This window comes from Numida meleagris, chromosome 2, assembly GCF_002078875.1.
Source record: "Numida meleagris isolate 19003 breed g44 Domestic line chromosome 2, NumMel1.0, whole genome shotgun sequence".
In the NCBI taxonomy this organism is placed as follows: domain Eukaryota; kingdom Metazoa; phylum Chordata; class Aves; order Galliformes; family Numididae; genus Numida; species Numida meleagris.
In genome coordinates, this window is record NC_034410.1 from 41233758 (window position 1) to 41377936 (window position 144179).

General features: G+C 42.3%; 3 protein-coding genes across 9 annotated transcripts; 2 read left to right on the forward strand and 1 right to left on the reverse strand.

The window, feature by feature from the left end:
- GGCT (gamma-glutamylcyclotransferase) lies at nt 17494–25023 on the forward strand. The gene is made up of 4 exons (XM_021389023.1): nt 17494–17705; nt 18762–18907; nt 21463–21598; nt 23583–25023. Exons 1-4 carry the CDS (start codon nt 17592–17594, stop codon nt 23730–23732), a joined length of 546 nt encoding a protein of 181 aa, XP_021244698.1. The 5' UTR covers nt 17494–17591; the 3' UTR covers nt 23733–25023.
- On the forward strand, nt 25445–56214 carry NOD1 (nucleotide binding oligomerization domain containing 1). 7 transcript variants are annotated; one of them, XR_002436048.1, is made up of 15 exons: nt 25450–25590; nt 29150–29239; nt 29587–29676; nt 32844–33178; nt 34985–35159; nt 36357–38160; nt 40232–40315; nt 41394–41477; nt 42959–43042; nt 44867–44950; nt 47202–47285; nt 48341–48424; nt 49660–49743; nt 51243–51436; nt 52541–56214. XR_002436048.1 is itself a non-coding variant. In XM_021389017.1 (14 exons), the coding sequence occupies exons 4-14, from the start codon at nt 32963–32965 to the stop codon at nt 51313–51315; spliced, it is 2856 nt and encodes a 951-aa protein (XP_021244692.1). In that variant the 5' UTR covers nt 25451–25590; nt 29150–29239; nt 29587–29676; nt 32844–32962; the 3' UTR covers nt 51316–53485. The 7 variants fall into 7 exon arrangements, 5 of the variants coding, with proteins under 5 accessions (XP_021244692.1, XP_021244694.1, XP_021244693.1 ...); XM_021389017.1 differs by having other exon boundaries at nt 25451–25590; nt 51243–53485; XM_021389019.1 differs by lacking the exon at nt 29150–29239 and having other exon boundaries at nt 25451–25590; nt 51243–53485.
- ZNRF2 (zinc and ring finger 2) lies at nt 56114–113302 on the reverse strand. Its single transcript, XM_021389022.1, has 5 exons — nt 112658–113302; nt 83419–83514; nt 63897–64002; nt 63078–63155; nt 56114–61887 (listed from the first exon to the last, which is right to left on the reverse strand). Exons 1-4 carry the CDS (start codon nt 113094–113096, stop codon nt 63098–63100), a joined length of 699 nt encoding a protein of 232 aa, XP_021244697.1. The 5' UTR covers nt 113097–113302; the 3' UTR covers nt 56114–61887; nt 63078–63097.

The window sequence follows — 144179 nt, forward strand, 5'->3', positions numbered from 1 at the left end:
AAGATGATTTTTTGCAAACAGAAGGGAGGTATGGGTCCATTATGATAACAATATAAAAGGCACTCAGACTCTGTAAGGTATCATTTAAATTGCAGTTTACTAGAGCTAACACTATAAAGACAGAATGGTATACATAATCATAGAATCACAGAATATCTGGAATTAGAAGGGACCCACAGGGACCGTAGAGTCCAGCTCCTGGCTCCACACAGCACTACCCAAAATCCAAACCCTATGTCTAAGTGTGTTGTCCAAACACTCCTTGAACTCTGGCAGTGTGGGGCTGTGACCACTGCCCTGGGGAGTTTGTTCCAGGGCCCGACCACCTTCTACTGAAGAATCGTAGAATCATAGAATGGTTTGGGTTGGAAGGGACCTTTAAGATCATCTCGTTCCACCCCCCTGCTCTAGGCAGGGACACCTCCCTCTAGACCAGGTTGCTCAAAGCCCCATCCAGCCTGGCCTTGAATGCTTCCAGGGAGGGGTCATTCACAGGCTTTCTGGGCAACCTGTTCCAGTGTCTCACCACCCTCACAGTAAAGAATTTCTTCCTAATATCTTGTCTAAATCTACCCTCTTCCAGTTTGTAGCTGTTTCCCCTCATCCTGTCGCTACATGCCCTTATAAAAAGTCCCTCCCCAGCTTTCCTATAGGCCCCTTCAGGTACTGGAAGGCCACTATAACGTCTCCCCGGAGCCTTCTCTTCTGCAAGCTGAAGAGCTGCTGCTCTCTCAGCCTGTCCTTGTAGGGGAGGTGCCCCAGCCCTCTGATCATCTTTGTGGCACTCCTCTGGACCCACTCCAACGGCTCCACATCCTTCTTGTGTTGGGGGCCCCAGAACTGGACGCAGTACTCCAGGTGAGGTCTCACAAAAGCAGAGCAGGGGGCAGGATCACCTCCCTCGACCAGCTGGTTACACTTGTCTTGATGCAGCCCAGGATGTGGTTGGCCTTCTGGGCTGCAAGAGCACATTGCTGGCTCATGTTGAGTCTTTCATCAACTGATACCCCCAAATCCTTCTCCTCAGAGCTGTTCTCAAGCCATTCTGTGCCCAACGTGTATCCGTGCTTCGGATTGCCCTGACCCAGATGCAGGACCTTGCACTTGGCCTTGTTGAACTTCATGAGGTTAGCCTGGACCCACTTCTCAAGACTGTCCAGGTCCCTCTGGATGGCGTCTCTTCCCTCTGGCGTGTCAGTTGCACTGTTCAGCTTTGATGTCATCTGCAAACTTGCTGGGAGTGCACTTGCATCTCTTATCCATATGCAATATGCTGGGCAGACATTTCCATAGAGAAGAGATTTCCTCATTTTGTTCATTTGAGCTACCATACAATTTTCTTATATGAAAAAGAAACTCTATTCATAATTTCCACAGCCAAACAGAAAGGATGTTTGCAGAACTTATGGCTGTACACACAGTGAAAAGCATGGACATGCAGGCAGGCAAATTGCCAGTACCAGGAGAGAGCTGCCTGCAGGCTCCTCTTCTAAAATTAGTTGGGAATATTTATCCTGCAGTCAAGGGATTTGTTCAGCAATAACACAGGCCTGAATGCCAGGCTGTATGTGTGGCACAGCACAGGACAGACGATGGGGGACGCCAGACATCATGACAGTGGAGGATGCAGCGACTGGCACTGGGATCTGTGTTGGTGCTGTGATGCCACTGCATGTTACAACTGCTATATCATGCTTGTAGTGTGCTCTCAGTACCACGCTAAATCAAAGTAAGGCCTAATGTGTCAAATAAATAAATTTGGTATTAAACATTAAACTCTCATTGTGTGGGACATCTGAAGTAACCGGTATTGGGCTCTGACAGCATGACAGACAAAATCTCAGTGTATATATACCATGGTCTTTCCTTTGGCTGAAATGTCTTTCCATGGAGTGCATCCAGTAATCAAAAGACAAGCTTACTGGGAGAGCAGCAGTCTGATGAGTATTTTTGCTAGTTCCCTGCACAAGCTGAATTTACTCACTACGAAACTGTCTCATTTATGGAACTGTCTCATTCAGCTTATTTACATGTATTGCTTACAGACCTTGGCAGAGCCTTCTGACCCAGACTTGGGTTTGAAACCTGATGTCTTTTTAGGAGTCTGGCTGTTGACCCTTGGACCTGATTTGTGACCCAGGCTACCTCTTGCAGGTTCTCTGTCCACTCCTACGTGTTTCTAGCAGACCTTTAATATATGCAAAAAAGGTATAGTCTTGCAAGGCTTTTGGAGAATCAAACACATAAGAAAACCATGTGAATTGAAGGCTTTCTTAGCCAGAATTTAAGACCAAAGAAGAGTTAAAGACCAGACGAGCTTACTCTGAGAAACATAATGTTCAATTTTATGTTAATTTATTTACATCTGTATTACTTCACAGACTCTTTGAACAACCTGATCCTAAGAGGAAATTGTATTAATTCATGCATAAGGTCATAAGAAAAATCCTGCAGAAGTAGCTTAGTGCTGCCTCTTCCTAATTATAAGCAAATACAAGGAAAGTCCAAAATTCCAGCAAAACCACAATGGTTCCTTTCTAGTGTCTTCCAAACAGGGGCTTGCTGCTTTAACCTGGAAAGGTTCAAAATTTGATATGCACTACACCTACTGCTTTCATATCTGCCCCCAGGGGCTGTCCACGCTCCTGCCACTAATTGCCAAAGGTATGGACTGGAAATTAAGGAATCACTCAAATGAAAATTTCTCTGCTGAATTGCCAGTCTCCTTCATGAGATACACTGAGACAAAGAAGCAGCTTGGAAAAATGAGGCCAGGGGCAGTTTTCTATAGCTGACAGAGTAAGTAGGTTTATTGAAGAAACAAGTGGGAATAGAAGAAGTACAGCATGCCCAGGGCAAAGAAAAGTGTGTTTGTGCTCAGCACATCAGAGAGGTCACCAATGAATAGTTCTGTGTGAACATGTGACCTCTGTGCTGCTGCCAAGGGCATGGAAACCTGGTAATATGAGAAGCAGCTTTCATTTGGCACCTTCTCTTTCTAAGATATAAGCTACAGAAAATACACAGTAAACTGCACTCAGTTATTTCATCCACTTTCCCTCCACCTCCACCATCTCATCCCTTTTGTCCATCTCATCCCTTTTACCTGGAGACATCTCAATACACTTTCCAAACTGCAAGTCAGAAGGGCAATTTTCTCTATTTCAAATGCTTTCTACACTCGCTCTAGAAAGAAACAGAAAATCCAGGCATGAAAGAAAAGAATATTTAAAAGAGCTTCTGCTACAGGCATTTGCAATTATCCCTTCATTGTTTGCCACAGCAAATGCAGTTGGCTCCTAGAAACTGACAGCCTGCAAACAAACTGATCTACTGATACTTTGTTAAAAGAAAACATGAGAGAGATTTATTCTTTTGAGGTTAAATTCTCTATCAGCTCAACTCCACTGACTTTTAATTGAACTATGCAGTCATAAATTTTACAAAATTAAATTTCTTAGACAAAATCCTCTCTTGTTCTCTGCAGAATATTTTCATACATTGAAGCTAATGATTTGAACTGGTGCAGCAGTTCATACAATCAATTCATATAATTATTTTTATTCAGTGGCAGTTAAGATTGCTTCGAGACACATTCTTTCCTAAAGCTGCAAGTGAGATGTAAATGAAGAGTCTCATCGCTCATAACACAAATAACACACTGGGACTCTCTGTATTTTGAAAACATGATTATTGACCAGGAACTTGCTCTCTGCAGAAACTTTTAAAAACCTTCCCACCTAAAAGTGTTCTTGAAAATCAGTTTGCTGATAGAAGATGAAAATTTGACACAAGAATGGAGATTTTTGATCAAAATTTTCATTCCAAAACAAACCATTCCATTAGAGTTAGAGTAGTATGGTTAGGTTGTGGTTGGACTTGATGATCTTGAAGGTCTTTTCCAATCTGAGCAATTCTATGATTCTATGATTTCAGCTTAGTTTAGCACTGAATGACATCAAATCACTCCACAAAAACAAGAATTACAGCATGAAAATTGGAATGGTACAACAGCAGAGACAGAAAACAATCTCCAGCCATTCTCTGACAGTAGCTTATAGCCTGTTGGCTCCAACACCTTTGCATGAAATGGAAAGTGTGAATGCGAATCCCCAGAGAAGAAGGATCAAAATGTGTCTGTCTCTCTCATGTCAGGGAGTGCTTTTCACGTTATTATTGGCTAGAAGGATAAAATGTCTGCCATCAGATGAGATTTTCCTCTGCCGATTTCAAAGAAGGACCTGAAAGGAAAGAAAGACAAGCCTGGACTTCTGGTTTTCTACCCTTAACCACTGACTGAGCAAGGACAGTGAAGACTGGCACCACAGCATGCCCTCTCTGGATACAGGTGGTAAGGAAATAGCTATGGCAGAACCTCATTTCCTTCTCGGGGCTTGTTGTCTCTACTCTTGAGTCACACTGGTTTTGCCAGCTACTCCAACCCTAAAAAGTGCAATACCATGCATGGTCTGAGGAAAAAAACACCTATTTTTAAATAAATGAAAAGATTTTGTCTCTTAATAAATACTTGCCTTGCAAACAGTTATTCCCAGAGGCTTTATGTAAGTGCATTGGCACTTATATCTAGATCAAGAAGAGACTGCATGCAGCCAGGACGGAGCTGTACCTCTGAACACCATTTTCCCTTGGCAACCAATTACTTCATAGTCTTTGGAAAGCAGCAGAAAAGCACCATGGTTTTTTTTGGGTTTTTTTTTGTCCTTTTTTTCCCCATCCTTGTTCTTGTTCTGTGTGATTTTTAGATCCCAGTCACCATATCTATGTACCCGGTGCTCTTGCCCTCGCTCTGCCCATGACACACACCAGCAGGCACTATGAAGGCTGGGAACAAAAAAGGCAGCAGGTTGTAGAAGGAAGGATTCTATCAGCAGTGGTCAACCAGCAGAGCAGAGGAACCGAGGCTGTTTGAAGATCCTTTTTGTTTGTTTTTTTTTAAAAATCTGTTGGTAGAGGAGGGCAAAGGAAGACACAGAAGGCAAAGAGGAAGAGTTAGCAAGAGCGATTGAAAGACAGAAAGAAGGAATTAAAAGAAATAAATACCCTTTGCAATGAGAGGGCTTAATAGAGGATTGCAGCCATTAGCCACTGCAGAGCCCCTAGCAATTCCCCCTGGAAATAAAATCTGTAGGCAAAACTCTCAATTGATATTAAGTAACAAAGCTCTCAGCCACTTTAGATCAGCATAGGATCTTCCCCAGGGTGGATCATAGATTGATTTTATGAAATCCTACACCCCTTCAGGAAGAAGGCAATTTTCCTTTGCATCAGTGGGTTTTTGCCTGGAACCATGACCCCGGACCTCAGGGGAGCTCCCTGCTCCACACAACAGCAACATTCAACTCCAGCAGTGAATGAGGATTCAGTGCATCAGCTCTCTTTGTGTATGTTTATTTTTGCAGCATCTCAACTGTACAGAATCACACCTATGCGCTCAGATCAGTGCTGCGACCTTCTGTTAGCTCCTGACCATATTTAGATAGAGAAAGCATCCCAGAATGTTTTCCCACAAGCTCTTAGATGCTCTGCTACCCTCGTGTCATTGGCATTTTAAAATGTAAAATGAATGGTAAACCCTTCCGGGAAAAAAAAAGAGACTTAAATCAAAACAGGGGCTGGGGTGAGAGGCAATGTTGCATTAGGGCAGATACAACTATTTAAGGTTTGGCAGCTTCTGATTAATATCAGTCTTAGTCCAGCTCCCAAGAAAGACATTTTCCAATTAATTGTTATGGGGTTTGACAAAGGCTGACACTGTACATGCTGAGGGTTGTTCCTTTCATCCAAGGCTCTCAGACACACGGAACAAACAGGATTGAACATAAAAGAGGGAAGGAAGGTCCCGGTTTTGCCCTCTTTTTACATGGACAGGTTCAATAGGACTCTCAAGGAGAAAATCAATGGTCTGATTTCTTTTAATTTGATGTTCTACAATATTGAGGGAAGTATCATGCTGTATTTGCAACACCCATTCACTTGTTACTGATTGGCTTTGTAATCATGAGTAATAACACTGTTCCATTGAGAAGCAGTAAAAATGCACCGAAGCTACAATTTCTCTGATCACATGCATTTACTGTTAAAATACTGAGAAGTATATTCACATAATCTTCTGTGGGGAAAAAAAAGCCAACCCACAACAACTTAGTTTTCTGTATTGCTGCTGCTCTCTGTAATGTCTTTCTTCTGGCACCAGTTCGATGATAACAGAATTGAGCAATATGGCTCCATGGGAAAAGATAACGAAGAATCAATGTCTAAGCAATTTCAGGATCATCTCTGAATTTGATGTCCAGCTGATTAGTTTATATCATAATGGTTCCTCGGTTCTATTTTAAGCATCTTAGAGAAGAACACTTTGTAACCTGGTTAAAATGCTTCCTCACTGGGCAGAAATCAATATCAAACAAGGCAGAAATGACCTCTGTCAAATTTTCTTATGCTCACCGCAAGAGTGCTTAAAATATAATTCCAAGGGAATGTTCTGCAAAATTGAATGAGTTTTAAATAATCCATCCAGCATAGTAAAAGGAGCTTCTAATAGTTCATCCAGAGGAGAGTACCCATTTCAAGCACTGAAGGAGGATGGGTTAGCTTTATGTTTAAGATTCTGGTTTTATCATCATCATCTGATTAGCTCCATTCTTCCTCCTTCACCCAGACTGACCGGCTCTGTTGGCTGCACCACTTTGACTTGATCCTGAAGGCAGCTCTCAACACTTCTGTGCATGTGTGTGTCCTGGAGGGAGGCAAAGCAAGCCACTCTTGAAAGCATATTCCTCATGTGCTTGGAGTGGAAAAGGTTATTCATTGCTTTGTTACCTTTAATTCTCCATATTTCCTTTGATTTTCAGGCAACCTCTGTTCCTGCTAGTATCATGAGAGAATGTGTAGCATTTATACAGTAATATGAACACCTGTATGATGACAGTGAAGGCTTCTAGCAGAGGAAGTAATCAACTCACAAGAAGTCCCACGTGGCACGTGGGGCAGTCATGGATAAAGAGAAGAGCGAATCTAAAACCATTTCAGGAGGTTGAACATGTACAAGTCTATGGGGCTGGATGACGTGTATCCCAGGGTCCTGAGGGAGCTGGCTGGTATGGTTGCCAAGCCACTCTCCATCATTCTGGAACATCATGGCTGTCAGATAAAGTCCCCATGTCTGGAAAAAGGAAACATCACTCCCATTTTTTAAGAAAGGGAGAAAAGAAGACCCAGGGAACTACAGGCCTCACATCTGTGCTGGAACATCGCGGGTCCTTCTGGAAGCTATGTTAAGGCACATACTGGACAAAAAGGTGATCTGAGACAGCCAGCACAGCTTCACCAAGAGCAGATAGGAGAGACATTTTTACATGATCTGATAGTGATAGTACAATGGGGAATGGCTTAAAACTAAAGGAGGGGCGATTTAGATTAGATGTTAGGGGGAAATTCTTTACTCAGAGAGTAGTGAGGCACTGGCACAGGCTGCCCATTGAAGCTGTGGATGTCCCATCCCTGGATGCATTCAAACCAGGTTGGATGGGGCCCTGCCTGGGCAGCCTGATCTGGTGGGTGGCAGCCCTGCCCATGGCAGGGGGTTGGCACTGGGTGGGCTTTAAGGTCCCTTCCAACCCAAACAATTCTATGTTCTATGATTCTATGCTTTCTCGTTCCTCTTCCTCTCTGAAACAGAACGGATGGTGGCACTATCCTACAAACACTTTCATGAACAAAAATCAGGTTTCCCAACCTTGATCAGACAAGAGCACTGAATCTGTGGCAGCTGAAGAACAGGGTACTGGAAAAAGTATCACACAAATGAGGGGCTTCGTGATCACTGTTTGTTTTAAATGATCCACTGGAACAATACAAAGGATCATTTAGTGTTCTAATGGGAAATTAAAAGGATGATAAGGCTTCTTTGAGAGAGAAAAAGTACATATATTCACATATGGTAGTGTGTCAGGAGAGGCACCTAGAATTTTGTTCTGCCTAAATTAGAAGACAGACTCTAGTCTTTTTCCTCAGTTGCAAGAGTGATTAAATTCTAAGCTAATAAAACTGGATAGTAAGTACTTTGCTTGCTTGAATGTGCCCTCTAAAAATTATGTATCATCACAGTCATCAGACTGGTGAGTGCTTACCAAATGCTCCTCTTTGGTGGTCAGAGAGCTCCTGGGGCTCTGGCGTTCACACCCCTGCTGCTCAGTCCCACTCCTATCGGGAGCTAAATGTGCCTGGGCAGCAGAGAAACAGCTGGAGTGAGGTGTTCAGGAGAATATCAGAACAGAAGAGAAGGACACCTCCCCTCCTCTTCTTCCTTGCTACCTCTGAGCCAGTTGCTGGCCACAGGGCTGGAAGGCAGACGGGCAGATTGCCCCCTTTGAGGGTCACCCCTCTTAGGGAAGTGAATAACACTGCTTTCGCATTCTCCCCTGCTAAAATCCCTGCTTGCGTAAGCCATCCAAAACCAAAAACAGGTTTTCCTCAGGTAACACCATTTTGTGTGGAGTGGGAGTTTAAGTGGAAATTTAGAAACAGTCCAGACTTGGGGTATAGCTGCGGGAAAATAGCTTCATCCTCGTGAGAGTTTGGTTATAACCACATTTTCACATTAGCAAGCTATTTAAAGCAAAAGAGCAATCTCTCTCATGCTCAGCTTTGGTCTCTTACTTTGTATTCCAGCCAGGAAGTGCCTGATAAAGGCTCAGTATTTTTCCACAAATTAGGATGCCTTAATTAGTAGGGACAGCTAATTTAAATTAGCTCTAGGAGCAGGTACAACCCTCAAGAGAGCAAAGAACAATGACTGCAGTACGCTCAGAACAGCATGAGGAGAAGTTCTGCTTTTGGAAAGACATTCGTTCAGGCAGAGCAAGGCATCACTGGATGTGCAGCTGGTCACTTGGGAGCACCCATTTTTGGGGGGTGACAAGAGGAGGGCATGTTGTACCTTCCCTAGCAGGTACAAGAGGGCAAAAGCAGTTATTTCTATTGCTGCCCTTCTTGCACCACGCGGAGGCACTATGCCAAGTGCAAGCCTAGTGTCTGACAGCACCCACCAAGGTGGTTCCCCTAACATGTGAGCACATGGAGCATGGCTGGAAGGTGAGGTCAGAAGCCTGCAGAGGAGCAGGAGATCCAGGGTGGGTGCTATCAGCTGGTTCCTGATTCAGAAATGGGCAAAGAGCCCTTTGAAGAAGGCCAGCTGGACAACGGAATGTATTTTCTTTCTCATTTGCATTTCCACGCTTTTATCTACAAAGGATGGATGTGGGGAAATAAGGTGCATACCTTGATCAGCAATTGCAATTATTCTAACAGCAGCTTTACACTTTAAACTCTCTGAGTGCTTATCACTGCAGGAAGAACTTGCTCTGCAGAACAGGTATGGCAGTCTGCAGGTGCAGACAAATCTGCAGGTACAGCAAGATGCCAGCAGACCGGGCTGTGGAAGGGTTTAGATGCTCTAGTTACAAATCAAAAGTGCTCACTGAAGAGAAAATTGTTCTTGCAAACGAAAACTTCTGGAGCCAGATGGGGTCCTTATCACTGGCACAGACGTGCAAATAACAGCTGCTCTAAACTCTCCAGCTCCTGAAGCAATGGCAGCAGCTTTTCGTCCTCATAAAAGCAGCTGCAGTTGGACATTGTTTGCAAGGTCACAACTTATTTACTTCTCCTGCATTAATCTCTCACATCAGCTCTGAAGCAGGACCCCAAGCCAGTGACTTGGACTACTTGTGACTATGCCTCTTTTTCTCCCAAGAAATAAACTAATGTATCACATCACTCTGTCCCAGCAGGAGCACAGATTCACTAGTGCATGTGAGACAGACAGCAGATTAAATTTGGCTCTGGAATTCAGCTGATCCACTTTCTTCCAGGAAGTATATCAGAAGAAGGACATTGAAAACATGGGGTAACTACCCTTCATGCAAGTAAGGATGTTGTGTTCCCTATCCTACCCCTATCAGGCCTGTCTGAGGCACCTCACTCACCACTCAAAAAAACCCAAAGAACTGGACAGTCTCAATGCGAGGCTGACATTTTTCAACACATTTTTCAGTTTCTCACTTTTTCAGGATATCCAGGTTGATGTGTGGGGTTTTTTTAGCTCTTTTGTTCTAAAAAGGTAATCTCTTGAAAAGCCTGATTGCTAGTAAATACATCAGGATGGCCTCTTCAAGAAAATGAGTAAGCAATTACAGTGGAAGATATTAAAATAAGGCTTCAGCAATACCATGAGATTGATTTAAGAGTGTTACAGGAAGCTGAGACCTGCTGTTCTATGATGAATGAGTTCCTCAGAAAACCCAGTAAGGGACCATAACATAATCACGTAATGGAATTGTTCTTGAAATATCACCTGCTCTGGGATTTGGAAATCAGCAGCCCCCAGTGACCTTGCGTTTGACATCTCTATTCATGATCTAGGAAAAGAAAAGGTAAACAGCAGTAACCAGTAAAAAAGGGCCTCCAGCTGAAGTAGACACAGGCAATATCAGGCTTGGCCTGTGGGGAACTCAAATGGGAAGAGATCCGATTAGAGACCTTGAGCAAGATGTTGTAGACTATCTTATAAACAGGTCAAATGAGTCATCTAAAAAGGGGAGGGACTAGGAAAGGGGAGCAAGGGCAAGCAGAACCAGGGGAAAACTGGACTTTACTAATGTGATGTATGGTCACATGAGAAGTCCACATGGTGCCTCAGACTCAAGCATCAGCCAAGACTGGAAAACCAAGAATGGAAGTGCAAATTGTGCTTTTCTGCCCCCTTCGTCATGAAAAATGAGAATGGTTACAGCATTCCACAAGTCATCCCCTGGGGCCACTGGTAGGGCAGCTCTTGTGGTTACAAGTAGCAGATAGGAATCTTGCTTTTCTCCATGAAAACCAAAGCACGTGGGGGTTGCTGGAAAGACTGGCAGTGGCTGTGACTCCAGAAGGGATTGGTCCAACACATAAATGAACTGAGGACACTGTTCCCTATGGCAGAAACCTTCATACACACAAAATTGTGCCCAGAATCACAGAATTGTAGGGGTTGGAAGGGACCTCTGGAAATCATCTAGTCCAACCCCCTGCTGAAGCAGGTTCCCTACAGAAGGTCGCACAGGAAGGTGTCCAGGTACGTCTTGAATATCTCCAGAGAAGGAGACTCCATAGCCTCTCTGGGCAGCCTGTTCCAGTGCTCTGTCACACTCACAGTAAAGAAGTTCTTCCTCATGTTCAGATGAAACTTCCTGTGTTGCAGTTTTTGCCTGTTGTCCCTTGCCCTGTTGCTGGGGACCACCAAAAAGAGCCTAGCCCCATCCACTTGACTCCTGCCCTGTAGATATTTATAAGCGTTGATAAGATCCCCTCAAATATTACTTCATGCAGCTTTGTACAGGACAGAAAGCTGTGGCACATTCACCACATGCTGAGCATCCATGCAACAAACTGCAGGCAGAGAAGTTACAACTCAGAAATTCCTATGCATCCAACCATGCAGCCTCCCCAGCTGTGGCAGTAAGGATAGCCTGCATTTGCAATGCTAACTACAGGATTCAGCCACCTCTGCCACGGCGTGATGGAGCTAAGGCTGCTTTAAGTGACCCGATTTTCAGAGCATGTGCATATCATACTGTAAGTACAATCTCAACTCCAGTCTTTCCAATCAGTCACCCAGCAGCAGCTTTTGAGAAGCAGATTGGTTATGGAGCAGAAACCTTCGCCTTGAATTCCACGGCCAAAATTGAAAGGGTAACTATTGTGCTTCAAGCGACTACTAAAGCTCTTTGTTCAGTCCAGTCCAGTCAGGGACAAAACGAATGACGTCTGGTGCAATCCAGACAGGGACAAAACCAATGATATCTGTCTGATTCGGCTTTTCCAGCAAACCACGCCTGGCCTTACAGCTGCCCTTATTCCCTGTGGAGCAAGAGTGGCACCTGGTGGTAAAATGCCCTTAGCACTCATCAAAAATTTTTTTTTTTTTTTTAGTTGAACGCTCGGTGCAGTGGAGCGTCAGAGGAGCACTTCGTATAATGCAGTCCTGACTGACCCGATCAGTGACAACCGCTACCTGCAATTATTCTTGTACCTCGCTGTTTTCCAGCACAAGCAGCACCAAGTGACATTCCCACAAAAGGCCAGCTCCAAAGATGATCCTCCCTCCCGACATGGTAATTCTCCTGTGAGAGGTAAGGAAGGAATGAGGACCTGCCCTGTCTTGCTGAAAATATTTTTTTTCCTGACTGCTTGGAAAAATAAATCAGGGCTTCCCATGAGGGCAGAGATGAAATAAACCTATCTATATCAGCTACCAAATGTGCATCCATAGAGATGCTTAGGGCCACATATCTCATGCAAGAAAACGCTGTTATTCTGTTTATCAGTCATTCTCTGCCCCATTGGGATGGGACTCCTGTAAGTCCCTGCACTCTGCAAACTCTGTGAATAATAGATGTGCTCTGGGGCTGAATTTCTTCCACGAGTGCTCCTTACATCACTGACAGTCATCTGGCAAGAAGAGTTCTGATGCAGAAGAGCTGTCTGAAGAACAAGCTCAGACAAAGCACTGAATCTCAGACAGCCTGCCTTTGGATTCATATCTTGCAGCTGAGTGATTATTTTACGGCTCATTAGAGATTGGAAACTGAGAGGTTGTCCCCTCAGATCTCATAAACATAAAACTCCTACAGGAAGTTTTTCTACAGCTGGGCCACCAACCCTCTCCTTTGCTGTCTAAGAGTGACTGTCCTCAAAACTGCCTTTACCTGTTTGAGACCTATTTTTTGCCCATCTGCTTCTTCTCTACAACTCACACAAAGATGGATGTGGCAATTGAGGCATGGACTCTGTTGCTAGTGCAGGACAAAGACCCTTTACTGTACATGCTTACAACCTTTTATACCCATGCAACAACCCCTTGGTCACGTGTCCTAAGGTCTTTTGTTAGTCAGAGTGGGGGGTTAGTCTTTGTTTTCCCACATCTCCCCCTTCTTTATTAGTTTGAACAACAAGCACTTGGTTGATCGCCTAATTAATCATGGCTCTAAGGCACGATATAATACAAGGAATACATACCAACAAGCATGCAAAAACCTAAAGACACAATCACTGTTATCTAAAACCTATCAATGTTTTCTCCAGAAAATGTTATCAGTGACGGCATGCACATCGTTTATCTTCAGAAATAATATCAACTCAAACAGCAATCTCAGTAAACTGAAAACATGTCTTGCTGCAACTAAACTCCCCCACTAAAACCCATCTCACTGTTGTTACAATCACACCCAAAGGACACCGTCACAGTAGCCTCCAAGCAGTAAAAAACTTCTATATAGTCATAATGAAGTCACTTTAAATACAAACAACTTCAGATAAATTTGTTTAGCTCCACTTTGCCCTCAAGAATTACATTGCCTCCCCCCATTTTCACAAAGTCGTATAAACCACCCATCAAACCAATCCCATGAGGTTTTGACACGTAGCTTATTTTGTGCTCAGAAGCAGATCTACTTCTAAAATAAAGGATCACACATTTTGAACAGCAAGTCAGTATGCCGTTGTATACTCTTGATAACATGGCAAAAACTTAAAAATATGGCTATACAAGAAGAATAATAAACCTGTGCTTAGGGCACTTACACCAATTCCATTAAACTGCAGTTACTCTAAACAAGCTACTCAACGAAGTTATTTGGGAAAGATAATTTTACTGTCACCATTTGTTTAAACAGTCATAAAGCAAATCATACAAAAATCCTAGTAGCCAAAAACATTAAAGTTCTTGTAACAAATTTAACATTTGCTGTTACTGAGCGGATAATGGAAAAGAACAAGTTGACTGGGTGTAAGATTCCCTGAAGTAGCTGTCGCATTGCTTGACACTGGTTACTGGCTGCAGTATAATTGCACCAAGTGGATCCACAGCCCAGTTGCCTCCGTAAGCCTTCTCTGTAGAAGTGACTTGGCTTTTGTTGCTGACACCACTGGTTCCTACTGATCCTGTTCGAGGGGGGTGGTGTTTTGGCCTGTGGGGTGGGCGAGTGTATTCTCTATTGCCTTTTGTTGCACAGATTCTCTCCAAAAGCCCATCCACATTGGGTACTGTCAAAGTCAATTGTGCTAAGGTCTTGCAATCACGAGGACAAGGAGTGTCTAACAGATTACTGGTATAGGGGCAGCCGAGCCGGAATCCAAGGACCGCTTTCCTGAGCTCTTTTATTATTTGAAAATTTATAACCTCCCACTTGGGGCACCTATTAGGTTCATAAATCACAGGGCAGGCGAGAGCCAAATGCAATCTCTGAACCATGTCAAAGTCCCCCTCCCGCTCTGCCTCTTTGCGGTTTGCACACCAAACGTTGCCTGGACCTGGGCGGGGTACAAGCCTGGTTCCTTCTTCGGACTCACTGGTCCGGGGTCTAAAGGGTCACTGTCCTTGTAATAGAGACCAACAGATTCATCTGCAGTGGCCCCCACCACAGGAGGAGAGGGGGGCTCTGTCAGCACGGTGGATTCCACATGTTTTTTCAGCGGCTCAAAAATCTCCAGGGCCCCAAAAGGTTTTAGCCACAGGGTCAGAGCGCGCAGCTGCGTCCCACAGCCTCACTCCCGCTTTGTCCCATGGCTCGGTATCTACATTAGGAGAGACCCATACCAAAAGAAGTTTTGCAAAGCAAAGAAGTGTTAGCACCCTATCCTCCAGCAGGCTTTTTCTCCTGTCCTGCTCAAAGGGATGCCTTCCTCCATCCCAGCACCCCCAGGCCATAGCTGCCTTCAGAGCTTAAGAAGCACCATGATGCTGCTTTGGGGAAAGTATGTGGCTACAAGACATGACCCCACAGAAGGGCTGGAGCCACGTGATGTCTTCTGCAGGCTGAAAGTTAACAGCACAGAAGTGCTTTCAGAGAGGGCAGCACAAAAAAAAGAAGTACAAAACTAGGTCATGTGAAAGCTGATGTAATATTTGGCAAGATTTTCAAACCAGTTTCTGAAGTCCCACACCTGCAAGTACCTGCAGTACTGAGCGGAGCAGACGCATGCACGAGCCACAATGACTAAAGCTAGCTGCACGCCATGACTGCACACACTGGGATCTGTTTGCAAAAACAGTTTCCCTCTTTTCACATCTCCAGATTTCAAGCACACTAATTTTTTAGCTTTTTTTTTTTTAAATAGATCCCATATGTTTTGCCTCTACAAGAGTTAGAAGGGACTCAAGAAGCTCATCGTGGTCTGCATGCACAAACCTAGGTTCCAGGAGATACACACTCTCCTCTTTCCAATACAGGAATAAACCCCATAGCTCTCCCTGTGCTCGCTCCCCCACTCCAAACGGCGCAGACCTGCAGACACCTCAGGACCACACTGAGCGCGTAGCAGCCAAGGAGAGCTGTGGGCTGCCTCAGCATGGGCCCCAAGCTCAATTTGGCATTGAGCACAGCCAAAACAAGGCAGCTGGAGGCATGCACAGACACAGGTGCTATAACAGTTCATCTCCCCTAAATGATCACATGTGCTATTTGCAGAAATGTGAAAACAGAACTGCACAATGAATGACAGATACTCCCCCTGGTCAGAGCCGTCAGGAGCCCCAGGCTGCTCTATTGTGCAGGACAGGACGCTGCGCTCACACAGAATTTCATGGTCTCTATTTTATAGGGAAGGAGCAAGCATAGCAACACCACAACATATTGTAAAATCATTTGCATTCATTCGCATGAACATAAAATCTCAGCAGCCCCCCCCAGACCTTGCACATCATATCAAGAAGCTATCGCAGCCACAATAACTGCCTCACAGCAAAGAGGGACCATTTCACCGATGTACTAATTGCAGAGCACATCGTGCCAGGGCTCCTGGGGGAGGAGGAGAGGAAAGCTGTGGGGAGGACTGCACAAGTGGTTCATTTGCATCGGATGCCCTTATTATTCGTCCAAGTTCTTTCTTTTTCAGTGTTAATTAAAGCTCACGCTGCGACAGCCACGAGGCAGGGAGGCACACTGAATGACTGCCACATATTTCAGCAGGTTTCATTTATTTCACTGCCTAACACTTTTTCCAGGTCCCTAAAAACCTAAGTAGGATATGAGGGGAATAAACTCCTGCTTTTGTGGTACAAATAACCCTGTTGATCTCCTCCATGGACAATGTACAACACCAGTGGGCATCCAGAGCTTTCCTCTGCACCCAGTCCTTGGGAGTCTCCCAAATATGAGAAGTGCTCCTGACTGCTTGCTGAGAGCACGGTTTGCATTTACAGCAGGGGGAGACAATGGCTCTGTATTGTTTGGGGCAGCAGACAGGTTAGCACAGGGCTCATGTCAGTGGCTCCAACACTAATTTAACTTCAAAAAGTAAGGTCTCTTTCAACAGACTGCCCTGCATGAAGTCTTGGGCCAGCAGAAGCATAAAATCTGGTACTACCACCAAAAGCCTGCAGGTTTCTGTTCAAACGGTGAGAGGAAAGCTCCCTCCACCCTATTTTCTTCTTCTTCTTCCAATGGGAAACATGCAGTATTTTGCTGTGTGCACACTGCCATCACTGGATGTACAGCAGCAGGAAGGCTTGCAAAGCTGTTCCTCCAGACCAAGCTCCCTTTTCTCCTGCCCTGTCACATCCTGAGCTGTGCCACATCCTGGTGCCATGGAGAGAAGATAGAGGAAATTCAGAGGCTAATTCGTAATGAGCACAGTCCTTTGCGGGTTTGGACCAGTCCGGAAAACCTACTGTGCTGCCAGTGAACTTCAGAGTTAACACTCCCTCTTTAAATTATATTTTGCAGACATGGTGACATCACTGCCTGTGGGCTTAAGTGCACAGATGTGCTCTATCAATTATATTTTCATGGAATCACAGAATGGTTTGGGTTCAGGAGGACCTTAAAGCCTGTCCATTTCCAACCCCCTGCCATGGGCAGGGCTGCCACCCAGTGGGTCAGGCTCCCCAGGGCCTCATCCAACCCAGCCTTGAGCACCTCCAGGATGTGGCATCCACAGCTTCTCTGGGCAGCCTGTGCCAGGGCCTCACCACTCTCTGAGTAAAGAACTTCCCCCTAACACTTAACCTAAATTTCCTCTTTCTGGAAATTCAGCTTGTCCTGTCATTATCTGCCCGTGTAAAAAGTCACTCTCTCCTGCTGATAAGCTCCCTTCAAGTACTGGAAGGCTGCAATGGGGTCTCCCCTCAGCCTTCTCTTCTCCAGGCTAAACAACCCCAGCTCCCTCAGCCTTTCTTCACAAGAGAGATGCTCCAGCCCTCTGACCATCTTTGCTGTCCTCCTCTGGACACGCTCCAACAGCTCCGCATCCTTCTTGTGCCGGGGGTCCCACACCTGGACGCAGTACTCCAGATGGGGCCCCACGAGATCAGAGCAGAGGAGCACACCCCTCCCCCTACCGGCCACCCCCTGCTGGCGCAGCCCAGAACACCGCCGGCCTTCCGGACCATCGTACGTCACTACCTCCCGCCGTGACGCGCGGGCGGCCAGCTAATAGCGGGCGGTGCTGGGACGAGGCCCCGCCCAAGCAGTCGGCGCGGAGCGGGCGCTGCAGAGGCGGCGCGTTGGGGCCGGGCCGGGAGCGGGGCGATGGAGGAGGGCGAGGGTCGCGTCTTGTACTTCGCGTACGGCAGCAATCTGCTGCGGGAGCGGCTGCTGCTGCGCAACCCCTCGGCGGCGCTCTGCGCCCGGGGCCGCCTGCAGGTGCGTGCGGGGCGGGCGGCGAGGGGAGCCGATAGTGAGCGGAGCGGGCTCTCTGTGGGGCTGCCCTGAGAGCAGCAGTCGGGTTCAGCTGTGTGCTTCCCTGCCTGCAGGGCCTTGTCCAGGGTCCTTACAGCAGATCAGTGCTGATCAGAGCCCGGATGTATGTAAGCAAAGCTGTGCGGCTGAGTAGGCTTTTTTTTTGGTTGTGTTGCCGGTTTTTTTTTGTTTGTTTTTGTTTTTTAAATCATTTTTGCCTTTGCTGCTTTGTTTTGTTTTCTTATTGATCAGGCAGTCTTCCTTAAAGCCCTTTTCTTTCCCTTCTGTGCTGCTAGGAAGGGCTACACGTTGTCTAACAAGTTGGAATGAAACTCTGACCCGTGTGAGGTCAGGTGTGAAATGACCCTGGGAAAATGCAAGAACAAGTTGTTTTATTTTGCCTGTATGGCAACATTTGGTATTACCTGTAAGAAAAAAAGCAGTACTTGGTTTCTAAAATAATGTTTTGACTTGCAGTACCTGCATGGGTTGGAACCAGCTGACATTTAAGGTCCCTTCCAACCCAAGCCATTCTATGAGTAAAGCTCAGTCAAGGAGGCATGTGTCTCGACCTAAAAGTACCCAGGAATGTTCCAACTGAGTGATGAAACGGCATAAAAGATGAGAAAATACACAATTGGTATCTTATGTCTGGGCACTTAGAGAATCCTCCTTAGACAATGAGGAAAAGACCCAAAGCTCCCTGCCTTGGAAGCGTTGTTATTATCCCCCGCTAGAAATTTTTAGTTAATAGTTAGATGTCTTCAGATCAGACTTCTGCCAGCAGTGTTTTCTGGCAGACATCTCTCCCCTTTGCCCCTTTTCTACCTGGAGAAGTGGAAAAGGCTGACTTCAGCCCCCCATGAGATCCTGCCTACGTGACTATCAGTTCCTCCCCCCGTGGCTCCAGCTGGCTTCTTGTAGGCTCTGCTTTAGCTGCCCCTTTCACATTAAGAACAGATAACAGCCTCTATCTTGAGCGGAATGGAAACTGATTGTCTGCATTGGTTTCACTTGCAGGGTTTTAAGCTCACTTTTGGCCATCATCAAGGCAGGACAAGTTCTATCTGGCATGGAGGTACAGCTACCATTGTTCAGAGCCCTGGAGACGAAGTGTGGGGAATAGTGTGGAAATTGAACGCTAGCAATATAAGTTCACTGGATAAGTAGGTGACTTAACTTTGCTGACTTCTATTACTTTAGAGAGCAATTCAAAAGTAATAGGTAACTTTCTGTGAAAAGCAGTGTGGAAGCTTTTGCTGCAATCAAGAAGATGCTTTGGATTTTAATGTGTGCATATCACTCCATAGTATTGTAATTGCTTCTGAAATACTTGAGATTAAAATAGCTTTGTTTTCAAGCAAACGCTACCTTAGGTATATTTTAGTAAAGTACGGGTGTTGATTTGGAGCTGATACATTGACCAGGTTACACTTTTCTTTTTTTTAACTCCTCTTCTCACAATATTCTGTTCCATAAATGTGTTTAAACTTTGTCCTTAGGGAAGATCCAGGCAGGGAGCTGGGGCAGTATTGTTTTTCCCCTTAAGTGGGAGAGATTCTCTGCACCATCACAATGCATGGTGGAGAACATTCTGCCCATGTTCAATAGTTAAGACAATTAAAGGCAGCCTGAGCAAGTTGTTCCCAACCTGTACCCAGGTTAGAGAGCCTGGAAGACCATCTGGGTAAACAAATGAAGGAGTGACAAAACTTCCAGCAGGGCCCAAGACTTTGCTTCTGGTCCACAAGGATTGTTTGTTCAAAGCAGTTCATTACTGTTAAATAATTGTAGCAGAAGTCTGAGCTAGTGAGGCTAAAGAATCAAGGCCTATTAAACTAGCTAAAAGCATTAGGCTAACACAGTTCTCCTGTTTCTGGTACCATAGCAACCTTGGTTATGGCCGCACTGTGCTACCTAGGTATGTCCTTGTAATCTTGGCTATGAAATTTGAAGCTCCAACTTGCTTTTCATTGCCTGCAGTGAACCTGGAAGATAACAAACTGTTGACCAAGTTCTATTAGTACATAACGAGAAGGGGCACATTCAGCACTCTCATGTCCTGCTTGGGAGCGTTAGTTCCAAAGAAGACATCTAGGTAGCATGCTGCTGGCTGGTGGGAGCTTCACATGTCCCTGCTTTCTTATCTGCTTGGTTCCCCATCAGCTGGGGGTGGGGAACCAAGCCCCTTCTGACCCATACTGAAATGTACTGAATTACCATTCTTTCCCGAAGTGTTAACTTCACCAGGTAAAAATCCTGTCTGGCAGTACCTGCTTTGATAGCAGCACTATGTGCTTCCCTTTAGGGGCAGTATTTTATATTTTAACCTCAACAAGTGTTGCTTACATGCCATGGAATTGCAGATCCCTGACATTTTTAGAGAGGGGACAGCCTTTAATGCTAGCTAAGATGCTAGAGACTCGAGTGCTATAACTTCACCAAAAAGACACTAACTTTTTCCTAGCTGTCTCGCTGGTGCCAAGAAGGTGAACTGGAAATGGATGGAAATAGGATGTATTCTTGCCTTTTGTAATGATAGCAGAATCATAGGATATCCTGAGTTGGTACAAACCCACAACCATCACCAAGTCTAGCTTCTGGCTCCATACAGGACTACCAAAAAATTAAACCTGAGACCATTGTCCTGACTCTTCTTGAACTCTGGCAGGCATGATGCTGTGGTCTCTTCCCTGAGGGGCCTGCACAAATTTTCCCCCTGCAGTGGCAAATAGCAGCTCTGTAGATAGTGTTCTTCTAAGGACTGCTGCTAACCAACTTTAATGAGCATGCGTCTGTTGCTGGTGAAGATCTTGGGATTCTTTTGCTATGCACAAGTAGATAGTTCTCAACTAACTTTTTTTTTCCTGGCATTCCCATGTATCAAGTTAGAAAAAGGCTTTTCCATCTTTTTACTATTTTCCATCTGCATGCATCCCTCAGTCTTTGAAAGAGACAACTAATCAAAACACCATTTTTATAAGCAGTGTTAGAACTCGTGTAACTGCACATCTGAGAAGCTAATTGTGATATAAAAATTCTCTCTTATATTACTTCTTTAGCTCTTATTGTTTCTTCAGACATCCGTTGGTGGCTAAATTCTACTGGTTAAAATCAGAAAGTAGCCTTGGTTTTGTACTTGCTTTTAATTTCCTAAGGCAGCATGATTTTACTAGTTAGAAAAACAATATATATATGTATTTGCCCTGAACTAATTCATTGTTACTGTACAGGTCTTGCACAAATTAAAGATTGTCATGGATTATTCACTTGGGAACGTGCATTGAAAGACTTGTGGCAGTTTCCTTCTATTCAAATGTAACACAGTGGGCAAGATAAACCTTTGCAAATGTTTAGTTTCTGGGCAGAAGGTAATCTGATAATCTCGATTGAATTTCTCTTGTAGATTACCAGTCTTGCACAGTAACTAATTCACAAGCAGTACTCTCTAGTGTTGCAAGTTAGCTGCTGGTTATATTTTTTAAGGTGTTGAAATGATAAAAGTGAATGCTACTTCTTCTGTAGAAACTAATTTTTGGATATGAAAGTAGTTTGCAAAAAAAGCACTGCAATATGTTTTGCTTTATTTCTTTAAGTTAGATAACAGTGCAAATCAGTATTCTGAATTGTTGTGCTAAATGCATAGATTTAATTGCACACTTTGAAAGATGTTACTCACGCATTGATTACTGAGAATGAAAGGAACATATGTCATTTTTAGGCAGGAAGGAGTTGAAGAAGGCATTTATATCCCAATAGAAGTTAACGTCCACACTGAAGAAGGAAAGGTTCTGACCTGTCGAAGCTACCAGATGAAGGACTATGTTTGCGGTCCCCCGTCTCCCCAGTATAAAAAGGTGGGTGTTGCATCCAGAGAGAGAGAACATAAATATATAATGCAGTACTTGTGTCCTGTTTAATAAGTACTTTATTTACGGTGGATGAAAGGCAATTCTAACGTTAAGGTACAACTTAATCCTTATGCAATGTACTACTGTAATGATGCTTACTGAAGACTGCTAGCTCATAAAGATGTACAAATCAGTTTTATTATCTGCTTTGGTTCTGCTTTGCACGAAGCCTCTATTTAAGTCATGAATTAGTTATGACTGACACAAGGATTTCTGAAGGATCCCAGTTGTTTCCATACATGCGGCAGTTTTCTGTTCAGGACTAAAAAAATCAATGTATTCCACTTCAGTGGAGTATAGTTCTAGGACAGAGGGAAACTTCTGCGGGGAGAACACAGTACCCAGCTCGTAGTCTCAATGACATGGATTATCTCTGCTCCCTTATAAATTGTCTTGCTATCTTCTAATACATGAGTTCACCTGTCTTATTTTACCAGATGCATCATGAGTAGATCACAGCATTTCCAGCACCACCATAGGGCACTGCAGGATTCTCACCTGATTGCTGGTGGGGCAAAAACGTTTCAACACTGTTCTGGAACTCGCTGACTGTAGAGACACATGATCCAGTCACGCAGCAGGCTTGACCTGCTTAGCTTGTGAGATCTGATGAGGACCTAGCCTCAGGTGGCATGACTGCATGTCTGGAATTCTGCAGTAATTAGCAACTGCAAATAGATATCACTGTAGCATTGTAGGGTTTTTATTGTTTGTTTTTTTATTTTTAACCACAAGCAAAGAAACAGGGCTCAAGTCTGTTAAATCTCATTTTCCTATCTGAACTAAGGAACTGACTCCCACAAATCATCTTCCAGGAGCACAGCAAAGACCTGCTCTGCTGCTGCAGGATTTCTTAAGAGAAAGCTTGCTTGGAAAGCAGGCTTTGCTGCTTCACAAACCTCCCCCTTCCCTTCCTGCTTCCGGTCTAACCAGATCTTCAGGGCTTTTCAAAGAATTGATACATTGAGTCTGTTGCTGCACCTGAGCTCTCCCTAGTATAATATAAGAGCAGACTTCCAGTTTTGGCAACTTGATCCAGTTAAACATCCCTTCCTGCTGTTGTCAGGGTAAGCTGTTCTCCCCCCGCACCTCACCCTGGTTTATTTGTTTAAACTAAGTTGACCAGGTAAGAGGGCTAGAAATTCATAAAGATGACTGCATCTGCACAGTGCATCCATCTATTGTTGTGTACTTCTTGTGGTAAAGTTAATTGCTTCTAGGCACTTCATCCTTGGGTATCCTGGCTGTTGAATGCATGAATGAATATTTGCAATACTGTCAGCTTTTAAAGTCTGTGTATTTATCTCTTTCACTCCTATTTGACAGTTTGCTAGTGTGTCTTTCAAGCCTTGGCTCCTACATCCTCCTCTTTTCCTCTCGCAGTCACCTTGTTTCTCTTGCACTAAAAGTTTAGGTTTTCTTTTCTTTTCTTTTCTTTTCTTTTCTTTTCTTTTCTTTTCTTTTCTTTTCTTTTCTTTTCTTTTCTTTTCTTTTCTTTTCTTTTCTTTNTTTCTTTTCTTTTCTTTTCTTTTCTTTTCTTTTCTTTTCTTTTCTTTTCTTTTCTTTTCTTTTCTTTTCTTTTCTTTTCTTTTCTTTTCTTTTTTTTGGATGTAGAAGGAAAGCTGCAGTAACAAATTAAGGAATCTGTTTTCACAAAGCTACGTATAAATTCCTGTTACTCCTGTAACCTATCTAGGCATTCACTATTGTGCTTTGGATTTGATCTGAATGAACTGAATGAACAACTTAACTAACTGTGGACTCTTGAGAATGTTCGTAGCATTTCAAAATCTTAGGAGTATGCCTTGGTGGTCCCTGGTTTTCTCTTGTTGCCTTAAGTGGTTCTTTCTGTTTCAGTAAATGTTTGGAGGGATCTGTTGTTACTAACATTACTATTGAAGTCTTTTTTTCCTCTGCTTTCTCGCTATAGGTTATCTGCATGGGTGCAAAGCAGAATGGCTTGCCAACTGAGTATCAGAAGAAATTAGAAGCTATTGAAGATAATAACTATGCAGGACCGGTGCCAATCTTAGAAGAAATTGAAGCTGCTGTTAAAGCAAACAAAATAAATTTTGCGTAGAATAACTCTGTGCTTGCTTGGCCATTCACCTTGGGTTAGATCTTTCTCCTCACAGCGCTGATCAACGGTTTCTTTATTTATCAAGATGAGTTTTCTGTACATCTACTGTAAACTATTAGACATAATTTGCAGTCTGGAGATGCCCTGACATCGACAACTTCTTCACTTTGTATTTATAGCTTAGGTACATGCAGATTCGTAAATTAGCTTTCTGTAATTCTTACGCAGCTCTGCATGCAAATTTGTGCTTTCTGTCCTGTTCACAGGCCTTTTTTAAAAGAAAAGACCCATTGTGCTAGCTATTTGCATTTGTTAGCCTCTGAGGAATAGGGGCTGCAGCATCAGGCCCTTTGTTCATAAATGCCGTATACACAACTGTCAAGATTTACAAAGATTTGCTAGAGTTGAATCTACTCTGCACTCTGAAGCTATACTAAACTTTTTTCTCTGTCGCTTCTCACAAAGGTTTAAAGCCCAACCTATCTGAAACTGTGGTGCTACTGTTCCCATTTATATCGTTAACAAAAGAGAAATATTTGTAACTGTTTACATGTTTTTAAGTGTTAACCTGAAAGGGGACTCAGGCTTGAAAACAGCATGCAGGAAAAGGTCTTACTCAAAATATAACAGCCTCCCCTTCTCTAATAATCAGCATAGCCGAACTACTTAGGTACAACCAACAGATTTTAAATAATCCATTTTGGATAATTCTGTGGTTTTTAACTACTTTTTTTAACTGTCTTGTTGCTTATCTAAGACTTGCTGATTTTACTGTACTTCAGACCAAATCTCCTGAGAGTTAATCCTAGTGCATCTGTGTCATAGCTTTGCCTATTAAACCATAGAGGAACAGACTTTGCCTTTTTCTCACAGCATTGACAATCTTCTGCAAAACTGGTGGCACTTGTGAGGTTTACAGTACTTGTACAGTAATTCGCAGTCTATGGTACGTGGCAGCCTCTTGTCTGAGGATGACAAAGGAAAACTGGCAACCTGTGTGAAGCAATGGAACTTTGGCTTCTCTTCTGTGCAATAAGATATAATCAGTGTCACTGTGTGACAGCTTAGATGGAAAAAATGAAAAAGTAGCAAACTTACCATGTCTTCTCTGTGTATTTTTTATTCATGTGGACTTCTGCCAGGGATGTGTGTAATTGCTGTCCTGATGTCACATACAACATGAGGGCTGTTCCTAAAGCTGGGCACCACAACTGCAGTAAAACATGCTACTTTTTGTATTAGCGTTGTCTGATCTGAACCTGAGTAAATAAAAATGCAGTTACCAAACGTCCCTGTGCCTGTGCAATGCATTCTTCAGGAATACCAGTGTCACTTATTTAAGTTATGAAGTGGGCGATGTGTAAGTGTAACTGAAACTTTCATTGGGTCTTTGCACTTGTCATGGATGCAACTGCAGTATAGAGGGCAAAAAACAAAGGGCCCAGCACCTTAATGCCACAACCGCTTGTTTTGCCTTACCTTTACCAGGCTCCTTGGGCACTTTTAACCAGGTGTTTTACTGTAGCAAGAAGAAAATGGAAAATAATCACCTGGCTGCCCCAGCACAGGGAACTGATGATGGGTACTTGATGGCTCCTGCTGAGGAAAGCGGTGGGAGCCCGTGCAGGATGGGGAAGGGCTCAGACTCAGGGGAGGAGGAATGGCGGGCTTTGTGAAGAACCCTTCTGCCATCTTTGTGGGGAGCAAGGGCAGCGCCTAAAAGAGAAGCCTTCGGCCACGGCTCTGTGGGGAGGAGCTGCTTCCCGCCGGGGAGGAGAGATCGCGTGTGGGGCGGGAGCTGCCTCCCTGGGGGCAGCGCTGTTCCGCTCCTCCTCCCCTCCGTCCCGTCCGCGCAGCGGTGAGTGCAGGGGAAGGGCCGGGGCAGACGCAGGGGTCGGCCGGCATGTCCTGATGTGAGGGGTGTCGGCTGGTGGGAGGGGGACGTCCGGCAGCGGGGCTGGGGCTGGAGCCGGAACCCGGCTATTTAAGGGCAGAAATCAAAGTTTCTGTCTCTTCTGCTGTCGTGTTCGAGGCTACAGGATGGAAGGGGAGGGGCTGCGTCGCAGCGCTCCCGCTGCCGCCCAAGTCCCCTGTGAACTGGTGCCCCAAGTGCCCAAGTGCCCCTGTGAACTGGTGCCCCAAGTGCTAAACCGAGTGCTCCTGCCGCAGGGCCGCTGAGGGCGATGTAGTGCTCCTGGGGAAGGGGCCGTGAGCCCTCGGGCTGAGGCCCGCGGCGGGAGGGGCGGCGTAAAGGCATCGCTCAGCCCGCGTGGCCGTGTCCTTTAGAGGGGGATGCAAACATGAAATGCCGTTTACTTGTTGTAAACTTGACGGAGGATCCAACTGCGTGCCCTGACTCACGCAGGAGTCATTGAGGCCTCGGTGCTTTCCTCAGTTAATGCAAAAATCAGGTGGATGTGTGAGAAGTGGGAGCTGCCTGCCTTGTTCACGTCGCCGTGTCGTGGCTGTGGAGCGGCGTGGCAGGAGGGGGCCTTCCATGCGGCAGGTTTGACCTGGCACTGCTGAGGCCGCACCTCGAGTGCTGTGTTCGGTTTTGGGCCCCTCTCTACAAGGAAGACATCGAGGCCCTGGAGTGGTCCAGAGAAGGGCAGTGGAGTTGTGAGGGGTCTGGAGCACAAGTCTTTTGGGGAGTGGCCAACAGAACTGGTATTGTTCAGTCTAGAGAAGAGGAAGCTCAGGGGAGACCTGATCGCTCTCTACAGCTGCCTGAAAGGAGGTTGTGGTGAGGTGGGGATCGGCCTCTTCTCCCAGGTAATAGCGGTAGGATGAGAGGGAATGGCCTCAAGTTGTGCCAGGGGAGGTTCAGGTTGGGTATTAGGAAGAAATTATTCTCAGAGAAAGTAGTAATGCATTGACACAGGCTGCCCAGGGAGGTAGTGGAGTCACCATCCCTGAAGGTGTTCAAGAACTGCATGGATGTGACCCTGAGGGATGTGGTCAGTGGGCATGGTGGGGGTGGGTTGGTGGTTGGACTAGGTGATCATTAAGGGCTTTTCCAACTTTAATGATTCTGTGATTCTCTGAAGTCGTTCCCCACCTCACCAGTTAAAAATATTCCCAAAGATTTCTCCGTCTGAAGGATATTTCTTTGCATTGTAGTAGTGGTTCCTTTTTATTTATTAAATGCTTTCCTGAAACTCACCAGAAAGTAGTTATCAGGGAGCCACACAAAGTCTTTCTGACAGAGACTTGGTAATTCATCCAAACCTGGCAGGTAAAGCTCCATTTGTTCACAAGTATGCTGTTAAGAAATGTAGCAGCAAAACCTTCCAAGGGTATGAACATTTCCCTAAGAGCCTGTGTCTTATAAACAAAAGCATGTCAGTTTGGAGGCAGAAATAATTCCTTCTATATTCTTTATTATCTGTTGCTCGTCAGTCAGCTGGGGATAGCAACAGAAGCTTGCACTAATAGTCAAAAGAGAGAATAGGGGGAAAATCACTGAAAGGCGCTGATCTCAGTGACAACAAGGCAGCGCAGAACCACAGGAGCTATATCATGGATTTGCACTTATGTGATGTTGATGTATAGCTTCCAGGGCATTTACTGATATTTAGTAGTATTGATTATAGTTACGCAAAGTTTTTGAAAGGCAGTATGATGAATGTGTTTTAACCCATAGATACAGAATGTCACTTAAGATCAGTACAGGGACTCCATACAAGCTCTAGTTTTACAACACCATCTATGCTGCAGGAATAACGGCTATTTTTTCTTAAATGCTGGGAAATAAATAAATTTTATCGCTTCTCATAAAAATATGTAGACTTTTCATGTAGTGCATATGCCCATTTACTTCTAGCACTTGCACTTATTTACTGTTCTTGTACTATGTAAAATAGTTGAAGTTCTTTTAAAGGTGAGGTTACAAAAAGAAACAGCTCTGAAATTAATACTGTGTGCAAGTAAGCTCTTGTTTATTTGCTATATTCAAAGACATTGTGTCACACATTAAATAAGATTGGTAAAATCAATTTCTTTTTCAGTCTCTCCCAGAGACAGCAAATACTTCAGTTTAGATTGGCCTGAGTGAGCCGGGATTACCATAGTTAATGAAAACACCTCAGGATCTCCAGTTCTCCCTTTGCTGTGATGACCCTGAAGTGGGATGGCTATCACTGTAAAATAGCTTTTCTCACCTGAAGGCACAGTGTCTCATACTTCTGAGTGAAAGGGGGCATGATGGTCTACAGCCACCTCTGTGAGAGTAACTTTGAATGCTGCTCTCAGAAGACTGTGCCAATAAATATGGGAAAGTCTCTCCAAGACTCCACTTGCCCTGGGCTGGCACTGGGGTGTGTGCACGTACTTAGCTGTTGCCCTTGCCAGAGCTGGCTACAGGGTGCTGTGAAATCTTGAAGATATTCCAGTCTCTGGTAGCTAGTGCTGTGGCATGGGACTTCTTTTCACAGAAAATTTGAAGGAACAGTTTTTGCTAGAATAGCAACAGTACAGAAGAACCTTACTATTGATTTAGTTTTCAGCTCTTCGGAAGTATTCGTATTGGTCTTAAATTAGCTGCTCTGAATGACTGCTATTAATTAATTTGCTCCGTCTACGGGCTTTGTTGCTTCATCATACACCATTTTCTTGGGAGCAGCCAACTCGGTGAGGAGTTAATTCTTCAGTTTACCCTAATGCGGAATTCTTTTCATCTCTTAAGACCCTTCAACTCCTTTACCTACAACATTTCCTTTTAGTAATGTCCTATTATAATAAATGTTATTGCTACCAGTAAACCAGAGCATTCCTCACTACCAGAGGACTTGCAACGCTGGCAGTTGAGCAAGCACGGCAGTTTTGCTGGAAGGAAAGTAAGCAATCTTAGTGAAAAGAGGATATGAGAAGGTCAAGGCCAGGAAAACTGCAACTGTGTGTATGCTTACACAATGCTGAGGATTTTTAAATAAAGGGAAGTCAAAAGAAGCACTGGATAGAAGTGCCAATACCTTCACTCAGAAGCTATCAGTACTGCTGCTGCTTGTTGACATGGATTACATAAAACCTTGCTGTAAGCACTGATACTGTGACTAATTTCATTTCACTTTTTCATTTCCCTCCTTATTCCTGACCTGATACCCATCTTGCTTCCTCTTTGTTATTCTCAGTTTTGCAGGCTTATGATAAGCATCCTCTGCCAGTCTGGCTATTGCTTTTGGTATCCCTTCCATCCCCACTGACTCTTCATTTGGCCAAAGCTGTCCTCTGTCTCTTCTTTGCCTTTGCAATGGATGGGTGAGCGCTCTGCTTTCTGGTTCTTTTTAGTTCCTGATGGTCTGTTATGTGCTCTCTTCACCGGACTGAAGCTGCTGTCCTCAAAGAGGCTATCTGAATTTTCTTTACAGCATCATTGGCAGCCTCTTTAGTAAGGCATTAGTTTTTCCTTTCCCCCTCAGGAAGAAGTCCATTCTCCTCCCAGACAGGAAGCTTTTCCCCAGTTGTGCCTGTCCCCTTGTCTCTCCGTACCAGACCCCTACTTTGCCCAGGTATGATCCCTCTTGCCTATCTCTGTTCCTCCTTCAGTGTTCTGCTGATTTAGGGACTTCACAGAGCTGGCAATTATCTCCATTTCTCCCTGTGTATATACCCTTTGTACAAACCTCAACGTTAATGTTCAGCTGTAGCTGTTAGAATAGCTGGTCTCTCTTTATTGTAACTTAGTGATATTTGAATTGGACTGTAAGAAGCTCGGGGTGGCTTTCAGGAAATTATTTAGTTCGTTAGTCCTTTCAGAAATTGAATGGCTGCAGAATGAGGCAGTGGTTCTCAACTGTGTCCATGTTTAGGCTTTTTTCAGTGCACTGAGGCGCCTCAACATTAATGTGTGTCTCAGTCTTTTCTACCAGCATCCCCGTGACTGATGTACTGGAATTGAATCCAGCAACTGGAGTGCCCAAGATAGGAGAGAGAACTCCATGGCCTAGCAAGTGATTGCTTTCAACACCCTTTTCTAAGCCACATAAGCATTTGCCCTTAAACATACCCTAGCACTGTAAAGCTAGTAGATCCTTGTAATGGGAGACTTGGCGCGTTGTAACCCTGTCATCCATCACTCCAACAGGCCACGCTGAGGAAGCTGGCACTCTTTCCAGAAAGAGAGATGATGGACTTGCAGATAAGTTTGATACCTCATAACGTCTATGCATTGGTCTGCTGTTTCCAAACAGTTTTAGCTAGCCAAACAGAATTATGCATGTCAGAATCCTACAGGCTTTTTTTTTTCTGAAAGAATAAGCACATTTCTCACACTGGTGAGGACTTGCAGGTGCTGTTGCACCTGGAAGTGCTATGGTAGGAAATTTTTGTGTTGGCTTTAGTCTGGGTAGAACCAGAAGTTTCTTCATGAATCTGGTACATGTACGTACCTGCCTTGCTGTTAACTATGTGCCAGGAACTGTTTTTGTTCCACTACCACTTAAGGTGTTCACCTGTTCATCTGCCATGACATTTTCTTAGTCTGTAGATGGTGAAGGCTTTTCATTTTTCTTCTTAAAAGAGGTCAGTGAAAAATACTGTTTTCTCCAGTACTAAGTGTTTTTCATCTTCCAGCTCTGCCTTCACTGTTCTGCATTTTCTATTCTTTCTCCATTTTTCCCTGGTGCTTGGCCTCACCTTCCAACAGCAATCAGTTTCTCTGCTGACATGGACTTAGTCAAATGGGGGGCAGGCTTATTTGAGACCTTCTGATCTTTCCATGTTTTCCTTGTACTTGTGTTTCTGCTGTGGTTTTTTTTCCTTATCTTCTTTTTAGATGGATCTGAAAGAGTAAGGAAACTATTTCTATTTATTCTGTACTCTTGACAGCACCTTGGTTCAATATTATGGGTTCCTGGATATTTGCCTTAGTTGTCACAAACTGAAAAGAAAGAACGTGGTCCTAGTACAACCAATGGAAGCAGGTGTTGAGTAGAGACAGTATAGAAAAGGGTTAATGTTCCTATTGCCTGTGTTTTTAAGGTGACTCTATCTCTTTAAAAGCTTGCAAAAGCTTTAGAGTAAATGATGTTTTCAGCATTGTTTGGTCTTCATGGTAGAGTTCATTTATGAAATGAGTTTTCTTAAACAATGAGATGTGCCAGCGTGGCTTCTAGGAAGCCGAGTGACTCAGAAATCAGCCACTTCATCTGGTGGGTCATGTGGATGATGCAATGAAAGCTTGGTTTGTCTGAGGACCTGCAGTCACTCACTCATGTGATAAGAAAGTCAGATCACTTGCTTCCATTCCCTTCGGCTGAAATTATTTTGCTGTTTTTCAGTTGACTGTGTCACAAAGTAGTTGTGCTGGGGATTTGCCCAGCCTCTGCCTTTGTGGGGCTCATCTGTGCAGATCAGCAACCATGAGATGCAACCTGCTGGCCTCTTGAAATCACAGGAACTAGGCTACATGGTTCTCAGTGTACACAGACAGTATCGCTAAAATGCATTTTTTTTTAATACATGTATAATCAGAATCTAAAAATGTTCTTCCAGATATCCCTTGGCCTGCTGAGGCAGCACCACTTTTTGCCCTGTTACTGTGGGGTGCCAGTAGTTTGCATTAATCATGCAAGTTCTTGCAAAAAGTCTTTTTACATGGGAGATTGTATGTACAAGGTTCATGCCTAAGTCGTATCTAAATGAACTTATTGTTGAATTGTAATTACAACATCATGACTTCTGTGTGGCTAGATTAACTGGAAATAAATTGGAAAAAAGCCTTTAGTAATACAAGAGTAGTCTTGTAGTTCTTGGTTCCTACTGCTATATGCCTTGTAAAGCAGAATGGAAATAATAGCTGTCCAAGAGCTCCCAAGAGCTGGTATGGAGCACAGAGGCACAAACAGCATATGTATTTGAAGGCAAGGAGAGAACAGGCATGCTAATGAGCACCATTTCTACACAAAACTTCTGCAGCAGAGGGAAGGTTTCCTGAGCACGTGGCTGCTGGGCTGAGCAGTCGTGGTGTGTCTCTAGGTGCATGTACATGGATGGGTATTGGGCAGTCAAGTGTAAGTGTTTGTGCAGGTTTCGAACTGTAGCTTCACTGCAATCTCTTCCCTGTATGCAAGTGGAGGTGGCTTGGATCCCAGTGTGAATTAGGATGCCAACCTCCAGGCACAGCTTGTGATATACAGAAGAGCCTGCAAATGCAGCAACTCTGTGCTGTTCAGGCTCAAGCAGAGGTACAGGTTTTTTTTGTGTGTGAATTACTATAGATGAGCTCTTGTATATTTAAAATCATTCATTTCAGACCTTTCTATAGCATTGTTATTCTTCACATCTGGAAAGACTGTACTTTTGGCTTAATGGTTACTCGTTGGAATTTGATAAGATTAATTAAGATTTAATTTAATCAACGCAGTGGGATTTTCCCTGTTTTACATACCGTCCGAATCAAGAGTTTTAAGAGGTATGAGGTGCCCTGTGCCCCTAAGTGGTATATTGGTTCTTAAAACTGTAGCAACATTTTCACAGTGGGCATCACCTTGCTCTTGGCTTCCTTAACAGAAACATCTGACCAGTGGTTTTCTCACAGCCTCAGCTCTGCCTCTCAAGTCTGCCCTGAATTGAATCGTTTTGTCTTAGCTAAAACTGTCATATTCTAGCTAAAACTCTCAGTTGATAATTCCTCACTTCTGGGGACGTGTATCCTACTGGCAAAATTTCACACAGAAACTTCTACTGTAACAAAAAGCAAAATGAATTGCTACTATAAATTAATTATTTCTACACAATTAATTGCTATGAAATAATACCATTTTATTCCACTTATTTTCTTGTAGGACAGGTGCCCTGCTTTGCCTGCTGAAACATGAGAAGCTATTAAAAATACTCAATTATGTATCAAAAACAGGCAGTTAATAAAGTATATGGAAGGTTAGAGGCAAGCTGCAGTGTTTATATTACTGGAGAGACTGTCTGCAATAGATAATTTTTTTTCCTAGACGGAACAAATGAATGGAAGTACCTGAGGAGGATAGATTTTTTTTTAAAAAATAAAGTTGGTAATGGTATTTCACAGAGGTTGGAAGTATTCTTAGATGGCCAATGGAGGGATGTATCTGCAGAGGATAATGTTTAAATTGAGGTTCTGTGCAATTAATTTTCCAGGCTCAGCAATGCTAAGGACAAATTGCCTGTTTCCTTGAAGTTAACCCCAAGCTGACTCCTCGCTGCAGACAGTTTCCCAAAGATGATGCTGGGCAGAGCAGCTTCTTGCTGTCTCAGCTATGGAAGGCAACCTTTGTGCTAACTGGAAGACTTCTGTGGAAAAACCTCTAGCAACAAGTCCTCCATCCTTCATTGCCTTGCTGAAGGTATACCGAGAGCTCCTGGTTAGTAAGATCCGACACACCCAGTGTTTGATTGACAACTTGATTAACAATGAGTACTTCTCCACTGAAGATGCAGAGATTGTTGTCCAGTTTCCAACTCAAGCAGATAAGGTATTATTTTTATTTCACTAACCAGCTTAAACTTTTCGATATTTTCAACTTATTGTTGGATTTTATGGGCTTAACGTCTTTCTCAATCTTTATTATTTTGAACAATCACCGCCCTATTCCTTCTGGACAAGTGTCTGGAAGCACAGCCAGCACTGCTTAGAAGCCCACTGGCAGCTGCAAAAATGAACATGCTGATAATTGCTGTTCTGCCCCCTGAGCTGCAGCTTTGCTCTCTGCTAAGGAGGTGACCACAGTGGCTGTTAGGCTGAAGCTTTGATGCTCACATGCCTTCATTATCATGTAGAGTGTTACAAGGATAATCTACTTCAGGATGCCAAGGGACAGATCAGCTGCTTTAGAGGAGAAGATGGAAATTAAATATTATTTTAGAAGTTCATCATTGCATGTTGTCTGTGTGCGTACTTTCCCTTCTCTTTAGAAGTCCTATTTACATTATAAATGTTTGCTTGTAAAACTGATACAGCCTGGCACCTTTGGGTTTGTAAATCATCTCTGGGTATCAGTAGCAAGCATTTTTCCCTGTTCCTTAGACTGGAGAAAATTATCAGAGGTACACGATTGCTCTTTGCATCATGACTTAAGACAAGCCCCTTGTTTGTTTCCCTGACCAGTCATGCAGCTTCAGAATAGTGTCATAATTAGGAGCAGACAAATCATAAAAAAAACAGAGACCTTGGACTTCATGAACATTGCAGATTTTCATAAAATAATCATTCTTCCTGGCAAGTCAAAATGGTAACACAGTGCTCACTGTGTAGAGGCTCAAAGCTGGACAAATGCACACTGCACGATCATCTCTGTTTCTTTTTGGTCAGCATAATATACATGATTGTTGTAACAAGAAAACAGAAAGCAGGTCACAGTCGTAAGTGAAGCGAACTCTGTGGGAGCTTCCCTGAAAATTGCCTTTTAGAGCATACAGATTTGTCCAAAGCACAGTGCTTTTGCTGTGTGCTATGTACTTCACCCTACTTTAAGCTCACAAGAGACCATAGTCTCTACAAATCCTTTCTCTGCTTTAGAATTGAATTATTGATTCATTCTCAGCAAGAATAGGATCCAGGCATTCAGAAGGGGCCCCTCAATGCTCTGTCCCAAGGAGAGTTCTGTACTGAGGTTGCCATGTGCTAAAGTCACAGAGATCAACCTCTGATTTGGTTTTAAAGATATCTCTTAGCCTTGAACTGCTCCAGCCTCTGTCTGACAGCCATAAGTTTTAGTAATAGTTGCAGGCAACATGTACGTTGTACAGAGACAGCCCATTGCTGTGTTAAAAGGAAGAACAGTAGGCTTCTTGATCTGCATTAAATCTAGAGAGAGATTTTACCAGCCCCATTGTGGATCTCACTGGATCCAGAGGTAAATCTAAATGTGACTGGAATATCTACAAACCAGAGGAATGAATTTAGGGCACTGAGAAATCCGTTCTTTCTTTTTCATTTTAACCAGACTGGGATTTAAAATATACTCATCCAGACTGAGCTAATCCTTTAAGATTCCCTGTTGAGGAGCAGTTTTTATCCACACTGGTTTTGGTTAGCGTATGATCTAACTATGAGTTCAGACCTTAACCTGCAGAGCAGACTTTCTTGCGACAGCCAAATACAAACAGAAAATGAGTTTTGTGATCGTTAAAATTCAGAACTAGATTTTGAATTCAGTTTTTTGAAGCACCGGTTTTGATTTTGTGTCTTGTTCTAGTCCAAAAGGGATCCTAAGCCATCTGGAAGTTTAACTGTGACAAAATGCTATGCATCAATGTTCTTTCTTGTGCTGTTTCTTCAGGTTCGCAAAATTCTAGACTTGGTTCAAAGCAAAGGAGAGGAAGTTTCAGAATATTTCATCCGTGTCCTGCAGAAAGTCACTGATGCTTACTATGAACTTCAGCCTTGGCTGGATGAAATAGGTTACCAGCCATCAGAGAATATTTGTAGTAAACCTGTCGTAAATACAGATCCAGGTAAGATCATGCATCTATATCCCTTTCCTTAGAACTTCCACTGTTAAGTAAGCTCTAACCAGGTGACATAAGAGTAAACGAGTCTAGGCAGGCACAGCCAGAGAAAATAAATGTGCACATGCTGTGTTTGCTAGCAGTGCTAGCCAAATAATTAAAGGGCATGCTGTATAACATAACAGTCATGTTGATACAGTGTCGTGTTTTGCTAAAGTCAAGCTCTTTTTGCATTTGTTTGTGGATATATAGCATAATGGCGTATGCACCTTGTGCCAGCTGTAGTATTTTCTAGGCCTGTTACAGCTTATTAGCAACATTGTCACATTTTGGCAATGGAATAGCCAGTATTTCCTGATGAGGGCAGTCAACCAAGGAGGCAGGCTGCCCAGAGTGTCTGTGACGTCTCTTTCCTTGGAGGTTTTTAAGACCCAACTAGACAAAGCCCTGAATAACCTTATCTGATCTCACAGGTGGTCCTGTTCTGAACTTGAGGCATCCCAAGGTCCATTCCAACCTGAATTATTTTATGGTCCTAAATAATGACTTATACTAAAGTCAGAGTTAAAGTGTAGCAGGAATACGTGTTTTCCGTGTGAGAGGTCTTTCATACTTGTATAAATACAAGAAGTACTTTGCCCCCATCAGAGGTAAAGTTTCTGTAGTAATAAAAACACAAGCCAACATTGCACAGTAACTGGGACTTTCATGTTTTGTATCCGTTTGGAAAAAAAACATTTGAGGTTCCTGCTTTTTAAAGCACATGCTTTCTATCTGCAATAATAAAAAATACCAAACAAGTTAGGAAAAAAAAGCCACCTACCTGAATCACAGTAGAATATAAATAGAGTGAAACAGCAGATTCCAAAACTACCCTGTGACCAACAACCCCTGCCTTCACAGAGCCAAACAATCTCTAACAAAGCTTTAGAGGCTTGACTTTGAGCCTCAGCTGAAAGATAGAAGCCTCTTAATGCAGTGCAGTGTCTTGGAGTCAGTGTTGGATTTCAGGAAATGGTGACTCACATGCTAAGCATCTGAATTTTCCATTATTATGGCGGCCTGAATACATAGAAGTAATCTGCCAAAAACTGATTTTGCGTAAGAATTGTTTTAACTTGCTATCCCTCAGAGTTCCCACAGAGGTAGGTTATCAGGCTTTTTAATAGCAGTCATTTTAATAATAGTTCATTGTCTTTTTAGTTAGCAGGTATTGCCAAAAACTCAGATATGAACTGGGACGGGACTCCAAATTTGTTATGTCATATGCTCAGAGGGAAGAGATGCTGCTTGAAGAAATCTACTCTAACAGTATTATGGAGATGGTCAATTTTACCAATGAGAGCCTGGGTGAAGTGTGTCAATTACAAGCCCTTTTTGATGATGCAGCTGGGGTTATAAATGAAGATGGAGAGACTATTTATGTCTTTGGCGATGCAGGAATTGGAAAATCTATCTTGCTGCAAAAGATACAAAGTCTTTGGGCCAAGAAACAGTTGGATATAGGGGCCAATTTTTTCTTCCATTTCCGATGTAGAATGTTTAGTTGCTTTAAGGAAGATGAAACCATATGTTTGAAAGACTTACTCTTCAGATATAATTGCTACCCAGATCAGGACCCCGCAGAGGTGTTCCATCACATCTTGCAGTTCCCTCATACAGTTCTTTTCACATTTGATGGCTTCGATGAGATCTATTCCAACTTTGATCTCAGTAGTGTTCCTGAGATGTGTTCACCCGATGAACCCATCCACCCTCTGGTGCTACTGGTAAGCCTTCTCAGAGGAAAGCTTCTTAAGGGATCCAAGAAAATTCTTACAGCGCGGACAGGAACTGAGATCCAAAGAAATATCATTAGAAAGAAAGTGTTGCTTCGTGGTTTCTCCAGCAATAACCTGAAGGAATACACTGCCATGTTTTTTAAAGATGTGGGGCAGCGAACGCTGGTATTGAACCAGCTGGAAGCTAACCCCAACCTCCACAGTTTGTGTTCAGTGCCTTTATTTTGTTGGATTATCTTTAAATGTTATGAACACTTCCATTCCATGTTCGACAGCCATGAGCTTCCAGACTGTTCTGTTACACTGACAGATGTATTTTTGCTCATGATTGAAGTCCATCTGAACCGGTCTCTGAAAGCAAGTTTGCTGAAGGACAATGCCAGGAGCCAAGTGGAGGTGTTCAAATCAAGAAAGGAAACTCTTCTAGCTTTGGGTAAAATTGCATACAAAGGGATGGGGAACTCTATCTTTATCTTTGAGCAGGAGGAGGTCTCATCGGCGAACATCTCTGAGGAAGATTTGCAGTTGGGTTTTCTCAGGACAGTTAAAGGTTATAGTGGCTGTGATGATCAATCCACTTATGAGTTCTTGCACTTAACCCTTCAGTCTTTTTTCACCGCTTTCTTCCTAGTTATTGAAGAGAGAGTGGGGACTAAGGAGTTACTTCAGTTTTTCAATGAATGCTCTTCTGCTGAGACTGCCCAGCGTACTTGCTTTCGTGTTCCTTGGTTGAACAAACCACTCACAGGGGAGGATCCTTTCCGAAACAATGAACACTTCCATTTTACCAACCTTTTTCTTTGTGGCCTGCTTTCCAGATCCAAGGAGAAGCTCTTCAAACATTTAGTTTTGCCTGCAGTCATTAGAAAGAAGAGAAAGACACTCATTGCATACCTTGGGGAGAGCATGAAATCCCATCTGAAGGGTGTCACTCGGTCCAGGCTCCCAAAGTACAATCAGGTGCAGGTTCAGCCAAACTTTGTTTGGATGCTGAGGTGTCTTTATGAGACTCAAAGCGAGAAAGTGGGAAAGCTGGCTGCGAAACGCATGCATGCCAATTACATCAAGCTTACATACTGCAATGCCTACTCTGCTGACTGCAGTGCTATTTCCTTTGTCATGCATCACTTTCAAAAGCGCATGGCTCTGGATTTGGACAACAACAACATCAATGACTATGGAGTGAAACAGCTGCTACCATGTTTCAGCAAGCTTGCGGTGATCAGGTAGGAGTCTGTGTAACTAGATTCTTTCTTAGCCTTGGTTACTTCCACAAACAATTGGGCTAGGGGAATCGATCTTGAAAGTGGAGAAACACAAGGATTCTCATTGCTGCTGGAAATTAAAGTGCAGCTGGCCTTGAAAGCAGAAACTGAAAACTTGAAATAGCCCCAGGCAGCTTGATTTGGATGAGAGATTTGACTATCCCCAACTCTGCCACTTTCAGGTCTTTTGGAACATTTGTTCAGCTAGGAGCAGGAGCAGGGGCAAGTGCGTTTGAAACTCAGAAAAACAGGACCAGCTAAATCTGTAGGTTTAGTTAGCTCTATCACAAATCGTTTTTTTTTCTCAAAAGCACCTTCTCCCATAAAAATCCTCTTAAGGGAAATGGAAGAAAACAGGAGTGCTTCATCCATTATCTAAAGATTGCCTGAGCCTGTCTCTGCCCTAGGACATACAGGGTAAGAGAGAATCTATCATTCGCCAAGTAACAAGTAATGCCTGATAGATGCTATGAATTTCTTGCTTTAACATCCTGCTCAGACGTGTGTTTTTCACAGAATAAAGCTCATATGTACTTACGCTATGAAAGGATGTAGTGAAAGTGTGAGTTGTGTTATTTCTAAGAGGTGATTTGGAGGGGAGACGTGAGCTGGTGTAAGCAGGGCAAAGAAACTCCACCTGTAGCATCACAGGCCAGTGTTCCACCTCCAGTCTTTTGGGGTTGTGCTTTGTAGTGATGCTTTATTTCTCCAACTGTTCAGGTGCAAAAAACCCAGAAATTTCAAGTATTCATTTTGTGAAACTTCTTCAACCTCAAGTGATTCATGGATTTATTACTCCTGATTGGCCTTGCTCTGCCTTTTTTTCCTGTACAGGCCTTCTAGGACTAAATCAAAGCAAATGGTTTCCCAGCTTGGTTGCAAATCAGCTGACCACCCAAAAGAAAGCAATAGGAAACTTGTATAAAAAAAAGCTCAAGTCTTCAAAACAAAATGGAGAAGAAAAGAACAGTATTTTGGTTTTTGTCTGTGTCATATGATCATGCCATGAGCAGTGTGAGCTTAGCACCACCTCCAGCACCAAACCAGTGTGCTGGGAGGCCTTTTTGCCTTTGTAGCTCTTCTGATGTTATGACTTCTCCTGTCCTGTTAATGACTTTTTCTGGTCATTAAAATGAGATGTTTCTAACAGCTTTACTATCCATTTCAAAGAAGCAGGCTTATCTGATCTGTAGAAATGGCATCTTGGTTTCTCCTTTGTATGAGTGCATTTCGAAGTGACTAAGGTGCTAACCAGCAAGAGCCTGGGAGTCTGCTGGTTGTAAGAGCTCTCAGCAATGAATGTTCAGCTTCAGCATTTATGGAGAAACCAAAGCAGGTCTAAATCACTGGGACAGTTTTCCCTAGAAAATGTGATTTGTCAGAATTGGAGTGTTTCCCAGGAAGCTGTCCGTTCAGCCAAGGCGAAAAAGCTTCAGGAGCGTAGGGAAAAAGAAACTGAAAAGAAGTGTTTTTATTGGACGAATGATTGACATTGATTTGTTTTGTGTCTAATTGGGACAATAAATCAGAAACATCTAGCACATCCATGGGACTGACAGTTCCATTTCCTGGCCAGGGGTTTTCACAACCTTTATTAGTTGGATCCTGATTGTGTTGTGCCTTTCAAGGTGCCTGGCTTCCAGTAGGTACCCAGAGAAGGCTGTAAGAGTGGTCTGGAAAGCTTGCTTTTCCTTGGGTGTCAAGTGGAATTTCTGCAATCACAGAATGCATAGGAGGAAGATGAGGTGTTAGTCTCTGGTTTCTGACTCTGCATTTTATTGTTTCCAGTCCTATGGACAGCTTCCAGAACATTGCCTTGGTTAATTTGGGGCTTTTTGTTTTCTTTTGGTTTTGAAGTGAACCATGTAATACTGAATTCACAGTTCCCTTAATTGCTTTTAATATGTGGTGTGAGAACCTATTGATATCTCAGAGGGAAATGCGTAGACCTGCAGTCATTCATTAACTCATGGGTGATGAACATGTGTAGTCTGTATTGATTCAAACTCTCTTTTCTCTCCCCTCATTCCAGGCTCAGTGTAAATCAGATCTCAGATCATGGAGTAAGGATATTGTATGAAGAACTCTCCAAGTACCAGATTGTGTCTTACTTGGGGTATGTACCAACTGGGTGCGAAATACTAGATAGTACTACTAGAAAATAAAACTGCAGGGCTGTCACAGCATAGATGGGGTGGAAACCAAAGTTATCTCCTCATTTGCTGAACATGAGCAGGCAGAGTTTTGTGTCAGGCATGATTCAGCTCCTGTCCTATAACAGCTCACCAGGAAAAGGACCAAAAACTTCCTCTCCCATTGCACTGCCTCAAGGGATGGCCTCCCACTCAAGTTAAGCCCTTCTGTTACACAGCACAGACTGCTGCCAGGTTACTGGGCTGAGTGGGTGTGCTGGCTTTATACCCAAGGGCTTCTGCTAGCTCTGTGTATGTGTGTGCGTGTGCACACATATGGATATATCTATAGCTGGCTTTGTAGCCAGAGCCTTCTGCTTTCTCAGTTGTAAACTGATTTATTTCAACTATGCAAAGCAGATATAGCTTGGTAGAGGTGAGGACAAGAAACATGCTGCTTTAGTTGTCATGTTTGCAGTTCTTTTAACATAGAAAGTAGCAATTTTTAAAAACTGTATTTTTTAATCAAGCTAATGCTGGTAGGTGGCTTCCCACTTTTGTTAAGAGGCTGCATAACAATGACTTTTTGAAAAGTGATCATGAGGACCAAGAATTCCCTCCTTCTTCCAGTGTCCTTCAGTGAGTACATCTGCTCAGATATCTGATCTTCAGGAATATTTGAAAGGGGATTTTATGGCTTTTAAAAAACCAAACACGTGTTCTTCTGCTGTGCTGGTGTGCTTTTTTTCCTTCTGATTTATTCAATATTATTTCTGTACTAACACGGGAATAAAGGGAAGATTTGTTTGCTTAAGAGGACCATGTAATTAAAAAGCTTATATATAAATATTTTTCACTGTTTAAAGTCCAGTCTCCTTGTATTTTATATCTAGCCCTTCACAATATTAACTGTATATCAAAATAGAAGTACCAGCAATTGTGTATGTGTACAGAGCTATACAAAAAGATGGATGCTGTCTGTGCATTATAAATCACCCAGGTTGTAAATATAAAAGTGACAGCAGGAGTAACCTATTTTTACCAACGTGATTTTTCTTTAAGCTTATACAACAATCAGATCACTGACATTGGAGCCAAATATGTTGCAAAACTCATTGAAGAATGTTCAAGCCTTGAATATGTTAAGTAAGTTGTTTTGTTTTTTTTTATTTTATACCTCTACAGTATCATAATTAAAATAGAGCAACTTGAAAAGAAAGGAAGAATAAAGAAAAAATGGCAAAAAAAATCTGTTTCAAGTAAATGATCTGGCTGTATTATTATTTTTTTTAATAGTAGCCTAGCAGTAAATGTCAGCAGGTTGGAACTCTTTAATTCATAGTCTTTACTAAAGATTGTGCTGTACTATCAGTAGTAGTAGGCACCAGACCTTTTCTTAAATCCAGTCTGAGTACTTGAATGAGGCTTAAGTGATGCATGAACCTTACTGGCCCTTTCCATGAATGAATTTGCTTGCATTTAGTATCAAGCTTCTCGGTATCTATCCTTCTATGGGCTATGGCAGTCATGCTGTGCAAGTGTCATTACCTCAGCTCTTGAATTGCCCAAATTCGCTTGAGAAGTCGCTTCCTTTAAGTCCTGGAACTTCTCCAGATGTGTTTGGCCATACACAACAGTGATTTAACAAAAAGGTTGACCATTTACTGATGGTTTATTTGTGACTGCAGCAGAGCACAGAGGTAACTGTAGCAATGTCAGCTGCTGGTGTGAATGTAGCAACCAGCAGCCAGGGATTGTTGGGTTTTAGGCGTTGTTCTACCGCTGACTTGCTCTGAAACCCACACTAGCCCCATAATTCCTGCTTGAAATATTTGCAGGATTTTGAAACCCAAGAGCGCTCAACACGCTTGGTGGAAGACAGCTTCTGTCAGGCTTCCTAGTAAGCTCAGAGATTGTTCTGAGATTGAGTGCATCTTTGTGTGCTTGAAGTCAGTCAGACAAACCAGTTTTAATTTATGCAAATGTAGTGGCTTGAGGGGTTTTTGGTTTTGGTTTGCTCTTTACAGTAATGTATATGCAATCGAGACTTACCTCTTTCTTGACCTCCAGCCACTTGATATTCCCACACACACCAAAAAAAACGAAAGATATTCCATAGAGCACCAGCCATTGACCAGTGCTGCACTGATCTGTGCCAGTGCCTGTAGCCAAACGCTCAGAACAGAGAGACTTGAAATTAGTAGTCTGAGCTCATCAGCTGCAGCCTGCTCTCAACCTGCGCTACCAAGAAATGTTCTGTTCCCTGTTGCATCATGAAACATGCAGCATGTAATTCACGTGCTCTGCAGCAACAGCTGGTATTATGAGCTATATTAAAAGCCAGGCAGGGAGCCTTGCCTTGAGGCTCAGTTCCTAAGGCTTATTTCTGACACACTTAGAGCCAAAATCAAGACTTTACAGTAATACGTCCGACTTGGAGGGCCAACGTACAAAATATGTTTTCTCTTAAATGAAGGTCAAATGCCTGCAGTATTTTTTACTCTAGGAACTGTAACTAGCAGCCAGAGTTAATTAGCCTTAAATACCTATATTGCTTCATGAGCTGGTGTTCTAATAGCTGTACTGTTGTAAGTGATGTACCTCATCAACTCTTGTATTTTATGCAGAATAGGAGCAAACAAAATAACTAGCGGAGGAGGGAAGTGCCTTGCCCAGGCCATCCAGAAGAGCAAGACGATGTTTGAAATCGGGTAAGTTCAGTGCTAAGGAGAAGAGCTCAGGGCTTGGTCTTGGCAAGACATCTGTGAATTCCTTGGGCTTTCTTCCTTCATTCTTACCTTCCTCCTCCCATTCCTTCCCCTACGGTGGCAGAAGAACAAACTGGTGCGGTAGCACAACCACATTTTCTGCTCAGGGAAAGTAGATGATGCTTTATGGATCCTCCTGTTCATGCAGTGATTTTCTTCCTGTTCTGATGGAACCTTGAAGGAGAGACAAACTAACAAGAGAACAGAACATAAAAATAGCTGCTTCCCTTAACTTCATAGTAGCTGTTGTAAAGATATTTAGCCATTTTCAAAGGTCTGTGGTTTTATGACTATTGGCATTGTATATAGCTATGGAATGTCAAGGTTAAGATTGTTGAATGTTCCGCGTCAAGTCCTGATAAATTTGTGAGCTGTGAGAATATAAATGAATTCCACATCATCCTTCTGTCCTAAACTGGAGAGCTTGCTGTTACTGGAGAGAGGTCATAATGAAAACATTTAGTCCATGCCCTGTTTCTTAGGAGAGATGCTAGATGGGAGAGTTTGACTTGTTCTCTCTGGCAGATCCCATTTTCTCTTTCCACTCTGCAGGAGAGCATTCCTCTTAGAATGTAATACTGAAAGGAATTAAAACTTTTCTTTGGCTATCATCACAAGAACACTTAACTGTGAAAATCAGGTTTGAACAACTAGAAATTGGCCTTTATTTTTGTTGTTCTGAAAGATTTCATGAGTATAGTCAACAGCACGCACACTTCTGTTGTCATACAGATGCTTCTGGTGCGCCTTTATGCTTGCTGTAATTTCAGTGAAGGACTTCTGTTTTCTCCTTTGGAGGAAACAGGCCCTCCAAATGGATTTATGATAGCCTGGGTAGCAACGGTATGTTCACCATTATATTCACAAGTATATTCACCATTTATATAACAAACTGCATTTGATCTGAAGAACAAGGAAATTCTTGGGAACTTACTGGAAGGAGATGTATTTAGATACCACAAAGCTCAATTGATTTTAAGAGCTGCCAACTAGTTACCTATCAAGCTGAGCGTGGCTCTGAGCCATCAAGACAAGAGCTTTGTAAAAAAAAAAAAAAAAAAAAAGTCACTTGTTTGGGCATGGGTCCCTGTGCAGCTGTGCTTCTGGAGATCATATCATAGAATCATAGCACCACAGGGCAGGTTGGGTTAGAAGGGACCTTAGAGCCCGTCCATTTCCAACTCCCTGCCATGGGCAGGGCTGCCCCCCACCAGCTGAGGCTGCCCAGGGCCCCATCCAACCTGGCCTTGAGCACCTCCAGGGATGGGGTATCCACAGCTTCTATGGGCAGCTGTGCCAGGGCCTCACCGCCCTCTGAGTAAAGAATTTCCCCCTAACATCTAATCTAAATCTCCCCTCTTCTAGTTTAAAGCCATTCCCTCTTGTCCTATCAGTATCAGACTGTATAAAAAGTCTCTGTAGAAGAGTACGAGACTCCTTTATCCCAGAAGTGTATGGGGCTGCAGAAGGTTTACCCATCCAGCAAGATAATCCCAAAGGCACTCAGGCTGCAGCAGGCTGGCTGTCTCCTAGAGCTGCTCCTGTGCTGTGGCCTTCTGGTACTAGTGAGTCAGAGAGGTGGATGGTGCGGTGTGCAAGGAGTGGAACAGGCCTGGCTCAGTGAGATGGTGCGTGCCAGGCTTCTTGCAACTCTCAGAGCCTGGGGAGTAATGGTGGGAGGTAAATAGGTTGAGGAAAAGAGAATGCAGTCCTGAGGGGCAGTAGAGCAATGCATCTGATTATCTCCTCGTTTCCTGTCTTCACTAGGATGTGGGGCAATCAGGTTGGAGATGAAGGTGCAAAGGCATTTGCAGAAGCCCTGAGGAACCACCCCACATTGACAAACGTGAGGTAACACAGCAGCCGAACTTGCCATGGAACTGCCTTTCCCAGTGCTCTGTGAAGCAGTGGCTCTTTGAACCAAGTGTTAGCTTGGGCTGCCATCTGGTACCGTGGTCGTCATTCTGTAACTAACAGGTTCCTGGTGCAAGCAAGAAGCCAGGTCGTTTGAATTGAAAAGACCTGTGCAGCCGTAAAGCAGGTTTAAAATGTTGCAAGTCTGGCATCCTTCCCTCTGTCTGCACGGAATGGCATTTGTGAAGACACCTGGTCACCAGGTGCCATTCTGGGCTGGGAGCATTAGCAGAGGGGATGCACAAGTTGGTGCAGAACCAGGCTCTGGGGAGCTCAGTGTTAACAGTTGCTGTGGTGAAGGTACAGCAGTTTTAACCCAAGTAACTTGGGATGCACTGTTTGCATAAAGACTAGGTCACAGAATCACAGAATCATTAAGGCCGGAAAAGATGTCTAAGATCACCTGGTCAACAGCCAACATATCCCCGCCGTGCACACTGACCACGTCCCTCAGTGCCACATCCGCACGGTTCTTGAACACCTCCAGGGACGGTGACTGCACCACCTCCCTGGGCAGCCTGTGCCAGTGCATTATTACTTTATCTGAGAAGAATTTTTTCCTAGTATGCAATGTGAACCTAGTAATGATGAGATGTAGTTTTCGCTGGAGTTCAGTAATTAATCTCTAAGTAGCCCTCTGGTGGCCTTAAAGTGAGTGAAGCTGGCAGCACAGCATGGGGTGCAACCAGCAGTGTAAAACCAGCACCTTCCCCGCTAGGCTTACAGATCCTAACTAGGGATTTATGGGTGTGCATTGTGGCTGCTGCTGCTGCTGTTGTGGAGTCCCTCCGTAGAGCTGGAGCACTGGGTTCGTTCTCTCCCTTTTCCCCCGGCCTCCACGTGAGGGAGGAGAGGAAGCTCCTGGCTTTCCCCACTAGGTGGCACATGGCACTGGTTTCTGCAGCAGTACAGGGCTCGTGGATGTCTCCAGAGCTGCCATTTCAGAGCCAGGGATTTCAGAGCTGGTGTCTTGTCTTCCTTTCAGTGAGTTTACAGCCAGGCTTAAAAAATTAAAAGCTGAACAGGTGCAGTGACCTAGATATATTTAAACTTAAAAGCTATCAGAAGTAGCCATCTTCCCCTAATTGCAGAGGCCATCCAGCTGTATCAGACTTGAAAGAAAACAGTTTGAATCTGAGTCAAAGCTGAGTTGCATCTGGGATTCTCAGACAAATACGCTGATGAATGTGCTGGCAAAAATAAGGAGGGGCAGCTGCAGGCAAGAACCAGGTTTTGCTGGCACCTGTGCAGGGTGCATCCTCTGCCCTGCAGTGTGCTTGCACTGGGGTTTGCTTCTGGTCTTCAAGTGAATAATCCTGGTTTGTTATTTGAATGCACACATAGTACCAGATAACTGTGGCACCTTTATGCAAAGGTGAAGGGAAGATGGGCCCTGATACAATGTTTTACTTCTGTGTATTTGCCATGCTTAGGCTGAGAATGTATGGTTTCAGCTGAAGTTAGCAGGGATACTAACGCATGTGCTAGCACTTAGTTTGTGCCATTGCTCCACTTCGTCCCCTTTCTGCCTCTTTTTTGAGGCCTTGTACTATTTTCAGGCTCTGGCCTGTCTTCTAAGGATGGAAATGCTTTTTGAACTCTCAAAGCCTGAAGCATAAGTTTAACTGGGTGATTTTGCCAGTGTCTATTCAAAGAACGAAGGGCAGACTAAGAAATGTTTGTGGTTTGTAATGGAAAGCATGCATTTACATCTCTCTCCCTGCACAACAGAAGGTATTGTGTTTAGAAGGGGAATGGGGCATTTAAGTGTTTGAACACCTCACTTAAAGGAAAAAGTGCCCGGTTTGTAGAGGGAGTTGGGATGACAAAGGTGTGTACAAACCTACTGCTGCAAAGCACCGCCCTCCCCTTGCTAAGAGCCACAACTCTCAAAATCTCAGCTGCAGCTCTGCTGTCAGCCCCAAAAGTCAGTTTGCTCTCACTGACAGCAAACCTTATGGTCTGTGTGACAGACCCGCATCAGGCCACAGCCTGTGAACTGGTCTCATTTTTAAAAGTGGGAAGGGCTCACTCATTTGCAAAGTAAGCAAGCGAGTCTTTAAAACAGCTAAATTCAGAGATGGAAAACTGAGACACGGATCATCCAAGATAGCCATTAGTATTTGGTAGCAACAAGGCCAAGCAACGCTGGCTGCTTCTTAAACCTTTGTATCTGTTTACTCCACAGTCTCGCATTCAATGGCATCACAACAGAAGGGGGCAAAAGCATTGCTGAAGCTTTGCAGCACAACAACTCCGTGAAAATATTCTGGTAATCGATGGTGTGGTCTACTTCTCCTTCTCTTCCTTCTCCAGAGCAAGCTGCAGCCTAATTTTACTTCCTCCTTCTTTCCCTTCTCCCACCCCTGCACTTTCACTACCAGCACACTGTAAGATCACAGAATAATAGAGATCAGAATGGACCTCTGGAGATCATCTAGATATGTCCTTTGATGAACAGTGGATTAGCTTTCTTGCTTATAGGAGCACTGGTACACCTTTGTTTCCATGGGAAGCTGGGTCTGTAATGTGGACTCCTTACATTCCTGTAGGTCTTGGTATGGTGGTATAGAACACCCCCCTGTTCACACTGAACATGCTTGAGGCCAGGCCCAACTTCACTGCTCTCTTGCCGTGACAGGGGAGCTTGAGGATAGCTTGTGTTCCTTAGTGCTGTTCACAGACCTCTGACAGGGTCCCATCCAGCATTTTCAGCATTCTTCCTCTGGCAGCAGAAGCAATATGCACGAAGGGTTCTGTATGTAACTTTAGGAAGATTGGTTGGGTTTTGACTGATGTGAGCGGAAATCTCTTTATGTCTCTGCAGACCACTGTCTGAAAGCAATGATTTAATCCATCTGCCTCTGCTTTTGTTGTGCCCAGTACTGAGTTGGAGCTTCTCAGCTCCTCTTGTCCCTACTTGCAGTTCTGGTTCATGCTTATTTGTGCTCCCTCCATCTCTCTTTACCCATCTTCTCTCACTTCTTTGTCATCGTCACAGTCTGCGTATCTCTTCAGTGCTACCTCTGCCTTTCCATCTTCTTCCAGTGCAGTTCACGCAGCTTTCAGTTACTTTAACGTTGTGAGAAAACCACATTAGATAGATCAGTGCTCTGAGAAATTAAGATCTGACGTTCGTGTTGTCTCTTTTACCCCAGGGCTTCTCTTTCACATGTTTGTGTGTCCGGACTTCAGAGGTTGCTCAGGGCAGAAACAGCACACGCACTCCGCTTTGGCTTTCTAAAATGAAGTCACCGACGAGCTGGAAAAACAGGAAACTGAAAAATAATGATAGCATCTTAAGTCTACGTTTTCTCTCCCACCTAGGTTGACAAAAAATGAGCTGGATGATGAGGCAGCAATGAGTTTTGCAGAGATGCTGAAGGTCAACAAGAAACTGGTGCATTTATGGTAAGTTACGTTCCACAGAGGCACAGTCTCTTTGGCAGTCACCGCATTAAAGCTTCACCTTCCAAGTCTATGTAGGTCACAGTACACTCTCTGTGCATGGTCTGGATGCAGCTGACTGATTGTAGACAGCTTTAATGGAAAGTTAATAAAGCTGCTGTCTAGTGTTTTGAACCTGCTTTCTTACAGGGAAAACTTGAATCTGGCTGTGTGTCCTGGTAACTTTTGAACTGCACAGCTGCCTTTGTTTATCTGTAGCAGCTCATTACACGCCTCAGACATAAATTTCAGAAAAATACTAGCAGATATCTACCATAGAGTAATGTTATTGTGATTTCTACTATTCATCATCCTACTATGAAAGTAGCAAGCTCACTTTTTACCCCTCACCCAAGAACCTACGCAACACACTTACGTGTCCATTTGCCCGATACTTTCTTCTGTGGCACTTTCAATGACGCAAGACACTTAGCCATGAGACACTAGTCTCTGGGAAAGCAGAGATTCTTGTTTCTAGCAATCACAAGGATACTTGTTAAACTTCTGGGAAACCACAGCGCCGGCAGTCCTAATCCAGAGGTTCACAATAATTTGTCTGTGAATGGGGTTGGGCAGATGTGGGCTGTGAAACAAACAGCCCTCCATTCATCCCAAGTGATTGAGAGAACATAATAAACAGAGTCCTTTTACAAGCTTGTACAAAACCTTTGCTAAGCACATGTTTGCATTCTCTGTGTTAATTGTAGTCCGGGCCCTTAGGAAGGTACTGACTGTCAGAGGGGCTGGGAACTTGTGGTCTCTTGTAAAAGCAGCAGAAGTTCTGGTGCCCATCACCCTGCAAATAAAAGGGGAGGTGGGAAGAGCTTGATTTCTTCGTGCACAGCTGCAGATACACTTCACTGGGCAGTCAGTCTGTCTCAGAGAGCCCAAACATTGCAATCTCATACCAGCAGTGCAGAGTTCTCAGCAGAAATGTGTCAGCTATGTCAGTTTAGCATCTCCAGAATGCAGCCACATGCAAGCTTAGAAGGAAGCAATTGATACTCCAAGCTCTGCTTCTGAAAGTGCATCTGTAGGCATCTGACAAGCACTGCGTGCCCTCCTTAGAGATGGAAATCACAACTGTCTTCCTGTAGCAAACTGACAGCTTTGCTCCTCGACGTCAAGCTCAGCTCAGGTTGTGCATGTGCTGTAAAATAGTTTGCATGCTGGGCTGATATGAAGTACTTTCTTTTTAGGCTTATCCAGAATCAAATTACAGCCAAAGGAGTGAAGTACCTCAGTGAAGCTCTCAAGGAGAACACGGCAATTAAAGAAGTCTGGTAAAGATCCCCTCCTCAAAGGCTCACTTGCAAAACTTTCTTTCCCTTTAAAACACATGCGGCATTAACCTTCCAGCCTAAAAAAAAAAAAAAAAACCAACAGAAAAACCAGAGCAAGTTTCTGGACAGGGGCTGCGGTTCCAACAAGTTTCAAAGAGGTAAAAAGCCTCTGTCACTGGAACACTTCCCCATGTGTTATGATGTCAGGCAGCTCTGTTAGTTCATGTCTGTCTGCACCACCGGCTCGCAGAACGTGTGTATCTGCAGAACTGGGCCCATAGCTGTAGTCAGGTTTTGCTTTTCATGATTTATTTTCAAACTTCTTAACGCGTTCGTGCCTCTCAGGCGCTCAATCCCAACAAGCAGGAGCTGGCTACATTTAATTAGCATTACTAATTTGGTTCATATTATTTGTGCTTGGATTTTCTGTGGGCGGTGCTCCAAGCACACGAGAAGTGCTAAGCTCAGAGGAGATTGACTTTTTTGTGAGATTTGCTTGTTTCAGATTAGGCAGGCATCAGGCAGTCACGCATGTGCATTGCAGGGCACAGAGCCAAGCACCACATTCCTTCCCTCACCTCGGGGAGCTCAGGAGTCAATAGAGCGGCGCTGGTTTTAGCGCTGCTGCTTCTGTATTATTGAACGTGAAATTTATTTTTAAATATACGTATTTATTTTAATGAAAGGACACCGAATTCCTGCTCAGAAAGACAGTGATTCACTCTATCTGACAGAGGGCTCCCCAGGGATGTGGAAGAAGCTTCTTTCAAAGGCCGCTGCCAGCTGCCAAAAAGGCTGCAATACCCACCTGAGAAATCCTGAGTTTTCAAACCCAAGCCTGTCTTTTGGTTCTTGCTTGGATTTGCAGGCGTGCTTCCTAACCCTCATCATTTCATAAATTCTGCGGTTTAATAGCATTTCTGGGAGCTGCACGTTTCAGGCTACTTATTTTCAGGAGTGTAAAGATCAACCTGGCCAGATTTGAAAATTTTGCCATACGTCATCTCACCTTAATTACGTCTTAATTAAGAGCTTTCTTCCTTTGTTGTCATGGAAGACTCAAAAGGCTGCAAAGACAATATAAACTTCTGTCAGCCAGATGCTGCTTTTCACAGCAGTGCTGTCACCATTCAGCACCAGGCAGCACCACGTTCCTGTACCCCTGTTGCTTATGGCCCCGACTTCTCCGAGCGAGCTCACAGAAATCAGCCCATCATTCTACCAGTGTTCAGAAGCGATGCTGCAATGCACGCGGTGGGTGTCCAACCCAGGGAGTAATCACAGTTTAACAAAGTTTAGGGGCTCAGTTTGATTTCTGGAAGAGCCCTGCAGCCTGCCTGCTTGCTGCCTGCTCCCAAGCACACACCTTTGGGAAGCACCGAGCTCATGCAGCGCTGCTGGGCTTTGGTCTCTGCTTCAAACCTTGGAAAAACAGAGGATGGGCGGCAGTTACTGCCTCTCTTTCACATCCCTTTTATCTCCCTCCTTCTCTCCGATAGTTTGAATGGAAACCTGATAAGTCAAGAAGAAGCCAAAGCTTTTGAAAGTGAAGAACGGATCGTTTGCTTCTGAGTGAGGACTTCCCCATTTGGACAAGTTCTGTGTTACAGAAACCACCACGCTCGGACTACAGTGTTATAGAGGCATACAGAGGCAGTGCTCATGGCGCTGCCTGCTATCCCTTATCCTTTTGGTGAGTGGGAAATTGCCTTGGTAAATAATTAATGTCTGTACGGTGCTTTCAAGATGGAACACAAAGTGTTAACAGAATGAATCCAGGGGCAGGCGTGTGCATTTTGATAACTGAGCTCAGATTTATTCTGTGCACTGCTGTAAATAATCGCTCACTTATTTATATACGTGAATCTATACATACACATATACGCAAGAAGAGGTGCGAGATGCACAGAATCCGTGAGCATACAGTATTACTTGCCTCGTAACTGAAAATGATAGTCTGAATGGAAACAGACTGTCTCAAAAAGGCTACAATGGTACCAACGCTTTCAGCATGAATCCACTCCTCCCTAGAAATTAGACCCTCATTTTCCCACTGACTTATAGCGCTTGTAGGCACTGCATTTTTTTTAGAGAAATGGATACATGAGGCTCCGATTACTTTCCATAATCTTTTTTCCATATTGAAGCCAATACATTTTCTTTTATACAAGCAGAAAACCTCGCTACCGTCGCTGTAAAATCATAACATAGGCAGTAAAACACTTCTGCCTAACATTTCCTGAGGGCTGCACAGAAACTGCCACCCCCCATTCTCGCAGTGTTTGTTCTGGGGAGAGGGGCTGGAGATACGTGTGACAAATTAATGAGCGGGCTGTGCAGAGCCTTGGCTCATGGCCTAGACATGGTGATGGTGGCAGTACACCAAGGTTAAGTTGCCTGGCTTCGTGGGGAGAAAGGACGACTGAAAACCAATGGTGGCAGGTGGAAATCTCTTCTCCCAGCAACTCGTGCACACAGAGAAGCACTGAGATTTGCTTGGAAACCTTTTATCTGACCCTTGAACCACTGGGAAGCACAAGGTGAGGTGCACATAGCAATAAGACCAGCAAGAAAACATTATCGCCCTCCAAAATAATTAGTGCTTAGGGATTGTAACTTTAGGAACCCTCAAAAGAAAGCAGTTTAAAGAGAAGCAGGCTGTTTGGTTTTTCAGGGTTTTTTTTTGTGCATTCTTCATAAAAAGAATCTCAGATTTTACCCCTCTGTGTGCACGAAGCAGCAAAAAATAGAGAAGCACGATCCATCCTCTGTCCTTCTTCTATGTTGTCACCCCCAGGAACTTGGCAGAACAATTGATGCCCCCACAGAACATTGGTGGACTGAAGAAGAACCTCCCATTAAAATGCCAAACCCCATTTCACAAATCTGCAGCAAAAACAAACACAGAAGGCTTTCTGGGTAGGTCAGAGTTTCTCCTATTCCTGCCTGGAAGCAGACCTTTACCAGCCCTCAGTTCTGCCTACTCCATTTCCCTAACATATTATAAAATACTCACAGCTTTTCACAGTTAAAAAAAAAAGACACGAAAACCAGCGTAGCAGTTCGTACTTGTCAGTGGCTTTTCCTCCTGCCCATGCTGCCAGCACTGACTGCTCAGAGGCTGCCAGGCAGGCGAGGCTCTCAGGCTGTGCCAGCTAACAGGAATGGTTTCTGCACCTGAGCCATTTGTTTACTGAGAACATGAGAGTCTCCTGGGCTGCAGCAGGTCGAGGCAGCCTCACAGTTGGCAGATAGAGCAAGCAAGCCCACTGGGGCACAGCCCAGCACCAATGACAGTGCCAGGGAGCATGCCAGATGCACCCATTCATCTCAGAGCGGATTTCAGGTTGCAAGAGCTCACTTGGGCCAGCCCCGACATCTGGGCAGTGCTCAGGCTGCTTTGGCAAGAGCAGCCCAGGGCAGAGGCCAGCCTCATGCATCAGCTCATGGCTGGAGCTGGAGAAACCAGCAGCTGCTGCAGGCAGCCAGAGCATCTCCATGCACTGGCATGGTGGGCTGCAATCCTTCCCATGCAGTCTTATCAGCCTACTTGTAGAGAGTTTCTGATCCACATCTTAGGCTCACAGCAAGAGCCATCTGTACTTAAATTCAGACACAAGTATAACTTTTTTTTTTTTTTAAAGACTTGCTTGTAATTTGCTAAGACGTTCTCAGTATGCAGCATTATTTTTTCTACTTGTCCGCTGTTGCAACAAACAACTTTATAAAGAACCTCAGCAACTCCCTGCAAGATCTTTGGGCTTGATGAAGCACTGTTGAGCAGACACACGGCTGGACTGAGCCAGGAATGAGGCAGTCCAGCTCATTCTTCTGGCTGCCGCAGACAGGGGAGAACTGCCGCTCGCTTGGCCTTGCATGGGGCCACAGACTTAATAGCTGGTGAAACAGTTCCTGAAGCAAACAGTAGTGGCTGCACACAAAGGAGCTGTCTCTTGCTTTTGTAGGTAGAAACAGAATACAAGGAGCAGCTGGGTGGAAACAGCAGCCAGACTGGGAACCGCACTCAGAGCACTGAGCCATAGACAATAGTTTCTGTTGGTTTGCTTAGGGGTCAGAGCAGGTGAGGCCTCTAAAAGTGTGTTTACATGCCAATGGTGCACCATTCCTCGCTGCCAGCCCCCGGGGGCACAGTGACATTAGGGCAGCACAGCAGAGGTCACTGCCATGCAGCTGGGCCTTTGCGTGCAGCTCTGCCTGCTTGCATTGGTGCAGAAAGCAGCCAGAATCCAACCAGCCTTGGGTAGAACCCATCTCCCCCATTGGGCTGCTCTCAGGGGAAGAGCCCCCGAGCTCGAGCGAGCCCTTGGCAAACAACTGAACTGCTGCCTACCACGTGAGTGCCGGGGTTTGGCCTGCACAGGAGGCAGCGGCTTAATCAGCTGCGATAGCCTCGCCAGCCGGGAGGCCTCAGGCTGGAGCAAATAAAGCCTTCAGGCGTTTGTGCTCCCGCTACCTGCCAGGCTCTTTAATCCTGACTCCAGCAGATGTTAATCCTGGCACGGGTGGCTTCTAAAGAGCTTTCCTCTGAACTGGTCACTGGGTGCCCTGGGCAGGGAGCAGGTTGAGGAGGCCCTGCCGCTTGGCCCACAGTGGGACTTCTAGTAGGTGCCAAAGCACGCAGGCTGTGGGTTTTCCTTCTCCTAACATTTGGAGCCTGCTTACAGAACCAGTGAGGGGGGGGAGAAGTGCCTTGGTTAAAATTTAAACACATGTTCAAACAAAGACATCAGTAACCAGGGCAAAAAGGAAAAGCAGGGCAGGAGCCTGACGCAAAGCGTGGCTCTGAGCACAAGGGCTGAGGCCAGAGGGCAGCGAGCACCTGCAGCCCCCACCAAGCTCAGACGAGGACTCGTCCCCACGCTTTTAATATCTGCCTCTATTCTGCTGCCTTTATGAGGAGTGAGTCATCATGCGTCAGCCGACGATGGGCTTTACACAATTATTTATTTATGTTGAACCCTCCTCCCCGCCCCCGCGCATCCCTGATCTCATCCCCCCTCAGAAAACAGATGCTTTATGGAATGAGGGTGGAAAGCTCCATCCCAAAGGCGGCCTGTTGTTGCTGCACACGGGCACAGCTGCCCACCAGGCAGGACAGGGCCAGGCACCTGCGCCTGCTCAGGCATGCAGAGCCCTGGAAGGAGCACAAGGCCCTCAAGAACCAGGATGGAAAACATCCCTATTCAGCTCCAGCTACCACAGGAACTCTCCCTGAAATATCCCTTGGCCATCGGCCATGCGTTTTCCTCCCCTTGCTGCTCAAAGTAGTGCTGCATCAGGAAGCAAATACTGGCCTTACTCATACAGGGCCCTGCAGGCAAACAGCCTGCGGCCGTGTTGGTGGCCCCAGGGTGAGCGAGTGGGGCAGAGCTGGCACCGCAGGCTATGGGGAGAATGGGGAGCCAGCAGGGGCCACTGAGTTGGATTTCCCATGTGAAATCCCTTGCCTGCTGGAAGGGACTCCCTCGAGCAATGCAAAGCCAAACCCTGCTCTCTCACTGATCATCAGTCACCCTCATAGCAAGGCTCTCATTTCATGGGCCCAAGGCAGAGGAGAAGAACACAGGGGTTACTGGCAAGAAAGGAACTCATCCTTCCCAGAAGGCAACAGGAGAAAAAATAAAGTTTCACTAGGAAGAGGTATAGGAACTCGTCCCTCAGTAATGACACCCAGCTGTCTCCAGGCACAGACGTGAATAACTCACATGTTAAAACTCTCATCTCCCAAGGAGAGAGCTGCAGGGGTGGCAACTGTCACCATGCCTCAGCACGCTGCCCCAGACAGCACAAAGCAGAGAGGACAAGCAGCCCCAGCACATCTGTGCAGAACGCCTTGCTCTGGGAGCAGTGGGGCACCACAAGCAGGTGCTTCCTGCCTGCAGGGTGAACTCGCTGCCCGCACGTGACCCCCTGCAGTGCACTCTGGGTTTGCTCAGAGCACACGCAGCCTCTCCCCGGATGAGCGATGGCGGTGGGGAAAACCAGCATCTCCATCGCAGCATCACCTGCACATCCGCAGAAGAGTAGTTCTTCCCCTCTTTAAACCACCCGTGAGCTTCCCATCGGTGGGGCTGGCTGACGGGGCAAGCTCTATACGCTAATCTCGACAGCCATTATGCTGTTAAGGAGCACCAGAGCAGCCACCAGCCTACCACAGCCCGCCCCAGCCACCGCTCACAAAATGGCGCCGCCCGCCCAGGGCAGGAGGGCTCCCGGCTCCTACCTGCAGTCAGCGCCTCCAGCCAGGGGCACCCATGGCTCCTCCTTCCTCTGCAGCACAGGCGTGCAGCAGCTCTGCCACGTTCAGCAGGACTTTACAACAAAAGTCACCTGGAAGTGCGGGGAGAGCTGTGCTTCCAAAGATTTATTACATATATTTGTACATATTTTACAGGAATGGAATGTTAACGTACAACCTAAAAATCAATAAAAAAATATTTTCATTCATGATTATGTACTGGCAGACCGTGGAAAAGAGTACCTTAGAACAACTGAAGTCAACTTGTAATCATACCGCTCAATTAAAAAGAAAAATATATGAGCACATTTTACATCAGACATTGCAAATTACATTCCGATTTCTGCTCAGGGTAACGAAGGAAGACATCTTGTCCATTAGCTCTGCACGGCCGTGCGGCACAGCAGCAGCACGCAGCTCACCACTGCTCCGTGGGCAGGCCTGGGAAGAGGCATAGGAAAGAAGGGCACGGGCTGCGCTCCAGCAGCACGGCGGCCTGCCAAGCGGGAAGAGAGACAGAGCGAGACTCTCGATTAAGTGATAAGGAGAATGCTGGAGCACCACTTGTTCCACGTGGTGCCGCAGCTTTTAAAATTAAGTAGTTCAGTAAAACACCTCCCCTACAGCTAAGCCTCCTTTCTTCCTCAAGAGTGGTAGTACTTTGGCAATATCAGCTAAAAGAGAATTTCGGACTGTACGGTAATCAATGCTTCAGCATCACACGCACAGGAAGAACAAAATCATGCTTTGCTGTCTCCTCCTGTTAGCGTTTCACACTGTGGGAGCTTGTGACCAGTTATGTTGAAATGCATTTAGAATTACATGTAACAAATTAGCAATGAAAAGGACAGATCTGAGGGAAAACAAGAAGAACAGGATTCGGCAACAGATTATGTACTTGTAACATTGGGTTACTTACATTTGAGACTGCCAGAATCGAGCAAATCCTACTTACCATTGCAAAATCTTTGCCAAAGCACACCCAAGGGCAAAAGTCTCTCAAACAAACATAAATAGATTAAAAGCTGCCAGGAAGATCGGCAAATAGCGGCCTTGCTGCCTTCTAGTTATTGTGTTATTGTACGCTGGCAGCTTATTAGAGCAAAGCCAGAACCAAGTGCAATCTTTTTCTGGTGCAGCATATTGCTGTCAAGGTTTATCCAAGCAAGTCTTCAGCAAATCGTGCTCCATCATGAGGTCACTTCACAGCTTGCCCCGCCATCAGCTCTGACGTACACAAGTACAAGATTACTTCATAGAGCACTAAGCAGTGCCTTGGGTAGTCAGCAGACAACGTAGCACAGCACTCACAAGAGAACCCATTGCAACTTGAGATAACTTGAAACTTAAAACTCTGTGGTTATTTTTCCCCAATAGGCTAAAATGCCTTCAACCTGAATTTAGAATCATGTTAATTTATACCGAAGAAACATCACAGAAGTTTATATTTAGGAAACAAATACTGGACGCTGTTCTCTTGTGAATTTCTCTCACATGTTATTTTGAGTGCCAAAAAGTGGGACAAGCTGATGATGCTGCTACAGAAAAAAAAAAAGCGTGTTTGGGTGGGCTGCAGCAAAACCTGTAACAAGCCCTCCTCTTCCAGACTCTCCTCTTCCATTACTTTTGCCGATGTCAATGGAAAGCATTTCCAAAGACTGTGAGGGGATATGGCCCTAAAATGTAACATGTCTTCAGCTAGGAAAAAGAGAAATTCATACTAAGATGACTTTTAAGCTTGGAGGAGTGGAAAGTGAATCTCAAGATACAGCATTCTTCAAAAATGAGGCAATCCTCCACTGGCACAGGTGAGCTGGAAGATCCCAAAGTAGCATTTCTGCATTCCCAGGTATGCAGTGCTCCCTTGGCAGGATCACAGCCGCACATGCAAAGTTAGCAGATACAAAACTGCTATACCAAATCTGCACACAAATACTCTTCTTCAATGTGACAAAGAAGCTAAAATTCACAAAGATGACATGGCCTTCATCAAAACCAGCATAAGCTTTGTTGCTGTCTACTTAGAGATAGTAATAGCGCCAAGTTCCCTGGGTTTGGGTGGGACACAAAAAATGCAGCAAGTTTCTGAAGCCCTTGGATGGAAAAGGCAGCATGCTGAAAGCGGCCATAAACATGTCTATTAGACACTAGCCATCTATAAACAGCAACACAAAGGTCCATGTTTCTGAAAAAAAAAAAAAAAGATCTTTTCCACATTTGCTGAGATTTTAGTCTTCTGGGAGTCTCCAGACTTTCAGCAAACTTAATTAAAATGCCAGTGCTGCTTCTAGTGTTGGGAACTAGGATAAATACATAAATCTGGAAACTAAGCCATAAAACCTCATTTACATCATAATGGGGGAGAAGAAGAGGAAGAAACAGGTCACAAGTATCTACCCACATCTTTGTACCTTACCTACATTTTCCACTTCAATATACTGCAGTACACTTATCCCTGAATACAAAAATTAAGTTGATTACAAGTAAGACCATGTTTTACACTTTATTCTTCCCAAAAATACCACCAGTCTGTGGCGTGCTTCAAGTTTTTCCTTTTCCCGTCACTGAACTCACGATGTCTAATGTACATGTTGAAAGAAAATTAGCTTAACTACTTCCTAAGGAAAATATGATGAGAGAGATATCGATTTAAAAGAGACAGGACTATCAGTGCCCTGTGCTGACAGTAGCATGGCTCTCTTGGCATTGTATGGAGGACAGCTACACACAACTCAAATCATAGCCTCCTCCAGTAAGAGCTTCAGAACACAAATCACTACTCAAGATACGTAGGTATGTCACAAGCTCAAAAATAACTCACATTTCAGGACAGTGTTGAGTCTACTCTTCCCCTCTGGCAAGCAGCATGTCAGCATGTTTATGGCAGACCTGAGTAGGGGAATTATTTTACACCCTTACTTAGGGAAGATATAGGTCAGATGACTGAAATACTCTGAAACAGCACAGACTTGGCAATCTTAATATATTTACAGGCAAAGAAGCATATCGCACCGAAATTTAAGTTATTGCTTCTTGTGGGCAAGTGTGGTATTCCTTCACTGAGACACAAGACTTGTTTGGTGTTCATTTTTCCCTTCTGAAGCACAGTGATTCAGGACCACTGTGAGGAGGTTGTTAAAATGAAGGTGTTGCCTACAATGAGCAATGTCTACGGCATGGTCATCTCCAACTGACCAACACAGCTGGTGACAGAACACTTAGAAAGGTGAATTTCCACAGGCATTTTCAGAGTCAAGCATCGGTCTCATGTTTCCAGGGTCATTCTTGGCTTGGTCTATATTACATATTTTGATAGAGGAAAACCTTCCACAGGCTTTCAGAAGAGATTTATGGATACCAAGAATGCAAAACCAGCATCAAAGCCTGTCCCACTATCAGTTCCTTAAACAATCTGGAGTACTGCAGCTCTACTGTGCTGATGGAAGCAGGAGCAGACTCTTTGCCAGCAAAACCATGCTAGTGGCATGCTTTTTAAACACCGGCCCTAAGAGTAGGACAGCAGTTGTAACTGTTGGGTCATTAAGCCATCTACTTGCATCCGAACACAGAAAATACAGGTGTTCAGAATGGCAATAAATGAACTAGAAATATCAACTACCAAAATCAAGCTTAAGTTGTAAACAGATTTATGTTTATAATATCTACCTACTTAATCCCCAAGCCAAAGACCATCTATGACCTTGGAGCACAGGACACCAAAACACTAACCTACCCGCTTTACACATCACGTTTCTGCAGGCATGAAGCCAACAGCAAACACCAAATCAATGCAAATGCAACATCTTCAATTTCAGAAGACAGTAGGAATTTAGAACACTGGAAAAGTGGGCCTGCAGGCAACACTACTGTGAGTATTACAGGTGCTATAATTCTTCCTACCCCCCACCCCCTCTGATAATACAAGGCAACACAACATTTCTTGGCTAAAAAGGAAACCATATAGGGAACTACTGTACATGTGATACGACTACAGAATTAAAGTGTGACAAAATGGTTCTGATCCCACTGAAAAAGAGAATACATCAGGGCCCCATAGTTACAGGTTCAGCTGAAACTGGTGATGGAAGCCCACAAATATAGAAACTGCACCGTCAATTAAGAAAACTATCTAGTTTGGACTTTTTTTTTTTTTTCCAGCATCACAATGCCATTTTACAGTGCAAAATTCAGGGAAAACTTATCCAGGAAAGAATTTCTCCGCAAGCAAGACAGGGGAGTCTACTAACATACACTGCACTTGTTCTCCCATATAGCAGCAGTTGCTCCTGTTCTTCGCCCTTTTTGATACGAATCGTAGTAGCAATAGAGAGAAATATGTACTGAAACAAAAACCAAAACAGCAGAGTTATGTATGTACAAGGAAAATGTCTGAAGTGTGCAATTTATTTTCACTACTGAAACCCACTAAAACGGCTGTAACAAGTAAGTATTCATAAACTCTCCCCTGTACTGCGAAATTCAGATACTACGATTAGTTCTTGACAGAAAAGGTATGCTTCTAAGCCCTGACATCTCTTCCAGTTTGTCTTATTTTTTCCTTCCCCTTTCTCTTTTTTGAACTGCAATACTTTACGGAAACTAATACTCATCCACAAGTTTTTTCTTGGTGTGCCCCCTGGAGAGGGCCGGAGATTCACGGAGCCTTGGTTATACCAATATAATACAGTAAGATAATAATAAATTAAACAAATGGAGGTGCCTTTTTAAAAAGGAAAACAAACCACACTGTCAAATGTTAGCCTCCACATGAAGAGACCAATTATTTAGATGCAAAGTACTACAAATCCTGCCATCAAAAAAACATTCAAACAAGGAAACAAAGAAAACTTGCACATACGTGTTTTAAAAACAAAACACAAATCCCACCTCGATGTTATCTCACCCATGCTCATTAATAAAAACCCTCTTGCTGTGCCCACATTTGCAGTTATTCATTTCCACCTCAGGAGGCAGCCTGGAGATGAGAGTAGTACAATAAAATAATTACCTGAAACATTTTTAAAAAAATACCCGTTAAACAAATTACCTTAACTGGCAGCACTTAAAATTGGTAATTCTCTTTTTTTTCCTACTAAAAAAAAGTTGCATAGCTGTAAGATTTTGCTTTGCTGCTTTTGTTTGTTTCTTTTGTCTTTACTCACAAGCAGTATAAGAGAAGTTTTAGTTACTTAAATAGCAATACAATGTGCAGATTTCAACAATCCCTATAGCTTGGATCAATATAAATTAGTTACCTGTCTCAGATTTACTCTTTGGACTGCATTGTGACAAAGGTTTAATTAGAAAATTTTGACGTATATTATTCCTGTGCAGAGAAGTTTATGTTTTCTGTTCTTGTAAAAGTGAAGAACATAAAACAGGGTGTGAATTCAGTAAATAAGGTCACGTTGTTAGATTACACTTAAGTTTGCCATTTACTCTTCTTCAGCCAACGAGAAGGTGGAAATGTTCCCACTCAAAAATGGGGCCACCCTCCCGCAAGGGTCTCAGATAGCATGTATCGAACGTCTCAGCTTCCACTTGAAGCAGTAGGAAACGTGTCCAATAACCCGCTTCTTCACAGAACCAGAAGTTAGGCTGAAATTAGGAACTTTGGCCTTCAATACAAAATAGTGTCAATAACGTCTGTGGGGGAGTAGATTGTTACAGAATGTGCAGCATTTTCAAAATCCCTGTGTGTCCTTTGCATGAGTGTTTGGTATACTGAGCACTACTGGCAAGTCACTGGTGTCCGCAATGTATTTTCCATGTCATTGTCCATCTTTGCCTTTTTCAGCCACCAAGAACAGTTATTCTCAGGCCAGGCACGCTGTGTTCAGCAAGGGAACCTCACATCTCCTATGTTTTCTGACCGGTGGAAGCAGCTGTTAAGAAAGCAGAAGACAAAGCATCAGCATTTCAGCTATTTCTGTATCTAACGCACAGAAACAGCATGAACACACACATTATGTTTTCCTTCCCCTTTTCCTTAAGCTCTCAATTATCACCATCTCTGCTGGGAAGAAAAGAAGAAAGCGGATTGGGTTTAACACACGGTTAGACACTTAGGAGAATTTACAGAGACAAGTGTGTTTATAAACAGCACGTGGATTTCTTCTACAATTCCACTGCTGGGGGCAATACAGAACATGGGTTGCTTTGTTTATTCATTTTAGCTCATACTGCCCTGACTTTTCAACTACCATCCCTGTAACGGGATGCCTTCCCTCAGGTTCTCTGCTACCCCTTCAACAATCCTAGTGCTGCACTGTGACCTGAAACTTAGATTCAGGAAGCAAAGTGAAACAAACAAACAGAGGAATGCCAATGGCGATGCCTTCAGATTATGATGATGATTCTCATCTTTAGCAAAAGAACAAAATCCAACTTTTACCCACTGACCAGAATGTCAGATATCCATTCCTTTAAGAATTACAATGAGCACTGTTGTTTTGCAATGCTTGGGAGCAGTAGTGCAATGCACGGTAAAGATTTAGAACAAGCCAACTAAAAGAATAAACCTATCCTTTCAACCTTTGACACTGACTGCAGATCTGAAGTGATTAACAACAACTATAAGCTGGAAATATGTGAACCTCGGTGGGATGGGATGGATAGAAACATTAACTTTTTTTTTTTTTTTAACATTCTGGAATGCTTTAAGATGAAAGTGATTTTGAAAATACCTAATTTCAACTTTTTTTTTTTTTTAATGATTCCATAAGCTTTCTTTCAGAAATAAATGCCATGGAACAATCCAGAATTACATGGTTATGCTATTTTGATCTTGTTTCACTTCCATGGAAAAAATACTCTTTAAAAGTTAATGCTAAAGCTTTACTGGCACTGACTTGCCACTTTCCAGCACTAAAACTGGCATACATCATTTCAGACCACGCCATAAAAAGATGCAAAACCCTTTTATATATTGTAATATATGTCACTACTTTCTGATTAATATTGCAGTTCTGAGATGCATTAGCAGATTCACAAATTATGAAAACAGCATCAAGAGTAATTTCAGTTAATCAATCGAAATATTGTGAAAATGTACATATCTAAAAATAAATATTACCTAAGAACACGGATCTTCCCTTAATCTGATGGATGCTCAGGGCAAGATCTATTTACTTCAAACCATTCATCTATGCAGCTGTCGGATGCAAGACAAAAAAGAAGGCAATTAACGTGAATATCCAAGTAACGCTTCACAGTAAGAAATGCATATTCATTGGTTTCTCATGATTTGCATGTACAGTAAGGTTTTATATTAACAAAGAAATATACGCGGATACACACATGCATGTACACTCTCTACATCTTTCTATGTTCACAAACAGAATATTTCATCATTCACTGAAAATTTAATAACCTCAAAATACAGTTGTATTTGAATATGAAGCACTGTTGAACAACTAAATATCCTAAATGTAAAAATCTGTTAGGAAAGCATTTGACAAATTATTAGCCAGCTCTTATACACAGGTTACTTTACTACTAACGCTGTCATCTCGTTTACATCATTCACTGACATCCTGCACACCGTAATTACAGACAGTAGTGAGAACAATTATGAAGCAGTTTTCAAAAGCACTCCCTCTTCAGCCTAATGGCGTTAGACAAGTCTGTTATTACAAAAGTATGTGCAATCTTAGCTCAATAGCTGTGATGTCCAGAAGTGATGTCGGCCTTTTTTCATGTAAGTGAGAGAAGATTACAATGGGAGAAGCTAACTGGGGAAGATACGGAAAGATGTCGCTTAAAAATCTCACTTAGGGTTGTTACTGTGTGGTTTTTGTTTGTCTGAAGTGTAAAAAGCAATTAAGTTTTAGTGAAGTTACCCTACAAATGCAACTTTCTGGTATTCTAGGTATACACCATGAGGAATACTTGCCCTTTATGATATATGCAGAGGCAAGGCAGCCGTGCTATAGTATCTCCCTGCTGCAGCTCTTCCAGGCATATTGCACACTCCCCAGTATCTTTACTCAGCACATCCTCTGAAGAAAGAGCACAAAGTTGAACAGTCAAAAAGCAGAGTACCACAAGCAAAATGTTCTTCATTCACAACATCAAGGGCAGCCACAGAAGATACTTCTTGTCCTGCAGAAGGTGCTGTCAAGGTGAGGTTCGGGCACACGTGCCATATGACAGAAGATTCCTGATGAAAGACATCTTAACGAATTAAAATATGGTTACGATTCAGTTTCTTGCCTGAACACAGCTATAGCTCAAAACGAAGTCCCACAGGAAGAAAACCACACAGAGAGGAGGGGTAGCCACAATCAGCAGTCAGCAAGCCTTTGGCGTTCATACTCTCTCAGCAGATGCACATCCCACCACAGACTGCTCTGATCCAAGCTGGGAAACCTGAGCTCTGAACCAGGCAGCTGCTACATACACAAGCTGTGCTGCTGACCCCATGAGTTAAGCACCGGGAAAAGTTGGTACTGTCATCCAAATGGCACCTACTGAACTCCAGGGCTTTGAGGATTCATTCTGGGGAGGGGTTTGCTTAGCCATCCCCTCCTCCCCATGTTCAGTTGTCTTGTTGGAGGCTAAGTCCAAGCCTGAAGATAACATTTCTCCAGACAAGACAGCGCAGTTAATTAACTAGGCACAGATCTTATTAACTTCCTCCTTCTAAACACTTGGCCTATCATTTGCTTTCTTCTGCCCTCCTACTCATCTCTCTTCTACACACCTGTCTTTCTCTAACTTTAGCCAGCCTCTCCAGCACTTGTATTCCATACCTTCAACCTGAAGGTCCTAAATTCCTGGACTTACTTATTTTTTGCATCATTACCAAATTCCATAAGAAATGAGGAGAGAGTAAGTTACTAAGAACGCATAAGAGTTGGCTTTCAAACAGAAGTTTCTGGGAAAATATATTATTTTTAATAAAAACCTTCTCTCTTGGACACTGCTCTTAGCCAGAATACGGGATGCAGAATTCAGTCTTGGCACAATACAAAGCAGGAGATGACATAAGGTCCAGTTTGCCAGAAGCAGGTTAGAAGCAACCTCACACAGTGCACGGATTGCTATCGAAAAGGGACCATGTAGCAACCAGCAATTTCTGGCAGATCAGAAAGCTGTATGCTTGGCTGAAGTAGAGACCACATATTCAAATTTCTGCAGCTTTGGGGGAAAAAATCTCCCCTTCTTAACCAAAAGGAGCCTAAAGGGATTTTTTTTATGAGGACTATGATTTGCTAGTACCACTGAGAAACCATCAGTTCTAAGCTATGCTCTCAGGTGTCCCCAATACTCATCACTATGGCATTCCGAACACACAGAAAATGACAAGCATACAACTGAAAAGCCATCACTGCAGGAGTAAGTGAGAAGATGTATGAAATCAGGTCTATTGTGCTTCCCTAGGAATCATAGCAAGCTACCTATTACAGGTGCTCGGGTTTCTAAAAGGAGTACTCATTCCATGCCAATCTTCATTGGTTATGCTTAAAAATACTATATAATGCCAAGTCTGTTGCATCTTCATGGGGATATGTGAAATATCCCTAAGAAACTAATAAACAATTACACATATTACAGTGAAGAAAATAAAATACATTTACACCTGGTTATATCATTCATAGGTTTTAAGAAATTGCTTCTGTTTTTATAAAGTATTTGAAGGTGTAGGGATTCAAGAACTGAAGAAGGAAAGCCATCTAAAACAATGCAAAAACTCTTAAAAACTCATCTGTTGTTATAGAATCACAACACTAAGAACCTGCCCAGAAGGTGCAAAGGATAAATACTTCTTTGACTATTATTTTGTATGAAAATATATTTTAATACCTGACACCAGGAGACAAAAATTGTACAGACAGCACGGTCCTGTTACAGAGATATTAATCTTGCCTGATGCTCTCAGACACCAGGCTCTTAGAATGCCTGTTTGCACAAATACTCTGCCAAAAGTCCTACGAGCAGATCTGCTCTTCCCACAGCCGGGTTATTGGAAGAAGTGCCATTAATAATTCAAGCATGTATTGTATACATACTTAATAAAAGTCAAATTTCCAGAGTTACTTTTAATCAGATTAGCAATTGGTACCCAAAACTAAATGGCACCAAGGTTCTTCCAGTGAATTAATTCCCAGACTCCCCTTCCAAGTGCTCTCAAGAGGGAAGCATTTAGTCAAGCTTTGATGACAAAAATTAAAATGCTGTCCAGTAAAAATATAATTTATAAAAGAAAACATTTCTGTGTACTGCTTTCACATTTTTCTCTATTGTACATGATCTGGCTTGTCATATGTTCCAGACTTTACGACGCACGGGTCAGAACTCCTGCTGAGCGTTGTAACAAGACTCTGCACCTTTTAGCTAACACCAGGGCGAGATGCCAGCTTAAACATCTTTATCTCCCACCAGCCCTGGTGTGTCTGAGACTCCTCCAGGGCTCCCATAATCTCTCTCCCCAGATGCTGTCGCTCTCCCTACTGCCAATACCAGCCCTACTACCTAAGCCCCAGGCAAATGCCTCGCCTCCCTGCCTTCAGCCAGGGCTTTCCCTCTGGGATGCTGCTGCCAGTGCAGGCCGTGCTTGGCCATGCCATGCCAGGAGCAGCTGCTGTGAAGGCTGGCTAAGGCTGGCATCATCACCGAATGTGGCCTCAAGAGCACACCAGAGTTCTGCCACTGCTAAAGTAGGCAGAAAAGATTGTTAACAGGATTCAATACTTTTCTTCCTCTTAAGTAACAGAGTTAGCACTTTGCACTTCTTCCATCACCTTGTGAATGCTATCAGGCTCTCGTGCAAGAAGGAAGATCAGTACTGAAGTACTTGGTACAAAATACCCAACTATTATAAATACCCAAGTACAATTTGGTACTGCTCACCAAAAGAAAAGAAGAGAAGATGTAAAATAAAGAAAAAAAGAAAAGAGAACATTACTGAGGTTTCAGCAATACTGTATTTATAACATTCTTACCAGTGTATTACTGAAATGGAAGTGGGAAGTGGAAATAAGCAGAGGCCACATTTTTCCATTTCGCCCACACGTGCATACATACACAAACACCACACTCCCACATCCATCTGCCTCGCACCAAACAGAAGGTAAATACTCCTCCACCTTCCAGCCATTGCAACAAGCACTTGCTAGCTGGGGACTGGTGTAAAGATGAAATCTGGCAGAAGAGCAGATTATTTTCCTCCTCTATCCCTGCTTAATACTACTAGTATTTTAACTTCTGGTTGACAGTAGTTTTTCCTTCTAGAATCACGCTCCTGTATCCACTGAAAAATAAACTATATTCCATTTGTGCATTTATAGCAAGATAGGTGGTACTGGAATAAAATACAATCATCCTGGCAACGTTGCACGTCAACTTGATTAAAAACCATTTTCCGGACCTTTAAAAATACATATATACAATAAATATCGAAGCTGCCAACTCAGCCCTGGTTAAAGTTCCAGGTAATGCCTGTGATGAAATAGTCTGCCTTTAAACTGAGGACTGTGGAAGCACATGCAATACATACTCCATGGATGAAGTCATTACAATCTGTGCTCCTGCTATTGTTTTTAAATACAGACAGAGATAGCCCTAGACTCAGGAAGCCCTGTAGCAAATCATGAAGGCTGCATTTGGATAACTATCACCTCAGAGCTGCACAATTTAATTTCTCTCTAGGCATTCTGTGCAACGCAGATTAGAAAGATCTTTGATTAAATCCCATATGACTTTAAATATACACTTTTTTTTAAGACTTAAAAACTGTAATTTCTGTGGAAGTTGCCACCACAGCTAGCTTACCAGTGAAGACGATGCTGAAGTGCACCCTATCATGAATATAACTAAAACTGTTTGAAATACACCTTCTGAACAAACTTCTTGTGCTGTGAACCAGCGCAAAAACTGGCAAAACAAGAGCCTTAAGAAGCTGAAAAATACCAACAAACTTCATTAAATAGTACACATTATCATGGATGTTATACATTCATTCATTCTTGTTACTGATTATTAAGTACTAGATACTTGTTTTATTTATTTTTTAAAAAGGTAAACTGGATACGTCAAGCTTTAGACATCCAGAATCAATGTTTTTCACTTGTTTTGCCCCATGTTTCTTTGGGACAGCTCAGGAACTGTCTTTACAACTTCACATTGGCTGCAAGCAAAAGCCCTCTCTCCTAGTCCACCCTCAGCACTTAATGCAAGACATTTCTTTGCCTTGCTCCCTGTACTTTGGTACTGTGGTGGGACAAGAGGAACATCCCTGATTCAGCGTTCTCCAGCTAGGGATCATTCTTGGATGACCAGGTCAGCCCTTTTCTGTTGGCCAAAAACGGAGGCAGAAAGACTCTATCTCCTGGCTTTCCAAGCCATAGGGTCCATCAGCACATTTAGTGAGGCACAGCTGAAGCTGTTGGTTTGGCTCACCTATGAAGCATGTTCTTTGCAGCCATAAGTTAAAGTCTGCATTGCCTTCAGCAAGGAACATGCCTCCTGAAGAAATGCTGGGTTCCTGACCAGAAACACTTTTATTCACCTAATACAAACAACCCCCTGTAGCTCAGAGGAAAAGGCATGATTTTTGAAGACCATTGCTTTTCCTGGAGCCTCAGCTAAGTGATTTTCAGGATTCACGGCACTAGAAAGAGGAGCACGCGGAAATTCAGAATGCAGCTTTTCTGAAAAACTTGAATTCAAGTTCCCTCTTATTCCAATGAAAAAAAAAATAATATCCCTGTGCTACTCAACTACATAAACATTGCCACTTACCATGCATTTCCAGCAAACACAACCTCAAACACCATCGCACAATTTGCCAATTTGGAAACACCCTCTGTACTACATTGCACACACAAAAAAAATAATCTCTCTAAAGACAGCTACAGAAATGCGATACTACCTCAAGTACCAACAAAATGTTTGGTGAATTTGGGAGCAGGGAGATGTCTGGCATCTCTCTCTTCACTGCTAGCAATGTGCCAGCTTGTTAACATTTCCTACTCAAAGTCCAAACGCTATCATTATTTGCCCTTTGTCTCTCACCTTCTCAGTGTCAGTCCAAGACTAAGTTAACCATATACAAAGAGATATCTATCATGAAAGACTTCTTGCACAAACACTTGGGCCCTCCCCTCTCCTAAAACACAAGCATTGTACTGAGGTAGCACACAAAAAAGGAGGAAAGTGAAAGTCACAAGAAAAATATTTGCGACGGAGTAAGATCTAATCTGCAATATTCCTATCACAAACACCTCACTGAGCTACAGGGAGGTAGCCGGAGAAGTTCCACTGCTGCTCAGCTAAACCCCAAATTTTAAGAACTAGATTTAGATTTTTCTGCATCATTTTCAGCTTTCAGAAGCCAATTCTGAGAAAAAAAGTAGATGCTTCCTGTTCAATCAAATAAGGATCAGGTGCGTGTGGTAGTAAAAGTATTTACTTCTCATTGAACAAAGATGAAAATGTAATAGACATACTTTCTATTCCTCCTGCTTCCCAAAAAGTCTGTATAATTTTAGCTACCTTGTTACAATTCTCATCAGGTGTACTAAATAATACAGAGAGGAAAGGTATTTGTGCACTCAGGGAACAGTTCTTTGATAAAGAAGTTTACCTCAGTGGCCACAGTGTAAATCTACCTACAACTTTAAGATATGCAGTCTCAATACAAGATTTAGCATGGCAAAAAACTTTCAAAGTAATACAGCTTTTATACAACATCCAATTAACATACTCATGTTTACATCCAAGGACTTACAACAGAGAGCTAGGCTTGGATAAAAGGCCAAGTAGCCTGGGAAATAAAGCTTCTCAGCTCCAACCAGCAACATCCGCAGCCACTCGATCCTATGCTAATTTGATCAGCATACCGACTTCCTCAAATCATATTTATGCTTCTACTAGAGAGTACTGTGGTGAAATAGGTACTCACACAAGTGGAGTTTTATTACCCCAGTTGGACAGGCCAGTTGGAAATGCCATGTGCTCCCATCTTGAGATTAATTGCCAGAGTGACTATGTATTTCCACCATGATTTAAGATTTGCTCAGCAGACAATTATCTGATTGAATCTGAAAGATCTTCTTAAAACTGCAGTCTTTCCAACTTCTATTTAATCAGTCTGCTTGCAATTTAAGATGCCCTTGAACATTAAATCATCCCAGGATGGTTAAACAGCTTTCTCCTCTTGCACTGTCTTCTAATGACAAGTTCTATTCACCACATTTCTAAGTACCATGTTACACTTTCAAATTCTTTTCTAGATATGAGTACCTGTTAGCAACAGAACTAGAAACAGCCTTGTCTTCCAGAACACAGTGTAAAGGGATTTTGTGTCAGACCTGTCCATTCTACACTGTCCCCATTCCAGCTAAACTGATGCACAGTTATGTTTTGAGTGACTCAAGGATTAACTTCTTGAACAGACTTCCTTGGGATGATGTGTTTGTCTCAAGGCTTCTCCCCTCCATTCAGAAACACTATCCCTGAGAGAGAAAAATACTTCTAAATATTTTCCCATCTGTAGGGGACCACGTGAAAAAGCTTTGAATGCTACAGTACCAAACTAGTGCCCCCCAGTCCAACTCCATCATGAACGGCGTACCCAAGCGTCTATCAGTCTGAAACTACTGAAACAAATACTTCTTTATTGCAGCTCATGGAATAAAAATAAGCTGTTTTCTTTCTTTCTTTTAAATCAGTATCACATAAACTGTCAAGCGTTAATCTTGAATGTCAGGATTTAAACAAAAACTAGCAAACCCACAAGAAACGAAATGGCAGCAAAGTAAAGAGCCCTTAGCAAAAAACTGGAAGGAACTATCACTGGGGAAATACCTCCTTCTCCTTGCTCCACTGTGAAAGAATGATTTACACTTCTCAAGGCTGAGTTTACCATCAAAGAGGATCTTGTACCACAAATATGCTACAGAAGGAGGAGTGGTTGAGTAAGTGGCCAGAGGCAACCAGCATGTACTGCTGACAGACAAAGAGTTTGCAGCAGTTAGGATTGATTCTTACAGAGCTGGGAGCAGGTTTGGATGAATTAAACTTACAGAAGTGAACAAAAAAGAATTATTGCCGCAGAATCCATACGTGCAGATTTTTTTTTTTTTTTTTTGGCTACACAATGCTTCTTATCTTTGAGGAATAAATCAAAACATTTAGGGGCTACTTACATGTTACTATTCATACAAGCAAGAAGAAACTGCTATGACAGATGCAAAGTTAAGGTCTGATGAGAACTTGGGATTACAATCCAGAGGCCTAGACCAAAAGTGGCTGAACCACGTGGTTTCTGGCAGAGCAAGAAGTATGTAATACAAGAGAATTTTGAAGTGTACTTTGCCTTGTGCGGCAAACATAACTTATTTAGCAAAGACAGTAAGAACAAAAAACAACAAACCAAACAAAATATTCACAAGAAACAACCAGGCATCAAACTCACAGCAGTTGTTATCTCCAGAAGCATTCTTATCGCAGTAAATCAACTGGAAATCTGATAGAACAAGGAAAAGATGCTACTGTAGTCAGGAGGAGGGGGAAGAATTCCTTTCATAGGCCTCACAGAGACTGTTACTTGCGAATAGCTTAATGGTCAGAATGTAGGCTTAATTATGATGCTGTATTCTGTTAAAGCAAGCAACATTGCCAGTCAAGCATGGACGTTATTACCAACAACACTCACAAAGACTAGGAGAGGGAAACAGAGTTCAGATGTGACAAAGTACATACAACAGAGGATGACTGCCTCTGATCAAGATGAAGCAAAGGCCGGAATTGAAAGAGATCTGGCAAATACAAGATGTTGCTGTGACTGTACAAGAGGATCCCCACCAAGGTTAGAAATCCCTCTTTCTTTGGAAGCTTAAATGACTTTCAGCTTATTTTTCCCCAACATGAAAGGAGACCAAAATGATCACAGAAGTGAGTTTTTTCCAAAAAGCAAGGTTGCAAGCATTAGTTGTCACTGAATTTATGGTCAGAAGACAGAAAAAAAAAACATAAATCATTACAAAGCAATTAGGAAATTTCATTCTAGTAATGGTCTGTAAGAAAATGAGAGTGTTGATGGGAAACTGCTGGCTTAATGAAAGCTATTTATGAGAATTCTCATCTACCACAATATAGAAGTGGGCAGATTAGAAACCTTCATGGAAGGAAGGGTATGGGAAACAATGTCCTCAAAGAGCATAAGGAGAGAGGAAACGAAGGCCAGCTATAGTTAGCTATCCTTATACTGCAGGCAACATCAGTTACTTCAATGCAACTTCCCTCCCCCCCCCNTTTTTTTTTTTTTTTTTTCCTCCAGGCTCTTATTCCACTCTTCCTACAGGTACCCTGAGCACACTGAGTTTTCCCAGGTCTTTTTAACAGTGGCCAAATAACTGACTCATTTCTTTAAAAGCTTGGAACAGAGTTTGGGTTGATCTGATGCAAAATGAATGCATAGAGAGCATTAACAAAGATGCCATGAAGGCTGAAGCCATGAGACAAAGAGCAAAACCACAAAAGGGGAGAAAAAACAGGTGTGTCTGACTAAGATGCTATTCATAGAACAGATATGATGAGTACCACACAATGAAAATTCTGGTGCCAAAACTAAGTGGGTATAAATTCTGGCTTATTAACCCTAGTGCCAGGTGGTAGGCCAGCAGGGTGCCCTTCCCAGCAGAATCCAGAGCTCTTTTCTCCAACCAAAAATTGCATGTTTGGCGTCAATGTACACATACAAGACACGGATACAATCACTGCATAATTTTTAATTTGTTTTCCGTTCCTGTTTATAGCTTTTACAAGCTATTCCTATTTAAAATGAAATTAGTTCCACTATAAAGATGGATCCCAAAACATGCCCAAATACAAAAAAATTCTGATAACTAATGTTAGAATCAGAGTTTTCAGAGTTATTTCAATGTTTCTGCTATACACTAACCCATAATTCAGTATAATTTATTCCAGAAATATGGAAAATGGGTGTGTCAGGCACTGCAAGCATTACATGCAGGTTTGGGCCCCAAAACATAAGAAGGACATAAAACTACTAGAGAGCGTCAGTGATGGTTGGGTTGGGAGTGGGGACACCTCAATCCTCCTGGAACACACTTTCTACCATCTCACAGGGACCCCAGGCATAGGATGAAGAGGAGACTAGAGCCCCTGCAGATCCCTGAGACCGAGAGGAAGCCATTCTCTCTGGCAAGCAAAATGGCATGGGATGCCATCCTAGGAAAGGGGTCCTCAGTACTCCCACCCTTCCTCATCCTTCAAAACTAGGGCAACATTCAGGCTATGAGCACCTCACCCTCAACACAACTGTTTTTGGTCACCATGGGGCACTATTAAATCACATCGCCATGGTGTCACAAGCCACCTTCTGTTTTGAACCCTATAAATAGGGAGACTCTGTGGCTATAACATCAGTCATTGAGTGGCTAGGGACTCTGAGGTCAAAATTACTTGGACAAAGGAGGGCTATTTCTAGAGTGTTTGCCCATCCTCATGTGGGACACGTCAAGGAGGTTCCTCAAATGGGGGAGGATGGATCCTCCTCCCATCAAGACATGGCACTTTCTGGGAGGAGCAGAGATGCGAAGCCCACAGACACTGACCTCCCCAAGAGTGACAGACTGCCCATGGAGGTGGATCTACCTCCAGCTGAACAACAAAGGAAAGTGGATCCACCTCCATCAGCACTGAGCAGGCACCAAAGCATCGTGCCTTCCAAGAGACAGCAACCCACAGGCCTCTCCACCTTCCTCTAGACAGCTCTCTCTGTTCCAGTTTATCTCTCTGAACATCCTACAATTTTAACAAAAGCTGGGAGAACCTCAACTCCAGGGTCATCCCACAAGCTTACAAGGAACACCTATTTCCTAGCATTAATATACATAATAGTATTTAATAATACAAGATGACTAACACAAGAGCTAATTTAAAAAAAGAAGACCCGAAAAAGACAGTTCTCAATATATGTTCAGTTTTATTCTTGCAACCTGGCATTATACTTCTACCACCATATTAAAGGTTTTCTTTCTCTCCTTGTTTTTAAAAATACAGGCTATCAAAGCTACTGGATGCCATTATGACAAGGAGATATATTAGCTAATAAAAGCATAGATCAAAACAGACTCGCTTGGAACTGCAGGGAAAAAAAAAGAAAAGCATTAAACAAACAATTCCTTACCCCCATCTTCTCTCCCCAGACAAGAAAGCATTGCTTATAGACTAATAAATTATCATTTAAATTATAATTTATCTGTGATTAGATACTAAATTATTGCTTAGTTACATGAAGGCAACCCACTACCTAATGTTATATACAAAAGCTACCTGAACTTCACACAAGAAAACAGAGGATAAGGAACATAGATTGAATAAGACTTGGCTTTAAGTTACAGACAACTACTAGTGCAGGTTTAAAATGGAAGCCATCCAAGGTCTTTATGAGGAAAATTTTAACAAGGTTTCATAAGCGTTAATGTAGTTCAGCGGTAAACCTATGATCAGCGAAGTTTTTCCTGTTTCAGCTGTGTAGTAGAATTGGGGTTATTTCTGCAGCTGCACAAATCTGTGGCCATGTGAGACAAAGTTACACAAACTTTAGAGAGCAAGGAGGTTCCTCCAGGGAGATGTATAGTAGCCTACTACCCTAGGCAGGCTAGTCTACTACTTGGCAGCTATGTCAGTATATAGTAAGTGTAATCATTGTCAATAGAGATTTACAAGCTGGTCTAGAACCACTGGATTTCACTACCAATACTTAAAAACTAGTAAATTTTTCTCCAATGTAAGCAGTGATAATCTTCAACTCAGACTTGAGAGTACAACAGTAACAGAGTTTTCATTCAGCTTGTTATGGAAGAGTTAGACTTACTCTACCACTGTACACCCTCCTCCCTGCCTCTACAAAAAATTGTACTGACTTCCTTTATCACTGATGCTTTGAGTCCACAAGTCAGAAGTGCAAGACAATTTAAATGATCAAAGGGTAGCAAGTTTTAAAGCAAGATTTTAATCTGAAGGGGAAAAAAAAAAATCAAAGACCCTTATAAATGGCATTTCAAGCTATATTTTCAATTGATCTGCCCTTAGGGCCATTTCTGAGCAAGAGGGAGCACTGCTCATTGCTTTGAATTTCATTAGGGAAAAAAACCCAGACTGTGAATATCTGTTCTAGTTCCTGCAAAACAGTACGGAATCTGGGGAAGAAAATACCATGGAATTCCTACTCAGATCACTCCATGAAATGCAGCTTGGCATTTATTTTTAAAAGCATAAGATTTCAAGTACTTTTATTTCAACATCCAGTCAATGAAACTTATTCTTTATGATGAGGAAAAGATATATACTTTCAAGAGTCTTGTTTCTGCAGAGCAATTACAAAAGAAAAAGAGGAGTAAAATCTCAAGGTTTTAGAGGTATCAGATTTACAAACTGCAGAACTACCATTCAAAACTAGGAACATTATTTTCTCCGAAGCTAAATTCCCAGCAGTCACAAGACTGCAGCAGTTGCAGACACGATTTATGACATCCTCCAAATGACCTCTCAAAGCTAAAGACTGATTAAGTGTAAGACACGGAAGGTAGCTCCTATCTGCCTGGATCACATGCTGCACAGTCACAGCACAGTGAGCATTTGCTACTGAGCTAACAAAACTGCTCCTTAGCTTTCTGCTGCATGCAGCACTGCACAGCCATTGTATAACACCAGAAGCACAATGACATACAGTAGAATATATCAAGTCCTCTTCTAACCTGATCTGAATCACTCCTTTCTTCACATGCAGCTGTTCTTTGCAACGCTGGTTCACAGGTGTATCTATAATTTGCTGGGACATGAACTGTCACTTGACTTCAGTAGCACTGTCAGTACCAAAGCAAGACAACAGCAGTATCTGAGATTAGGAGTAGAATTTGTAAGGAAAAGAAACAACTTAAGCTCTTCAGAGCATGAATGATCCTATTTTCCCTACTCCTTTCAGAAATGGGCTTTTCTATAGTTGTCAAAAGCTTTACTGTATTTATTCAGTGCTGCATAGAAAATATTCCCATGGCATATGTATGCATTTGTATAAAGGCAGCTTCAATGTACTGAGAAAGAATTGTCATCTCACTCGCAAGAGCTGAAGTATGAGGTGACATTATGTTGGTGAAGAGTGATTTGTGATGGCTCCATCACAGGAAGCACTGTCTAGCAGATTTACACCTGGCTCAAAGGCAAGTATGCACAGAATCACCCAACAAATACCCTTCTCCCCAGAGGTTCATTAAAAATAGTCAGCAGCATTCAGGACAGATTGGAGAAAAGTTTAAAGATGAATGGATGTGATATCTGATGTCCTGAAGTTGCACATTCCTCTGTGGGATGCAAATACATTGACTTGAACTCATTACAGTCAAGAAAATTTACTGTAATCTACTAAGCATTCCCAAACCGCACCAGTGATAGCTACTTTACAAAACTATGCTTCCTTTTCTCTTACATGAAGAGTAAGCTAATGAGCAATGTTGATATTTAAACCACCACCAAGCCTCTAAGACTGTATCTTTGCAAGACAAATGGGGTAGCCTGCAGTTCTGAGAACTGCTGTTCCAGATATTTGGGGCACTTCTCTCTCTCAGTTACACTGTGTTCCAATTTTGGGAGCTTTCTTCAGAGCCACACCATTAAAAATACACAATTTACCATTTTTCCTTGTAGCAAAGTGTTAACAGTTTTTGGGTCTGGAGTAAAGATTAGAGACTGCAGCCTCTGAAAACGCTCCTATTCCATACTATCAAAGAGTGACCCAATTCACCCACTGAGGCTGAAATGGGGTCACAGAAGCAGGTCCCATCTCCTTTAGCAGGTAGTCCACGTTGCAACTTGAGTGTGGCTTTACTTACTTTACTCCATAGCTAATCCAAGGCCTACAAAGGTGAAAAACAATGAAAGTCTCCTCCTTGCTGAGAAGATAAACAATTCCTAAACAGAGGAAGTACAAAGTAATCAGTATATTTCAAATGAAGATCTTCAAAAACAAGTTTCCTTCTTGAAATTGTAACATTTGCAAGACAAGCTATGAGGTCTGAGCTGATGTTATACCAATTTACAGAATAACAGCTGTGTTTGAGATTAAAGTTTTATTTTACTATAGTAATGCTCTTCTACTGTCATTACACTAAACAAAATCTTGAAGTTCAACAGATGTTTAACAGCTCTAATTATTTTAAAGAAACACATTAGAAAACAGTTTTAAAGCATTAGGGAAACTGAATGAGCCTCCTACATAATCCAGAGGGTTTTCAGAGGTACACATGATCAAAATAGGAGTAAATGTCACTATTTTAACTGCAGACACAGGGTAAGTGTCTGCTCATGTCCTGTGACACTACTGTGCAGTGTGAGCTCTTCACCTGTCACAACACACTCCCAAGGACAGAGTGCAGAATCACCTAGGGCAGAGTAGGAAGCTAGAAACTCTTGGGCAAGGACATTTTTAAACTCAAAAATGGAAGAACTGAAAAGTTCTAAGGAGAATTTTGAATCTCAGAATGAAAAGAACTGCTTTGCCTTGATATTATTTTGCACTGCTTTGCTGGAAGTCTAGTCCTATTAAAGGATGAGGACAAGGAGGATGGCTTAAGCTTCTCCAGGCAGGCTGGCACCATGCCCTTTTGCAAGGTCTCATACCCTGAGAATCCCAGCAGGGACATGAACTTCAAGTTAGTAATTCTTTTTCATTTTCTTCAGACTGAAGTTTTGAGAGCATCAGGAGAGAGAGTTGCCAAGTAAAATACCCTCAGTCTTCTCAGCACAGAAGTAACCAAGGAAATTAAGTCACTGCAGAGGCAGAACTACCAGAATCACAGATCTCAGTGGTTCAAATGCGAAGTTAAGGTGCACTCTTTCTCTTCCCTTCTACTGAGCAATATAAACCGAGTACGTTCTGATAAAAGTAGCTTGCCCCAAAGATTTCGTTGGAACAGCCAGAAATACACAAAAATTACAACTTGTGTTAGAAGAAAAAAGTTAGTCTCATTCACAAAGATATTTGAAAAAATACTTGTATTTAGCTCTTTGGATGATTTATGCCCATCTCTCATTGATCAAAATGCATATGCTATAGCTGTCACTCAGACATTGATAACTTCTGTAACAAGATTATTGCTCTGGCAGAAGCCAATTCAGGATTCTGAAACTCACATGCAGGCCTCAAACATCAAACAGTACTATCACTCCTCTTTTCAACTGTTTTAGAATTAGCTGTATTTACACCCTTCATGACAAAACCCTGTTTTGCTCCCTTGCTAACCTAAATGGGTTGCACTGCTGTGGCTCAAGTCAACTTGAGTTCAGTTTGACAGCACCAGAACATTTGGCCACTTGTGCGTGGCACTAGATTCAAGCACCCCAAAGACAAAATACGTTGCTGAACAAGAAGAACACATCGAGTTTCACTCATGTCCTCCTTCCAGTACAACCATCTTCATTTTCAGTATTCTTTCCATAACAGTCATCCCACATACTAGTTCTCCATTCAAAACAGAGCTGAGCAAAATTTAAATGCAAAATCATACATATATTCAATGCTATCTATAGGGTTTCCTGCTCTCTTTTAGTGTGATCAGGCTCACAATTTCACTTATTGTAATTTTGAAAAATTGCAAAGCAGTTACCTTGGGTAATGAAAAATCCTCCAGCAGCTCATGCACTGGATGTCTTAACACTCCCTCTCTGAAATTAGACTAGCGCAAGTTTTTCTCCTGAACAAAAACCTTGGTCACTACCCTGGCCGCTAATCAGCCCCACTGCCATATTCGAATTAAACACAGAGCACCCTGAGCGAAAGCTGCGCCGATGCCAAAGCAGCTCTACCCTGAGCACACGGCTTTAAGGAGGCCCGTTGAGAAAGTTTCCAGTAGAACAACGTTCCGATGCAAAGTGCTGACTCGATGAAACCCAAAATATTCCACAGGAATGTGCTAATTCAATGAAAACTTTTGAGAGAGGAGAGGCCGGCTGGCCGAGCAGCCAAGGAGGCAGGGAGCTGCCTGGCTCTCCCAGCTCCCGGGGTCACTGGCTTCCCCAGCTGGCGAGCTGCCAGCCTGCTAGTCCCTGCTGGCAGAGAGGCCCTTTAATAATAATAAAGTCTCACAAAGTGTCCTGAGAACCAAACAAAGGCATTTCAAAAAAGACAAACAGAATTACTTCAGACAGAACCAGCTGCGAGGTTTCTTCAAAAGGATTCAGTGGCATTAGTTGCAGAACAGCTAAAAGCAGTTTGCCTTAAGCCACCAGCAGCCTTCTCGCTTGGGTCTTCTTTTTAAACATCTTCCAATGAAAAAAAATGTACCCATACTGTAAACGCACAAAGTAATAACTGCATTCAAAACCTACACTTCACCAGATAAGTCCAATCGTCTGCCTCTCAGCAGCTGGTATTGATGCAAACTGACCCAACAGCACAGAGGTCAAAACAAGTTGGTTCCAAAGCACTGGGTGTTACTCAAGCAAACAGCTCTGCCCAGCCAATGCACAGGGCTCTCCGTGAGCAGCATCTCTGGGAGAGTTGCCTCTAAGTAGGCCCTGCACGTCACTCACCATTGCAGACCTGAAAGAGATGGTGCGCCTGGAGAAGTTGAACAGAAGTGGTGTGGCTGTGTAAAGTATTAGCAGTGGTTTTCAACTAACAAAGACCCAAAACATACACCCACACAGAAACAAACCCAACAAAAGGAACAGGTCAACTAGCAAGTAACCCACTTTCTCCATAAAAATGGCTTTTAGCAACCTGTGGCTAGCCAGTGCACAGGACCAATCCGGGCTTCTCAGAAGCTCAGCAAAAAACACTATGAAGAGGGTTCTTAATGGCTAAAGACTGTCTTAAAGAGCCTTGCTTTAACACTAAACACCACAATGTTTTCACACAATTCAATTCATTTAGACAGCTTTTGTATTGGAACAACTATATCCCAGTTCGGGTTTGAGCACAAGCAGTTTAAGAGATACTTGGAATGAAGTTCCACAGGAAAAAAAAAAAAAAAAAAGAGTTCTTCGTAAGTGCCAAATTGAGGAAGCAATAAGACCTCTGTTGGAGAGAAGTCGCATGATTTTAAAAGAAGGCTAATGAAATGTGTTGATTTTTATATAAATAAATTAGTACAACTTCCAGCACAGAACTGGGACAAATTTGTGACCTCTCTTTCAGAAAACACGTGGAAAATCAGACAGCTGCCACAAACTGCCCTTCACTGGCTCTTCCTACGGCCAAATGCAATACACAAAAGTAGCTCAGAAAGCAAACAGAAATAGCCTACAAGGACCGGTTTTATTTCTTTAAAACTTCAAATCAGGACTAAACAGTCTTATGACATTTTCTGGTGAAGACTACATGCCTTAGGCTTCCATTAAAAAAGAAAGAATGCCAGTCTCAGAATCACACAAGATGCACAATTTGCTCCCTGACATTTCCTAGAAAGAACAACTCAGCTTCATACATTTACAGTATGAGGAAATGTAACTAGTACGGAATTGGATTGAACTGTGTGTATATCTAACTGCCCAATTTTTTAAACATCTCCCAACCCTCAAAAGCCTAAGGCTTCCTTCAGCTGCTTTCAATACAAGATCAAGAGAGAAAAGCAAGTAAAATAAGTATTTCTCCTCCTAGATAGAAGTGGGAAACCATCAGTGACCAGCATAAACAAATGATGCACACATGGGTCTATTGAGTATATCCAGCAAGAGCCCAAAATAACCATGAGAAAGTAAAGCATAAGAGAGAAAGATTCCCTTTGGGAAAGAGATCAAAAGTCAATAGCAGCAGTTTTTCTTCTTGCAAGCAAAATTCAAGATGCCCTTCCTGTAGCTTATGGCAAAAAACAGATCCATCACTGATCTCCTCATCCTGGCAAACAGCAAAAACACAGGAAAAAATGCAATCATTCAGATATTCATATACAATTCAAGGCCTGTAATCACAGCAGCATTTAGTCAAATGATCAATCTGCTAGTTAATTTTCTTTTGTTAGTCTCATTAAATGGATCACAACTATGCCCCAAAGTAATTACTGAGTGATACCCAAACTCTGAAGCCATACCCTCAATTTCTTTACATTGCAGTAAAAACAAGTAACCAACTATATACTATAATTTAAGATTTAGTCCACAGGTCCAGAAGCTAACCTACTGTAATTAAAAGGATCAGTGCACACTTCTATTAAGTGTTTATGGGAATGAAGCCATAATTCCAGGCAAACGCCTCTCTCAAACCAATTTATGTGATTTAGTAGTTTTCTCCTTTCAAGCTTATATCACCACTTTCTAGAATGACAGACTCTCCTAACGTGACAAGTTACATGATTCAGGTAATATCTCACATTGTACTGTCCACAACTGATTTTGTCATGTTGCAGTTTATCAAGAGTGGCATTTATCAAGAGAGTGGCGTCAGGTGCCTCTCAGAAGTTACTTCAGCTCATTTATAAAGGGTTTTTGTTTTTCTTCAACTGAGGGGACTGCACAAAGATAACAAGATGGCCTCAAAGAGCTCCAATTAATTGTGTGCCAGCTGAAAGAAACAATGCAGAAAAAAAGAGGTTGAATATGGCACCACTGTGATACAATGGAATACAACCAACAACACCAAGAGGTTACGTTATGTAATGCTGTTTCTTTGGACAAAGATGTTCACCAGCTGAAACTGTTTGCATATATATGCAGGAAGCAGCAGGGGCAAAGGATTTCAGTCTGTCAACTTGTAATTTGCGCACATCTCAGGAGTCGGATTATTGCCAGAGCTTGCTCTCTGCCAGCCTGCTTCGTCCTGCTCCATCCAAACTGACCCCAAGTGCTTTATCCCTCCCTGACTGGGCTGACTAGCCTGCTTCTCCCTTATGTTCAACATTTCTCAGTACACAGTTCTCTAACAACCTACCTTGGAAACTGCTCAGTCCAAATTTAAATGAAAACAGACCACCACCACCACCAGATCAAAAAGAAAAGAAAACCCCCTGCTAGATGAATTCAACTGTCTCAAATATATGTTGCAACAACAGGAGAAAAAATAAATAAATCTATATTTATTTTACTTTAGTACTGCACTTTGACATGGATTTCACAACTATAGGATTTCAAATCGTTTTTGCAGTTAATGCTGTTCCTGTGTCCCCGTTGCTTTATTGCTATCCAGACAAAGAGTAAGATGGGCCCAACCATCCTTCAAGACTTATTCCAAGACAAAGCACAATATAAGATATCATAAAAGCAAAGGAACAGGGAAGCCAATGAGTCCATAGCATTGCTATTTATACATCAACTTATTTTAGAAAGGACCTCTAAATGCCTCTTAGTCTAAGTTTCTCAGAGCCTTGCTCAGTCACATTCTGGCCAGCTCCAAGGACAGAGGTTGCACAAACCTCTTTAGGCATCTGTTCCTGTGTTGGACCACCTACATTATGCGGACTTTCCACCTTAGACTGAATCTGAATTATCCTTGCAGCAACTTGTGTCCACTGCTTCTCAACTTCTTGTTGAACACCTCTGTGATGAGCCTAACTCCCTTCTTTCTAATTTTATCTGCTCTCACAAATTCCACATCTGATGACTGGTAAGCAATAAGCTAATTCAGAAGGCACTGAAAGATTTCCTGATAGTAGGGTAGCTCTGTCAAAGCAAGTACTAGGTTTACAGCAAGATTTTCTCATTCCTAGTTTTCTGAAACCTTTTTGAAATTTTGTGGTAGTACTGATTGTCAACTCAAGCCACAGTGTTCACAGATAAAAAGGTTTGGTCCCAACAGCTGCAGAAGTTGTTTGTCTTGCATCACAGGCTGCTTATAAGGAGAACTTAGTGCTATGCAAAAAATAGAGCTACCACAGTTGATTCATTTGACATCCGCAAAAGCCTTACTAAACTCTACTACAAAAAAACTGAAGGTGGGACCTACCTATCTACCAGTCCTTACAAATCATCACATACACAATCAGCAGAAGGAGAAATTTCTTTAGCTCCTTCAAGTAAGGGCCACTTTCTTGACTAAGTAATAGCGTAGAGTGCCTCAGACAACAATTCTTAACAACATCCCCAAAAGGAGACTCGATTGATGTATCTAATCACTACATGCCATTAGATGAAAGGTCATTTAGGCTATACATAACTCAAAAGGACACTAAATGGACATTGATCAATATCTGACCTTGTGATCAAAAATGGCTTAACACACACCCAAATAAGAATAATTTTATATTTGTAGTACAAGCCAACAGTATAAAATCACATTAGCATACAGTATTAAAGAAAGACTAAATTCAAAGGAATTATTTTGAAATAACTACAGGCAAAACCACACCATTTCTGAGTCAATTGTATTAGTTACCCGAGTATCTTACTAATTAAAAAATTATCACTCTAAGGTTTAAAATAAAGAAAGAATTATCAGCTTACTTCTTTCTTACCATTGTAGGTTATCCTTGGTTTTGTCAAACACATCACAAGATGTAAATCCATTTCATCAGAAGATACAAATTTTGAACATACAGGGCACTTGAATCCTACGGAAAAAAAAAGTATGTTGAGTACACTTGACCACGTTGCAAATGTTTATATTCAAGCCAAAATTTATAAATACTCTGCACATATTGAAAATCAAAAATAATAAAAATAAAAGTCTGTCAGCTCTTCAGCTTTAACCTGATATTTCTTACACAAGTGTAATTATCTTGATTTCGAAAGACCTCAAAACAGACCACTGCTTTGGCAAACAGATCTGTTGCCAATTGTTAACAAGTTACCACTTCTGGAACATAAAGCTTCACAACAACTCTAAGTGCAGTTTGAGACAGAAAGAAGAGTGCAACAATCCTACAAAAAAACAGAAATTAGACATGTAGGGAGCATTTAACCATTTAAAGCATGTAACCTGCTTTATCAGGGGGTTGGACTAGATGAGCTCAGAATCAACAGTTTCACTTTTACCAGGAATAACATCGAAAATTTAACAAAGGACCTCTGTTTTACAACCCACCCTTTACCAGTCTGGGACACAGGGAAAACATTAACTCAGAGGTGTCAACTCCTCTACCGAATCACTAGTATTTCCTGTAGCACCAAATTTGACTTCTCCCATCCCAGCCAAGCACGACCTGGTTTAGCTTGCGAGGTCACAGCCAGAGGCAATGCAGGATGAAGAATAATTAAGACAGTCTGGATTGTGATGCAACTACATAATAGTCTATGACAAAACCACTTAATACTTTTTTTTTTTTTAATGTCATTATCAAAGACAGTAGTCTTCTAGTTAAAGAATAAGATTGGCTGGACAAGTTTTATGACAAAAAAAAAGTCTGAGTGGTAGACTGAATTTAATCTGCTAGAAAAGTTAACACACAAGTGATAGACAAAAACCCACCCAGCAGGGATCCTGATGTACAACAGCTGTTAAGTATATCTACAGGACAACACAGAGCAAAAATACCTACTTAAAATTAACCAAAACCCATGCTCAATGCAAATTTCTTCATTGACATTGAGGAAAAACAACAACACTGTATAAGCGGCTATTGTGACTCCCGCCAGCATCCTCCACACCTGTGTCTGCTTCCCTATTACTTTGTCCCTTGCTTTTGTACTTTTTGGAGTCCACAACAAACTGATTCAGTCAACGCTATTTAATGACTTGATGTTGCACTTTCAAGTTACTGATGCCTGAGAATTTTGATCTTTACAGTTAATTATTATTCAGGTGTAGATGAAGTAACTGATCCAAAGCATTAGCATATTAAGTACCGCACTCCCTTTATTGAGACAATGCTTGTTTTTGGTGCAGATAGTAGGAAGCAACTCAAAACAGACAACTGGTAGCACACACAAGGAACTCTGAGCAGCAACTGAACATGTACTCTGAAACCACTTCCTGCGATAAAATACAGCTCTGATTCTTCCCATTTTAAGTGGTTCATATCTATTTATTCTTGTTTCAGTGCTGCATTTCATTTCAAATATTGCTCCTCTCTACTTACTGAACATCCCCCTCCAAGCTCACACATTGAGTAACACAAGTTATACCCACAGTTTAACAAGCGCAAAACAACCAATCACATATTTTGAAAAACAGGTTGAAGGGATTATTTACTTGGAGAAAACTTTGTCAGACAAAAGATAAATTAAAAAAAAATTCAGCCGCTGTGTAATCTCTTTCCCTAGGGCTGCATCTCAATCTGACTAAAATCTAAATTAGTATCTTAGTCCTCCAAAGACTCAAAATCACCCATAGCCATTTTATTACACTTTTCTTCAGAAACTGGCCTAGAGGTAAATTCAACTGTTATCAGCTAAACGCAGCTGATTACTTTAAAGTCTAGTCATAGCCAAAAAAACTACTAAGACTCATGCCTTATTCTCATTGATCTGCTTTTATATGGCATAACTGACAACTTATTCTGATGTTAAAAGCATGGAACTTCCTCATACGCTGCAGTCTGAGCTCTTCTGCTCCAGAGGTGTGTTTGCATTACAGCAGGTTAGCAATTACATTTATGGCTAGTTAAGCAGTGGGACAGTCATTAACAGTTTGCCCCTGCTTTCTGGACAGAACCCTTTAAGCTATTCCCTAGAGTCATCAGCATGTCTAAGTGGAAGCACAGGGGCAAGGGAAAGTCATCAACAGGTTTTCAGAACCACTTCTAAAGTTAACTCTTTTTTTTTTTTTTTTTTTTAAACATACCTCTCCCAGGAATGCTGGTATGGAAGACTTAAATCCAAAAAGAACAGTAGGGAGATACTGCATATGCAATAATATTATTATTAATAATAATAGCAGCACTCATCAGGGAGCACAATAAAAGGTCTTAATTTGAAACTATGCTTCAAAGTAGACAGCTGTGAAAGATCTTTCTGGTTACCCCCCTACAGTACTCAGCTGAATATGTTTTTCTTGTGCTGTGGTTTATCTGGCAGCAGCTCAGCACCACACAGCCACGTGCTTTCCCCAGGCGGGATGGGAGAGAGTCAGAGAGGTAGAAGTGCAAGAACTTGTGGCTTAAGATGAATACAGTTTACTAGGTAAAGCAAAGCTGTATGTGCAAGCACATCAAAACAAAGAATTTATCTGTTCCCTCCCCATGGGCAGGCAGATGTTCACCCATTCCCAGGAAAGCAGGGCCCATCTCATGTAACGGTTTCTCAGGAAGAAAAATACAATCATTCTGAGAGTTCCTTCTTCCTCCTTTACTCCAGCTTTAACTGCTAAGCACAATGCCACATGCTATAGAACATCCCTTTGGCCAGTTTGGGTCAGCTGTCCCAGATCCATCCCCTCCCAGCTCCTTGTGCCCCCCAAAGCCCCTCGCTGAAACGTCCTTGGCTCTGCACAGCACTGCTCAGTAACTAAAACACTGGTGTGCTGACAACACTACTTTCATCTCAACTCCAAACCACAGCATGGTGGGAGCCTCTATGAAGAAAATTAATTCTATCCCAGTCAAAACCATGATGTACTACTGTATGTCTGTCCTTAAGTCCTGTAAACAGTCCCTATTTTTAGCAATACAGTATCTCATGACTAAGTCTGGGATATCCGACTGCTACAGTTGTACTTATTACACAGAACAATACTATAAAGAACTCCAGAGGCAGAGGACACTACACTTAACTAAGACCCATGGACCAAACTAACAGCCAGTGGTAAAGGTATCTTTGTAGAAAATGACTAGCATCAGTTGCAAGCCAGAGACTACCATTACAGCAGAAAAAGCACCTTGAACTCTCAGCATCTGCTGAAACATTTTTCAAAGACAAATGAAATCCCAGCTGTCATTCCCTCATGTTGTTCTGTAGTAGTCACCAGCTCCTGGATTTAGCTGTCCTTCTCTAGAGGTGCACAGTGCATGTTTTGCATGAAGGATATTGATATTTCCAACTCCTTCAGCAACCCCAAACAACAAATTATTTTGAAGTTAAACACTATATACAAAAGAATACTTTGAAAGATAAATACATGAGCATTAAATACTCACTATGCCAGTTAAGGTCCTGAAAAAGCTAGTGTTTCCCCACCTATCCTCAAACCAGAAGGCAACAGTTTCATGACCCAGTTTACAATTAAGTACTCCATAAGAACAAAGACTCTATTGTACCACTGCTCAGCATGCTAATAGCATCTATAGCCCATGTTTGTTTTTACCACCAGTTTCAACGAACAATTCTGATAAGTTTATGAAAGTTTCACATTACTTCAACAATCAGCAACTAGCTAAAAGTAGCTTGTTCTTTACATGGCTTGTTTCACTGAGTTTCAAAGATAAAGTATTCACAAGCACTTGGATGACAAAGTGGAAATAATCATCAGAAGAGGTGGCATCAGGTGAAGTGTCCTGTGAAAACTTGGAATCTCAATTAGCTACTTTCTCACTTACAGGGATACAAGCTTACAAGGATAGCACAACGCAAGACACATAGTTCCAGATGAAAATGCAACTCTTACAAAGTCACCCGTTTCTCAGCATCCTTTATCCCAGACATGTCCCACCTGTGGCCCAGCCCAGCCCACTCTGCAGCCACCCACCACCCCTCATTTCACCATTACACCTTATTCATGGCATTGCTCTCTGGCAGTACATACATTTGCAAACAACTATTGTCAAGGAAGAAGCACAGGAAGAGTGGAATTTCAAAGACCTCAGATGAGCACTTGGAGAGCTCACTAGCCACTGCCATCAAACCAGATTGATGCACTGGTTTCACAAAAAATGAAGTCAAATATCCCACAGGTTTTATGTGTTTGTAGCCCTCTTTTGTTTTAATGAGTACTAAATAATTACAATAAGTTTTGTTGCTCATATACATAACCTACATGTTTCACAAGAGCTGCTCTGAAAGTAATGCCTCTTGTTTTATTATGTTGGCCCACAACATTAGACAGATGTTGGTGGTATGGCAGTAGAGGTTGAACCTCCCCACCAACATTGTTACTTGTTGCTGTGTGACAGATGGCAGCAGAGGAGCAGTCTGATAGAATGGCACCTGACATGGAAGTGTGTATGAAGCAATGGGGCGGGGTTGAATTCCTCCATGCAGAAAAAGGCACCCACTGACATTCATTAACGGTTGCTGAACATTTCTGGACACCAACTAGTGGGTGTGAGCACAGTGAGGCGGTGGGTGGTGTGTCTCACATTGCAGAGAATATTACCTGCAATAAAACAGTACACTGGGGAAGAACCACCTCTCATTCCATTTTCTTTCTGTACAGCAGGAAAGAACCGAGCACCAAAACTGAACTAGCTCACCCATCTAGCCAATAATTGCATGCTTAAGACACACCAGACAGAGCGATTCTCACAAACTCACATCAAGTTTCACAGCCTTGAGTACAATACTGAAAGTAACACATCACTTATGACAAAACCACAGTCATGGAAAAAAATACACTTACAAGAAAAGAGAGAACAGAAAGTTGCGGTGAAGGGACCAGAAAATCCCAAGGTGGCACAGGAAGTTTGAAATAACTGAACTTGCTTAAATAGCAGGAATTCAGTACTCAGAGGTGAATTCTCTCACTCATTCCCTCCTGAATCTATCACTGTCATCTTTTGCAAATGAACCTACAGTTAGTCAAGAAATCCCATCATTTCTCATGTCTATCCACAGAACTCATAACTTCTGTCTCTGGCAGGTTCGGAAACTGTCTGCAAGGACAGGTTAATGGGTGGCCATGCGGTATCTGTACCAGCTTCAACCTTTTATTGATATCTTGCTGTGCTTGCCTTGCTTTGCCAACAGATTTTTTGCCTGCAGTTCAGTGAACAGCAAAGCAAACAAAACCAATCCAACAAATGACATAAGCTCCTCAATCTCTACAGTATTCTTTTTTCCAAAAACATTTTGGCATTCATCAGTTTTGTAGCAGGAGGGGGAAAAAGTTAAAAAAAAAAAAAACCAACAACTTCCAGACAACATGGTGCAGTGTGTCACAGAATTGCACATAAAGGAAATTTTAAAGCAGTGTTAAACCTGCACAGAAGAATGGATCTTCCTTTTGACTGATGTTAAGCAGTAGTAGCAACAAGTGACCATGAATAACATGCACCAAAGAAAAAGACAGCCCCAGTCTGATCCGACTAAACTTTCAGCAGAAAATATTTAAACAAGGATATTGCTAAAACCACACTAAATGCATAATGATCTTACTGTCCATTAAAAATAAATATCTATCAAAGTCAAGTTTTTATATGCATATGTTTTCAAGTTAGATGGAAAAATCTCAGTTTACATTTAAGCAAGTCGTAAACAAAAGAGAAAGACTTACATGCACAGACTTTTATAAAATGTATTTGAGAATTAAGAAGCCTGACAAATGTTACTTACGCACTTGCACTTGTCCTTCAGAATTCAGAGAAATAAGTACAGGCAATCTGGAGGCACAGCATCCAGTAAATATGACAGTATGCAGGGTGGTATGCAAGAATACTATCATGCAAATAAGGCCTGCATAACAATGCTAAGACAAAACAAAATCAAAATGCCCCTTCCCATAACTTGGAAAATACCTTACAAAATCAGAGAAACATTGTTAGAAATGGCCTCAAGAGGTCACTGAGTTCATCCCATGCAGTGAAACTGGGTAAATGTACTTCAAGGAATTAATCTACCCTTGAAAATTAACTAGTGAAAGATTTTACAACCATCCTAGACAATCTGCAAGGCTGATCAGCTCAGCTATTCCTAGAGAGTTGGAAAATCTTCCGTTATGTCTAATCTGGCAGCCTTCACTTACAAAAAGAGATCGTTTATTTCTTGTGTGTTCAGTGGACACAGAAAACACGTGGTAACTGTCCTTTGTGAAAAAAAAATGCATGCTCACATTAGAAAACACGTGCTCCTCATCTTTTTCCTCCAGCCTGCTCAAAACCAGTTATTCTAATCTTTCCTCACAGGCTCTGCTATCTAGAACTTTCATTTCTATTGCTGTCCTCTGTCCAATTTTTAAATATCACATTGTCAAAATTGGGCAGAGCTTTCAGGCTAAGACTTTGTAAGTCCTATGCAGAAATGACTAGTTACCTGCCATAGCATTCTGTTGACACTAGATATTGAATGAAGGATACATACATCCTTTACATGCTTACCCTGTAAACAAACCAATTGATTGTTGTCTCATCCCACTCATAACCCATCAGCAATCCATAAATCCTCAGCAGACCTGTTACTAGCCAGAACCACTTTTGTGGTGGTGGTGGTTTTATTTCCCCTCACATTTAGTATTTCTCATGCAGTGAGTTGGGTTTTTTTTTGAGAAACATCTTTCCAACGTGTCAAAAACAGTGATGAATTCTATTCAGCTTTGCCTCCAGATCTTAGAAGTCTGGCATAATCTTTCATTTTTTAAAGTGCTCCCCAGGAATACTGAAAACAGACCTAATGTAGACCACTCTGAGATGCCACTTGAACTGCTCTCTTAGAACAGATAAAGGACTTTTTCCTAATATTTCTGCATCCACCTTCTTTTTCGTCTAGCCCATATTCTCTAAGTTTGCTGATAAGAATATCAAACAGAATAACAGGAACAGTCCAAGTAAAATGCCTCTACTTCCAATTTTTCATTTCATGTTCAACCATGTAAAGGACTATCAAATGAGATTCTAAGAACAGCAAAAAAATAGATGGAAATAATTCAGATTCTTGCTGAAGTAACAAAAGTACTGGTCAAGTCAAACTTCTGTTATGCCCTGATGTACTCTAATTTGTAATAATAATAAAAAGAGAAAGAAATCCAGTCAAGACCCCATGTCAGAGTTATGTGGCCACAGAATGATCTTTTCTCCTCAGCCAGCTGAAATGGAAAGACAAAATGAGTAACTCCTTAAACAAAAAAAACTATGAACCTTTGGACATGAAAGCACGTTACTTCAGCAACGCTAACACAACCTGGCAACTTTACTCTCACCATCAAAGAGAGTAAGAAAATTAATTCACACTAAATTCTAGAACAGAGAACTTGCATTTTTTTTAAAGCTATATTAAAGAAGTTAGAAGATTAAAAAAAGGGGAAAAAAAAAGAAAGAATGCAATACCAATTCCAGGGAATCCTCTAAGTGAGATTTCTAAATGCTGTAGTTCCCAGTACAAGCAACCACTCAGAAAAAGTTTGTCATTTTATGCAGAAAAGTTCTTTTTATAAGGGAGAAAGGACACAAATAGTTGTTTGGTTTCTGTCCTTCCTTATGCTGTCAGTGGCTTAAGCTAGGAGAACACAGCACCACGTGGAAAGACTTCTGGACAAAGAAATAAAGAAGTACTTCTCCCAGTTTGAGAGAGAAGTAGGAAATCACAAAGAAACAAAGAAGGCAATACAAAAGTTCCAAACTATAACTTCAGAAAACTTAACCAGACTAAACAATTTCTTCTTCTCAGCACTTACTGATTCTGACTTACTGACTCATAAGCTATAGCAATTTCTTCCCCCCTTTTGTGCTGTAAAACTGAAGTAAATGCACTTGTGAATTTATTGATGAAAACAAGGAATCTTCTCTTATGTTTACTTATTTAAAGCTCCCAGAGCACTCAGTGGAAAAGGGAAGAATATATGAAGTGGGAAAAGAAACGAACAACAAGCATGAAACTTATTTCATTTAAGGACAAACTTACAGGAGCCAATGGAATAATTAGAGGAGATTAGTTTGGATAATACTTCATTTCCTAAGCAAAACTTAAAGACGGACACTTTTAGTACATAAATTAATTCCCTTTACCCTGTTAATTGGGCGAGATCTCCAATAGCAATCATGGAAAAATAATGCAGTACAGAATGAAGAACAGGAATTGAACAAGACATTTTCTTACTCAGGAGTAAAGCCTTCATCAACTGCACCACTTGAGGTGTCTAATGCCAATGTAAAGCATGATGACAACTGTAACTGACAGCTGTGTGCTTTTAGAAACTGAATAACAATAAATAGTCACTAGAGGAGAGATGGGGTGGTGGGAAGCCCCACACTAAATATCTTGCAAACCAGAAGATAAAACTGCAGGTGGGAAAGACCTGTAGAAAAGTTGTTTTCATTTCTCAATACAAAAATAAGAATGGCTGTTACTAGAGGAACAAGTTTATAGGACTGATGTTTTAGATCAATGCAAGAACCCAACAAAGGGAGGAGGAAAGAATTCTCAGCTCCAGCTGTGTGCAGGGAAGGTGTACGGCTGGACATCGTCCTCCTCGTTCCACCATTTACACTGACTACAGACCCCTACAGATGACAGACCATTCATATCTCCTTTGTCTAAACTCCAACTGGGTCTATGCATTTTCAAGTTTACAAGCACAGTAACAAGAACCATTTTTCAAGTGACCTGTATGACATTAATTGGTTCTTTAACTTATTATTAATTGTGTTTCAGACAGGTCAAATCTCCTATCAGATCCATACCACAGGTTTCTTAATGGAACAGAAGCTGCTTAAGAAAAGACAAGCGTGAGCATAAACTTGTGTTGGGTTTTGGTTTTTTTTTTTCGGTAGATTTAAAGTTCAGACCAAGCCTCAGCTGTCTTGTAAACAAGGTTCTATATGCAGTCAAAATCCAAATGATTTTAAATTGCTGTATATGACAAACACTCTTTCAGTCAGGGACAAAAAACTTACCTACAACACCTTCCCCAGATGAACACCCTTGATTCCTGTAGCAGCTTCCCCGAGGAGGTGGGTGAGAAGAAAGGCCAAATGAGCAAGCGTTCTTTCATATAGGTGTAATAACTAACTCCCTTCCAAAATCTGATTCAAGGGGAACAAAGGAAGGAAAAATTTCCTCTCTCTCCTCTCTACTCACTATCAGATCTTTGGAAAGCACAGTTAAGTGCAAGGTCTCCATGTATCTACACTAGCCGAGTAACACTAGCTGTGTGGGAAGAAACGAGTTCATCACCATCTCAGAAGCTGGTGTACAAGGTAGCTTTTGCTACCTTGAAATAATTTTGTGGAGATGTGTAGAGGACAACAGAGTTGCCTAAATATGAAGTTAAATTAACCTGGACACATTTTGAAGCCTAATAAACTACATAATTTAGAAAACAAATTATCAGAAAGCACGGTCAATGATTCTGGGCACAAACATATTTTATTTGCACATTGTAGGCAGGACTAGCTTGGCAAACAAGTTTAGTTTTTTCAGTATGAAATGATGCTGAATAGCTCAATGCAAGTCAGCCTAGAGGTCTGCAAATTTCTCGCAAATGAAATGACTTAAAACTCTTATTAAGTAGATACTACTTATTCCCACCACTTTTTCCCTACGTCACCTATCACAGTTTAAGATCCAAATTATTTTCTCTCATTCCTAGTCTCTCCTAAAGCTAAGGTTGTTGTGGTTTTTTGGATGTTTTTTGTTTTGTTTTTTTTTTCCCCTTCTTCCTTAATTTTCCTACTCCCTTGCTTTTCTCCCATTCCCTGAAGCCATATTTTCCTCAAACACCTGCAAAAGATGGTCTCTTTCCATTCATCACTTCACAATGTAAGTTGGGTAAGTCAGGCAGGGTAACAGCATTCTACTGTTCTCTTCTGGAGTGACTGAGTAATTTGGTAAGACAGTGACATATTCTTACGCAGAGGGAACCAGTTTGTCTTTACCCCCACATTCCTCACAGTGTCCATAAGGTCAGTATTTTCACAAATACACTTGGATTAAGGAAAATGCTTTCATTAGAAGTCACGATTTAAAAAGCACAGGAAGAGCTACTCCAAGATCAGAAGAAAGAATGAAGTCCTAGATTTTGAAAAGGCACAGATGTGAAAATTTTGAAAGCTTGCACCGTACAAAGCAACAAATCTGATTAAAATTACATAAAGCATGATAATAAGAGAGGGGAGGGTGGCTATATCATGCTGAAAATATATATAATGATAGCTAAAAGGAAAGAGGTATGATGTAAAAACAGCTGAGTAATGGTTGACAAGTATGACTAAACTGAACATGTGAAACAGAGCATCTTGTCAGATGCAGAGAAGTCTTCTGAGCAAACTAGGCAAAATGCATTTAAGGTCTTACAAAAAAAAAGAATGGGAGAGACAAAGTAAACACTGCACTTGAAATGCAGCAGACAGGAACGAGGGAGTAAGCCCCTGGAGAAGGCAGCATCGTAGAAGACAGCACAGATATGGATGCTGCTTGAAAGCATGCAGAAGACAAAGTCTCTTGGAGAATTGGAAAACTATTATTCTACTACACAAACAAGGCGATAATGGAGACCTGAGAAAGCACAGCATTTACAGACAACTGGTCTGCTGTCTACAAAGTTTTTACCAAAATAAGTGAGGATACAAGAAGTCCCCACAAAGGCAAAACTTTGTGAAGTCTGATTTAGTTGAAATACTTACCAATAACCTACTTGTTCCTGCAGAAATAGAGGTAGCAGTGACAAAGAAAAAAAGGGGAAAACCAATCAATGCCAAAAAAGTCAGTATAAAATATTAGAAAGAGTACAACTGGGAGGAATCTAACTTTTTATTTACATTAATTGTTACAGGGGATGTTCTCAGGAGTTTAAATATTAACTCTAAACAACATTTCATATTTTAACAGCATAATTATATATCACAGATAGTTGTAGTTAAATTTATCATATCGTTATTCAATTTTAACTATTAAAAGTACAGTTTCAAGAGAGTCTATAACAAATGTTTAATAAAATGTGAGAGCAGGTTTTTAAGTTGGAATGATATTCAAGTTTTATAATTATTAATTTTGTAAAAGCGCCTATTTCTAAGACAGAACATTTTAATATTATTAAGAGAAATATCAAAGTGAAGAAAGCATGCAGAATGCCTCAGAGCAGGAATAGTAAAGAAGAGACATAATTGGTTCAGAAAAAGATAGAACTGAACCCATAAACAAGTGACACCCCCAACTAAGTTTTCTTTACTACTGTCATTAAAGCTAAGGAAAATCAAGCTATTAACTCTCATGCTATATACATGTCAGTCACAACAGATTTGCCCATATTTCCAGCCTTTTATCTCACAGAGTATGTAATATCCACGTCATAGTCTGCAAAATCCTACTCACAGGATATCCATGAATACGAAGCCAATTTTTAAGTCAATGTACTTAGTCTTTTTGAACAAACTGTTAAGAAATATTTTGTGCAACAGTTGTGCTTTAAATGATCATCGTAAAGAATGCTAGTGAATATTTTCCTTGATTTATACCTGCTGCGTTGGTCTATCTGTCAAAATTGTCTGTTTAGAAATTTGTTTACAGATACTTAAGCACCTACTCTTAGAACAGAAACATCTTGTTTACATTAACTAGATCATGCTAAGAAGATGCTCATATGCAAGAATACACACACACACACAATAGACTGCAATTGGAACAAATTAGTTCAAATGACAGGTGTTTTGACTTTTCATCAGACTGAGTAATAACACATTAGGTAAAATGCTTTCACTTATCCAATTACGGCTTCCATTTAAACAAGTATATGTCTCCAGTGCTTTACTTATCCATAAGCTGTATTACCTATTGAAGTACAGCTTCAAACAAAATAATGACCTGACTTGAGTTTGAATACTGAGATGACATCAAACTACAGTATACTAACAAGTTATATTTTTAAAGTAAAAAAGGTGGGTTTTTTTGTTTGTTTTTTAAACTTGCTAAAGATCAATCATAGTTAACAATCCGGGAAGTCTTTATAACATCAGGGTCACAGCATGCCAGGTACTGCTTGTGTGTTTGTTTGCACACATGCATTAGCCCATCCCTTGCAGTACCCACATACTATAGTGGACAAGGAAAAGCAATGTTTACAATGGGAGCAATGTCTCCATTAGAAAGGCAGAAAAATTTGTCCTAGCTTATTTAGCAAGTCAGGTGATTCTTGTAAGTCTCCAGGTATTATGATACATAAGAGGGCCTGGTTGCCTACCATGACATTGAGACAAGGGTAATGGAAGATGCAAACCATGACTAAATTAGCACTGGCTCACCACATAAGATTGCTGTCTTAACCAGAGCCTTACCTAAAGAGAGAGCAAGACTCTACCATAGTTCCCTAAAACCAATGACCAAACAGAATAGAAGGAATGAAACACAAAAAAAATTATTTTGAAAAAAAGAAAAAAGCTCTTAGGACACCATAAAGAATGCCTGAGTTTGCATCTGCACACTCCTTGGTCATTCTACTCGTTCATTCCTTCACCTTACATTTGCTTCAGCAGCACTATTTCCTCTGCTCCTGCTGTCCATTCCTGTACACCCCTGTCAACCAGTGAGGAGCCAGCCTGAGCAAGCATTGCTTTAAGCTTTCCCACTGCACACTGCTGGTTTAGCTGGCCTGCCAACAAAGGCTAAACAAGCCAGACACTGATAGGATCAAAACAGCAGCTAGAGGGCAAAGACCAGTAAGGTGAAATGAACACCTGCATTTAAAAAAAAAAAAAAAAAGAAAAAACCACAAAAAGAAACTACATCCAATCAAATTAAAGACTGTGGACTTCTAGAACAAAAGACAAGATAAGGAAGAAAGCACATGTGTTACAGGCATACTTCAGCAGCAAGCGATTTACTTAAAATACAAAAATCTTCCATAGCACACGTTAAATAGAATACATAGGCCTTTTCTCAAACAACTAGGATTTCATTCTCTTCTAATTTCTGCTTTTTGTTTTTAAAGTGTAAGATACTCATTAAAATAATTATTAAAATTCAGAGATCCAAATTCCTGAGTTAAACAATACTAGTAACCTAACACCAAAACGATTAGAGAGATTTACTTGAATTTTCTCACTGTAGTCTTCCATTATAGGATGAAAAAAATTACAATTTCCCAAAAATTTTCTGTGGGGGAAAAAAAAAAACAACCCAACACAGTAGTTCTCAAATGGAACCTTAAGTTAAAGACCCATCCTCTCTGCCAAATAGATTTTTTTTTTTACCCTTAAATATTTGCCGAGTTGTTACTTCTTGCCTTTCACAGACCAGGTTTCAAGAATTGCAAATAACCAACATCATTTATAGTCATTTTAAGTTAGATCTCCCTCCTTCAACTAAGAGGTGTATTAAAAAAGAGCTTCTTTCAGTATACAGAAGACATACTTTCAATCGCTTATAAAAGAAATGCCTCCATTACACTCCTGATGGATAACTGTCTCACTCTTAAACCCTGTTGCCAGTTTTCAAATGTTTTCTTATCCTGGACCTTAGGAAGAGGTGTCAAAATAACCCTTTCCCACACGTACATCAACCTAAACCCACAGCTTTCTTTACAGATGCAAGCTCACTGCACAAAGGTGTATGCAATAACAGAATCTTTGGTAAATTTCACACTATGGCCACCAAGACATTCTTGAGATCAAGCCAAATGTCATTTAACTCTAGGGAAAAAAAAACAAACACATTTGTTCCAGTTCTTTCATTCATGTTAAAGACTGCTGAGTATTAAGGCATGGACTTATAAAGAACAGCCTATGCCTCCAAGTTTGTTTTATCATGTAACTTCAAAAATATATAATTTTTTAAAAATAATTATTAACTAGCATTTTCAAGAACATCTAAAAGTTCCCAAGGGAGGTCTAGCATTCCTGTTGATCATTACAAAAGCACACTCTTTCTCTCCCTTGTGGAGGTCTAGCTGTACCTGACCTTTACAGCAGTTGTATCAAAGTAGAAATCAGTAAACTGGGAGATCTATCAATAAAAGAAATCATCTTTTATTGTCATTGTGTTGTGGTTTTTGTTTTGCTTTTTTTTTTTCCTCCATGAGAAGCAAAACGCTCAATACAATTCCTGTGCTGTGTAGTAAGAATACCATTTAAACTTGTTTCTTTTCTTTCTAGATCTGTGTAGACATTGTACCATTCATTCTATTAATCCTATAATCTACAACAGCAGTTTCTGTCTTGGAAGACATCTCCCCAGGGCAGTATGAAGGCTACAGAAGACTAACAGCTGCCTAATCTTTCAGGGAGATCCTCCAGCTCAAGGCTGAGAATAAGTGAATGCTGAACTTGTTCTGTTAACAAAAGGCCTCAGTCTGACATGCTGTCTGCCTGGTACTTTCCACAAAACTTGGTAGGGCAGACTGAAATTCTGCTCTTGGTGTAAAACTGATCCTTAGCTAAAACTGTGACCAGAAAACAAAGATGCATTCAGAAGAGTTGTATAGCACACGTGTGACTTAAATATTTACACAAAAGCAAATGCTTCTGGATAGAAGTCAAGTTCAGGAGCAGAGTTCAAAGCACTTAACGATGACCTTAAGAAAAATAAAAACTTCAACTCATTTGTCAGGACTCTGTGCAACAAAATTCATATAAGTTGCTCTAAATGTTGAGATAAACTAATCTTTTTATACTATCAGCTAGTTAGTTTCTCAAGTAACATACAGTAGCAACATTTCAAGGGAAAAGAAGTTAATTTAAGCTATTCAGGAAAGAGTAATGTTTCAGACGTGCTTATGTCATCTCAGCACATTACTCTACCTGCAGCATCAGTGAAATCATAAAGCCTGAAGTATGTTGTTGCTGCTCTTGACCTAGCCTGGCACATATCATAGTACATATCGTAGTACAATCCACCAAAATGAAATAGAAAGCCTTTTGGAATAAATTAAAATTACTGAAAACAATACAGTCTTCTAATCTATGAATATTTTGGAAAGAACATATTACACAAGACTGAGTCTTTAAGATGAATTTAGACAAAAAAAATCAGACCTCAAACATATAATACGAACAGCTACAAAGTTATTTTTTTTATTTGTTTTAAATAGACAGGCTTTTTGTACACAAGCAATTTATAAAACTATCAGTTATTATCACCTCTATTATCAATCTCCATTCTCTCAGGGACAGTTTTACTGAAAGAAATTGAAAGTAAGGCAAGAAAAAAGAAACCCTCCTATAAAACTACTAGTTTTTGCACTGGTCCATCTGTTAAATCAAGTATAAAATATATTTAAATATAAATGTAGATGTTGGGTTCCACCTCTTAACCACGTCCCCCCAGTACAAGCAAATATGAATTTTGTTTCATTCCCTATTCAATCTTCATACATCTCTTCAACTACTCAGGGAACAAACAAAATCTCTTTCATCAAACCCAAGAAACCACAGTACTACGGAAATACCTTGTAGAATACGACTTCACTAAAAAAATCTTAGACTTACAAGAAAAACATGTTACTTACAATACCTCCAATCAAGTAAATTTAAGGGGAAAAAAAAATCCAAGAAGTAGAAGGCAACTCCAGCTACTACCCAATAGCTTGCCTCAGTTCCATGATATATGGCAGAGGCCTCTCCTAAATAAGGTTAACAATAAGCTGTTATCATAGAATGGCTTGGGTTGGAAGGAAGCTTAAAGATCATCCAGTTCCAACCTCAGTGCTGTGGGCCAGGTTGCCAAATTAGTGACAACTGACTTAGAGCTTTTCCAAGATAATGAGAAAAATAACACTGATTTTATTTACTTATGGTATTTTCTTTTTTCCTTTTTTTTTTTTAAAGTTGAAATACATATATTCCAACAATTGGAACAGCAAAATCAGAATTAAATCCCCTCTCTCCCCCCCCCGAAAACTCACTCGATTTCTTCCAATGGGGAGGGAGAAGAAACATATAGGATCATAGAATGGCCTCGGTTGAAAAGGACCTCAAAGATCATCTAGTTTCAACTTCCTTGCTGTGGGCAGAGTTGCCAACCATTAGACCAGGCTGCCCAGAGCCACATCCAGCCTGGCCTTGAATGCCTCCAGGGACAGGGCACCCACAACCTCTCTGGGCAACCTGTTCCAGTGTGTTATCACCCTCTGAGTGAAAAACTTCCTCCTAACATCTAATCTAAATCTCCCATCTTAGTTTAAAACCATTCCTCCTTGTCCTATCACTAAAATGTGGCTTCATTTTTTGTTTACTAGTAGCCTAAAAAAAGCCGCTGGTGTTCTTAAGGAAGCTAGCGTAATGGTATGGTAACATACCAAAAGCACTTCAGCATATCAAATAAATAATATTTACTTTAGGATTCCCATCCCCAAGGAAAACCCTGCAACATTTCTAAAAAGATAACAGTAAGTCAGAAAAAAAAGCATGCATCTTAAATAAACTGCACTTAACAATAGGGAAAAACAAAAAACAAAATCCACAAAGCTCTCAGCATTCAGGGTCATAAAAAGAAAGCAAAAAGGTCACTGAAGTATTTACAAACTATCTTTTCACACATGAATCAAAGTACTGGTGTGCTTTCCATCCTGGCTTTGAAAGCTATTAAGTGAAATTAAATATTTACATGTTTTGTTCTTTTCTTCAACATAAATGATGGATCTGATCTTGTTACCTCAGCACTACTGAATGCAAAAGTGTCTCCCTTCAGAAGTACTTCAGAATATTAATTTCTGAATTTTAACCTCTTGTCATGAAAAACTAATGTTATTTCAAAAGGTTACTCCTTCAGTGAGCCTCCTACTGCTCAAAGCATTTTTCTAACATTAATTCAAAACATACCACATTCACGTACCTTGAAGTTTCCCCAAATTTTTAACTTTTGAAGTCAAATATTTCATTCACCTCATTTCAAAAAAAAAAAAAAAAAAAAAAAGGATGTCATACTGTGTCAAAGATAACTGGACAGGCAGCATGATAACAGAATAAAAATCTGTATAACCTGCTTTTCATTTTTCTACTTTCACATATTGGAAGGAAACAGGCAGCAAGGCTCAACTGAAACTACAACATGAACAAAACTTTGAGTTGGAAGTGGGAACTTCCTGCAGGAAGTCCTTAAGCCACACCAAAAAAAAAAAAAGTGAAACTAATGATAAGGAAAATAGATCGCTAATGTCTGTAAAAGCTGACAAGAAACCTCCTTCCTTGGATAAACAAAAATCACAAATGACCTGTAAATGTACAAGTTTGATTTCTGAAAGAGTTAAGAAAAAGCCTTCCAGAGAAAGTTTACCCAGTCCACCTCCTCAGGAGCTGTCAAAGCTGCCTTTTGTTCCACTGGGACTGGGGGAAACGAATCTCTCGCAGGCCGCCAGCCTGGCTCAGCATCCCTCGCAGGAGCTGGCACCGCACCTGCTCAGCCCGCGGGCTGCAGCACGCCTAGAGGGGCTCCTGCCGGAGCTGTCCAGGGCACGGGTGCTGAACAGGCCGTGGGATGCCCGAAGCTGGCTTGTGAAGGTTAGGGTCTGCCTCTGCTGGGCTTTGGGGAGTATCTAAACGCTGAACGAGTTTTCCTTGATCAATCTTGTGTTAAACCAGCTGTGAAGTGCACTTAGAGAGGTAGGATAATGATGACACAAAGCAATACGTTAATACACATCAAGTCAATCAGAATCAAGTCCTTTTAAAAGGTTTTCACACGTTCTTCAGGCAACATTCATGACTTAAAGAAGCAAGGACACTACTTTCAGTTTGCATAAAGGTCGATGAGATATATAGGAGCATAAAGCCACTGCAAATTTCCTCTATTCAGCACTAGTGCCAACTTTCACGCACAGTCACAACAGTACGTTTGTACTACAGAAAGTTTTTTTTTTTTTTTCTAAGTCCAGTTAGATGGTTAGAATTAAAAAAAGAAAGCTACAGCTGGCTTCCTTGTCTATATGGAAAGAAATAGCTTCAAGTTTACCAGTTGTAAGAGAAAGGCAACAGCAATGTAGTTGCTTTAAAACAGTTTAGGACCCCCCACAAAAGATAAAGGTTACAGTCTTGTAATAAGCAAGTAATTGCTTACTCCTTTCCAAGGATCACAGCTCACCAAATACACCAAAGGTGGCGATCTCTAAGTAGAGATCCCTCCCTGGTGGTGGCCAGCCCTTAAATGAGGTTAGGGAGGGGTGGAACCAGGTTCCACTTCTTCCTGTCACACAGGTGAATTGCTTCCACCTGTGCTCTCAGGGCTGGCTACATCCACTCACAGGTACTCAATCACTGGTTCAGGCTGTGACTTAACTGTTCCCATACACCAGTCAACCCAACCAGTAATGTAACACAACTCTCTTTAGCGAGTTAATTTTTTCAGAAGTTCTGTTACCAATCAAACCTCCTGCATCTGAGTAGGCAGACAATCACTGACAGGAACAGCAACTGAAATGTTTTCAGACAGCTTTTTGTTGTTAAATATTGCCTGCCTCATTACCGCCCTGGTCCTTCTTTGTCAGACTTTAGCAAATTAGAGCTTTCTACAAGCTAAACTCAAAGTAAGTAGATACAAGAGCTGAGATCTAAATGGTAACAGCACAGTAAGTGTCCTTTCAGTTACATTTTGAGACTAAACACTGCTGAAATTGTATCTAATAGCTAGATAGGGTCAAGTGCAGTTACATAAAACAGAAGAGCCCTTCACATTTGTAATGAACAATCCTAAGAAAAAAATGTATCAATTGCAAATTTGCACATTCAGAACTGGGAAGCAGTTGCCAAACAGAAAGTTCCTTACTGGGGAAAGTTTTCCCATGGCAACATTAGTTGTCACAATAAAATAACCAAGAAATGAGACTGCTTGCCATTAAGAAATTAAGAAAAAAGATAGATGAACGTTACCTGGTCAGAATGGACTAAATCTAGCTGATCCTACATTTCAGTGATGGAAAGGAACAATTAATCTCGAGGTCTCTTCAAACACTATGATCATCAACAAAAAATATTTTTCACTCACACATTACCTTTCCTTAAATCTGTTTTTGTAACCCTTTTGTGTAAACTTTTGGAGGAAAAGACATTGTCTGCCTACAAGTCTAAAAAACAATCAAGAAAAGGTGTTTACAATGTTAAGAGCAAAGCCCATTGTTTTCCAGCACACTGCAAACAAAGGAAGATGCAGTGTTGAAGTACTGTGTATACATCAGAAACTGACTGTAGTTGGCAAAGTATCTTTCTCCTGTCCTTACCCCTCTATGGACTAGTACCTATGGAAATCTTCCTAGACCATCTAAATGAGGCTTATTTTTCACACAGTTCTCAGAATTTCACAGTTAGGAAGGTACCACTGAAAAAACCACATACACACACAAAAAAAGACTATAAATCTCCCATAAATCCCACTATACTATACCATATTCTTCAAAGCAGATTTGGGAGTACACTGAAAATTTTGCATGTGCAAGATTCATTGATTTAATTACAGGAGCTTGACATACAAGTAATTGTTTTGGCATGTTAACTTCAGTGTTCCTCTCCCATAAAAACTGGGGTAAAGATTAAAAAAAAGAATTAAATATAATACCCAAAATTACGTCTTTCTAGGAGAAAATCTGGAGGCATTTTTTTTATGGTTTTGATTTTGTTTTTGTTTGTTTTTAAACAAAGCTGGATGGTATAATGGTCCTAAATTAGTATTTCTGTAGATCTATGTTTTTTTGTTTCCAACAGTACTTTAGTACTGGCATTGTAAGTTCAATAACTTCTCCACACAGAAAGCTGCAGTAGGGCAGAGAAAAGGAAATAAAAAAGGAGAGGCTCTCAATAAGCAATACATAATAGCTTTAGTGTGTTAAGGCTCACAGATTAAGAAATCGGAAAACAACTGCATTAACACACATCTGTGCATCCCGATTCCTCCTAAATAAGAGTAATATAACCCACACCACTGTTCCATACATGCTTCTTACTCCTCCTCTCTCTTGCTTGCAAATTTGGCATGCTTTCGTTGGATTTCTTTTGTGGCTAATATTTTCTGCGGTACTTATATTTTTCACTTATTTTCATTCTGAATCTTTGCAGATTTGTCAGGCCAGCCACACATTTGATACAAACGTTTGATTCTAAACATATTTCAAAGAATACTTGCATGCTATGGCTAACAAAGTTTTAGAATTAAGAACAGGACACAGCTGTTAAACAGCTGAGAAACAGTTCAAATCCATGTTGAGAGAGAGAAGAAAAATAAGAGACCTTAGAGATATATCTTATAATTGGTATTATTTTGCAGTATGTATTCTCAAAACAGTTTACAAACATCATGTTAAATCAAGTAAACATATTTTACTACTTACAAGACTTGAGAGCCTTCCCTTTGTTGACTTCTGCTTGCTTAACATGCAAGCTGAGGTCTTTGTAAATGAAGGGAAACCCAGAATATCCCCCAGTTTATATCATCTCATGCAGACCAGAATACCTTCAGACTTCCTATTCTCAGCTTTTTAATATCAGAGTTAGAGTAATTTCCAGTATTAAAAAGCAGAAGAGATACATTAGCCCAGCACCCCGTTTCTCAGCATAGCTAGTAATCCCGAAGCATCACTAAATCACAATGGTTATGTAGCTTTTCAGACTTGAAAAGCCAAAAGTATCCAATACAACTTGCAACACTCTTGCTAATACCATGTGTACATCCATTAGCTAAGCCTGCCACTTCCATTAGTTAACTAATGAACTACTGGTGCAATTGCAGATATGGAAGCAAAAAAATCTGTGGATAGCAAAATGCAAGAACTGCCTCTCTAGTACATTTTCTGGATACTTCTAGCACTACTGTTGAGCGCACATTTTGCTCCAACAAAATATCAAGTTAAAATATAAAATCTGTATGCTAGTATTCTTGTCAGTATGATAGAATTTACCTAAAATTGAGGCCAAAATCATTAAAACACTATTAAAATCAAGCAACACTCATATATAAATAATTATTTTGAAGATAAAGACTGCCACATCTGTTACAGTAAACATAAGGCAAGTTATACTTAGCATAGATAAAGACTGTTTATTTTGAGAATAATTTTTTTCGAAGCATTGAAAAGAATCTGTAGGAAAGAATTCTCAGATTCATGTCTTTTCTAGCCCTACTAAAAGCAGGAACTGCAGGAAATGTTTTATTCTGACACTTAATAGAAAAAAAAGTACAAATACTAAATGAGCTTTAAAAACAATTACCCAGTAGACACAATTAACATGACCAAAAATCAAAGCTGGCCAGACCCTAGAAGAAAATCGACACTGTGCAGAATTTAAGACCTAGAATGCTTTTGACAGACAACCACTCTGAGATCTTTTGCTTCATGACAGTTTAAATTTGCCTACCTGTGTGGATAGGATCAAACAATCTCAACACTGGTGTCAGCTCAAGTGGTCTTCATAAAACTTAGTTCTCATCCACTTTTCACAGATCAAGTTTTCTCCAACATATTAAATTGTTTAGAGTCAAGAAATGACACAAGACTAAAATTCTTTTGAACATTTGTGCTGAAAGTAAAATGTTCAATCAGTAAGTACATTTAAAAGGTTGATTGCTAGCATGACAGACACCAGTTGATGAAAAGTCATATATAACCACCAAAGCCCACCAGAAAGACAAAATGAGAACAGCCATTATGCATGTTCAGGAGATGTGCCGGCACTGACATAGCATGTAATCACCTAGCACTGATAACACCCTAGTCGCTCAACTAATCTCTCACATCTAGAAATTTCACCTTCAATTTTTAAAACAGCAATGAAATTACAGTATAAATCAATCTGACATGGAGACTAATTATGGCAGCCCAACTAGGAAGTGTTTTGAAATACTGATAGTTTCAAAAACCATTTACAGTTGAAGTGCAGCTAAATAATTGCTTTGTATAAGTGACACCTGGTATGGAAAGCCAAACAAATTGTAATGGCCTAGTTTTTCTTGCCATTATTCTTAGATGAATGTATTATAAGTTACTAGAAGACATGCAAAGTGCATGCCAGATGAGAACGCTGTATTTATAGCGCACTAAGTCAGTCAGCAAACAGAATCTACTAAAAATATCCACAACGGTATGCAGCACACCCACTCTTTGGGGACTATTCACAGTCTGGGGTGGTCTGATTTTCAGACAGAGCAAATGAGGATGAAGAAAATAAACCAGGTAGGTCAATTCCTGAAGAAGTCTGAGTTACAGCAGGATCACACAACAGTTTGTATTCTGTCTGGCAACCAGTCAAACATAGAATCATAGAATGGTTTGGATTGGAAAGCACCTTTAAGATCATCCAGTTTCAACTCCCTTGCTACAGGCAGGGACACCTCCCACTAGACCAGTTTACTCAAAGCCTCATCCAGCCTGGCCTTGAATGCCTCCAGGGTGGGAGCATCCACAATCTCTCTGGGCAATCCCAAGTCCTTCAAGATTTTTCTACATCCTTCCTGATCTCTCAATACGATGCGATTTACACACAGGGAGTGGGAGCAGCACATGCTGCTGAGTGAAAGCAAGAACAATCCTCATTCCTACTACAGCTCACCCTCCTGTTTTTGCAGGTGTCAGGAATTTGAAGCCTATCAAATAACAGGCTCCAGCGAGCTCTGGATACACACCAAGACATCCTTATGAAAGTCACAGTGATCATTTACAAAGGAAAGGCAGCCTTGGGAACATAGGCGTTTGTTTAGGAGATATCTAAGCAGAGAGCAGACAATTTCTTGTATGCTTATGAAATGCTGTTTTGGTCTTTGATTTATTTTGGTTTCTTTTAAAATTATTTTTAACAATAATAATTTTCTTCTAATTTATCAGGTATACATCTTTAAAAACATTTCAGAACAAAAATTCAGAGAAATTAAGGGTTTCTCACTCTTCCTTTTCAAAGTTAAGCACATGCAAGAACAATGTGTTCCATTACCACCATAAATGAACAGAATATGTAGAAATGAGCTTGGGTCTCTCCTGAAACTAATTAAAGCATTAATGAGCAGTAGGCACTTTGCAGAAGAATCTTGAAAATAATACAAGTTTGGTTCATGCATCTGCAAGTAGCAAGGAAAACCTATCCCAACAATTTTCATAACGTTATTCCTAAAAGTTTCATGCAAGAATAAGATAGTAAATTAAGAACATTTACGTGATGAACTTTTCCATGAACAGCTGCCAAGAACAGGAGAGAACTTACCCAAGCAGATGGGTAGGCAATGCGTTTTAAAAATAGTTTTGAATTTTTAGCAGTGACAAAAGGCTTTCTTTACAAGACAAAGAAATGACATGGAAGGCTGTTGGAACGTAGTCTGCAATTATGTGAGAACGCAAGGAGAGAGACACTGTCAGGATAGCAGGGTTGGATTAGGTACTAAGAAGAAATTAAAGAGGAAGGCCCTGTTTGAACTGGCACTCTAAAGGCTGTCAGATGCTATCGCCACCCTGACAGCCAGAAGAAATATTTGTATACGGCATTATAATTAAGCTGTTCCCTTTTTTTTCAGACCATTAACTATTTAAGCTTTTCTTCTAAATGCAGTACAGCCATTCTTACTATTTGGTTTCTTCTAACCTCTTTTGTTTACCAGGCAGGAGGAAGAAAAGCAGCCCTTCAAAGCTACTCCATCACCTGCCTCAGCCTTTAGTCCAGGCACTCTAAACCTATCATCACAGAGACCAGGCTCCCTCTCCATCTGAAGGATGGATCCTAAAACAGGACCCAGGCAATTCACCAGCACTACTGGAAGATCCAGGCAGTGCTCCTTAGTCCTCCTAGCTCATTTGTCCAAACACGTAATATTTGAGGCTAAAACCACTCTGAGATAGGGCAGGCAGGTGGTGGTGTTGGACTTTTCACTTCTTTCTCTTGTCCTCCAACTGCTCCTTAGGAGAGTTTATGTCTCTGCTGCCAGTCAGGAGCTCTATGTTGCCCACTATATGTAGACATGAGTAACAGAAGAGCCCACTCAATGCAGGACAGTGTGACCTCGAAAAGAGATCGGATTCCTCAAACTCATCTGTCAGCAGAGTTCTTCAGGAGCTCCTTATCAACAGATTTATCCTTGAACTGCTTTCCTAGTATGCTGGATTTTTTTAACCTGTATTTTAGTTAATGAGATGCTAATACATTTCCAAAACCTCCCATATCTTCAGCAACTGCTGAAGCGGCTCTTCTCTTTCACTTTGGAGTGAATTCATATGTAAAACTGAAGAAAAAATAAGGTACACATCTATTTCCCTCACAATCTGCGGTTTTTGTAAAGGTGTACATATGCGTATAGATATGTTTGTACTTCTCTCAACTTGCAAAATGGTCTCCATTTTAGCCTTCCTCTACAAGAAGCACAATAAAGACAGCCTCTCACAACTATCGCTCTCCTTTCCCAAAGTGTACAAACATGGATATGACTGTGATACTGCTGCACCCAAGAGAACAGAAACTAGTCAAATCACCAAAGCAAACACAGCCTCTTGGTTTTCACCATGCTGCATCTTGGAAGACCTTTGAACAGCAGCAGTAAAACCATCTGAAAATGCAAATGGGATTTTTATTATGTTCACAATAGCAAATGGCAGTGTTATGATATCCCTAAAGAAAAAGGTAGAGTTTTTATGGAAAAGCAATAGCTTTTATTAGACTAAAACCTTACAACCTATTTCCTTGTTCTGAATGGCTGGGAGGTAGGTAATGCAGAGAAGTATACGCTGTACTGAAGATGCTCTGGCCTTCCTCAAACATCAAAAAACAGTGTGAAACTGCAATAATACGTTTCACCGCTCCTGACATGAATCACAGACACACAGAAGATACCCCAAAATCTCAGAGCAAAGCAAACTTCCCAACACTTCTCCCAAGTCAGAGGGCAAAGACCTCACAGCTACAACCTTCACTGGCAAAACAGGAACTGCACTAAAATCTGAAGTGTTTAGGAGTTTCACACTCATGATTTCACAAAGCAGCAGTACTTCTGTAATATTGGGAGAGAAGGACAAGGAAGGGACCAGAAAATACTTGCCTCCCCCCCCCAAAAAAAAGGTATGAGAAAGATGAAGAGAACCTTTTTCCATAACCTGGAGAATCCAGTCATCACTTCTACTAGCTATTATTGCAAACAAATACTAGTATAAAACACGTGAAAGATTTTACCCAGGCAGCATTACATACATTCAGTGGCTGGCAGTAAATCTTGCTCTGTAAGGTATACTTCATTAAAAAGCCTGATCACTATTTGCCTAGAAAAGAACTTCTTTTCCCTAATAATGTACTGAAGCAACCTAACGTCAAATTACTACTCCAAGTCTTGAAGCAGACCTGAAAGACATCAACAGTTCTATCTGATAACATTATGTATTCAAAATCTGCCTACCTATGCATCATATAAAAGCATATATGACACAATCTGAGATTTCATGTAATACTTCTAAGTTCTCAATCAATCTTAATGAAGAACTGATGTGGAAATTGCAAAAAAAAAAAAATAAAATACGCAATACTTCTGCTATCTACAGTTGCATTTTTACACAGTTTTTCTTGAAACACTTTTGAAGACAAAGATTACGTTAAAGGTTTTATTCTAGCCTTATTGTAACATTCTCAAGAAGCAATTCAATTCTGAGCACTAAGTGTATATCTAGCAGGAGTTTTCACCAAGAATTCTCCCTGTTGTGACCACCCAGAAAAAGATCACAAACAAAGTGGGATAGAAGGAGATATCAACATTTCAAGTGATGAAAATAACACTTCAGCAGTTACCCAAAACAAAGAAAATTCTGAAAGATGATCCACTTCGTATCGATTGTGACAAGCATTGCTGACAAAAACAGGTTACGTTAGAGCTACAGCAGTAGCTGACAGTCTGTGCAGAAACACTCACTGCCTAAAAACAGAGAAAAAATGAAATTAATTGTGGATCTCAAGACCAACTCTTTAGCAGGCTGTTTTTAAGAAAAGGTAAGAACATTTGCTTTGGGGCTGGAAGAGAGGGGAAGTCCCATTCACTGAGGAACTAAACGGGAAATTACTGTTCCAAACTCCTGATAGCAGCATTATCGCCTTACAGGAAACTGGAACTTGGCACTGTGTTGCAAGAAAGTGCTTGAACATAACGCGTAGGTTTGTCCTCTGCATCTGGGAGTGCCATGAGATCTCATAGAAGTTGGGTCTCCTTCTGTTTAGTGCTCTAAGATTACCCCAAGAGTGCCTGCAGCACAGACTTAAACATGGCTTGGGGTTCTTTTATTTTTATTTTATGAGACCAAGGCCTCAATTTGTCCATGAATGTTAATCTGAGCTAAGATGCAAGGGTGCATAACAGTATTTATTCCATTACATTTTGATCATAAGGTTCACAAGCCTGAGGTCAGACTGGACCACTAGATCCTCAGAGCTAGGCAATGCTGCTGTTACTGTAATTCCAATCAAAGGAATAGAGCAACTACATCATCATATTCTCCAATACGTTAACATATGAAAATACAATGCTTTCTATGTTCTAGTATATTAATAGCATTAATAAGTATAATGTGGATTTTAAAACGTTACATTAGAGAGTTAATATGTATATATTCCTCTTCTATATATAAAGCTGCTCAGTAAAAGTGACAATACAGTGTAATTCACTGATGGTAAATTAATTACAGTAATCAAACAAATGCAACACCCACTCACACATCACTGATTGATGAAGACAAGCAGTATCCCTAGAACTATAAACAGCCGAAAATTCAGCTCAACTTATTATTCTTGTTCTTTTTTTTTTAATTTGATTTTGCTAATTGTGCTAATTCTCCACATTAATTTTGGTGGTTTACAAGACAAAAAGAAACAATTCCATTTGTAAGTTACAAAACAAGGGAGGGTACTTTAAGCATGCATTTAATACACAAGTTAAATGCCAGATACCACACCTAGACAAGCTTGAGCTAGTTACTGTCAGGTCAAAAACAATCCTTCAAGTTATTTTTCACCATGCTGAGGATACCACGTTATGATCTTCAGTGGGGATACTCATTCCAAGCACCTAATTGGCATGAGAAATAGAGAAAACACAAAGCATGCAACTAAACTGGGATGCCTACATTCAGCATCATCTGGTTGCATCACTGATATCACAGAATATTTAAATTGTAAAAAAAAGGAGTGTTTCAAGAGAGGTCTTTTTCACAAGCATTGCAGTATTCTGGTTAAAAAGTTACTCATCCTTGTAAGAAATACTAAGATTTTTAGAATAGAAAAAGCAAAATGATTTATGATCATCTCATGACCACCTAAGGAGAGTCTATTTTAACACTTGCTACTAAAATCCCAATGTATGGCATCCCTTGTTCACTTGTGAGCAGATGAAGAGAATGCACCTCTCTCACTGCTTCTTCTGCACCAGCAGAAGCAACAAGCTCTGCTTCATCTCAGCCTACATCCCCTTTAATATTCCATTTTCAGAGATTTGTAGAAGACGCCAAGCTGTAGTGCAGTAGTTAATACATTATGACCTCCCATAACAAAGTGTAATCAAGTTTAGAGTTGTTTTGAAGAGACCTTCCTGCATGTGACCAGCTTCCTATGTAGATCATTGCTCCTCATTACTGCACTTACATTTAATGCAGATCCTCCTTGAAGCAAGGCAGGTTGTCAGATAATGTTCAGGCAGGGAGAAAAAAAAACAAGTTTTTCTTCTGAGCAACAACATTAAAGCTATATGCTTTAATGATTCCCTTGTGCTTAGCATGAACCTCACAACACTCAGCATAGGGCATCCTTTCCTTGCTAAAATAAACACGTGCACCTACCTCTGGCAAACTATCGAGACGCTATAGCAAGTACCCCTGCAACAAAGCATTACTATTCAGCAGCTCGGTGCTATGACAGCAGTAGTTTTCTTCAGGGCAAATACTCCTTTAACATGACAGGGCTTGGCAGCTCTCTGTTGCACCCCAGCACTGTGCAGGGAGGAGATGGCTTTGGCTGCAGGCAGTGACAGCTCTGGTGCCCCCAGGTCAGTGCAGCGGCGGGCATGTGACAGCCCCACCAGGCTCTGACTGCCAACAGGTCGCATCACAGGAGGGAAGGGAACCCAGTCTGCTGCAAACGCTATGCACGAGTCCATTAATCGCATTACGGAAACATGGTAATTTGATGTTAGTCCCGACCTCCTCAAAATAAAGCTGCTTGGGGAAGCCGGTCAGTATTCAGACCGGTTGTAACCCATCTATTCCACAATACGTACTGGCGTTATCAAAAGAATGAATCCACTAAAAAAGGTCACCTTGCACCTGAATGCGTGACCACTACAAGCAGCGACCTTTAGAACGAGCAACGCTGAGAGCAGCCGGCAGCTTCCGTGCAGGCTCTTAACTTTAAAGGAGAGAATCCAGGCAGTAAAACGCAAACCCTATACTAGCTACATAAACAAAACTGGAAAGACAAAAAGCTGCAGCGACTCGCTCTGGGTCTAATGCACGTCTCCAAGGGCCTCTGCTCCTCGGCGAGCCCGGGCTGTTGGTCCGCCTCCTGCCCCTCTGCTGCCCCACGCACGTGGCCGCCCCCGGGACTGTCTGCGCACGGAAACGCCGACAGCTGCCCTCCGCGCCCCTCTCTTCGGGGAAATAACAACTTTCTTTCGCTTCTCTTTTTCTTAACTCGCACAACTGAGAACCCGAGAGCTTCGAAGGAACGAGCGTCGGCCAAGTAGTAACCGGCATCTAAAGAGGGGTTTGGTCCGATTTTAGAATAAACGGCCGAGACACATGATCCAATTAAATTCTAATTATGTAAGTAGTAGGCAGGAGTATTTACACAGGCACTGATTACGGCTATTAAAGTCTAAAGTCGGCGGCCGGGAGGCTCCGCTTCCTCCTAACCGTGCTGGCCGCGCCGCCGCGGGTTTGCTTTCAGTTTTCAGCCCCCACTTCCCAAAAACTCTTTACAAACACGGGGAGACAGCGGTCCCCCAGCGAACCGGGCGGGCTCCAGCCTCGATGGGTACGGAAAGGCCACCTCGCAGCCCCCCTCCCCCTTTCCCCGCGCCTCCCGCCCGCTGGGCCGCCCTTACCTCCGAACAGGTGCGGCGAGAGGTGCGCGGGCAGCGAGCCGATCACCAGCCGGGGCCCGCCGGCCGATCCGCCGCCCCCCGCGGGCCGCTCCCGGCCGCCCTCCTCCGGGGTGCTGCTCACCGAGTCCTGCGAGCCGTAGGGGCCGCTGCTGTGGGGGATGTTGAAGGCGGACTGCGCGGCGCGGGCCGCCGCGGCGCCGGCACCTCCCAGGGACCTGCTGCGGGGCGCCGAGCCCGCCGCGCCCCCCGCGGCCGCCGCCGCCGCCGATCCGCCGGGAGCGCCGTGGGGCGCCGCCGCCAGGTGCGGGTAGCGCCCGCCCGCCGCCCGCCCGCCGGTCCCGTTAGCGCCGCCGCCGCTGCTGGAGGAAGGTAAATCCCCGCCCGAGTACGCCCGGGTGCGGCCGTTGGCGGCGGTGGGGCTGCTCTGCTTCGCGCCCATGGTCCCGCTGCCCTTCTGAGGGGAAGGCGCCGGTGCACGGGAACGCGTCGCTCGGTGCGTCGGTGCCGAGAGGGGAGAGCCGCCCGCCGCGATCCGGCTCAGCTGGCGGTCCCGGCGCGGCCGCTGCTGGCGGGTGCGGGGCGCCGCCGTGAGCTGTTCGGCACGCTGCTGCCTGCCGCCAAGCCGCCGCTCGGCCCCGCCGCCCCCGCCGCCGCCATCCCGCCGCGCTGCGCCGCGCGCTCTGGGGGGCACCGGCGGCAGCCGCCCCGCCGAAGCCGCTCGCTCGCCCGCGGCGCGCCGCGCTGTGCCGAGGGAGGCGGGAAGGGGCGGGCACCGCGACGCAGCCGCTCCTCTACGCTGTCGCCATACTGGGGGCGGCCCCGCGCGGGGAGCGGGCGGCGGGTGCCGCGCCGCGCCTTCCTTCCTTTCCCCTGTGCGGCGGGGTGTTGGCCCCCGGAACGCAGCCGCCCGCCCCTCTCCTCACGCAAGGTGCGGGGCGGCGCAGGGGGCGAGGCTGGCCGTGGGGCTCGTCTCAGCAGAGTCTCCTCACGGGGCTGAGGCGAGAGCCCGCTCCGGGCGGAGGGCGCTCCTTGAGCGCGACCGGGCGGCCGGCGGGGAGGGGAAGGGGTTAAAGTCGCAACCGCTGCCGGTGGCTGGTGCTGCGGCCGGGCGCGGGGAGGCCGTTGACGGTGGTGCCCGCGGGGAGGCGGGAGCGAGGGCCGCGCTGAGGCGAGCGGCGGCTCCGCGGGTGTCCCGCGGCGGGGCCGGGGGCTGAGGGGCGGCCGTCCCGCGCGCCGCGTTGTGTCGCGGTTCGCTGTGGTGGTTCTAATAAAACGTGCAGCCGCCGAGTGTGTGTGTGTCGTTCCTCGGGGTGTGTGTGTGTCGGAGGGGAGGGGGGTCTGTCCTGACGCGGCTCCCGGCGACCCGTGGCCTCCCGGAGCAGCGATGTGCCAGGGTGGTGCAACCCTTAGGCCGGCTCACGGCTGGGTAGAGGCTGTCCTCACTCAGAGGAGCACCCCCGTTGCTAAACACTGTACGCGAGTAGAGAGTGCCCACAAATTCTGGCCCTGTGAATTATACCCGTGCGGATAACAGGCTCGATTTGCTCAAAGTGAAACAAGTCAAGAGCAGAAATACTTCGTTCTTTAATGGCACGTGATGTTGAGTGTCTTACACTTTGAATGTACACAAATGTGGTTCCTACGGTCAGGCACACAAGGTGACTGCTTGGTCTATGGATTACTGCCTGCTGTCAGACCAGCACATGGCCTTCAGATAGTGCTGTGTGCTGTCTCAGCACTGGGCTCCAGCTGCACTCCTGCCTGTGGTACAGTCCCCAAACAATTTTGCTATTAATGCAGCAAAACAGATCAATACTTGAGTTCATGTACAAAGTATTGCTTTAGTGGGTCTGAGAATGCCCATTCTCAGAGGTGAGCAGACATGGAGGTCTCCCCTAGCCTTTCCCCTTCACCATTACAGGTGCTTTCTGACACAGTGCAGTCTATAGTTTGGTGTGCAAGAGGAGCTACCACTGCTTGAGTGGTGGAGGAAGCAAAATCTCAGAGATACCGATGATGCAGTGGTCTAGAAGGCAGAGTTCCCATTAATGTTCCCACGGAAGGAAAAGCTGCCATAGGAATTCCTCTCTTGCTTGATTCCAAGAATTCACATGGGCAAAGGATGTTGCAGACATGACTCATAATTTCTGCTGCTTGCAGAATGCTCGTTGCCTTTTTAGCCCTATTAGAAGCCAGTGTGCTAGAATCTTTTAGTACATTCTTAACATCTCCACCAGCAAGTAGCAGTGGAGCTGTCTGGCTATTAGGATAAACAGCACTTTGGAAGTACTGCATTGCTACATAGTACCACGCTACCTTTTCCTTATGGTGATCCTAAGAGTTGAGCAGGTATTAAATAGATCCTATTTGGTTATGAATAACCTTTTATTCAATTTAAAATGAAATAGTAAAGCCTATGGGGAAAAAAGGCCTCAAGACATCCAAAGAGTTATTCAGTGGTACAGTCAGACAGCATAGAATATCTCACAGAAAAGGGCTCAGCTGCTGACAACCGGTCACAACAACAGGACAGCCCCTGCTTCCTTCTCAGAAAGCACGGATGTTCCCAGTGAGATGTGATTTTCCTTTGGCTTCTGTTTTTGCTTTGCACGTAGGGCGTTTAAGTGTAATGTTTGCAGATCTCACCATCAAGTGTGAATCTAAACAGGACACATACCTCGGAGAACGCCTACATCTTCAGAAGAGCAGTGTGACGTGCTTCTGAGCCAGCGTTCTCTCCTCCATCTTTCTGCTCGCTCTTATTAATGGTTGAAAATAATTTTTTCTGCATACAGAAGTTTGCTCTGTATATCCAATAGTACAGTTAGGCTTTCAAGTTAACACTTCTTCTAACAAATGACGGTCTACAAGCAGTCTTGTAGAGGCAAGTACCTGGCACAGTAGTTTCCACCCATTTGTTCCTTAATATGCTCCAAAAGTCGTTTGCATAAAAATTTCAATTTCCTACCCAGCACAGAAAATAATCATTGGCAAGAGGAGACAGTGTAGAGAGAAAGTCAGTTTGCTGCTGACCAAATTTCCACAGATCTCAAGGACTCAGTGGAAAGTACACAGTTATATAAAAATTAACTTCTCTAGGCCTACATGGATGAATGCTGTTATTATTCTTGTAGGAACACATCTAAGGAATCTTATTTGTAATTAAATAAGCATGAAATAGGAACTAACCTTCTTGTTCCAGGATAGTGGAAAAAAACTGGTTTAGACAGGCACATACACTTGCTATTCTTTGTTATAAGCTGCCTGCCTCCATTTTAGTTGAAGTTACACTACCTTTTCTATCAGCAAGTGAAAGCAATAAGCTTGTTTCTTCACCAGTTTCCTTAAAATTACTGAGCAGCAGATATGCCCTAAGCATACAAAACTAGCCAAAAATGCATAATATTGCACATCTTGGAAAATGTGTGCTGAATGGGGGTCTAAATTTTGGTCAGTGAGCTATACTGATGGAGCTTTCTCCTTCTGCCCTCCTACTCTCTTTGGTGGCTTTTACAGGGAGATTAAGAAACATGGGAATGTAGCACTGAGGGACACAGGTTAGTGGGCATGTAGGGAATGAGTCAACAGTTGGACTAGATGATCTTAGTTGTCTTTTCCAACCTTAATGATTCTATGATTCTATGATTAGAACGTGGTCTCAAGCAAGGTTTCATCTTTGGCAAAAGCATCTGACTCTGGACTAAAGAGGCCAGCTGGATATTTAAATTCTCTTCAGAATTGATCAGGTACTCGTTTCTAAAGAAGGGTTGTAAAAACATTGTTAAAACTCATAGCATACAGTTAATTTTCTGGTAGCTAAGGTAGGCTTCTAATAGGGCTTGGGGATTTTCTGGTCAGATACCAAACTAGGAGTGCACACTGTGGTTGGAAAAGAACAGTGATGTTTTTACATTGTTGTATATTTCAGGTGTTTAAAATAAACTCCACCTCACACCAGCTCCCCACAGATACTGAAAACAGAGACTTCTGAAGTGCTTGGTTGGTCATAGAGAAAGCAAAACAGAAGTGTTTTAGCCTTCTAAATTAAGACTTGCATAAAGTACACATGCCTTGCATCTGCAGATAGTTTTATCCATCTGGCAGACCATACTCTCCTCAGATATGTCCACATCTGTATGCTAAATGAAATAGGTCCCATTTTACCCTGTCCATATGACCGTGAATTGCACAAAAACCTATGGTAGGCATCTTTTTGTGAAGCTTTCTGATACCAGTGTGTAACCAGCTGGTATGCTGAGAGATGTAGAAGACCTTGTTATCCAATAGCTTAGATTTTTTCTTGCATTGAATAACACTTTGCTCATGTTGACTTTACTCCTGTGAAAATTTATGCATCTACTTGTACCAATCCAGTAAAAACAGTCCTGCACTATGCTGTGATGAGTCTTCATGGATTAAAAAAGCTCGGCAGCTCTGAAAGTCTTCTAAGGTTTGGGTCCTAAAGTTATTCTGGAAATGTGTGGTTACTTATGTTTTTACTGAGGAAGTTTATCCTTGTTTTAGGAAGATTCTGTTTAAAACCTTCTGCCTTGTGTTTGAAGTTTATGCTTTTCTGAAGTTTCTATCACACTGTAAACAATATGCTGTATTTTGTACACGCAAGTTACCCATACAGAAAACTAATGTTCACAGGAATGATAATGTAGTCTTAAAATTAATTGACGTTTGACTCGATGTACCGATTGACCATTTACACAAGAAGAAGATGTGGAAACAATTTACATGAAGAAATGGCAGTTTGTGCTGTGCATTCCATTACTAAGTGCCATGAAGAAGCATGATAAGGTATACACTTCAGTCTAAAAATTTTATTAGAAAATGTATTCTCGGTAATAATTTCTAGGCCGTTCTACAGGGTTGTATTATTGTAGCCAGTGTGTACCATTATAGGTAACCACACCCAATATCAAATGCCATTCATAAGAACTTGCCATTTGAGTGCATCATCAGGCTAGTTACTGGCTCTGTAATAAACTGCATTAGTTCTCCTTGTTAGTTTGGTGAGTTTTGTTACCACCTTTGCATGTATCCCATTGTGTTGCTTCCTGACCTTTCGTGCTTCTACACTCTCCTAGTGCTATCTTTCTTCAGAAGCTGCAGTGCAGACCATTCTGTTGTGTGCTGAAGGAATAACTGAAGACAAATAGTGGGTTAGACAGCACCCATGCCTACAATAAAGGCATTTGCACTGATTCATAAATGAAGTGACATCAATCTATGTTTATTTGGGTGTTAATACACAGATCTGTGGGTATGGGAATGTGGAGGTGGATTAGTTGACCTGTAAAGGTTCCATCCAGCTGATTCTTCTGTTTCTGTGATTTCTAAGAAGAGGGGGTGGAGGACAAACTAACAGATGGGAAGTATGTTTACTCTCTGTTGTTTTCAGCTCTTGTATATCAGTGCCCAGAAAAGCCAGCTGAATGTGGATTTGGGAGTTGGGGGAGGACTGTTGATGGCTTCAGAGCTCTTTATTTCTGTAGAGGGAAATAATGGGAGTCTTTCAAAGTATATTCCTGAATCACATTGCTTTGTCTTGCAATTTGGAGTGCCAGACCACGAATCCCTTCTGCACCTGGAGAGGCATTTGGCTTTACAGAAAGCTCTGTCTGAACAATTCATGATGGCTAATAAAGAAAGCACTTTGAGTCCTGACACAGTGGATATTACACAGGTAAATCAGTCTTCAGAAGCTGATTGCAGACAAGCTCTTTTACAGGATACATCTTTCACTGGCAGTACTAATTGCTTGTATGCTAGACATCTACAGAAAGAGGTGAGTAAATGGAAATTACAGAAACAATAACAAAACAAAATATGTAGCAATGACAGCAGGCAATAGAGCCATGTGACATTAAGTTTGCCAAGTACAATTTGTATTCTTTCAGGTTCCGTATTATCTGCCAAATATTACCTTAATTTCTCAGAATCCAGGAGAAAAAAATCTTTTTTTCCTCATTATTGCACCGTATGTGGTAGCATTTTCAATTGATAGTTTTAAGTCATAGAAGTATTGTTCTTTTAATCTTTTGTAGACTTCTACTTACAGCGTGCTGCTGATAAGCCTAATAATAAGAAACAAGAACATACCAGGTAGCTCCTCAAAGGGCTTTTAAGCCTAGCTGCTTGGGCAGTCATGCATATGTTGTGGTGACTCTTTGCAACTGAAGTCAAAGGGACAGTCAAGACCTCGAGGCATATTAAAAGCAAGGTCTTCTAGTGTATGTATCAGGGTAATGCTTTATTAAGGAGTGCATAAGGAAAAATACAAAAACATGTAACTAGACTTTTCTGAAGGCCTAGATCAGGGCTGTACTGAGTCAGGAGGAATGTCAGAGGGCTCCACTTCCCGTGCTCTGCCAGAAGCATTTCTGCCTGGGCTGCTGCACACCATGCCTGGTGTAAAGCAGGCACGAGGGTGGTGTAAAAGGCCCCATCTGTTGTGCTGGCTCTGATCCACTTGGCAGAAGACAGAACCTATGAAAATAAGAGATGAACGAAGGGAACTGTGAAGACACTTCTTCCTCTCTGTCCCTGGTATGTACTTCCCTAGGAGCAGGAGGAGCAGTATCCTTGTTTTCAGTTGCTGCTTAAAAAGTGAGGGAGACCCTCCAGTAAAAGCATGGAGGCATTCTTAATTTGGACTCAAGAGTTCAACAATTTTTGAAGAAAAAAAATGTTCTGTGAACAATAATAGAAAGTAAAAGTGTCCTTTCACCACTTCGGAAGCCCAGCACACACTTCCGGGTAGGTTGCTCTGCTCTTAGCTGGTTTCAGTTCAGTATTCAGAAAATGCCAGGTTCAAGTGAGAACTGTAACAGTTAAAGTTAGTGCTTGTAACAGTCTGATGTAGCAAAACATTTCTAGATGATAAAACGTTCTTCTAGGCAATGGGAATGCATAGACTCAGCCTCACAGTAGGTTCTCTTTGGGATGAGTACTGGTAGTTACAGGGTTAGCCACCCATGTAGAGCACCTGGACTTCTCCTCCTTAGGAGGGTCACAATTTATCAAGATCATTCAGAATCTTTTCTTTGTCCCTATTCCTTCCTAAACAAAGCTTTTCCTCCAGAGTCATGGTAGCTCTTCTTTAACCCAGATGTGACACGATCACAAAATGAAGAGGGCCCTTCTACAGCCACGCAAAACCAGAACAAGGACACTATGAGATTGTGTGCCTTCCTTGTGGAGGCCAGACAGGAAAGAAGAGACCCTTTTTGTAGGAAGCACATCATGAGGCTGGGGAGGCTTAGTTTCACTCTGAATGTCATTACTTCCCCTCTTGTGAATGGAAAAATGCAAAGCAATCTGGTATCATATGTCCACACTGACATCTAGTGCTGAAAAAATTGCACTAGCCAGTGTGGAAACAAAGAAGCAAAAAGGTGTAGGACTGGAATGAAAATCTAAAATGTTCTTACCTTCCAATTCAGGAAGAGAATCCAGCCCCCTGCTACATCAGAATCTCTCCTTCTAAGCTTTTTCTAGGGAAAAGGATCATTCACTTAACAGTGGCTTTTCATTGTTAATATTCTCTCACTTCCCATTTTGATGCATTCTCATTATTTTTCCATGCACACATAAGAATTGCATGTTGTAATATTTTACTATGCCTTTAAGGGCAGGCAAAGACTGATTAAAAACAAAACAAAACAAAACAAAATTTCTGTGAATTTTTATTCTAATTTTTTATCTTCCATGGGCTAGTAAAAAGCAATAGTAGTGTACAGAATAATGAGTATTTTTCAATGCCAGCTGCCAGCACACTTCCCTTCCTGTCACCAGGGAAATGTGAGATTAAAACCAAGTGCTCCGTATGCTTCAGAAGTGATATGTGCATGTAAGCATTGGATAAATCCTCAAAGGAGAAGAGGAAAAGGACAGATCCCAAAGCTCTGCGATCAATGGGCTTTTTCACCGGTTGAATCCCAAGCTTTGGCTCGGGTCCCAGGGGGATGTCAGAGCTCTGCCAGCCCCACTGGGACACTGCAGCCCAAATGCCAGCATGCTCCTGGCAAGCTGCAGCAATAAGGTTCAGCTGCGGCTGGCAGTATTTGCTCCACATAGGGAATCCTGTTGTTCATCAAGTGGCTTCCCAAGAACAGGGCACTTCTTGTTTCTTTGCATGAAGGCAAAGCAGGTCCTGACCTGCCAGGCACTCCTGATGAGATCCTCCGGAAGCCTTGCACTGGGCTCTGCAGCACACTGGCAAGCTGTATCTGCTGCCACTTGGTGCTACCTGAGATGATAGCTCTTACCTCCTCCTCTTTCACAGCGCAGCAAGCAACGAATGGTAGGGTTTAGCCCTGGGTGCTTTGTAACTGCAAGCCTCAGGAGGAAATATGGCCTTCATCTGCCAACAGTACCCTTCCCACCCCCCGAGTCAGACAGCCCAAGCATTAAGGTGCATTTTCTTCTTTTAGTTTTTGCAATTCTTTTTTTGTCTTGAACCCAAATAGAATCACATAGAAGGAAGCATATCGCAACATCTAGACTGTATTTTTTTTTCCATTTCTTGTAATCAACAACCATATGCAGATTTTAAAAACATTTCAGACTCTTGCATCTGGGCTGGACAGATTGGGATGAGCGGGGAGGACTGGCAGGCCCAATTAGACCATGAGAAGCATAAGTAGCTGTCAGAAATAAGGATAGAGCAGGAGAAAGCATGTGGCATCTCTCACTAGATAAGCCGTGATGATTGGCATGCTCAGTCAGAAACATTCTTTTTCTGATTTAATGGAGGCTTAGTGTAGTCTAAAGACAAACTGTCTCACAGCTGAGACCATGCTAATCAAGCATTAAAATGTAGGGTTAGAGTCTGATGTCATTCTAAATTCCATTAACATCAGTGGAATTATGCCAAAACTATACGCCCAAATTTGTAGGGTGCAAAACTTGGCCCATATTTATCATTAGGAATAAAAACATGCAAAACTGCGTCACGTGTTGTGTATCTTCTTGAAATAAAAAGTAATAGAATGGTAAAAATAAAAAATGTAGACCAGACTAAGAAAAAGGAGAGAAATGGGGAGAACAAAAGGAAAATGAAAAGGAAAATGAGAGGGGAGAAGGAGATGGACAAGGGGAAGAGAATGGAAAAGGAGAAGGAGAAGGAAAAGGTGGAGAAGAAGGAAAAGGTGGAGAAGAAGGAAAAGAAAAAATGAAATGGGAAAAAGGAAAGGGAAAGGGGAAAGAAAATGAAAGAAAAGACAAAGGATGTGAGAATTTAGGAAGACGCCCTGATGAAATTTAAAAACCTGCACAAAAATTTCTAGATGCGTGGTAACAACACTGAATTAAAACACTTCAACTTTGGTGTTGCCATATCAAATCTTTGTCCAACCTTCCCCTTCCAACTTTCAGGATGACCCAAAGCACATTAACACATGAAAGGTGACTTTGCAGAGCATATTTGGTGCAGTGATTGAACATCCTGCGTAAATACATTCAGCTGACATTAGTTCCTAAGCTTTCAGGAACGTTGCAGAGTGTATTAAAAGCAATGCTTTTTCAGTAGAATACTAGTCAATAATGGATATAATCCCAGCTAAGATCCTGGAGCTGCTGGGGTGGGGCATGGAGAGCTCAACAAATTCGAGTGAAGCCAAGCTGCTGCCAGCCTGTAACCCCTCAGCTGCCGGGCTGGGGACAGGAGCAGGGAGCTGCTTTCATCCACCCCGCATGCGCGTTCCTCTCCTATTCTTCAGGATTTGGCTGTGAACAGCTAACTCAAGCTGGCTGTCCTCAGAGACAAAGGAAAATGTAAATGTGGTTGTGGAGCTCAGTGTTTTACTCAGCAATGGTGGAGGAAAACAATGCTTTAGAAAATTCACAAATATAAAAAATACCTCGAATTGAAGAGCTTTTTTTTTCCTTTTTTTTTTTTTTTTTTTTTGCTGCCAAATTCCTCATTATATTTTGAGTATTTCTCCTTTCCTCTATCTAAAAATGGTTCTTTCCAGAACCCTTTCAGGCTTCATACTTCAATTAAAATTGTGCTTGCTTGGCCGGTAGTTTGTTTTGTCCAACAAAATTCACATGCAGTTGTCATAAAGTGTAATGCACTGAGCTGATGTGCCTCTGCTGCTCGCACTCAGACCCTGCCTTGGATTGCTGAAGTTGAAGGAGAGATCTTAAAGCACTGCTGGTTCTATTAAAGGCTTTTTGCAAGGGGTAGAAAAAAAAGAAAAACCAAAAAAGGATTCTAAAAACTAATAAAATTCTGTTGGTGAATCCAAAAATACTCATATGAAGAATTTTTTCCCAGAAGAAGCTGGAAAGAAGATACAGTGCTTGAAGAGAAGCAGCACAGGTCACAGTGAAGCTTGCCCTTGATTTCCAGCTATCTGGCCTGGCTGTTTGAGCAACTTGTAATTCACTTTGTCTCTTGTTGATTCAGTTCATCCCCTTCTGCTCGCTGCCTCTTTATCATCCTGTCAGGATAAAACTCTTCACGAATTCCAAGCAGCTCAAAGTGCAGGTTAAAGGAACCTTAATAAGCACAGAAGGTCAATACTCTTCATACTAGATCCTCATGATAATAAGATCTTTGGATATGCGGAGCTCTTACAGAAGTCATAGTCCAAGTTTTGCAAATGCCAGTTACAAAAATAAAAGTCAGTGATGTTACACTGCTAAGCAGAACCACGAAGCCCAGAGCATGCAATAACCACTTCTGCAAAAACACTCTGCAAATTTTCATACAGCTGGGTTTATCTTAAAAAATGGGTCCCAGGAACAATTTGTTATGTAGAGACTGTAGTGGCTAGAGAAGCCGCTTTTGAATTCACCTGAAGATATAAAGGTATGAGCTATATTGGAATATACTAGATAAATATTTTGTCAATCAGCAGATGATGTAAGGTAAATGTTTGACTGTTATTGCTGCTGTCACAACTAATCACAAGGTCTCGGGAATCAAATTCTACAGCACATACTGTTTTTCATTGACATCACTGCACGACGCATATTAGGGCTTTCTCAGGTCAGGAATTAATTCTTATTAAAATGTCTTGCGGGCATCAAAACTGAGGTAATGAGATAGGAATGAGCTGGAAGCCCAGAGGCAAACAGAGGGTTTTACTTCAAATGGCTTCTTAAGAATCAACTGGAGGAAACTCCAAGGGAAAAGAAGGAGTATGCCAGTTGGAAACAGCTTTGCCTGCTGCCAGAATAGAACCTTGCAGCCCATTTTAAGAGGTAGGGTGAAAGATCATTAAGGCTGATCTGTCCCAAACACAGATAGCAAAGAGTTTGGTCTCTCTCTATTTGTTGGCTGAGTTGACTGCCAGCTTAGATTGCTGCTGAAAGTGTAATTGTCAGCCCTGTTTCTTTCATTATAAGCTGCTCTTCCTTGGGATTTCATTATTTCTGTTCGTAAGGCCTTTCTGTGCATGGTTTGATGGTGTAGGCAGTGGAACAAGATTGATTGAGAGACAGATTTAGCCAGACTGGTGCTGAAATTGTGTTTAAACTTCACCTATTTTTCTAACATGTGCTAAAAATCCTGCCATTATACTTACCAGAGAGTCCAAGAGAACTGGAAGCAAATCAATAGCCTTTGCAGAAAAACCTCACTAAGACACCTTTTGAAGAGGCATGTGATTAATCTGGAATCTCTCAATGAGGCCACAGCCCGGCACATATCCAGCAGGCAGGTCAATTGGTTAACGTTTGCTGAAATATATTCCAAATTTTTGGTTCTCCCAGAGAGTAGAAGATCTTTTCCCCATGCTCTTTCAGATCTGGGATACCCCAGTCTCCCAGTTCTGCTAGTTAATGACAGTCTCAAAGCTCAATTGTTATTGTGAGGCTGAGATGTGTTCCACATACCAGAAAATGGACATATCTCAGAGGCAAGAACCCAAGGGGACAGAAAACAACACATGTAAACAATATTGCCGTATGCTGATTTTCAAAGAAAAGTGGAGATTTTTGTTGCAACAAATCAAAGAGGGTGTAGAAGAGCTGGTTAGCTTCTCATCTTCTGCATAGCAGGCAGTATTTCTGAAGTCTGTATGTACAATATATATATATGTATATCTGTGGCTATCAATATGTCCCACAACCCTCAGTATCATACTAATCCCAGCTGTTCCATGCTTCTTTTACAATGAACCATGGGGCCAGCGTGCTCTCCTCACTCAGAATGGTTATCAGGCAGAATGGTTCTCCATAGCTTACCAGTGGTGCTCTAAGCAGCACAAGGTTTTTAGATTGCAGCCCAAACTACTTCAGTGTGAGGGAAATGCTCAGCTGAGCTGGTCCCTGTATGTGGGCAAAGTGGAGACTTGGCCACAGCTCCCAGCTAAGAACATGGTGAGTGCATCCCAGGAAGGGATGCCTTTGAGTCACAGGTAGGCAGGCAAATGGGGGATCATCTTCAGTCACCCGCTGTAATCTGTCTGCTCATCACAGCCCAGCTGCTTGCTGATACACTACTCTGCAAATACGTCAGCCGTGCCCCAGGCAATGTCCTGATCTCGGGAGAAATCTGTAAACCGCTTGCACTGAATGAATTCTTTTTAGCTGTGGGGATATGTGTTATCCAGCCTGACCAGTATGAATTCTAACTGGTCCATAAGCTCCCTGCAATCGTTGTTTTGTGCTGTACTTATGCCTGCTTTTTAAAGATACTGCCCCTCCCTGCAGTTGCATAGCTGGGGTGTCCCTTCATTTGTATGATAATGCATCCGAGCCCGAGGACCTTTGTCCTGCTCTCCACCACGGTCGGGTGAGGCCCACAGCCTTAGAAGGAGAGAGGCATCTCAGCAGGAAAGTTGGGAGTATCCACACTGACAGAGCACAAGCTGCTGCAGGAGCCTGGGGAATGCGTAGGAGCTGCATGCCCAGCCAGCATCTGTGGGTACATAATAATGAACTAGATCCCTGTGGTCCCCCTCTACGCATTATCCAGTAGCTGGACTGGATAATAGGCAGCAGCCTTTCCTATGGGAAAAGAAAAAAAAGAGATCTCAGAGTAAAGGTTCAACTGGCAAAGACAATCCTTCCCCAGCAAGCCATTTAATGTGCTTATCTCTAAACCAGATTTTCAGCATGTTGGGAAGAAAGCTTCGGGCCCCTGTTTGATAACAGGATATGAATCACAGTCAGTGGACCTGGGCTGAGAATGTGGTGTCTAAATCTGAGCCTCTCCAGTGCCAGCAGCATTCCAGCTGGGGCACATCCAGGATTAATCTGCAAAGCCTAAGAAAGAGAAGGAGCAATGATTGACATGATAATGCAGCATCTCCCATGCAAAATGCACACAACCCCTCCAGCATTTTCATAGCCAAATACACACCTTGTTTTGCACTATAAAGAGCATGGGAATGAGATGTGCTAATGAGACATAACAAGATGCATGTATAAGACAAGCTGCGGACAGGCAGTGAACATAAAAAGAGATGTGTATATATGCACACAGGGAGGAAGTGGCACATAGGCACTTACAATTTAGCAACAATAATAACAACAATAATTAAATTCTGTTCATTTCCCATCCCCTACTCATTTTTTTTTTTTTTTTTGAGAAAAGAAGCAAATAATCAGGCTTTCTATTCAGATTCTTGTAACTAGACTCCTGTCAAAAATGCCAACTAATATTCACATAAATCTTTAGACTAGTGTACTTAAGCTGTCTTCCTGTCCCTTGTGTTCTGCCTTTCTTTTTCTTTATTAGCAAAGGTGAAGCTGCATGGATAGCCCACAGAAATGCATTTTACAGTGAACATTGGAAAGTATCAGTTTGGAATTCAGTGGCACACCCAGCACTTTCTGCTTTCACCTTATCAGGAATCAGAAGCAGTGCCAGACCTGCCTCTGTCTCTAACACTTGCAAAAGGAATACGAGCAAGCTTCAGATCAAAAAGGACTTGGAGATATTATTGGGAAATATTTTCAAATTATAAATAATAGGGGAAAAATAAAATTTTCTGGACAGTACACCAGCAGAAAAAGAGGTAATATTTGTTCACTAAACTCTCTTCTAGTTATTGACGTATTGCAACTAATCAGCATAGAGGCAAAATGAAGCTGTCATGTATCCATGTCCTTGTCTTTTTGGAGTGTTTCCAGTACTAATTGCACCAGAGGAGCACTATGGACGGGAATCCTTTTCTCTTCTTCCAGTCATTGCTTAGAGGAACTCCAAGTCTGCACAAAATGTTACACATTTTCTGACTTTTTGCAGAAACATTTTTGCCCTTTTGCCCTTTGTAAGGCCATGGACCACAGCAATAATCTTTTAGGTGAAAGCCAAATCAACACTAGCAGATGCAAAGAGACTTCCCTCGGGAAAGAATCTAGTTGAGTCAGTCCGACAGCAGCAGTGGCAAGGATGAGAAGTGTTCACTGCCATTGCAAGTCTTGGATGTAAATGTCCCTGATGGCTGAGGTTGAGTGCAGGTGTTGTAGCACAGTTTCAGTGCTCTCATTGCCCAGAAATTTCCGTAAGTAACCATTTATATCAGGTAGGGAGTCATTACAATGGACAGGGCATGCTGGGTGAAGGCAGTTGGACACGAACTTGTCATAATGACCACTGTTCATTGATTCTTTTATTCCCTGTTACTGTTTTGTTCACTGGATGTATTCTCTCATGGAAGTAAAAGTTGTTTCTGTATGGCCAGAGCTGTGCAAACATTAAGACATGGGCATGATTCACTCCTGCTGATGGAAGCAAACCCCTGGCATAATGGGAGCAAGGCATTCTCTCTCTTCCCATGGTATCATGGAGGTCTCTACATCTGGCTTTGGGGATTTCTGTTCCAGTTTTCTCCTTTTTTTGAGAGAAAACATTTGCCCCCCCATGGCACAGCTGTGGTGGATACAAACCCTCTCTTGGACAGAGAAATGTGGCCTCCTTAAGACACTGCAGCCACCCTCCAGGCAAATAGTCCCTCTCAGCAATGCTGCCAGATGAGATCCTTTTGCCCTTTTCGCCGTAGGGTGCAAGGAAATTACTGGTGGGACACAAACAACAAGGGGAATTTCACTGGCAGAAGCACCAGCCAGCATACCTTTGTTACGTTTTTGCTCATGCCTGGATCATCTTGCAGGGGTTTCTATGACAACAGAAAAATTATTTCTTAACACAAATTAAGTTTGTCAGACTTATGCTGGTGCGTAACACTTGCTGAAGGCTAGATAAGCAAATCTGAGACCAAAGGCAGGCAAACCAATCTGCTCTATAAAAATGGAGCTACTAAGGCTCTGAAACAGAAAAGATCCCATGAAAAAGGGTCCCCTAGAAAAGCTGACTCTGAGTATTAAATTTTGATTCTTCTTTTATATCTGGAGAAAGAAAGAAAAGCACAAGAATAGTGAATATCATGAATTGATACACTTGTCCTTTAAATGCAGAGACTTTGTGAAAAATCACCTGCTTCTAAGAAAAGATGTGCAAATATTCAGTTCATAAACAATATAGGAACAGAAAAAAAAGGAGAGAATTCATAGAAGCTCCTCTTCAGAAAATGTCAAGGGGGTCCTGAAAGTCACATTATGGACTTGTTTGATACGTGCTGAACTGTAAGTTCTTAATATCCTGGTCCCTCAAGTGCAAAACCTAAAGTTTACCGTTTGCTCACACATCTATTCTCATCCTTGGCCTCTAGCATCTTTTTATTAGACTCTAGAAATACAGTTCTCATTTTATTAGATTCTAGAAATACAGCTTTCATTTGCAGGTTGGAAGGACTATTTTGCTGACAGTTTGTCCCTACTATATACGTTTCTGCTGTGTAACTGAGTTTTTTTTAAAAAGGTACTCATTCCTTCACAGCCAGAGTGATGAATGGTAGCATCACGCATCTGTTTAATCTAGAAGGACCATAATTTTTAGTTACGAGAAAACCATTTCAGAAGTTTAGTGCCATTTTGTAGCTTCAGTAGAGCTATTGGATTTATGCTGTGGGTTACTCTTGTTAATTCAAAATGGATGGTTAGTAGGCTGTTTTGTCTGAGCTGCCTCTGACATTAGAGACATCCCGTGCATCCTGTGGAGGAGAACAACCTCCATGCCTGACAGTGAAGGAGGGGCTGTGGCATGGATCTAAGCAAACACATTGCCTTCTATCTACACCTGCTGATCTCAGAGGGGGCTTTATACAAAGAGTAAAGGCAAAGCCTAATCGCTTGCTGCAGCAAGTAATGCGTTGTTTATTCTTCTTTCACTCTTCAGTGCTTGATTCAGCAGAACTCGGTGGGAGTGATTTTTCCTCCCTTCCTATCTTCCTTTCTCTGTTTCTGCTCTACTTCCTTCTTGGCTTCCCTTCTCTCCCAATTCTCCTCCCCTCAGTAATTCTGAACCGAGCGTCAACTGCATATTGGCTTCATTTCCATTCCTCTCCATCTGCTAAAATGTATTCATGTATTGTGTATCAAATGTTGACATTTATAATGGTTTCAATAGGGTTTTGAGTCAAACCTGAACTGAAACAAGCAGTTTGGGCAGTTTACTTCTCTGATTGGTACAGTTTCAGGCTCTTTTCCAACTTAAGAAAGGAAACACTGCACAGTTGGGTCTTGATAGGGAGATTTCCTGAACAACCACAATGGGCAGATGCATTTTTGGTCTTTAGTGGAAATTTAAACTCCATATGGTGATTCTATGTGCTCTACTTGCAAAACAAGCTGACCAGTGTTACAAGGATCACGCAGCAAGCTGTAACTATGCAACTCCATTAAGGTGAGCTTGTAGGTCTTCTGAAATGTTCACACGCACACATATTCATGACTGGGAGTAAGTCTGTATATTTCAAGATGAAAGTCCACAGCAGCTTAATAGGATACAAGATGGGACTGCCTTCCACCTTTCCTTAGATGCACTCTCCAGTTCTTCCCTTCACTGACATCTTCCTGATCTTACAATGAGCCGGTTAAGGGAGGCTGTGAAAATCTCAGGTATGACGTGGCTGTATCTGTAAAAGCAGTACAGATCTGTCAAACTTGCTGCAGAAGTATTGTGGCATTAGGGATTCTTAAATTTACAGCTCTGTTTTGCATATCTTGTCTTCAGTGTATTGATTGTTACTGTTTCTCCAAGCTGTTTGCTATGCGCGATACATTATTTTAGTACAAGCCTCAGACATATTTTGTCAGCTCTGCATATCTTTGGAGTAAAATGAATTTCTCCCATTGTACAGATTTATTTGATTTATTTTTGTGGGATGCCCATAGCTGGCTATATGGATGTGAACTGCATATACACTAGAATAATTTGATTGCAGTTCCATGAGTCTTCCAATGACAAGACACTATACTCAAATGGAAGTGAAATGTGTCATAGGATCAAGACACAGGACCATCCAATGCTAATTTTTTCCCATAGGCAGATTTTTTTCTATTTTATCCAGTATAAGGTTCAGCATTGGAAGGAAGGGATCAAAAACTACCAGAATTTATTTCCACTAGGTAAAAAAAAAAAAAGTAAAATAAAATCAAAACTAGCTGGAATTCTGCTTCTTGATTAGCACTGTGAAGTTAGTAAGAGCTAGATTAACAAGTAAATATCATAGTCTAGAAGAGAACAGGGGTGAAAAGATGCTGGAGATAAGTAGAGGAAAAGCGATGTTTTTTGGAAGTCCTCAAGCATTCAGAACCCTGCAAGCATGTCCAGCTGACTGAACTGTGTCCTCTTTACTCCTTGACTGTTGTCTGCAAATGATTCGTGGTATTTAGTGATCAGCTATGCCATCTTGCCAGGCAGTTGTTAGGAATTCACCAAAATCAGTCCTAGCTCCTCTTTCTGCATTATGCATTTGTTTCCACTTCATTCAGTTAATCTACCAGCACTGTGTTTACAAGCAAGAAAGAAGAGCTGTCTCTGTATGGCCTCAATGCTACCCCTGCTTTTGTGCAGGGGTTTTCAGCACAGACTGAATAAAATGACATCCTTCAGGGGAGAAACAACTGGTTTCAATACCAAAATTCTACTTTGTTCGCTGTTAGAGGTCATCTACCCTGCATGCTACATTCGCAGTTTATTTTTGAGTCACTGTTTATTCACACTAAGTGATTCAAGCCTTATATAATATCCTAGAAATGGGCCTGGTCTTAAAACACCTTGGATACCACCCAAGCACTGCTTGATCATCCCACACTCCCATGGGAATGGAAGGTTCAAGTAATTTCCTGTGCTGGGCCTTAGCATCTCTGGTCAGAGCAGTGCTGTGAAGACACCTGAGAATTGTCTGTTGATTCACTGGCCTGTACCATGGCACTCTGGTCGTGGATAGGGTCTTGTGGTTGTTTCCATAGTCTTTCTGAGGGGGCAAGACTTACCCAAAAGCAAAAAAGATCAGGCAGGAAGCAGTAAATAGTGCTGACTGACATTACCAGTGGAAGATATCTTTCCAAAGAGCTGCTGTACCTGAGGTAGAACGTGGCATAACCACACCAGTAAAGTTACCTTCTTTCAGGTATCCTGGAAGAAGTCTTTCAGGATGGCTGGATGTTTCAGGAACAATAAATAATTGATCTGTGGCAGAAAGACCGTTATTTGTCCAACCTGTCTTTCCAGAGTAGTGTGCAGAATCCTGGGAGCCATGAGAACACAGCCATGAGGATCAGTTAGTGCAGGCTTGTTGAAGGTCCAGTTGCAGTTTGGGATGGGTACCCTATGCACCACTGGTTGAGGTAGATAGTGTTTATGTGATAGAAAATCTTTATCAGTTTCCCTAGACCATAGAGCTTAGGTGAGATGGAGGGAGTTTGTTATTGCCTTAATAAAACAGAAGAAAATAATTCTGATGTAATTATTTCACATCAGAATCTAGTACCCTCAATCGTAGCAAAAAGGATATTGGAATCTAGTACCCTCAATCACAGCAAAGGGGATATTAATTCTTAGGTCCTCTCACTGACATCAGTGGGGCCACGTGGGGAACGAGTTAGCATTCATTCAGAGGGAGGAGGGCTATAATCTAGCATTTTATCAGCCCCAAAGTCCATAGCCTGAAAGTTTAAAGCCAAAAGCCACTGAGTCTTGCAAGGGGTGGGCAACCCTAAGTATCCCTGAAATCAGAGAGTATGGAGGGTGGAGAGTGAGCCCAGGAGATTTCCCGGAGTTTTGCACCTAGATCATTAGGAACAACATCCTGTGTCTATTCAGTAAATGAGCTAATTTCAGTCCTCATTAGAGGGGCACAGGTCTTTGTGGGATGGACTGACCTACAAGCATTGCAGGAAGACTGCATTCTGTATCTGTCACAAGTGTTTTCAGTTTGAACACATTATTCTGGCACACCTATGATTTTTCACAGGGTACTCTATAATTTTGAGGTGCCTTCATAGGACAATATGCTTTTGTTTTCTCAATGAAGGCAAAGTTCTTTTTTTAGGACGAGAACTCAGAAAAATTGCCAACCTACATATGACTCACAAGGAAGAGCATATTATTTAGTATTTCTTTATTATTTATAACCACTGGAGCCCATTTGCTGCACAAATGTTTGCAAAAACGGACTTGTTTTCTTTTAACTCATGCTGCACCTAAAAACAATACAACATTGCTTAATAAAAATCAAAGGGCATTGTGTTGGGGAAAAGGTAACACTGTAAAGATGTTTCAAAAGGAATCAAAGGAAGTGCTCAGTCATAAAGCTAATATTTGGCAAGAGAAAAGTGAAATGTCTATAGACAACACAGAAGATGTTTTCAGAGGACAGCAAATGGAGAAAGACATAAGAGGGCTGTGCCAATTGGCAGGGCCTACAAATGAGAAAATAAACTGTACCACTCAGCACTTTCATATGGCAATGTGTAATCTGGTGGGCTATATCCTCAGCTAGTGTAGGCTGGGATAACTGCTATGAAGTCAATGAAGCCAGCAAGACCAGCTGAAGGCTTGGAGAAATATGTTTATTAAGTTTGTGTAAGCTGCACTGTGGTGCTTTCCATGCTGTTTGTCTTCTCCTCGTAACATATTTCACAGAATCTAAAAATTGTATTCTGTATCAAATATAGTGTACCAACCCAAATGGACATACAGCAGATGACTTTCAGAACAATATAAGTGCAAAGCACAAAGCCATTTGTAGGGAACCAGAGATCTCATGAATTTTTGCATATTTCTTTCATATTTTCCCGTGGCAACATGAATTCAGAAGAAGAGTACACCATGTGATTTTCTTTCCCTTCCAACTCATGGTACTGAACATCTGCAGGTCAGACTCCCTCCATAGTCAATGTTTTGCAGCCATGACCAGCTACATTAGACCTTCAGGTATGTGGACAGAGGGAGTCTTGTGGTGGCTGGAAAGCTCACTGTTCTCTACGTGAGTCACTTGGTTAATTCTTCTCTCAATTTGCAACTGCCATCTCTTGAATTTTTCATTCAGTTTTTTATCCACCATCAAATGCCCTTTAGCCTGGAAAAGCACACCAAATAAACAGCCATATTATGGGTTAATAAGAAGAGGCTAGAGTTGAAGTAGAGGTTGAAGTAAGTACAGGATCAAACAGATCATGTATTCATCAGCTAATCTCTGGTAAGCCTTCTAGGATGTTTGCTGAGTGAAATGCTGAATTTTATTGTTTGCTTTTTTGTTCTTGTTGCTTTTGGATGTCACCTACTCAGAATAATCATTCACTTTTCTTCCAATATGTAGGAGTGCTTTGGAATCAAGAACTGGCTTTTCTGGCTGCCCAGGACAGCGGTAGAGTCACTGTCCTGGGAGGTTTTCACACAGCTTGTAGACGTGGAACTGAGGGACGTGTTTACTGGGCATGGTGGTGATGAGATGATGGTTGGACTAGATGATCTTAGTGGTCTTTTCCAACCTTAATGGTTCTGTGATTCTATTTTTTCCTGAACAGTTCAATTCCTGAGAACTTGCATTCCTGAGTAGCAAGGCATTAGGAGTTAAAGCTTTGAGTTTCTAGATAGAAGATAGCCTAATTTCTGAACAACATAGACAGCTGGTGAGTTTTTTTGGCGCGGTGAGAATCTCTCATGTCCTTTTCACTATGTGTATGATACAGGAGCACAAATATGAAAGAACTGCTAGTTTTCCAACACTGTCCTGTAACACTCAGACCTCCAACATATGAGCTCACCAGGTGTCTGTTTTCCAACTAGAAGTCACTGTTGCTGTAGGTAGGCCACTCAGGAGTTATTTTTCTAAGATGATTTTTGTCGTAGAATCAATCATAGAATCACTGAATGTTTTGGGTTGGAGGGGACCTTAAAGCCCACCCAGTTCCAACTCCCTGCTGTGGGCAGGGCTGCCACCCACTGGATCAGGCTGCCCAGGGCCCCTGGCCTTGAGCTCCTCCACGGATGAGGCATCCACAGCTTCTCTGGGCAACCTCATCCCCTAATGTTTTTGCGTTTTGATCCTTACAGCCTAATTTTCAGAGAGAGGGCTCCACCTCCAGCCTCAGTGGCTGTAACTATACTTTGGGGGATTTACTTTCTGTAAATTCTTAACTAACATAAATTGCCTTATTGATGACAAAAGGGAAAAATATTAATTCTATGTCTAAGAGCTGTGAGTCTGGACTCCTGAGGGTTAAAATTCTCCTGGCTATGATGAGCTTCCCACTTTGGTCAGCCTCCAACAAAATGAAGACAAGCAGAGCATCAGCGTGCAATATACAATTACATTTCTGACACATCACATCTTGCTATGCCATTTCTTCTCAAATCAAAACCAGTTTACACTCTTATAATTTAATACAGCATGATATGAAGCCTTGAATAGAAAACATTTTTTTTTAATTTGACTAAAAATATCTTTTTTTCCACAGTGACCTCATGGCTCCGTACTTCAACGGTCAGTTGCCTTCTCCTTCACACATACACATATTTTTGAAGATTCATACAAATTAGATCTCTAAATAATTCATTTGCCGTGTGTTTTATTTTAATAGTTTCCTGTTATAACAGCTCTCAGGAAAGGAGCTGGCTTCTATGCAAATGCACATTTTACAGACAGAGCACCTATTTTTGTATATACTCAAACACAGTCCTACATTTTTCATTTGAAGAGCAGTAGCTTTTGTGGTTGCTGAGGATGAGTTTGATTTGCTTAGTTTTGTCATCTTTGGGTTATGTTAATCTCTGTGAGTGCAAATTTGCAAAGTAACTTATATGCATTCATTGATCAGGCTTAATGTAAGCAAAAACTGGGCTCAGTTCTTACTGAGCCAGGTCCCTGGGCTGAGGTTGAGGGAAAAGCTCTACCTTTGCACTTTCCAGCCCTCTATGGCAAGGCAGAGGAACTTCAAGGCTGTGCTAAGTTACCTTCTGCTTTCCAAGTCTTTCTGTTTACTCTGGGAAGCAGACATCTGCAGGGAATGCTCTGTACAACTCCTGGTTAGTACAGCTCCTGGACAGCTGGCTGTCCCCTTCAGGCTCCATTTTTCTCTTAAATCCCTTTATCCTCACTTCCAGTGTGATTGCCAGGTATGAGAATGGTGTTTGCTGACACTCATTGCAGGAGAACTTAGTGTTAATGAAATAAAAGGAAAGAAAGAGAAACTGGATTTTGCATTTTGGTGCTGTGGAGCTGTAGTTTGTTAGCCCTGTGCAAGTTTTAAGAAACTCAGTGAAACTGCCTTCTCTGATCCACTATGACAGCACAATGCAATTATAATTATTCAGCCTAGTGGCATCATTCACAGGGGTGCAGTTTATTGTTTCTCTTTGTATTTTCATCTAGCAACAGCAACACTAGGAGCAGATAATCCATCAAACAAACACAACTCACAACAACTCAGTGACTTGGGTATATGGTTAGTGGGCACGGAGGTGATGGACTGATGGCTGGACTAGATGATCTTAGTGGTCTTTTCCAACCTTAAATATTCTATGAATTTTTCTTTTTACTGTATAGGTTAAGTCATAATGAAGTATCTGGAAATATTTAGTATTTGTGGCAGTGTTTGTTCATTTCCCAAAGGGTGCAGGGAACAAAGTTCTTTATAAAATGCATATTTTTACAGGAAGAGCACACTCAGCCCCAGAGAGTTTACATCTCTTTCTATCTAAAACATGAGTTAGGATGTGCTTGTCTCTTGGCAATTTCAGCTATACTTAAAGGGGTGCCTGAGTGCTTTTCTGTATACAGTACAAATGATTTTCTTGTCCCAGCATGGACTGTCCATTTTTATACTTCCATATTACAATAGAAAACATGGATAATGTTCATGGTACTGCAGTGTAAGTACAGGCAGAATTTCGTAGTGATCTGTACCTGTGGGGTGGAGGATCTCTGCCACATCCATCAAAACCAAATTTGCTGAAGGAGAGCAAGAGGGGAATTCATTTTTCCAGAGTTCAATCAAATCAGCCCTCATTAGCTCATGCTGCCTCATTACCCTGGCCCTGGTGTGTGGGACCGTGTGCCACTACAGCCTATGTTCATTCAGGAGAGCTGTGATTGATTACTGAGAATGATGCTACCGATTACTCGGAAGGCCGGAGGAGACTTGCCAGGGGATTAACGCTGGGGAGCAGAAAATGCGCTTGGCATGAACGACCTCATTAGAATAGATTTATTTATGGAAAGAAGACAAATTTGAAGGTGTCATTTATATTTTAAGGAAAACCTCTTTGTGATAGGTTGCTTCAAGAGCACAGCACAATTAGCATTTTTTTTTCTGTTAAGGATATTCAGGATCAATGCATTAAATGCTCAGGTGGTGCCGGTGGAAATAAATAAGCGGATTCGAAAAAAAAATAGAGTCAAGGTTATATTACATGCGTGTTAGAAGCTGTGTCTGTTGACTCAAAAAGCTGTAGCATTAGTCATTCCGAGCTTGTTTGCAGAGGGTAAAATTTCAACAGAGTTGAACATCAAAACAGCTTGATTACTCCTCATCAGTTCAATGTCACTTTGGCATTCATTATGGCGTCTGGAAACCTCCTGAACTATGAGATTCAGGTGCTTCCTTCCACTGCTAGCTCATAACGACTGAAAATAAAAATAAGAAGAAAATCAAAGTAGAGTTCCCTGTGCAGTTTACCAGGATGGCCCTGAAGACTTCTAGCAAGTGGCAGAAATTCAGCCATCGATTCTTTTGTCTCCTGGTCAAAGCGAAAATAATGGGAGGGAATGTCCTGTTGCCCTGCTGCACAGGAGCTTGTTTTTGTGCTGCGTACTTGAAACAGGAGATGCAATCTTGATCTTCAGGTTAAACCTGATATCCAAAGAGACCAATACAGAGGGGATAAGCCCAGAGCACTTAAAAAATTGAAACCCCGCAAGACAGTTAAGGTGATGTCTAATTTCACAACATTGTGATAGAACTAGCCTGTCAGTGCCACAGCTATTGATGTGTAAGTGCCCAGACAAGTCTGTTTCCATTCTGTGAAGCAATCCCTCGCCACAGACATGGTCAGAAGCACCTCTAGAGTAGAGAGCTTTACAAAAGCTGACTTGGCAGCTGAAGCTCCATAGTGTCAGCAGGCAGCTCGTGGGTGCTGAATGACTGGGCCACTGAGCTGTTGTTAGAATTATGAGCATCCTCTAAGGAAGAGGCAGAGGGCTTTCCTTAAAGGAAGACCCTATTGAAACTTAATGGAATATCTGCATGTCACAGAATATCATACCTCATGTTAAGAGTGTTACCAAGTATCATGAAGGAGTGTAATGAATGTCAGTGTTGAGAACTTAACTCTGCCCCTTTGACCATCCCAGTGTGGCAGTGCACACTTTAGGATAAGCTGAAAGGAAACCCTGGAAGGCCTGTAGCTTTCACTAAGATGTATCTTCTGGCATTTCTGTCTGCCCCTTGCAATCCATCCCACCCTGTTGTCCCCCACCCCTCTAGGGCTGCAGTCTTTTTCCTCTGATGCCCCTTTCCTCGGGAGTCCCAGGGACGGGGAGTTCTGGTACCGCTCTGTGAATTCCCTAAATTTTCCGAGAGAGACTTATATCAGCTTTACCCTTGGCCAAGCATTATGCAGTTCGGGTAATTCCTGGAGGCTATGGGAGATGTGGTTAGACAACAGCCATGTCTCTACTCCCATTAGACTACATCTTTTTCCTGCTCTAACAGGCAGCAGGAATGTGACACAAATATTCTCCTTTCACTGTTGTGCTTCTAAACTGTGTCCAAGAGAACCACAACTGCAGGTTCATCCACTAAATCAACGTCAATTGCAAGAATAATTCCCGCAGGTTAAATGAGAAATGCTCTTGCTTCAGATGACAACCATAAGCATTGGTGTCAATTGACTGTTTGTCTTTTTGTCATATCTGAATTCTCTGTTATAGCCACATTATAATTTTTTAAAAAGTAAAAAATTAGAAAAATTCCTCAATTCTTAACAGTAAATGTTTTCCTATCTGACATTTGAATGTACTTATAGCCTGACTGAACAGTAACAGCCCTAACAGAGGGACTGTGCACAGTTCCTGATCAATCATTAATAATTGCATAGTTAACCAATATCAGCACTGTATCACAGAACATGTGCTCTTTGACTCCTTCTAGCCTTGCAGGTTATAATTTACACCTTCTCATACTGGTAAAAAGCTTTACTTCAGCAGCAAAGAGTAACTTCATGCTCACTTTTTGCACAGGCTGTGAGAAACAGCAAATCCATAGACTGGAGAAAAAAGAAGAAAACAGGGATTCAAGTAGGTGCCTATCTCCATCACTTAAGCTATTCAGATCCAATTAGCTTTTTTTCCAGAGGGTGCTTTATCTTGTTACAGTTCTCTCAACTTAAACAGTAAAATAACAAACAAAAAAAACCCCCACAAACCCAGTCTTATTTTCTCAGTGTCAAAATGAGTTAATGGCCTGCTCACTGCAAAGTGAGTAGTGATGCTAATGCTTCTGGTCAGGAGTGCTCTTTGCCTTCATCTAGGCGGGGAGCAGCTCTAATGTTCGTTAGAGACATTCATCACAGTTACAGGAGAACATCAGCTCTTCACAGCACAGCAGCAACGGCCCACTTCTTTCAGCAGCATGTGGGTTTGGGGTGCATCTTGCCATTGCTTGGCAATCTCAAGCCTGGTTGCTGTATCCGAAGGAACAGCCCACGCTGTGCTCTCAACTCTGGCAGCACTGCTCCTGTGTTGACAGTGTGGCACGTTTGGGACCATTCCCAGGACCCAGGCCCAACACAGCTGTTTCCCACGCAGGACTTCACAAGTGAGATGCTGCCACACACTCACTTATTTTGACATCTGGATGCTGCTGGAAGGACTTTGTTTCTCGTAAGCAGACTGAGATCATCTTTCCACATTAGCTAGGTCACTGAATCGCTAGCCAAGTTATCATGCCATGTGATACTGCAATGACCAGTAAGTTCTGACTGATAGCCTCCAAATTACCAAAATAAGGAAGGATCTCACATCTTCAATTTTCTTTGTTGAGGCATACCCAAAACTCATGTTCAGTGTTGCTGGGCTGGGCGAACGAGCACCAGATCATCGAGTCAACACTGATACTGGTTGGCAGCCATAAGAGGAACACCCAGATATTCCTGCTCATTTCTTGCCACCTTGCAGGGCTCTGATGGATGTCTGCAATCCAAGAGAGGACTTGTAAAACTAGAAAGAGGGAGAAGTAAAAGCTAGACATGCTGGAGAGCCCATGACAGCAGAGAACACACTGTTCTGCCAGTGACTCAGAGGCAACCTCCTCCCTTAGGAGGCATTATGTGTTTTCTGTTAGAGGGCAGGATTTAGACTAATGAGAGACTTGATGGATATAAATAATAATATCACTGTTTGGGAGCTTGCATAGTCAAGAAAAACAATCTGAACAATCTGACTGTTAGCATTCATAAAAATTTACAGCCCCTGAACTGGAGCAGTGTAGGACTTGGCTGGGCACGACTGCAGAGGTTGGAACACAGGTGGGACTCAGCAATTGCGAGGGAAGGAGTGACCTGAGAATTTGCTTCACAACTGAACATCCCCAGTAGACATCAAAAATGACACTCTGACTCACAAGGGCCCCTCTGGTCTCTGAATCTATCTGCAGTCACGTATTCTATTGTGACCCTTCCCTTTGTCCTCCCTTCTTCCACAACTGGTGGAATTTCAACCTGTATGGATAAGGAGTGATTTAGAGGCCAGACCTATGTAGTCCTAGTTTCCTTCAACACAGGAGTCTGAAAAAGCAGCATCGTAGACGTTGGTATTTTATCAGATGACCTATATGGAAGCTGGGGGTACGGCACAGGGCATAGCTGGAGGCAGATAAGGAAAAATAGGACACAGATCTGCAGAACTCAATACTCATTTGTTTTGCTGCTCATAGAGCAGTGTGATTACCTGGGACAGCACTTGTAATGAGCTTCAGCACCAGGTTCTACCTTGTACTGATGAAGAGAGGTAACAGCAGAATTTTTCCTGCAATATTTGAATGGGTAAATGGTTTTTGTTTCAGAAACCAGGGGAAGTAGGACTATTATTATTATTAATGGGTGTTGTCATCATGCCCATTTCATAGATATATTGTAGCTAATTTTAACCAATGTGCCAAGTCTTTCTGAGTTCACATGAAAATACATCATATTAAGACACATGAAAATATCAGGAATGTGCTTGCCTACTAGCTTAGCACAGGAATTTTAGATAGGTGAAAAAGTGGCCAACTGCTTCTCTGAGCACCATCTTCTCCCTTCTGCCTTCCAGGCTGGCTGTACTTTCTGCCTCAAAAGCTGTGGTCACGGATTTGTCTACTGATGTTTGTGTCCAGAGTTTTCCACTTCCAGTTGTTATTTTGGCTGGGTCACTATACAGGAGTATTTTGGGGTATCCTGAATGCACCACATGGCCACTAGCTGTTTTTTTTGCCTCTAACTAACTAGCTGTAGATGTACTCCTTGGGAATCCCAGAGTCATCCATCCTCACCAGATGCACATCCCACTGCTGCTGAGATCTTGATCAGGCTGTAACCCCGAGAAAACTGTTGCAAGACCATCTGGTGTTAATGACAAGTTCATGAAGCACATACCCAGAATCTCGTCCTGGCAGCATTTGCAGGAGCTGGGTTAGGCAGCTATTTGGAGTCCAAGATTAACAGCCAGGGAGGAGAGCAGAGATTACAGGAGTCAGACATGCAGTCATCTTGGGTGAGCCCTGAATCCTTCATCCCTTCCAAAGACAACTTTGCAGATGACAAAGTGAGAGGTTTGCTTTTGAAATGCAGGAATTACTGCTGATTTGCAGGTAATGGGATCAATAAACTTGCCAACTGCTAGTTAGATGTCCAGCCTGGGAGGAAACACACTTTTTTGCTATTAACAATTAGGCTGAGTTTCTGGTGATGCTACATACATAGATTGCCTCCTGAGCATGCTATGAGTCACCACCAAATGGGAGTTTCTGGATGAGCTCTGTGGTCACCCATGTCATTGGATCTCACCAGTAATGGGTGAGCCTGTGATCACTGTCACTGTCACAGCCTGAGTGGGTGAGGCATGAGGACTGAAATCAGGGGGCTGAGAAAGGAGATGACTGCCTGGCCCTCTCATGGACAACCTGCTGGTTTGCTGACATTCATGGACTCCATTATATCATTTACTGGCATGGTTCTCAGAGCTCCTCAGCCTAAAACTGACTACTACAGGCAGCTGGTCTGAGCAACCATGTAACCTGGGCCACAGTGTTTAACCCACAACCTTGCTTCCCGGCTGTCATTCCAGCAACGTGGAAGCAACCAGACACAAGATTTCTCATCAATTCACCATTTAGGGTAACATATAGATCAGTCTGCATGTGTTATTCTTTGTCTAACTTCATATTTTGCATCCTACAGCAGTCTAGCCAGTCAAGGTGGGAGTCATCTCACCTGACATCAGATGTCTCCATCAGAGCTGCCCTTTACAATCAGGAAGGGAAGAAGGTACCTGTAAGATATGAGTCACCTGCCCTCTTTCAGATGTCTGCACTGGGACGAGATGACTCATCTGCTTCACAGTGACTACAAAGGGAGCTCAACCAGCAAGTTCAGATAAGACATTTCCACTGCAATGCCAACGGTTGGATGAATAGTCTTCTTAATATCTTCAGGTGTGTCACTGGTCCTGTCTCACTTCTGATCTGCCATTTCTGAACAAAACAATACATTTGCCCTGAGAATGACAAGTCTGATTCCCACGTACTTCCACCCCTGCAAATATGGATATATGGAATGAGCTCTTGGAGGTCAGTGCCGAGGGTGTGGTATAAACAAGAGGACACCGCTTTACAAGTCCAAACCTCAAACTGGATAAGAAGACTGGGGCTCAGGTCTTGTCTTTTATTCCCTGTAGGAAAATCCCAAAGGCTGCTGGGCTCCCAGAAGGGAACAGTTGTAGAGACAGAGCTCGAGTTTGCAGGACTCAGTGCATGAGACTTTGGCGCCCAACCTCCCCTTTTCCTCAGCCCTTTTTCTCCTCTCTCCTCTGCATAATCTGGCACCTCAGTCCTTGCCTCCTGCTGATCCCACTGCTGCAGCCCTGCAGCCTTTTCCCAAAGACTGACTGGGATATGAATTGAAGCGTGCAAGGAGTGGACACAGTGAAGGGAGAAACTAAGATGTACCGCTAATTCTGTCAACTGCACGAAATAAATAAACTAGGCACCCAAAGGATTTTTTTCACACCAGCCTCTTTTACTTTTCATAAAAACTAGTGGTTGCTTATGACTTCAATACAGACTTCTCCAACAGAGTGATCTTCAGTGGGCAGTGTCCCTTTAAATTATTTTTTTCTAATCTAATAACTAATTTCATCAAGCATCCAAAATCAATGCTTTGTAGTAGACATGGACCCAAACCCATTAAGACCCTTATTATTCAAGCGTGTGCTTCCGTTCAGCTTTTATCTCCCCTCAAGGGTTTTCATAGTAAAGCAGGCTTTTGTGATTTTTTTTTGGTGTGTGTGTGATTTTTTTTTTAATTAGCCCTTCTGCCCTGGAGTCTTCCATTTGATTTTCCAGCATCCAGGGAAGTGGTTTTTTGACTATGCAATACTTGAATAGAATTTTTTTCCTCTTAGTTCTTCGTTATCAATGATAATAAAGCTTCGTGAAAGACACGTAGAGACAGCAAAGCACAAAAGCAAGGCAATCCTTCAAAGGAGCTGCCTCTCATCGTAGGATCTTGTTCATCTGACATGCACAAGCGAGGTGTCTGTGGGGGTGCAGTTCACATGGGTACATTGAGTGGCTTCGGCAGAGCTGCCTGACGCCAGTGCCCTTGAGTGCATGGAGTTCCGTGACTGCTGTTGCTGTATTTTTATTTTCTGTTTTTCCTTAACTTCATGTTGTTTCATCTGGAGTCCTGACCGCTTGCTTACCTATGTCTACGTGTAGTGAGAGAGCTTGGAATTCTTGCAGCTCCCTTCTGCAGTTAACTAAGTTATTGGCCTCCTTTCCTTTGCCAAAAACTCACTCTCATTTACGTCTGCCATCAGCTGGCAATTGCCAAAGTCTCTATGGCTTGTTCAGAGGCTGGGACATGGAAACCAAGATGCTAAAGCTTTCAGGAGTCAATGTGTATGGATTGCAAAGTTTTCCTGCTGTTTTTAAGCCTGGACAGCATTTGCGTAAAGGAAACTCAACGCGAGTTGACAGCAAGTTGCGCTAGACAATCTTAGTGGTCTTTTCCAACCTTAATGACTCTGATTCTATGATTCAAAATTGTCTTAGAAGTGTGTGGCAGCTTCAGACAGGAACTCCAAAAGTGAGCGGTTCTTCTCCTGTTTGTAGAGGAAGAGTTCTGCAACCCGAAAGCAGCATTTTGATGTCCATGCAGATCCGTTCAGTCAGCGATCATTTGGTTACACATCTCCAGCTCATGGAGCTTCCCTCTTGAACTGTACCCACCTGAGCTGCAAAAATCCCCAAAGCCCCGGAAGCTTTGCAGTTGTGCTCAGTTCTGAGGAAAGACGCAGTAATAGCAGATGCAATATGGAATATATTGATAGTGTAACAGAACCGAAATTGCCAGAATTGTCTGTCAGACAAAGAAATTTGCCTTGCTTTCTTGGTCCAATAGGGTCATTTTCAAAGTAATTGCTTCTGAACGTAAGCTTGTCGGAAGCGAGCCCTAGACCAGGACTGAGGGCTCTAAATTGTGCAGTAATTTTCATACTGATTCCATACCTTTTCATATTTAAATTGGGTTGCCATAGAACTCCTGATCCCAATCCTGCTATGATACTCCACACAAAAGAGATTTAGAGCAGGGCTTAGCACCTTCTCACCCCATGGCTTTGGGGATATGGCTTTTCTCATTCTGCGTCAGAAGCACCAGAGATAATTTCCATTACAGCTGTGCGTGCTTTTCCTTGCATTTTTGTGGGATCCCTTCACTCAGGGGGATCTAGGTGGACAAGAGCAAGGCAGGGCTGTGCATAAGGCCAGTTTTTAAAAGAGCAGGAGAAACAATAGAAAAAATTGGAATTTTACCCTTGCCCAGTACACAATTTTCTGGCTCTGCTGTTCGGGTGGCTTTGCCCCTCACATCCTACCTGCCTCCACGCCTTTTGTAAGCAGTTCTGGGGGAGAAATGTGAAGAAAGATGTATGAGGGATGTATG

Coding starts and splice junctions, on each gene's coding strand:
- NOD1 (XM_021389017.1), top strand. CDS start 32,963: ATGGAAGGCAACCTTTGTGCTAACTGGAAGACTTCTGTGGAAAAACCT. Junction 47,286..48,340: donor AACTCCGTGAAAATATTCTG/GTAATCGATGGT, acceptor TCTCCCACCTAG/GTTGACAAAAAATGAGCTGG. Junction 49,744..51,242: donor ACGGCAATTAAAGAAGTCTG/GTAAAGATCCCC, acceptor TCTCTCCGATAG/TTTGAATGGAAACCTGATAA.
- ZNRF2 (XM_021389022.1), bottom strand. CDS start 113,096: ATGGGCGCGAAGCAGAGCAGCCCCACCGCCGCCAACGGCCGCACCCGG. Junction 83,515..112,657: donor CTCGCCGCACCTGTTCGGAG/GTAAGGGCGGCC, acceptor TTTTTTCCGTAG/GATTCAAGTGCCCTGTATGT. Junction 63,156..63,896: donor CTCTGCATATATCATAAAGG/GCAAGTATTCCT, acceptor TGCATCCGACAG/CTGCATAGATGAATGGTTTG.
- GGCT (XM_021389023.1), top strand. CDS start 17,592: ATGGAGGAGGGCGAGGGTCGCGTCTTGTACTTCGCGTACGGCAGCAAT. Junction 18,908..21,462: donor AATATAAGTTCACTGGATAA/GTAGGTGACTTA, acceptor TGTCATTTTTAG/GCAGGAAGGAGTTGAAGAAG. Junction 21,599..23,582: donor CGTCTCCCCAGTATAAAAAG/GTGGGTGTTGCA, acceptor TTCTCGCTATAG/GTTATCTGCATGGGTGCAAA.